Source organism: Adiantum capillus-veneris, chromosome 27 (assembly GCF_014529385.1).
Source record: "Adiantum capillus-veneris isolate H3 chromosome 27, ASM1452938v2, whole genome shotgun sequence".
NCBI lineage: Eukaryota > Viridiplantae > Streptophyta > Polypodiopsida > Polypodiales > Pteridaceae > Adiantum > Adiantum capillus-veneris.
The window spans coordinates 26,612,356-26,756,534 of NC_140957.1; the positions used below are offsets into that span (position 1 = coordinate 26,612,356).

Here is a 144,179-nt window from a genome sequence, read left to right on the forward strand (position 1 = left end):
TAAACTCTAATTGGACCCCTTTGCCTCCTGCCAATAGAAATCAGGCAAGCCATTGGGCTGTTGAATGCTCATTGGACACCTTGGGAGACTATCCAAAAGTCTTCTAGAGAGCTTAATTCTTGTTGGTTCTTTTATTAAGTGTTTTTAAATTGATTGAACTAGATTTACTCTAGCCTAAATCTCATTGGCCCACCTCCATGGCCATCCAATAGGATTTGAGTACACCTTGTGGGGATCTGGCTAGGGAGCTGATATGTGTCCCTCATTCCCTTTGTGTAAAGGGAGCTTGTGTGTGTGTGTGTGTGTGTGTGTGTGTGTGTGTTTGTTTCTCTCTCATCCCCTACTTGCAAGGCTTGCCCCCTCCTATGTAGGGATTATGAAGACTTTTTGGGGCACACACAAAGCATCCAATTTCCCTAGTGTTTGGCCTTTGGACACAACCTTTCAATTTTGGAACCTTAGCATTTTGGAAGTCTTAATGGGCTAAACCTAGGGTCTTTTTAGCCCATTGTTGCACCTTGATCTTTTGCAGATGGCCCCCCCTTATGATCCCTATTTTCCCTCCTTTGAATCCCTATTGTGGCCGGTGTGCCAGCTTAACCAATATTCTAGCTTTTTCTCCCCTGGCACTTCCCCATATTAAATGATTAGTTTAACATGAGAAAATAATTTAGGAGAATTAGCTATTAGTTATTATGACAGTCCATGTGTCATTTTCTATAAGTGCATCATATTTTGATTGCATGTCAACCATCCATTGTTTTGAATTATGTGCTTCATCAAAAGAAAGAGGTTCCTCCTGTTAGAAATAGCCAAAACGTAACAATCTGACGCATAAGATGCATGGATAGAACTAGAATGAGTATGACTAGACACAGTGCATCCAATTTACTGTCACCCAAAGTATGCACCAGTCATTTTGGCATACCTCTAGCCTACCCATTCGTAGCCCTTTCCACATCAAGTACATCATGTATATCTGCATCAATAATAGGCCAATTTGTAGCATTTTCAAAAAGCCCCATAGGTTGTACATTTTCCTCATTGGAATTTACATTCAAGTTTCTACCATTAAAAAGAGGCAACAATGTGTCATGAATGTCCTGTGAGCTTACATTATTGTCTCTTGTACATGATAACGAACACTGAACAGAATCTTCCACAAACACAACATCATGTGAAACCAAGATACGTTTTGTTTGCGGATGGTATACCCTGTACCCTTTTTTTTTAATACTCTAACCAACAAAAATGCATTTAACAACCTTATCCTCCAATTTTCAGCGCTGCATTTGTGGCACCAAAGCATAAGCTAAACAACCAAAAATGTGCATGTGATCAATAGATAACCTCTATCATGCCATGCTTCATAAGGAGTCATAGACTGCAAAGCTTTTGTAGGACACTTGTTAAGTACATAAGTAGCACACACAATAGCCTCAAGCCAAAATGAATGTGGCAAAGCTTGACTCTTGACCATACATCATGCCATTTCCATAAGCGACCTATTTTTCCTTTTAGCAAAACCATTTTGTTGAGGTATGTATGGCACTGTATATTGGTGTTTTATCCCACGACTAGCGAGAAATGCATTAAACTCATGAGACATATACTCCCCCCCTCAATTTGAACAAAGGGTGATCATAATATATTTAGAGACATAAAAAAGTCATAGCCAAAAATTACTTGAAGCTCGTGAACACTTTGGACCTAGATTTAAGCGCATACACCCATGTATGCTTGGAGTAATCATCAATGAAAGTCATTAAGTACAAGTAATTGCCTAAGGGTGGAGTTTGCATAGGCATACAAACATCACTATGCATAAGTTGCAACCTTCATGTAGCCCTTAATGAACCATCCTTTGGAAACTTTGAATGCTGCATCTTACCCAAAATACGACCTTCACAAACATGCTTCAAAGGTGCCTCAAGAGGCCGCAAAGAAGAAATCATATCAAATTTTGGCAAAAGCAACAAACTCGCAAAATTCAAATGCCCAAAACGTGCATGCCAAAAAATTTCATATGAAACAACCTTCTAATCCATGACTGCATTTGCAAAATTCTACCCACACTTCCTATATAAAGTGAGCTTATACATCCCACGACATAAAATGCCATATGCAAAAATTTCATCACCAAAATTGAGATAATGAATTGTACATCTATCATCCACAAATATGACAACAAGGCCAAGTCTAGCACTTCAACAAGGCCAAGTCTAGCAAGTGCAGATGCATACAAAAGGTTCTTTTTGATCCCAGGTACAACAAGTGCATCAACAAGTGTGAAAAAATTCCACTTGTAGCAGTTAGAAAATCTTTCCAACTCCCTTGAATGGATAAGAGGCATTATTGGTACAAGTGATCGTATTCCCATAAGGGACAGATTCGAGAGACATAAGCAATTCATGATGTGAAGTAATGTGCTTTGTAGCACCACTATCAAAGTACCACACGTGAATCTACAACAATTGACATACATGCATCATGGACAAAAGGATCATAACTGCACTTTGCACTAAATGCCCACTCTGCATCTATATCATCATCACAATCTTCTTTCATAGAAGATTCTAAAATAGCTCCACTTGTAGTGGAACCAGCCTCTCTCTTATTGTCCTCTTTTTCCTTCAACTTAGGACACTGCTTTATCAAGTGATCATTAGCCTTGCAATAATGGCAACCCATCTTCTTTTTGCCTTTTTCACCAGAGTTCCCATACAAGGTGTTTTTAGTAGAAGCATTAGGAACATGTGATTTTCCACTTGCTGAAGGACCGTGAGAAGTGGCTACATTGTTGTTACCACCTTTTCTTTGAGTAGCAACAAAAGTCTGTTCAACTACACACTATTTAACCATGTTCTTTCTTGAAAATGACTCTTGCAACATCAATGTGCATAATGAATCAAACTTGATAACATTAGGATTTCCTTGGGTCATAAGTCTCCAACAAGTACTAAAAGAATTATGGTAAGAATTTGGCAATGCATCAAGAACGGTCTGCACAAGTGAACTGTCAGAAATGACTTTGCCTGTAGAAATGAGTTGCTCATTAATACCCTTGACACTAGGAAGAAAAGTGTCTGTCATCTTCCTCATGCATAATCTTTGACTCCAACTCTTTATGCAACAATGCAATTTTAGCCTCATTGCGACTTGCATAAAGGCCAACCAAAATACCCCAAGCCTGTTTTGCTGATTTAGCTAGGTGAATATGAAGAGTAATAGTGCGCTTCACAGATAATTCAATCAATGCACAAGCCTGCGCATCTTTAACATCCCAATGAGATTGCTCAGCTGTAGGCAAGACAACTCTAGTAGCAACAGTCATGCCACCAAAACCTGCAACATCCTCTCAATAGAGCATGTATCCACAGAAGGAGAACTTGCATCAATGCCTTGCACAACATTCCAAATGCTCTTTTGACATAAGAACATGTTGCAATCCCACATTGGGTAACTATCCCCATCGAGTTTATCCTCAGCAGCGAACATCTTGAAAATATTTGGGTTGTTATCAACCATGATGTGTGATTGCACTTGATGTGAAAACTGCCCAAAAAGAGGTAAAGTGAAGTAGGACCAACACATGCTACATGCACAACCCAAAGAAGACTATAAGGGACATGTTTTGCAAAAAATTGCCTTGACAAAAAAATTTGCACAAAAGGATGAAATTGATTGGGCAATACTGCATGTAGTGGAAACGGAGGCCGAGGCAAACCCAAATGAAAATTTTGAGTAGACCACGTTCTTAGAGCTATCCCAAAGGCTTTTTCAACCTACTGATGCTCACCAAAGCTCACCCAAATCAAAGAAAGTGAGCAGGCATCTGCTAGCGACGTTGGCGACTATGCTCAGGAGGATGCAACCTACTCTGATGTCAATTGTTGGAAATAGGGTTGCAGGGAAACACACACAGCTTGGAGAATATGAAGAAGCTCAAGGCACACAACAACAAGTGTATTGCTTAGTGCACAATGGAAAGATACGTAGCCCTAGAATGATGGGCGTATGTACAATGCATGGGTGAGAAAACCTCCTAGTGAGGGAGAAAATGCTCCGGTGGTCCTAAGTGTGTTCAACACACATCATTACCACATATACATGGTAACATTAGTAAATGGCTAGCGTACTCAGTGCTTGAGGGACATAGTCCACCCAAGCATGTCTTCTTGTATGCAAGCTTTAATAACATGAAATTTATCAACGACATAGCTAGAAATGTTAGGTCATTATTTCTTCATGATTATATCGGCATCTTGAAGTTGGTTTCTTATTTTATGAAAATTATTACTCCTTTGCAGAGCATTTATTTGCATTATTTGTGTTCATTGGTATCATTACAAGTGCTTAAAATGGGAATATTCATTATCATAATAGCTCATGGTTCTTAGGAACGATAGATTTTACTATATGTGAGCAATGGAATAGGTAGCTAGCTCCATTGGACGAGAGGCTTTGATTTCCATAAGACTTCCTAGTTGGTTAACAGTAGTTTGTACTTGACACTAAAATACCCAAGATCACTGGCATTTCAATTTTGGTTTTGTGAGAGTTCTTTTGATATAGTTTGTGGTGCTGATTTTATATATTGAGCACTATTGGGAGACATAGCTATGGAGGTGCCCTAGTTTTTGTTTTTCATGCTGTATTTTGGTACTCGCCAACGAGAAATTGCTTCAAGCTACCTTCAATTTTCAAGTTTTGAAAGACGAGGCGGTTAGTTTTTGGTGTTGATTTCATATATTGTTGATTTCATATATTGTTGATTTCATATATTGTTGATTTCATATATTGTTGATTTCATATATAGTTTGTGGTGTTGATTTCATATATTGGGAGACATAGCTGTGGAGGTGCGTTAGTTTTTGTTTTTCAAGCTGTATTTTGGTACTCGCCATCGAGAAATTGCTTCAAGTTACCTTCAATTGTACAAGGTCTCTACCCTTACATGCTTGCGATATAACCCATCAAAACCACTTTATAATCCAATCTCAAATCATATAATATATAAAAATTCTCATCACATGGATGATCACCCCACCTTACTCTGGGTGATACACAACCATCCTAGAAACCATTTTAGCACATATCATGGCTACAAAAAATTTGACAACACAACCATACCCAGAAAAAATTAATATAAGGGCCACATCGGCTATCACAACCAAAAATTATACGCATAACCATAAGGGAACTTCATCTCTTGACCATAAACCATATTTTTTATCTGAACCAGCTCTGTTACTTAGAGCTTTGATTGTACTTGTTACAAAAATTTGAGCCAACACACATAGCCCTTAAAGATCAAATTTTCATGCATACAAAAAGAGTCCTACCTGCACAACTAAACATAATCTCAAATCACCAAATTAAGAGTATTTAACCATATATAAGTGATGCACCACACATCACTCCCCTTACACATAGAGCTACTAAATCAATGGTGCATACTTTTCATGACAATAAATTGGATGCACCTTGTCTAGTAGTACTCGCTCGGTTCTCACCATGCATCTTATGCATCAGATTGCTATGCTTTGCATGTTTTGACCGAGTCAGGTCTTTGAGCGAGCTCAAGAGAGTGACCTTCTTTTTTTGGTTTCCCTCCCTACCTCCCCTTTCTCCTCCTTCCTCCTCTCGCTACCCATGTGCTTCCTCCTCTTTCCTTGCTCCTCCTCCTCCAACATCCTCTATCTCCTGCATCGCCTTCCTCTATATCCTCTTCTAGCTGCCCTTCCATCCTTCATCTTGTCCTCCAGCCGTCGTCCCTTCCTCGAGGTTCTCCTCTTCTCCCACTCCCTTCTTACCTCTCTCTCTCTCTCTCTCTCTCTCTCTCTCTCTCTCTCTCTCTCTCTCTCTCTCTCTCTCTCTCTCTCTCTCTCTCTCTCTCTCTCTCTCTCATGTAGTAATTGAACACTTCTTCAACTCTCAAAACCTGTTCAAAGAGAGACACGTGTGAATGGGGATCACCAGAGCCATCGTATTTCTTTCCCATACACTTTGCTACGTAGAAATGTCTTAATTACCTCAGTCTACGACGTATCTTACCATTCCTGGTATTTCAAGCGTTCATATATCACGTCTCGAACTCTAGGAGGAACTTGTGATATCCCCTTCCTAAGACTCCCCTTTAGATATTTTTTAGGATATCTTTCAAGAACTCCCATTACTTGTGGTGGCATCATTAACCTTGTAAGGACCGTATAAACATCTCTAATTGGCACAATCTCTGGAATTACACTTCCATGCAATGTTGCTCTAGAAGCATGAGATATGTTGTACAATGTGAATCTATTGGGTTTTCATCTATCTATCCTACAAGTCTAGCTACAATTTGGAGGTCAAAAACTCAAAATTGGCAAATCTATGCGTTTTTAGCAGACTTGTATGGACCTTTTTACCTTTGATTTTGAGTTTTAAGCATCCAAATAACTTGAAATAAAGCATGCAAACTCAAATCCCTATGTGTAGACAACTTATGCAAGCAGTTTACAAAAAGATATCTTGGATCCACTCAAAGACAAGCTTCTCTTCTCTCAAAAATTGTGTATTTTTCTCTTTTCGGCCTAATTTCAAAGTTTTTGCAATCCAAACAGTTTGATATCTTGCATAAGTGTTTTCAATGATATGGATATACACAATCCAATATCACTTTGTCAAAAAAATTTGTTTGGGCACTTTCCTTGAATGATGTGCCAATGAATTTTGTTGTTCATCGTGAGGTGGAGTGTTGCATTGCACTATGAAATCTAGACACAAGAATCAAATCACTGCTTGAAACTGACATAGCTTAACAAAGATACACTTTGTTGATCGACATTTTCTCACCACCAACAAAAAGAGTAGGCTCTTTGCTTGTAACAGTCTCCACCATAGTAGACACTACCATTGACGTCTTCTTTCTTGTGTCATTCACTTCCCCTATAACCACCCGCTACATTATACCCCATGATTATGGACATCATTCACCACAATCATTATTTTGCACTTATGAGGCAGGCCGACAATGGTTGATATTTCTTGGGAGTGTTTTGCATTCTGCAATAAATCTATTACTATGAAAACTTGGGGGTGAATAAGAACAAGTGCTACATTATTTCCAGACTCTGTGCACTCTTTTTGTGCTTGCTCATGTGCCTCATCATGTGGAGGGGGAGTGTTCAGCATTTTGCAATGAATCTACTATTGTGAACACTTCATCGTGTGGAGGGGGAATGTCTGGATTTGAGGTAGTATGAGATGCTTCTAGTGCTTCTTCAACCTCAGGGACATGACTAAGAGTTTTAGTTGCCAAGGGTCCCTGTTTTGTTGGGAAGGGATTGTGGAAGATGTGGATGGTTGGGGTTCCTGGTATGCCTCTTGATGTTTAGTAGAACTATAAGGATTTTATTTGACAAGGATCTTTGAGTCAATAAGTTCTCTCCCATTGATTGTGTATCTGCCTCTCAACCTAGTTTAGAACTGGATGTACTTGGCCTTTTGGGAGGCAGGTTACCTTCGACCGTTACTTGGTCTTTGTCGTTTTTCGTACTTCTCACCTATGTAGAATATATAAATAACATGAGTTCTATTAGTACAACATTTTCTCAATGAGGCAACAAGAAGGGTAGGTAAATATTTGCGTGGTTTGGGTAGATTGTGGGGCTCTTGTAGGTTCTAGAGTGGGAAATGGTGGTACATCACTTTTTTCTTCATCTTTTAGGAGCTCTAATGGACATTCACCATCATTGTATCTTGGGCTTCACTATTCATCATCCTCCTCTTCTTCCATATGTGTGTGGACCTCAACACCTTTTCCTTTTAAGGAACATAGGTTCTTATCTTGGAAAACTTTATTGTGATTAGTGTGATGGTTTTAAATTGACATGAATTGGTAATAATCCAACCCTACTTGCCTTTTGTGTTCTTTTACCTCTTGTTGATGCCTTATCACTCTTTTGGCCTCCACCTCCCTGAATTGCTCTCTTAGGGGGAAAGTTTGCCTTTTGGAAAGTCAGCTTTACATTTGACCAATCTTTTGTCACGAGGATTCTATCTATCCAACCCAATCCCCATGCCCATTTACAAAAATATGGATCAACTACACAATTGCTCTAACATACGATCATTGATGATAGCATTAAATACGTGTAAAATTTCTGTTTGGTAGCCATGTTAGTATCCTCCTTATGTTTCGAATTGTTTTCTTTGAGATCGCCTTTCAATTGATCACACCCCACCTCATTCAATTTTCCATGGTACCTTGATTGCTCACAAGGGTGTCATTCTCAAAGAAACAACATGATTTCTTTAGCAATGTATATTGTGTCACAGCCTCTTTGATGAGTTGATTCCATCAGGCCTCTAGTCACAACCATGTATGGAACACAGAGTGGTCATCTACATTAGCACACAGCCATGTTTCAAAATAATACTCTTTTCCTGGCAACACTATATCACATGAGCTTACGTAGTACAGATTTATGCTTGGATATAGTGCCATTGTGTCATCGCTATCCAAGGCCCTTAGCACGTTGCTATGATGTTGGTTTGGTAGCTTGACACATGCAAGACTATATATTTGATTATTTGTCAGCTATTTTGTTTTAGTGCTCTAGTTTATGTTTATAATCAAACTAGAAACACATGTTCAAAAAATTTTATCAGAACATGAACCTAATGCCTTTTGGACCATGCCCATTGCGCTAACCATGCATAGCATGTTTATGAAGGAGGTTTTCACATAACCTTTTTTCATTAACCCTGGCCGAAAATATCATATACCATAAGAAAAATATGAAGCGGTAATTATACTATAGTCCTCTTGTTCAACATAGGTATGCTTATTGATTCAAGTGTGCCACCTTAGTGAGAACCTCTCCCTCATTCTCCTTAGTGACCTCAACCATGTTGGCCTCCACAGAACAATGGTACTTAGGGTCACTTCATCGTTCTCCTTAGTGACCTCTTTGTGAACTGGCATGTAAATCACCTAACATCATTTCACACATTTCTTTTTCATTTAACCTAAAGTGAGTAACAAGAGTAAAACAACATGGTGTACCAATATCAATTTCCACATTCCATGCCCTACATCAGTATTTCCTATCCCATGTGTACAACATTTTTCCTTGTGCATTTGTCCATCCCAATTTTTGCAATTGTTTCCCGAATTCCGCATGTAATTCCATCCAAATTGGATCCCAAGTATTTTGAATATCATTACTTACTTCTATTGGCTCCATGTATGGAGTATTAAGGGAGATCATAAACATGGCACGATGTGGAACATATCTCTTTCTAGAGAATTCCAGTGCTAGATTCTTGACCTGATCAAGCATTGACTGTATAGTTGGATGCGGTAACAAGTAGCATAATAGCATTGGGGGTAGAGGTACCTTGCGAATGACCTGCATTACCATGACATATAAGTTAGTCTTCAGGTAGATTTCTTCACGAGTGTTAGATGAGCATACTATATCTACAAAACTATCAACCTCTAGGTGATACAAAGTATCATAGAGAAAATCCCATTTCAACATGGACTCCTCTGTAATATTGAAGAGATCATGATCTTCGTCCCCCGTGTCCTCTCCTTTGCCATCTTCTTCACTCGAGTAGTTTGTATTAGGGACCTGATTCTTCACTATTGTCGGTAGCTCGAATTGCATATTCCCTTTGGCATTATCCACTTCTTCTTTTACTGGATTGATTGCTTGCTTCGTGCTAGCTGCAACCTTTTTGTAACGATTCTACCCTTTTTCTTTGGGGGCTCCTAGTTAAGGTCCTCATTTTTCATTGCTTGCATTACCTGCCTTCTTTCAACAAATTTTATTTTTTGATATGCACTTCTTTTTTTAAAGGTTGTCAACTTCTTGGACAATCACAAACGATTATTATCTTGGTTCATTATAGAAAACAACTTTTAATCTCATGAGGATTTTGACCATACTTTTCTTGTTGCTCACCATTGTTCCAAGTGCCTTGTAGGAGGTCTTGAGAATGACCTTAGAGGGAAAAGCTTTAATTTGGTTTCATACCATACCTCCTGGATCTATTACTGATTTACTGACATTGTCTATTAGATTTGTTACCGCTTCTTCTACAATGGTAATCAAACATAGCACTGTAACACAAATCTACAGCTTCAAATAGAAACAGGGAGAAATAGTAAGAGATTGTGTGAGTCGGATGAGGCAATACATTGATATATGTTCAGAGTTGGAGATTCCAACTGAGAAGAGGCTTGTGTCATTGTTCCTAGAAGGGTTACTCAACAAAGATTTGCATATTTTTCTATATATTAGTAAGAAACATGCGACTTGGGAAGCATGCAACCTGATGCAATAGACTTGGGGGATAACTGAAAATCCTTCAATGAAGATAGAATTGTTAAGGATACTCACAGTGAGAAAACCACCTTGATAGTACTAGCACAGGTAGGACCAACTATGGTAGCTCCTATCAATGCTATGGAAGACATGCTTAAACACATTAATGAGATAATGAATAACATACAAAGGTTACCAATGTGAGGGTCGGGATAGGGTCCACCACACAGGGGCAACCTATGGGACAACCTAGACCATTGAAATGGTGTGCCATCAAAAGACAATGGACTAACCATGAAACAAACTAGTGCTATTACAAGCCTAGATATGATGGAAATTTCCAATATGAGTTGATGAGACAATAGGGGCAATCAATGTATATGTATTCGCCTGAAATGGACCAATCCAAAAATCACATATGGCTATGGAAAGACCATAGCCTATACTAGGTCATCAGACACCACTGCTGGGAAACAATGTTGAGCCGATAAAGTACATGTTTCCTCAAGGGAAAGTGGAGGATCAGGCTCTAGTACCATTCATGCCATATAATGAAGCAAGTTTAGCAATTGTGGGAATAGAGGATGAGCGGTATACTCAATCAACTCCAGCCATGGTAGAGCAAGTTTATCAAGAACCTCTTAATGCAGCACCGGTTTACTTTATTGCAAACTAGGGAGCTAGACCACCCATGATGAATCCAATGTCTAAGCCGAGAACAAGGAATTTCCATCATTGTGGTTCAGACGACCATTGGAAAAATTATTTTCAAGAGCTAGATAAGAATGCTAGACCAATTGAGTCTTATTGCATGCAGTGTGGTCACAAGGGCATATATTTTCTAGATGACTATCCTAGGAATCTGCTAACAAAGGGAAGGTAGCCATAAACATAGTTCAAGTCATGCCAAGTAGCTCATCAAAGGGTGAACCCACTATTTGTATTTGAGTAGTTACTAGGGCACATGCCAAGAAAAATAGGCAAAACACTGCAAGCAGGTCAAATACACACAAACCTTGGAAAAAAAAAATGAAAGAACTACCCAACACCTGACATGGAAGCCACCAAGCTCAAAGCTTACAGAAACTTAGTGCTAATCACACAATCAATGTTGGAGAAACAAAAGTCAAAATTGGAAATCATAAGAAAACCAGCAAAAATTGAGACCAAATCTAAAATTGGGATAATGAAGGACGTTAAGGATTTGAAGGAATCTTTAGTGAGAATTTACAGACTTGAAATGATAGTTCTAGACAATGAGGAAGGGCTAGATGGAATCCCCTTAGCTGAGGAAGATTGATCGAATCACCTGTGGGAATGAGTCCGAGAAGTGAATGATGGAAGCCTGACTTTGAAGTCATCTCCAATCAAAGAAGTCTGGTTAGATCAACCATCCATGAAACTAGATGCACAATCTTTGCACAAAGATTGGGGATCATAGCAATCAGGCTTATCAAAAGCTCAAACACTTAAGACATTACCCTCATACTTAGAAGAAAACGAAGAAAAATCATTGGTCTGTAAAACAACAAAATTGAATAGACCAAAGCAGACTTTGGATGTGGAGAATTCAGTCAATCATGTCCAGTGTACCATCACATTGGGTGAGTTGCTCAAAATCAAACCATATTTATGGAGGGATCCACAACAAACTATGGAAAAGATGGACTTAACTGGATTAACCCAGGAAAACCTTGAAGAATTGCATAGGGAAAATTGGTAAATTTGTGCCCATGAACAAAGTCAAAGATTACTATGAAGGAAATGAAGGAAACATGACCCTTCCAATACAATACAATGATGTAACAAGACCATGGTTGTTCTAGACAGCAGGGCATGTATAGCCATAGCAACAAAAGCGGTCTAGGAAGCTTGGGGGAAGCCAACAATTAGTCAAACATGATTGAAATTGCAATTGGCAGATGAGCATATTGAGAAACCAATGGGTTTACTGGATCATCTCTTGCGGAATTGACTACATGCACATTGATGCCATTGTAGATTTTGGAAAAAACTAAACTATAAAATTATTTTGGGAAGACCTTTCATGAGACAAATATAGTTGATTCAAGATTGGGGAAACGACTTTCTTTACTTGAAACAATTTGGAAAAATCACACAGTTAAACTTGAAGGATCATTCCTACAAGGATGTTCTGAGAACACCAATCCAAGAATTGGATTCAAAAACCTTAGCAAAAAATAAATTGTCATCATGGTTACGCAAAGACACTCCAATTTGGAGGAATCCCAAACTCTGAACGAACATTTTTTAGCAATGATAAAATCGAGCGAGTTAATGAGAGGCGGTTTTTCAAAACACACATAGCGAAGAGTTCACCTAAGTCACTCATTTCTTCACTCGAGAGACTAAATAAATTGACCTCTGAAAGGTGTTGGTTAAATGTAAGAATGGATATGCTAAGCAAGAGGTAAGTGCTAGCAAGCTTGACATTGGATAACTCTTGAGCTTGTTCTTTCTTGTGTCTTTTGCTAGCAAGTAAAAGAAAAATTGTAGCTTTTCCATTGCCCAAAGTAATTTTTTAAGTTGGTGAAGATTATACACATTGCAATATAAGCACAAGAAACTACTAACCAAACTAGGACACTTGTCTAATCAGCTTCGATGAACATCCATGATCTTGGACAGAGGGGAAACTCACTTCGCACGTTTGTCATATAAAAGCAAAACTGCTCTTCTTATAGGCAATAAACTTGTGAAACAAAAGGGGACCCTAGGGAGCAAGAGCTACCAATGCTGATGCTGTGGATTACACCTTAGGTCATTGCATCTATCCATGCACTTAACTTCCTTAATTCCCCTCCTACCTTGTTTTCCCTACATACTATCTAAAAAAAGTGACTGATTGACCTTGACCTTTTTCCTCTTTCTGCCCAAGGAACAAGCCATCTCAAAGAGGATCCAAACTAGTGGATACACTACAAGAGGTACTTCACATTAGCGACACTCATAGTGCGACGCTCAAAAGTGAAAATCCACGGCGTCGCTATGAGCATCGCTATTTTATTTGTTACATAGCGACGCCCATAGCGATGCCGACATGGGTCAAAAATAAACCGAGAGCGCCCGAAAACTCAGATCTCAGATTTGAGTTTTCGGCGCTTAGCAAAGAGGTAACCCGCGCTCTCTCTCTTTCTTCCCCACACACACACACACACACACACATATGCACGAGGAGAGGAAGCAGAGCCAGGTATGCTCCTTCCCTCTCCTCTCTCTCATGTTCCCTTCCCCCTCTTTCTCTCTCTCCCTCTCTCTCTCTCTCGCACACACACATTGTGTCTTTGAAAGAAAGAGAGAGAGAGAGAGAGAGAGAGAGAGAGAGAGAGAGAGAGAGAGCACATGCATAACCAAAAAACACATACACACACATGCATAAACAAAGAATGCATACACACACATTGAGAGAGGAAAAGAGAGAGAGAGAGAGAGAGAGAGAGAGAGAGAGAGAGAGAGAGAGAGAGAGAAAGAGAATGAGATGAGAGAGAAAGATATAAAACAAAGAGAGAGAGAGAGAGAGAGAGAGAGAGAGAGAGAGGAGAAAACAAAGAGAGGGAGAAAGAGAGAGAGAGAGAGAGAGAATAAAAAACCAAAGAGAGAGAGAGAGGGGGGGAGAAAACAAAGAGAGAGAGGTTAGGTTAAGATTTAAATTATATTAGGTTAGATTACATTTAGATTTATGTTTATGTTGAGTTTAAGATTAGGTTAGATTTAGATTTACGTTATATTAAGATTAGGTTAAATTTAAAATTAGGGCAGTATTAAAAATTAGCTAGCTATGTTAGATTTAAGTTAAATTACATTTAGGTTTAGGATTTAAAATTGGATTAGATTTAGATATATGTCGAGTTTAATATTAGATTATATTTAAATTTAATATTAAGACAAGATTTAAGATTAACTAGATTGAATTTAGATTTAAGTTAGATTACATTTAGGTTTAGGTTAGATTCAAGATTAGATTAGATTTATGTTTATTTTGAGTTTAAGATTAGATTAGATCTAGATTTATGTTCGATTTAAGATTAAATTGGATTTTAGTGCATGTCAATGAAGGCGCGCTTTGCCCAAAGAGCAAACACTAGTTACACGACAATATGTATATTCCCATCAGAATCTGACACCTATTAACTCACACACTAACCATATTCAATTAGCCGCGAATCACCACATGTTCAAATAGGTTAGATTTAAGATTAGATTTTGGATTGAGTTTTTATATTAGAGTCTACCTTCGGGATTACGATAAAAACATTAGAGTTAGACAAACGGTGATCCCTCTCTTCCTCTCTACGGATGCGACCTTAAGTTGGAAAGCTTTCAACGGCATGATACTCAGATTGGAGGCCAACATATAATGTGCTAAGTAATCTCTCGAACAAAGATCTACTGTGAAGAGATCTTAAGATGTTGTGAATTGCTACACCTAGAGAAGAGGCAAAGGGGTTTTGTCCACTACATGCACTATCATGTACACGTGGGTGTGTAGATTTCTTGTACCCACAAATATAGGCATTGACCAATAAAAATGAGATTATAACTCGGTGGTCTGATCTCTGTGTACCTCTAGACCGAGGTGTGCGGGGATTGGACATGACTAGAGAATGTGAGGTAGTTTACAGTGTGAACAAAGAGAGAGATAAAAGACGGAGGATGCCAATAGAAGATTAAATTTATGTCCAGGTTATAAGTTTTTTACCTTCATTATGAGTAGTGACGAGGATGTGGGGTTGTCCAACCGAAACACCTATCTCTCAACAAGGATCTTATGTCCTTGTAATAAATGCAAGCATGCTGTGCGACGGACAAGACGGGTTTCTTTGCAGCACGTTCGCGAATTTGGCGAATTTGATCCATCTATTATAGATCGTGTTGTTTCCGATTAAGACTTGTCGGACTCCGACGCTCGCCAACAGGCAGCAATCTTGCAACCCAATAGACGTGTTCGCAGGCGCTTTGGTCAAGCAGCATACATGAGGCCACAAGATGTAGCCTCTGATAGCTCGGAGGATGATCATGCAGACCACATTCCCAACGAGGCAATGTTTGAGCCCGAGATTGATGAAATGATCGAGATGATCATGGATTCAGAAAGGCTTATCTATGATGATATGAAAAGTGAAGCCGATACACCATTGTATGATGGAGTACGTGTGTCTAGATTGAAGGCGCTCCTGATTCTTCTCAACATGCAGGCAAATTTTGGATAGAGACACTAGCGTCACAGCGCTTTTCAGGTGATCTAGTACAATGTGTTTACTTTAATAGAAAACTCTAGATGTATAATGATCTCATAGATTACTTACACAAGTGTATCGCATTTTTTCATTGTGTAGATTGCTCAAAGAGCACATACTACCAGCTGATAATGTGATGTCAGATTCTAGAGAGGAAGCAACAAAGATCTTGCGAAACTTGGGGATGGATTACAATTCAATTTACGCTTGTCCTAACGACTGCATTCTTTTCCATAGACATGGAGAAGTGTCCGAAATGTGAGTCCGAGAGATATCGAGTAAATCTCCACCGAACAAAAATTTCACAAAAGGTTTTGCGACATTTTCCTCTACTTCCTCGCATCAAGAATTTCTTCGGATGTAAGTCCATGGCTGTCCTAGCATCATGGCATGAGGAGAACAAATCTTCGGATGGTGTGCTACGGATTCCTGCAGATTGCGCAGCCTAGAAACATATAGACAAAACATGGCCGGATTTTGCCAGGGAAGCTCGAAATTTACGCTTAGGCTTGGCTATGGATGGCGTAAATCCATTTGGTCAAAGATCAATATCTTACAGTGTAAAGAAGGGGCACTTGTGGCTAAGCTTGATTGTGTCGGGACAGTATAAAGTGAAGAATATGGATGGGTATCTTCGTCCACTATTGGAAGAGCTACAAAAGTTGTGGATTGGCATAGAAGTGGTGGATATGAGCCGACACACAGGTCGACAGAATGCTTCGATCAGAGGTATTCTAATGTGGACCATGCATGACTATCCCGGACTAATAGAATGCTCAGGTGATTTACACTCAAACTCAAACAGTGTAAAATCTTGGTTTTTCTCAAGCTTCTCTATTGTCATGTGTATACATGCAGGGCTTCAAACAAGCCCGGAACACGCTATGGAGAACCATAGATGATGAGTGCATATCTGGGATTGTCATGTGCAATCTTAGTGTCGAGAAGAAGATGACAAAAGATCTAGAGGCTAAAATCAATAGATTTTGCATGCTTCACAATCCAGTGATGCAAAAGTGGATTTCACAATACGAGGATGCAAAGCAAGAGCGATAAAGGGCACGGATCGGAGTGGAGATGGGGAAGACGACCACTAATGCATTATTCCGCGGGTCTGGAGAGCCTACCAACATTCATGAGCTTAAGATGGTTGCACAACTAATTGAAAAGCACAACAATGTGGTGAAGAAGTGACTGAGGAGGAGTGGGAGTACTCTCAGGGTTGCGCCACCAAAGTAAGTTTGCAATGTACGACTAGTGACTTTCTAGATGTTTGAACGGCCACTCATAATCTTTGTTGGTTGTAGTATAAGTCATACACAGCAGCATGGTGTAAAGGTCGATATTTTCGGGTGGAACGAATTGACAAAAAGCGTTTTACTCAAGATTGTGGAACCATGGAAAAATTTAAACAGTCTAGTCGATGACGGTCCTTTGATGCAGATCTTGTTGATCCTATGAAGGCGGAACTCACTTACTTCGGCACGCTTCAAGAGATTTTGAGGATCGATTATAGAGGATTTTTTGTCGACTTGTTCGATGTGCAATGGTTCAAGATAAACATGGAGGGTCACAACGCTACTGTGCATAGAGGAGAGTTTGGTTTCCTTGAAGTGGATTCAACTAAAAAATGGACCAACCTAAGAGACACTTTCGTACTACCCGAGCATTGTGAACAAGTAAGTTATGTGCTTGGAAGCTATCGAATTTTAGAAGTTATGTGCTTGGAAGCTCTCATGTAAGTTATGTGGCTCTGGCAGGTGATACTTCATTCTACAAAATCTGCATCAAACTGGTGGTACGTCATAGATAGCCCCTCGTAGTGCACGGACATATGAGGGCTACCATGTGCCAATCACAGCAGCATCAATGGAGAAGATTGGAGAATATGCTCATTCAAAAGTCAAACGAGCATCAAGTTGCTACTCTCTATGGGGTGCATGCAGAGGATCAATAAAATGAAACGAAGGACATCTGTCTAAACAGAGAGCTCTATATAGATATAGGGAGTTATGTTGAGCTATGAGAGGATGAGAGAGAGACCTCTTAAAGCCATAAACATTGTATTTGAACAATTTTTCTCCCTTTTATAATACATATTGTATTCACGTGGCTATACTTGAGAAATTTAAATTGTATTTAATCGTCATTGCATCCACTCCAGGTACGTATGCTCCAGGTATGTTCTCACAAGCAGGTAAGTAGTAGTGCTTCTTAGCGTCTCTTTCATCCGATGAACTAGATCTAGGAAGGGACGAGCAGCATCTATGAGCAGAGACGGATCACCTCCGTCGCAATTGCAGCCTCAGTCTCCATCGCACCTGGAGCGTAGTGCATTCACAAGATACGTAGAATGCACACGAAGACAAATTCACAAGAACTTCACAGGAATCTCTCTACACAGGAATCCCTCCCTCTTTATGAGTCCTCTCTCTCTCTCTCTCTCTCTCTCTCTCTCTCTCTCTCTCTCTCTACTTGTTCATGTTTTCTTCTCCATTCAATATTAAGATTAAATGTTTGTGTGCTTAATGCAAGTATGGATGATGATGAGTTTCTTTCTTCTTTGTCACCCTGACAGAGGCAGTGGTACAAGGATCGTTATCGCTATGGAGCACCATCACGTTGTTCTACTCCTTCAGCGTCTCCCTCTGTTTAAGAGCTTTCAGCTTCGGTGTCGACGAGACGATCTTCACACTCGTCTAGGCACTGATGCTCTAGTTGTGGCGGCGGCGGTTGTTGTGCGGATGCCGTCGCTGATGCCTCGACACCGCCTCGTGTTCGACGAGGCTCTTTACCTTCCCCTTCTTTGCCCGCCCCCACACCAACCATGGCATCGCCATCTACGCCATGTTTTGCACGACTGACGGCCGTTCCTGGCTACACACCACTACCTACTCCTCCGGGAGTCACCCTAGTCGACACTCCTCGCTTCGGAGCCCAGGCTCCAGTGGAGACAACTGACGTACATACCCCCATCGACACGCCGCCAGAGACTGCTGGGACACCCAGGTTCACGCGTCACAGGCCAGAGGGCTTGCCTTACTCCATTGACTTGAGCGGTGACATCATCTTGGATGATGAAGGCAAGAAGGTGATCTCGCGCATGCGCGGTCTTTGCTCTCAGGTGTTTAGACACTACATACTAAAAACCTGGAGTGAAGTACCAAGTGAATTAAAAGACAGAGTCATCAGCATGCTACATGACGAGTTTCCTGTGCCAACACGGGATGACCGCTTCAATGAAGACCTGATGAAGGTTCGAATGCGCGAATACTTCAAGCACAAGCGTTCTGAAGTGCAAAAAACAATAAAGCATGGGTGGAACATACCAAATTGATTGGCCAAAGAAGATTGGAAGAATGCAAAGCAAGCAGCGCGCGAGAATCCTGACAAGTGGAAGCAACAAAAGGAGGCAGCCAAAGTGCGAGTAGAGGCAGGGAGCTCGTGCCACTTGGGGAGCGGTGGGTGGACATCATTTGAAGCCGATTTTGTAAGTGTTTTCGTATTGCTCTTTAGGTTTGGTAGTTATGTCTATTTGTACTTTTAAATTCTAACATAATGGATTCTTTGTATGTTTTGAACAGTAATCGATGACAGGACGTGACCCCAAACCATACGAGCGTGAGTACGCAGGCAGGAAGGGCTTGAACGACCTGATGGACATTCTCAATTCTCACGGCGGCATGGTTAGTATTAGGGTTTACTCTTTTCTATTTGTTGTATTGTTTTGTAAATTATATGTCTATACTTACAGAAAGCTGTCTTATTGTTTATTTTGCAGAATCCGACAGATATGCCGCTTGGACACGATGAGATGTCTGATTAGACGACGTCAGTCTAACCGTAGCTAGATAGCATTAGTTTCCTTTTGTCATAGCATATGTATCATGAGATTACGTGTATACGTCTTTTTGTAACTATTGAGAAACCATGTATATTTTCTCAAGAATGACAATGGTGTTGTAACTATTACATTTGCAAAACTTAAAAATCAAGTGATTTGCCTATGATGTGTACAATTGTCATTGATTTACTTTCATCAATTTACTTTTGTTAGTTTTGTATCTTTATTCTGCGAACAATACTATGGATGATGTAGTTAATGGTTATATTGTCTTGTGGGTGACTACTTTGGGTCTATACCTAAGCTTGCACTTTCTTTCAAAGGCAAAGGTGAATATGGGCTTATCTTGGATTCATTTATGTTTACTCTATTATTGGAACATTCAATATGGTTGATGGGTTGAAGGCCCCACCAAAAACTTTTACTCTCTTGGGCGTCGCTATAAGCGTCGCTATATAAGGCTCTGCAACGTCGCTATAGGTAGCCTGTAAGCGTCACTATTAGCGTCGCTATTAGCGTCGTTATTAGCGACGGCTATACCGATGCATAAAGTGACGATAATAGCGATGCTCATAGCAACGTCCCACATCGACGCTATTAGCGACAGTCTTAGCGACGCCGAAAATGTCACAAGTGCACACAACCTCTTGTAGTGATATGATTCCGTATGTGATACTACTCAATGCGGCTAAGTTGTAGAGGATCTCAACTTATCTTCCCCCCCCCCCCCCCCCTCGACCTCCCCAAGCCACATGCACCAATGCGAGAGACTGAGGCAAATATATTTTTTTAAAGGGAGGTTAGGGAGCTTCCCACAAATCCACACGATTGCTCTCTCTCTCTCTCTCTCTCTCTCTCTCTCTCTCTCTCTCTCTCTCCTCGTAGATAAAAACCGCAAATACTTTTATGTAGATTTTAAAGAAAACTACATGGAGAATGTGTAGCCACTTTTTTTTTTTGAGAAAATCAAGAAAGGAGGAATATAATCCATTAAGATTTTGTTTCCCACTTTTTCTAATCCCCCCCTGTCTCTCATCATGCATGCATTAAAAAAAGACTCTAGACCCTCTCTTTGCATTTAAAAAACCTCTCTCTCTCTCTCTCTCTCTCTCTCTCTCTCTCTCTCTCTCAATGTGCAGCGCGTCTTTGATGACTCTATGGAAATTCATGTGATGTAACCTACACAAAAAGACCCTGCCCCTTCTCAGCAAGACTGCTCGCCACCACATCCACATCCAATAGTGCCACCACCATCCTCAAGTGCAAACATTGATATGGGCAAGGGCTATAGCAAAAAAAAATTATAGAGGCAACTCTCTCTCTCTCTCTCTCTCTCTCTCTCTCTCTCTCTCTAATCTTGCTTCTGAAAAACCAGGTGGTGGAAAGTGTTGCCACCCAACTCTTAATAGTGCATGATCATATTAGAGAGGCAAGGTGAGATTTTTGTTGTTGTGCGACAGACAGGGTGAGGCCTTGCTAGTTGCTAGCTACTATTGGTGAGAGAGAGGGTGAGAATTAAAATCACTAATCCCGGGTTCCCATTGGAAATAGATGAATCCATTTGGTCTAGCTTACTCTAGGTGTTTCAAAAAAATTGACTCAAAAGTTAAAAAAATTGACTCAAAAGGTCTGTGCCGACACAAACCCTTTGAGGGAGGGTTTTTTTTTTACACATTGAAGACTTTTAAAAAAACAAAAAGTCTATTCATTTTGGCATTTGGTATGTATATAGAGAGAGAGAGAGAGAGAGAGAGAGAGGAGGGGGGGGAGGGGGGAATTTTTGTGCATTACTCTCTTAATTGAGTGAGTTGAGATAATATAGAAAAAAAACATACACAAAACGAGCAATGGAGTCCAAAAAGAATGCATCATCCAAAAACCTTTAGAGCATCGTCTCGGGGCTTTTATAGGGAGCCCCCAAACCCCGAAGACAAATTGAATGCCATAAAAGTTCACAATATTGCCTCCATGCTTAAACATAGCCAAGAAGACAAGAACAACTAGATTAGTACACCAGGACCATAATAGACCTTGAGGCAGCCAAGGATGTCCATAGGATTACCACCCTGATGTAGGAACCCCCTCCAGGAATACCATGCAGAGTAACATACTTGTCAGAAGAGCAAAAGGAAAACTTCAGCTGTCATAAATGAGCTCTTTCCTGCCACATGCGAGCTCCTCCCCCGAAGAAGAACACAAAAAGGGTGGGGCCCAAGGTCCCATCACCAGCCCGCAGAGGCCCAAGTCCACCACACCACCATCTAAGCACACCAAGGAACAGGCTCTCCAAGCACCCAAGCTAGCCGAGGTACATGGCACAAAGGCTGCCCCACAGGAAGCATGAATGTTGTCACCATGCTGCGCACTTCCTCCTTTGGCCCATGTCCCCAAGCAACAAGGGTGGGAGCTGCCCAATGGCTCACCCCAAAGCCTACCAACATCCAAGCATTCAGTGCCCTTGACCTCTAGCTAGCCCCATCTAAGCTTCACCCTAATGTAGAACCCTTCTTTTGCACCCTCGATGATAGACAACATAGCCATGAGCGAATCAGCTCTAGAAACCCTAGAGACAATTATTTTTTTAACCTCTCTTAAAAGATTTGCACCGACGCATGTCCTTTGAGGGAGGTCTCTCTCTCTCTCTCTCTCTCTCTCTCTCGTAGCAAATGCAAACTCTTTGGGAGGTTTTTTCTTTGAACACGTTGTTGAGTAAAAACGAAAGCCTCTTTGGAAGGTTTATTTTTAAGACACTTTGTTGAATAAAAAAGAAAAACCTATTAAAGAGAAGGAGAAAGTTTTTAAAAAAAAACCCTCCCTCAAAGGATCTGCGTCCGTACAGATCTTTGAGTAAGGTTTTTTTTTTAAACACTCTCTCTCCCTCTCATCTACTAAAGTCTAATTAAACAATTAGTTCATAAATTAGTTTAAACTTTGTTCATTAACTAATTTGTTGCATAGATTTCTTCCCACTTTAACTTTATGATAACGAATCCTAAGGTCATGGAGGTCCATGAGCAGCATGCGAGATGCATAGTAGGCACTGCAAGGCAATGGCATTGCGAGGGGGCACAGCAAGAGACCATCACAAGGCACATTTGCAGATAGGGAGATAGAGTCAGATGGTGTGGCTCTAGCTCGGGCCTCCCCTGCAGAACAATTGCAAGCTACACCCTCCCTTTTCCCTCTCGTCGTTGTGCAACTCTACCTACAAGGTGCACATTCCTGCCTGCAGCCGCAACGCGAGGGCCTAGGGTGTTGCAACCACGGTGTTACTCTGCACACAAACCATATAGAGAAAGAAAGAGAGTGAGAGAGAGAGAGAGAGAGCTCCTATGTTGCATTGCGGCCGTGCCCTGTAAAAATTGAGAGAGCTAGAGATGGTGCTATCTGAGCGGGGGGCGTACCCTACAGAGAATTAAAAGGGAGAAAGATGCAACTTACAACTGCCTCTCCTAGGCGCTTCTCCGTCTCAACCACGCGAAGCAGGACAATAGCCTGTGTTCTCTTGATATATCCTTGCACATGGTGGCAAGATAGAGAGAAACCTGGAAAGCAAAGCGCAAAGAGACACCCGACCATAGTTGCAAATCGTGCCAATTGTCGAGCGCCCACTACAAACGCTCAAATTTTTTTAGGAAAAATTACCAAAATATCCCTCTCATTTGTGGAAATTCCCAAAATACCCCCTTTATTTTGTCATAAATTCCCAAAATGCCCTTCAAATTTTCAAGAATTTTTGTAGCTTTTCATAAGCAGAATGATTGTCTATCATACAAGATGCCAAAACTAAGACTTGAGTTGGTGTGATGAATTGGTTCATTATTTTTAAACATAATTGCCTTTTGCTAGGTAATTTGTGACAAATTACATGCTAAGCACTCAAAAAACTGATCTCAATTGTCAAACAAGAAGTATTAGTTTCTTAGAATGATAACTAATAAAGAGATATTTTAAGAGATAAGCAAAGTAAAAAGTGTTCACCTTTTTTCCTCTCAACTCAACTCAAAGAGTATCTCTTTTGATTCCCTTTAAAACAAATACCCCACTAAATATGTTGCCTCAATCTTGGAAGCAGAACAAATTACGGGGAATCTAGGAAGATGCTGGCAATTTTTTGAGGAGAAAAACGCTACAGATGATACGCGTCAGAGTGAGGGAGAGAGAGAGAGAGAGCCGCCAGCCTGGCGATCCTCGGGCGTCCCAGGTGTCAGCATGTCCGTCCGTGGCTGCGGCTATTGCCAGCACTGATGAGAATATAGGCGGAGAATAGGACACGGGCGGCGCAGGTCGGAGCACTCTGAGGGTTGTAAAACTCTCTCTCTCTCTCTCTCTCTCTCTCTCTCTCTCTCTCTCTCTCTCTCTCTCTCTCTATTTCGCTTGCATGGGAGGATCTCGTCAACGCGCACAGTTTGCTCCCTCTCTCTCTCTGTCTGTTTCGCTTGCACACAGTGTGTGTGTGTCCCTTGCAAGTAGGTGCAGTGCCCACATGCAGCATAGACCAGCGCAGGGGGTTTGGCGGCAGCGCAAAGAGGGGCGCCTGCTGCTCTGCAGGAGGGCGAGAGCAGCTCCCTTCCTGGCCACCTCGCGTGTGCAACGCATCCAAGTCAGACGTCTGATTTGAAACTTAAGCTCCAGGGGAATCTCTTGAAAAATTAATTAATGAAACGACGTATAGACCCAATATATATGTCCTTATTAATTAGCGATCTTTAAATTCCAAGAGAATCTGCAAATCTATGAATTTGAAAGCAAATGGTGCCACCCTTTCCCTATTGCAACTTTTAGATAGCCCCTCTCCAACCACCTTCTCTCACCGTCACTCCCTCCACTTGCCCCCTTCCCCTTGCCCTATTGCGAGCGCGTTCTGTGAGACACAAAGCTCTAAAGCATTTATTGTCATGCATACAAACTAGGCACATGAGATAGGGTGTCCTGTGGCATTTTCTCTCCCTTGCAGATTAGCGTCCCTCCCTACAGCATTGATACAATTCTTCAAATTACACTACCACCATAAAAAATGCACTAAAGATCTCGTCGATTGTCCACCTCCACCAACGAGACAGAGACAGAGAAGAAGGACTTGCCACATGCGCATCTACAAGAGAGCTTATCCTCGTGTGTGTGTGTGTGTGTGTGTGTGTGTGTGTGTGTGTGTGTGTGAGAGAGAGAGAGAGAGAGAGAGAGAGATATCCACCTCACAACAAGCAACAGCTCCTCCACATTCTAAAGGGAAGGCTTTGAGTTTAACCAAAAGAAGTGTTTTGATTCTAAAGAAATTCATCTTTTTTGGTTTTGCCCATCGTTCTCTTGAGTGATAAATCTATAGTAAAAGTAGAAGCCCATCACCTTTCCTTTTCCAAGACAAAAATTCACTGGTGTGCAGGCAAAATTTTAATTTTAATTGATTAATTTATTTTGGAGTTATGGGTTTTTTGTGCTTGCTTTGCACCTTGCTTAGCCTATGTGACATTGTACCTTGGATCTTTCCCTACTCCCCTAGTAGCTTCCACCTTAACCTACATTCATGACAACATGTGCAATGAGAGAGAGAGAGAGAGAGAGAGAGAGAGAGAGAGAGCATGTGAGAGGTTAGACAATCTTGTGTCTACACTCAGAGAGAGACAGAGAGTGCATTTGTAGTAGGACAGAAAGAGCAAGGGCATGTGAGAGGAGAGATAGAGAGCATGTGGCATATCTGTACCCTACAACTCTTGGAATCAAAGAATCACGAGTCACGTTTCTTGAATAAGGACATGAAGACAAGAATTGACACACAGAGATCATTACTCTATCAAGCTTTGAAGGTGGTTTTGCATATGCTACGATGAGAGAGAGAGAGAGAGAGAGAGTATAAAAGAAAACTATAGACATGGTCCCTAGGTGGCATGCCCCCCTCTACTTCATCCTTGATGTTGAGGATGGGGCCCCAGTAATGCTGAGTAGAGAAGTTTCCAATTGCTACATATAGGATAACATGGGTCCATGTCGTATAAATATTCGCTCGGTGTATGGTAAGATTCTCCAATTTGGATGCGTGGAGCTTTTGAGAGTGGTAGTTTATGACGAGAAGAGTGTGTATTAGACCAAGAGGTGAACGACATGGAATATGTACCAGAACCCTTTCTAAGTTTGAAGCTTTTTCCTAAGATTTATGCTTACTCCCCTTTGCAACTTGATTGCATTTTCATACAGCCTTGCACTACAAGCTCGTGTTCATGGCATGAACCAAGAATATTTGTTGCATCGATATGGTAGCAATCTTTGAGAAAGCAAACTTAGGACTATCTCATTACTTTTTTTGCACATTGCCATCTATTTGACTATACATCAATAACCCTAGGGCATTTCTTATTGTTGTACTAGCACTTATGTAATACTATTTTGTACATTGGTTGCCATTGCTTCTCCTCCTTTTCCAAGATTCCTATGCTTGCAATCGTATATCCAACATCTTCATGCTAGAATCCAACATTTTGGTTAAGTCATATCCTGAACTAGCCATGTGTTGGTCTCAACACTCAACCATTCCTAGCTAAGGTGTACACATTCACCATCTCTTTGGGTGATTTTGGAACCAATATGATATGGTGCACTATTTGGAATTTTGGAAACAATATGCTTTGGTGCACCATTTGTATGTGGGAAAACGTGTTGCATGCCTACATAGAGTCTTTGCATTGCATCAACAAAATTGGGAGGTAGATAGCATTTCAAGGGTGTTTCTAGGTACTAGGGTGTTTAAAAGGGTGCAATCGAAGTGCACCCATCCCAAGAGGGATGCACAAGTAGGTTTTAGTGTGTAGCCCGTCTTGAGTGGAGTTGTTTGGTGTGGGAGTATTGTTTAGAGATTGAGTACCAAAAGGCAAACTTCAAGATGGATGCACGTGCAACATGTCTTAACCACAACTAGTTGATTATAGCATATAGACATTTTCTTTAAGTTTGAAACCCTTGATGATAGTGCTTCAATTTTGGCTCATCACCTTATGCTTAGAGTCCTTCCCCCATAGACCCTTTGAAGGTGGAATTAGGGGGCCCTCCATTAACAATGACTAGTCTTACTGGGTTGGCATGAGTAGTTTGTTAGAACCATTCCAGTGGACTCAGATTCTGCCCACTATGGATGCATGTGTTAACAAATTCACACCCACACAATTTTGTAATGAGGAGGGGATACGACATAATTTCTATTCATATGGTATCTAAAGAACTGATTGAGGAACAACAAGTTTTCTTTGATCACTACTATGACGCCATTGGTGAATTAGAAGAGAACACTCATGACTGAGGAATCGAACTTTGAAAAGGAACATGTCCGAGACAAACTACTACTCAGGGGAGGGGAAGAAAATTCTTTTGAGTTTTCAGATAACATTGTAGATGTCAATGGAGATATCCCAAAAAACCAGGAAACAAATTGAGAAGGAAATAATCAGAACCGGATATAGGAGGCAAAACTCGGTTCTTGATGATGGTGGATGCACAAGATTGCGTCAAGGTAACTAGGAGATACCCTACCTCAAAGAAAAGAAAAAACATGGATCAATGGAACAATGGAACAAAACCAAACAAAAACTCAACAAGTCAAATGAAACCAGGAAAAGGAACCTCCAATAATGAAACGGAATGGAAAGCAAAGTTCAAGGAGTTGAAACAAACCCTAAAGGAGGTTTGGACAACTGAAATGGAATCAAAGATTGATAAACCAAGGGCAATCAATATTCCTTTGCACTACAAAAAGTACACTCTGCAAGATCGATGGATCATAGTAGAGTAACCAATGAGACAACCCAAGGAACCAGAAAATCCTATGAGAGTCCTGAAAATGCCAAACGAATTGACCTTGCAAAGGCTAAAGAAGACTCAAAGATAGCATACATATGTACAAATTAGTCTCAAGAAGAGAAAGAGATCCTCATTAGGACATTAAAGGAGTATTGGGATGTCTTCGCTTGGTCTTACAAAGATCTTATGGGAGTGGATCATGAAATATGTCAGCATACTATCCCTATGAGAGATGATGCTAAGGCAAGTAGGCAAAGACCGTACACCTACAATGAAACATCTTCTAAGAAGATCAAAGAAGAGGTCAAGAAACTCAAGGAAACCGAGTTCATCTATGACATTAAACACAATAATTGGGTATCACCCATTGTGGTAGTACTAAAAAAGAACAGGAAACTCAGATAGTGTGTGAACTTCAAGAAGGAAAATGCAACTACCATACAAGATAACTATCCTCTTCCTATCATGGATCATGTTCTAGAATGAGTAGCTGGAAAAGAGACTTACAGCTTCTTGAACAGATTCTTGGGTTACAACCAATTAGCATAGATACAATAGATCAACATAAAATTGCTTTTGCCCCACAAAATGGAGAATTTTTGCTTATAGGTCATGCCTTTGGACTGACCAATGCACCAACAACATTCCAACGGCTAATGAGCCATGCATTCAAGGAGTATCTGTGGAATTTTCTAAAAGTTTACATGGATTATCTTTGTGTGCATTTGACTAAACAAGAAAGAAATTTTGAACACTTAAAGTGTGTCTTTGAGAAATGCCGTCTATCTTGGATTTGCTTAAATCCTAAGAAATATGTATTTATGGTTAGGCAAGGCAAAATTCTCGAATATATTGTCTCAAAAAATGGTGTTGCTACTGGCATGGAGAAAATGGCAACAAGTGTTGAGATGTCTAGACCAAACAATGTCAAGAAATCCAGGCATTTATGAGGCATTGTGGCTACTACAGTAGATTTATCTACATGTGTGGGGTCATTGCAAAACCCATTTATGGCCCCGTTACTCATTTTAAATGGATGGAGGAGTGTGAAGAATCCTTCCAAAATCTTAAATAAGCCTTGACATTAGCACCTATATTGAAGACTCCAAACTAGAACAATTTTTCCATGTGGATGTCGATGCTTCAATTTTTTATATTGGTTGTATATTAGCTCAACCTAGAAAGAGAGGGGACAATGGATTTTCCTATCTCTTATGCTAGCAAACAGCTAAACCTAGCAAAAAACAACTACACCATGACTGAAAGGGGATGCCTCTTGGAATGGTATATGCGGTTAAGAAATACTGACACTACTTATTAGCCAATACGTTTATCTTTTTTGTAGACCACAAAGACTTACTCTATCTGGTAAGCAATCCATGCAACATAGGAAGGATAGTAAGATGGTTTCTCATCCTACTAGAGTTTGATTTTAAAGTGGTAGTCAAGAAAGGCACCACACACCGAAGTATGGATCACGTTTCAAGGATCACTTCAGGGGAACCTTCGAAAGGAGTAGATGATGATTTTCTAGATGCTTACATGTTCTCAGTAGAAATGATTCCTATATGGTCAGAAGACCTTGTCTCTTTGATGACCATTTCTCAAGTAGATTCATAGATCCCACTTTCAATCACACCATGACTGATAGAGCAATCATCCCTAAATCAGCTCTATTGACTCAAAGGTTGTATCGAAAAACAAAGATGGGATTCTACTTTTGTGCATTAGCCCTGAGGAGCAAGCAAACTACTTGATTCAAGCACATACCATGGTAGTAGGGACTCATTTTGCGGAAGATCAAACCTTGCAACAATTAAACAGGTCAGGAGTTTACTGGCCAACTATAAAATGAGATGTCCATGCCTACGTGAACAATTTTTCCCAGTGTAAGGAAAAAGCAGCCATTCCACATGCCACGTACCGCTCAAGACCCACCTCTTGCATAGCATAGTGTTTTAAATGACATTGACCTCAATAGCATGATAGAGTCAACCTCGGCTATGCATAGACACGACTTGACTACCCATGCACTGCACAACTTGGGCTACACTCTATTTTCCCAGAGGACTCAAGCAAGGAGGGGGGAGGCATTCTCAATGCGGACCCAAGTATCTCAAACAGTTTTAAAAAAGGGCAGTGTTTGAAGTGCTTGTATGTTAATGTGTGATTTTTTTGTATGATAACCCCTAGATGTGTATAAGTAGTGAAAAAGTCAAAAATATTGTATTTTTTACTCTTTTTGCATGTTTTTGACCAAAAAAGTGATAAAAATGGAGAAATCCATTAAAAAATACCCAAGTCTAGTATTTATGTGTGATTAGGTAATTTTTGGAGTTGTTTTCTATTTTTTGGTTTACTTTAGTATTTTTCTTTTAATTTTTTTAAGAGAAAGATTCAAAAACAAATAATAAGTAAATAGGTTGAAATGGAAAAAGAAAAGGTGCCCTGATGATCAAGAAGGGAAGATGGAAGAGCATGTCAAGTCTTGTTTGATTTTGATGACAGTGGGCAGAAAGCCTAAATTGGGCCAGGGGGAATATTTTTTGGCGAGCATTTTTCGGCGAGTGCTTTTCTGAAATCCGACGAGCTAATTTCAAAAAAACTTTTTCTCTCTCCTCAACTTTATTCTCTCTCTCTCTCTCTCTCTCTCTCTCTCTCTCTCTCTCTCTCTCTCTCTCTCTCTCTCTCTCTCTCTTTGATTTTTTCCCTTGGCAAATACACCTCAATCAAACATCATCGTCACCTTTTTTATCGCTCCTTCTCTCTCTCTCTCTCTCTCTCTCTCTCTCTCTCTCTCTCTCTCTCTCTCTCTCTCTCTCTCTCTCTGATTTTTTCCCTTGGCAAATATACCTATCAAACATCGTCATCACCATCTCTCTCTCTCTCTCTCTCTCTCTCTCTCTCTCTCTCTCTCTCTCTCTCTCTCTCTCTCTCTCTCTCTGTCTCTCTCTCTCATGCAGCCTTTTTTAACCTATTAGACAACAGTTCACATAACTTCTTCATCCAAAATCCGATTTGGGTGATCTACAGCCTCAATTGAAGAGCAAGATGCCCTCTAGGCAATGATGTAAAGACATAAAAAAATTCAAAATTACGGAAGATGTTTTTGTAGCAGCGTTTTTGAAGTGAACAGGTCCAGGAAAGTTGACTCTCATCTCTTATTTTACATACCATGTCTTTCGGCACTCGCAAGGGTTCTTGTTCTTCAACAAGGTCCACAACCATTGTAGAAAATGATCCAAAATCTCCTAAGAGTGGAGATAGCAACACAACCACTCAACCAACGACATCGGAAACCATGATCATGGCATACTTGGTATCGTGACAAGAGACCGTAAACAAACAAGGTGAAGACTTACGGGCACTTGCAATGGAGAATGGAACGCTAAGGGTTCTTGTGGTTGAGAATGAGAATCTCGGATTATTCTTACAACCTTAAAAACTTCTTGAGATGCAAACAACACGTTTGAAACAACTTGAAGAGAAAGTCAAGGAATGTAAACGTTGTCTTGTGGACTTGAATGCTTTGAAGGAATGCATGAGTAAAGTAGAGCATGACCATGTATTGTAAGATGAGAAATTTGACACCATGATCCGGGATGTATGCGACATGAAAAATGTATGTACAAACAAGTCTTGGGTTGATGTATGTGGTAGCAATGTGGCTCCTAACTCCTCCCTCATGCAAGCTATGGCTCAAACAAAGAATGTTGAGAATGTGGATGTAGAGGAGTTGAAGAAACGGGAGCGACATTCCAAGAACATTGTTATTCATGGAATTCCTAAAGAGAAGTTAGAGATGCCTCCTTCTCTTGCCATTGTTATCAAAGATTTCTTCAAAACCCACTTTGGCATGTCTGAAGTTATGGTCTATGGAGCACATAGAGTGGGTAAGCAAAGAGCTCCTCGCTCGGGAGAATGGCCAATTGTATGCACCATGCCGGATGAGACCAAACAAAAGATTATCCTTGATAATATTTGGATCTATTGAGGGATACAAAATGTTTTGTATGTGAAAATAGCACTATTAAGCAAAAAAAATATGCATCGCAAGGCATATGAGGAGAGGAATAAGAAAAACAAGGAGACCTTTCATGAAGAAAATATGCTCAAGGAGGAGGCATGTCCCTCGAGCAAATAGGAATGCGCGACCTATGAGGCCGAGTTACAATTGAAAATATGCTTTTGGAATTGCAATGGATACCCATGGAATGCGGGGGTTGGTATTGATGAACTAACAAGCAAAGCCGATGTTGTACTTCTTGTTCAAACTTTGGAGCATGATACACAAAGGATTAAGGGCTTGGAGGATTACAATGTACATTCATCGATTTGGTCAAAGAATCTCAAGCAACAAAGAGGGCAAGGAGGGGTAGCATGTATGGTTAAGAAAGGATTGGAAGATTTTATATCAATTGTGAAAGATGACAAGTACAAACGTTATGTATGGCTGAAAATAATGACACTAAAAAGCACACCCATTTTTGTAGCCATTTGCTACATTTCTCATCATGATTCCCCCTTTTATGCTTCATGGATAGAGATCAGCCATTTCTTGATTTATAAGAGGACATTGCTTATTTCAAAGGTAACAGTGATGTTATTGTCTTTGGGGATATAAATGCTCGCACAAGAACATTGCAACATGATGCTCAACAATTTGATATGCCATACATTTCAAGGGAGTTGGAGGACATTCACTTGTATGATTGTACTTCAATGGATGAGAAAGAGCCGAATCACTATCGAAAGTTACTTTTACACGTGTAATAGCACGAGTATGCTCATTGCCAATGGTGTATCTTTGTGGAGGGGAACCAATGAATTTACATGTAGAAAACATAATGGGGACAATGTGATTGAAGGGATTCCAATGATTTGAGATGTGGCAGCAAACAATGATGGATTCGAGTTTGATAATGACATGATCCAAGAGCCACTACGGGACCTGCCATGGATGCTAGATTCCCTTGGAGAAGAGCGAGTTCTTTGCTCGGTAAGTCAAGGAGGATACCTTTATGCTTGGTTTTTGCCATTGTAATGGCCACTACTGTTTACGTTATCATAAATGAGTGGTTGTTGGTACCTTCACACAAAGGTTGGCGATGCAGTTTTGGATTGTCTTGCAGGATGTGGTGGTTTGGAAATAGAGTGCGAGCGTCTACAACAACATTGTATCAGCATTGATCGGAATCGCAAATTGTTTTGACACGTGTTCAATCGCAAAAGTGGCTTTCTAGTGGTCTAAGATCGACTCTTCATATGGGCGAGGTATCACATTTAGCATAATCACAGCCACCTACATCTCCTTTACGACGTCACCGAGAGTCGATTGTGCCATCTGCTCCTCCGAGTAGACCTACAGATGTAGTTCCGGGTTGGCCAAGCCATGGTCAACCGATCTATTGGCCACTATTTCCCACACTACCCATGGGGGGCCCATTTGCACACGCCCTAGTAGCACAACTGCCATAGGAATTACGACCATCGAGACCCTAAATCCCAATTTGTATTGGTTACTCCATATGAACTTATTCTCTATGTAATGGCACACCAAAACTTACTGGTTGTTCATACTATGTTTTCATTCTTGATGAGCATCATTGCTATGTGCTTGCCACTATGTTTTGATTTTTGTAAATATGTTTTAATTTTTTAAGGCAAGTCAATCAAAATACAACCACCGGCATACAAAACCCATGCAAATATATATTATTGTGGCCACAAATTACTTAACCAAATGGGTTGAGGCACGAGCCACTAGGAAGAATGATGCTAGAACTATTGGTTTTTTCTTGTACAAATGCATATTCACGAGGTACGGGCTTCCTATTGAGCTTGTAAGTGATTGCAAATCGCATTTCCTTAATGAGGTGATAGAACACTTATTAAACGTGTCATGCTAATCCATAACAAGTCTGCACCCGCACCCTATCATCGTCCAGCAAACAATCAAGCAGAACATACAAACAAAATCCTGAGCTCTGTACTAACTAAAACTGTTAGTTCAGACGAAACGGATTGGAGATGCATCTTATTTAGCCTTGTGGGCGTATCAAGTTTCCTTCAAAACAGCTTTTAACACGACTCCTTTTAACTCAGTCTAACGATTTGATGCAATATTTCCCATGTATTTCTTATTACCCGCTCTCAAAGTTGCACGCAAGTTGAATTGAAAAGCCCACGAGTTATCAAATTGAGTCGAGGACTTAGAACAACTAGATGAATAGCAATTAGCAGCTATTGCCCATATATATGCATAGAAACAAAAACAGAAGCGATCAAATTTGCTCACAAAAATCTTCAAACCAGGGGATTTGGTTCCAGTTTACTCCTTGAAACAACATACACCCAAGTTCAAGAAAAAAGGACATAGTCCTTTTGTCATTGAAGATGTTTCACCGAGTAGTGTCATCAAACTAGCTACCTTAGATAGAGAAATCATGGTAAATTAGATTAGTGGATGTCAACTCTGCAAATACCATCTACCCTTGACTAATGATCCATCATAACATGGAGGAAACCAGGAAAATTTGGAGACCTAAAAGTCAACTCATCAACCACCCTCAGCACATTTGGGTGCCTAAAAGACTGCTGCACACAGACAACAAGCATACAGTGAAACCAACATATCTAGCTCATCAAAGAAAACATAAAATATCAACAAAAAAGTGGATTTGGAAACCTAAGCCCAAACCAAAAATCAAGACCAGAGAATGTTATAACACGGTTGTCAAGGCAAAGCCTAAAACAATCCGGTACAAATGGGTACCAAAGATATATTTATCATCCACAATGGTGACCGCGGATCTGAGTCATCATGCTGCAAATAATGCATATTGCACAATCAATGAACACACTCAATTGAAAGGTGTGGAATTCGGAAAAACCAAGCTGAAAATCATCTTTTCACTCAATCAAATCTCTGTTGCAAAATAGAGCTAGAATTTTCACAACTTCATCGCATTCTCCTCCACAAGTTTGCAATGAGGCAAGACCTTCACTTCGGCTCTAATTCCAGTTGTTGATGAGTACACAATGTGGAAGGGATGTAGGGACTGAGAGATTAGGGTTTTGAGAGAGAGAGAGAGAGAGAGAGAGGTTTTGGTGGAGCTTATTCTCACACTATATTTGAGCTCCTTATTATTCTATATTATCAATAAGAAATAATGAGATTAGGGTTAGTGAGTGGTTAGTCCGTGATGCTATTGGCCTAATGGCATTTATCCCCAATACTCTTATGTTTCTACAACTTCTCCATCTTTGTCTTCTCACACAATTTCACCCCTTGCACTTGTATATCATGCACTTGATGGTTGCCATGCCCAACTATGCATCCTGAGATGTTTGGGTTTTTCTATGCAGTTTGACCTACCAATGTAGGCAGTGAGGGCAACCTTGAGTCATCCTCAATCTTGTATTTTTGGTGCTTCATAACCTTGCCCACCATAGTTATGTCTTTCCTTGCTCTTATGTACTTCTTCCTATTATCATCATAGGGCTTGTGTAAATGTGTTGCATCACAGTCGTTCCTACTCATAGGGCCCGTGTTGCATCACAGTTGCCCTTCAAATTGGAGATTGTCAAGCTAGAGATTGAAAGCAGGCTACCACAAAGAGTTCCAAGTTGTAGAAAGAGAGGGACACAACAATTCAGTAGAGAGGGGAGTGGCATTGTGGGGGAGTGTTCCTCTTGCACAACCACATTAAAGTCTAGAGCTGAGGAGAAGGGAGAAGGATCAGGTGTTCCCTGAAGTTGAGGTTCTATTGTGCTATAATCCTGTGATTTGTTGAGTCAAGGCTAGTCCTAGGTTTCCCTGCTTGTGAGGTGGCTTGTGTGGCAAGGTCTTGCCGCCTGTGGGGCAGCCAAGCATGATAATGTTGTTGTTAAAGTGTTGGCAAAGTTGGCTCCCTGTATGGCCACTCAATGATGTTTGTTGAAATGTACTTGCTTCATCTTATAAACATTGGGTGTCTTGGCTATTCATGAGCAAAGTTATCCTTGTAATTCTTTTTAATTAGCTAATTCATCACCACTCACACTAGATCGTCTTGATTTCATTAGGCCAAGTAGTTTTCGTTCCATTTCTCAACCAACCTTTGTCGGTGTGCTAGTCAAAAACTCAAACATAAGTTTCCCAAGCAAGAATGAAACTCAAATAGATGTACTAATGATAATCAACTCACCCAAGGAGCTTCGGTGTCTATTGTGCGACCAAATGTATGTTAAAAAAAGCAAATTCTTGCACTATCCGACGCCTGCCTCTTTAGCACAATCACCCCTACTCTTGGCCGGAGGGTCGCTCGCATCAATTGATATTCTCTTTTTTTTGTTGAATTTCCTCTAGTAGTACCCCCTGAGAGAGAGAGAGAGAGAGAGAGAGAGAGAGAGAGAGAGAGAGTTCTGTTGGTGCTACAACGAGGGCATGCCTGCTCGCCCTCTCCTGCAGTTTTGAGGGGCTCAACAAGGCCACTGTTGGAGTACGCCTCTTTGGCATGAAATAGAGAGAACAAGTCGGTGCGTCGATTCTTGGAAGTCTCCAGAGAGGTACATTGGATACAAAGAGAGTGAGGGAGAGAGTTTTGGAATCACTTGAGAGAGAGAGAGAGAGAGAGAGAGAGAGAGAGAGAGAGAGAGAGAGAGAGAGAGAAAACGGTGCATCAGTTCTTGGAAGTCACTAGAGACGTACACGAGGGAGACAAGAGAGTGAGGGAGAGAGTTGTGGAAGCACCTAAGAAGAGAGAGAGAGAGAGAGAGAGAGAGAGAGAGAGAGAGAGAGATTCATAGAGAGAAACGTGGAGTTGTGGACATCAAGATAGCCCACACACACCAAAAAAAACGCATCTCTTCATATTCTCCACTTTTCCCACTTTTCTTAAAACGTAGACATATTTGTGAGGATTTGTTGGGGTAAAGGCGTTGTGCCTTCGGGGCCGGACGTCGGGTGTCTGGCCCCCCGACCACGTGTATACATATCCTTATTCTTCTATATGAAGAATAAGATATAGAAGAATAAAGAGTTCCTCGCTCACATTAGTTCCAAGGTTGCTCCACCCACACCGTCTCGTGCTTCTCCCCTTCCCCGCATGCATCGTATTTTGCACGCACGTACACATCCGCGCACACATACACTTACAAGTGGTATCAGAGGTAGGACTTGGTGATTGACGGTGCTCCCTTTGTGGCACGGAGTTCAATGCTTGGCAGCATCGGATTCAAGGCGGTTCGATACAGATCCAATAAGGATCAGCCGCATCAAAAGGAGATTCGATGAAACCTGGAGCGGATCTTTCATTGTGTGTAGCTCTCCTTGAGTGGCATGAAATCTCGAGGAGAATTAGAGCATGTGCAATGGAAATGGAACAACATTATGGAGAAACAACAAAAGAAACACAAAAAACAAAGCTTAAGTTTTTGCTTTGAATTGAACTACAATGTTTGATTGGGAAAAGCTTAAGGATTGTGAGTTTGCAAGCAAAAAGGAAAGTCAACTCGGAAGCAAAAGGGGATTTTTTGGAGGCCTGTCTGAAGAAATGGAAGCTAGAGTTTTTTTTTTGCCTTGAAATTAACGTTGGGTTTTTAAAAATCTTGGAAGCCACTTCCTAACAAAGTAAAAGACTTCAACACGGCAACAAATCAAGCAAGAATGATAGTGTGTGTGTGATGTACACACACACATACATAGGTTTTTTGACAGAGAATAGAGCATTGTCTTTCTTTTCTCTTCCAAGGGAGTGTGTGCAAAGGTGTGTTTCACACACACACATACACAAACAAAGAATCGAAGAGGAGTAGCATGGCTATTTCCCAAAAGGATGTGCAACGGTGTACACACACACACACACACATTGTAGCGAGAGATAGCATCGGCATCGGAGGTGGAAAGAAGAGAGGAGAGGATTTTTCCTCAACTTTAGCATTCTCCTCAGCATCGAAGACTCCCATTTGGCGGTGGGAGGCGACCTCGATATCGATGATTAGAGCCGTTTTCGACACCGACTTCAGGGATTTGTGCCGATCCGCATCGGCTCAGCCTCGGCGATTAGCCGTTCCGACATCGCCTTCGGCACCAATTATGGCGGTCTTTCTCAATGTTTCGGCGTCTTTCTCTACGGTTTTGCGTTGACTAGCTTGACGCATCGATTTCGACACCAATCAGGCGGCTATTTGGCTAGCGTACTTTCGCCCGGCAGTCGGTTTAGGGCATCGACGACACTTTTCTCGGCTTGCCAATCTCGACACAACAGGAGACCATAGAGCAAGAGCGACATCGGATCTCCTCTAGTCCCCATCCGGAGCGGCCCGGCTCTGACGTAGTCTCCACGGCGTTTCGACTTTGACGATTGTCCAGTTTTTGTCTTCGACAGCACAACCTGACACATACGGCTCCGACGGCCCATTCCGGAGCAGGTTTTTTCCTCAAGCGCACCTAGCTCTTGGACGGTGTTTCTTGTCGAAGTGTTTTCGGACCGATGAGGTAGTGTGTGACAGTTTTCCAGTGGTTTTGCTCACGGGTTGCACAATCTTTGTAGTCCAACTTATGCGGCACATGTAGTGCTCATGTACAACTATGTGGAGCATTACAGAGAGCTTGTTTGTACAGTTTGGTGCAGTTTCATGCTATGTATGCATTATGGGGATACAATTTGAGCTAGGGCCATAGCTTGCAGGTAGCCGGTTCGCAGGTTTACATGTGTTTTTGGATAGGTACAGGTCCATAGAGCCACTCGGTCAAGAGTGAGCTATTTTTCTAGGGTTTTTGACAACGCTATATATGTCATTTGTGGATTTTGCTATTGATACACTAGGTGTATTTTCATGCATATTTGGTAAGTTTTTTGAGTCTTTGCTCAGTTTTTAGGGGAAACTCTATCGAATTTTTACCAGATTCTCATCATGATTTATGTGTATTTGCAGTTTAATCTCTGATGGTTTAGTGGTCGAGTTGACTCCCACTCTCGCAGTTATCTACAATTTTTTTGTTACCATATACATGTGGTAGTGATGTGTGTGAACACACTAGGAGAGCCGGGGCATTTTTTCCCTCTTTAGGAGGTATTTCCCCCCGTACATTGTATATACGCCCATCACTCTAGGGCTATCTATCTTTCCATTGCACACCAAATAACACACTATCTATTGTGTGCCTTGAGCTTCCTTCGTCTTCTCCAAGCTATTTGTGTTTCTCTGCAACCCTAACTCCAACAATTGGTATCAGAGCAGGTTACGTCCTCCCGGGCTTAGTCGCCAGCTGCTCTAGCACATGCCTGCTCACTTTCTCCGATTACAGTGAGGTTTGGCGAGCGTTCGCAGGTCGACAAATGTTTTGGGAGGGTTTGTAGAGCTCAGTCTGCTCGGATTTCTGATTCGGGCTCATTTCGGCCTCCGTTTCCACTACAAACAGGTCTGCACATGCAATTTAGTCATTTTGTGCAAAATTTCTGTCAGTGCCGTTTTTTTGCATGACATGTGCCTTACAGTCTTCTACGGTTTGTGCTATATAGCACGTGTTGTTCCCGCCCCATTTCTCCTATTTTCGGGTAGTTTTCACATCAGGTGCAACATTTACCATGGCTAACAACAACACAGATGTCTTCAAGATGTTTGCTGCCGAGGACATGTTGGATGGGGACAATTACCCTATGTGGGCTTATATGAAACACGTTCTTGTGTCAAAGGGCGTTTGGAATATTGTGTAGGTCATTGATGTACGTCCTGGCTCTGAGGATGTAGGCGGTGGGTTCTGAGGATGTAGGCGATGTTGAGGATGTTGCAGGTCTTGCTACAAGGATTGCTGCTATTAGAGTTGTTTTGCCTACAGTAGAACAAGCTCGTTGGGATGTAAAGGATGCGTAGGCTCATGCATTGATTGCGTTGTCTGTGAAGGACACCATTGTTCCTCACATCCATTCAGCAAAATTTGCAAAATAGGCTTGGGATATTTTTGTTGTTCTTTATGTAAGTCGCAATGAGGCTAAAATTTCTTTGTTGCGTAAAGAGCTGGACTCGAAGATTATGCATGAGGAAGATGATATGGACACTTTCCTTGCTAGTGTCAAGGATTTCAATGAGAAACTTATTTCTGGAGGTGAAGTCATTTTAGACAGTTCCCTTGTGCCGACTGTTCTTGATGCCTTACCAGATTCTTACCAGACTTTTGCTAGTACTTGGAGACTTATGACCCAAGGAAATCCAAAAGTTGTCAAGTTTGATGCATTATGCACATTACTGTTAAGAGTCATTTTCCATAAAAAAGCGGACTAGACAGCATGCAGTTGAACAGGCTTTTATTGCTTCTCAAAGAAAGGGTGGTAACAACAATGGAGCCACTTCTTATGGTTCTGCTGCGAGTGGCAAAACTTCTGTTCCCAATGCTTCTGCTGGCAGCACATCGTCTGGCGATTTTGGTGATAAGAACAAAAAGATGATGCATTGCCATTATTGTAAAGCTAATGATCACTTGATCAAGCAATGTCCTAAGTTAAAGGCCAAAGAGGCTAAGAAGAAAGAGGGTGGTTCCACTGCAAATGCTGGTTCCACTACAAATGCAGTCATTGTTGAGTCTTCTGTAAAAGGAGACTGTAATGCTGATGTTGATGAAGAATGGGCTTTTAGTGCAGACTGCACTTACAATCCTGCTTCCATGATGCATGCATGTTAGTTGTTGCAGATTCACATGTGTGGTATTTCGACAATGGTGCTACAAAGCACATTACCTCACATCGTGAATTGTTCACCTCTCTCAAGTCTTTCCCTCATGGGAATTCAGTCACTTGTGTAAATAATGCCTCTTATCCGGTTCAGGGAGTTGGAAATATTGTGCTTATTGCTGCTAATGGAAGCTCTTTCCCACTTGTTGATGCACTTTATGTACGTGGGATCAAGAAGAATCTTTTGTCTGTATCTGCACTTGCTAGACTTGGACTTGTAGTCAAATTTGTGGATGACAGATGTACAGTTCATGATCTCAGTTTTGGTGATGAAATTGTTGCATCTGGGCTTTTGTACCGTGGGCTATATAAGCTCACTTTGTATGACAAGTGTGGACAAAATTTTGCAAGCAGTTGCAAATTCAAGGGCTATTTCAGATGCAAAACTTTGGCATGCACGTTTTGGTCATCTGAATTTTGCCAGTTTGTTGCGTTTGCAGAAATCTGATATGGTTGCTTCTTTGCCGCCTCTTGAAGCACATGTCAAACATGTTTGTGAAGGCTATATTTTGGGTAAAAGATGCAGTGTTCTAAGTTTCCAAAGGATGGTTCAGTTCGGGCCACATGCAGGTTGCAGCTTGTGCATAGTGATGTTTGTGGGCACATGCAAACTCCATCCTTGGGCAATTACCTTTACTTCGTGACTTTCATTGATGATTACTCCAGGCATGCATGGGTATTTCTGCTTAAAGCGAAGACCAAAGTTTTTATGTGCTTCAAACAATTTCTGGCTATGGCTGAAAATGTCTCGAAATGTACTATGGGCACCCTCCGTTCCAATTGAGGGGGGGAGTATATGTCTCATGAATTCAAAGCATTTCTGGCTAATCGTGGGATAAAACACCAATGTAGAGTGCCTTATACACCTCAGCAAAATGGTGTTGCTGAGAGGAAAAACAAGTCACTTAAGGAAATGGCATGATGTATGGTCAAAAGTCAAGCTTTGCCGCATTCTTTTTGGCTTGAGGCCATCATGTGTGCCACTTATGTACTAAACATGTGTCCTACAAAAGCTTTGTAGTCTATTACTTCATATGAAGCATGTCATGATAGAAAGCCTTCTATTGAGCACATGCGTGTTTTTGGTTGTTTGGCATATGCTTTGGTAGCACAAACACAGCTCAAAAAATTGGACGATAAGGCTGTCAAATGTATTTTTGTTGGTTATAGCGTTGAAAGCAAAGGTTACAGGCTGTGTCATCCGCAAACAAAACGTATTCTGGTTTCACGGGATGTAGTGTTTGTGGAAGATTCTGTTCAGCCCTTGCTGTCATGTACTAGAGATAGTAATGTAAGCTCATTGGACATTTATGACACTTTGTTGCCTCTTTTTAGTGGTGGAAATACGAATGTAAGTTCCAATGAGGCAAATGTACAGCCTATGGGGGTTTTTGAAAATGTTACAGATCAACCTATTACTGATGCAGATGTACATGATGTACTTGATGAGGAAAGGGCTGAAAATGAGCAGGCTAGAGGTATGCCAAAATGGCTGGTGCACACTTTGCGTGACAGTCAATTGGATGCACCTTTGTCTAGTCGTACTCGTTCAGGCTCTCGCCATGCATCTTATGCATCAAATTGTTATGCTTTGGCTGCATCTAGCTAACATGATGTTGAGGAGCCTTTGTCTTTTAATGAAGCACAGAATTCAAAAAATTGGATGGCTGCCATGCAATAAGAATATGATGCACTTATAGAAAATGACACATGGACTTTACAAGTTGAAACGCAAGCCGGATGGTGAGATCGATCGCCATAAGGCTCGACTTGTTGCAAAGGGTTATGCACAACAAAAAGGCATAGATTATGAAGAGACCTTTGCTCCCACTTGTCGTATGACTACTGTACGTTTTCTATGTGCATTGGTAGCTCATTTTGGTTGGGATGTACATCAATCAGACATTGTTACTGCTTTCTTGAATGGTGACATATTTGAGGAAGTTTATGTAACGCAGCCTTACGATTTTTAAAAAAAGAACAAGAAGACAAAGTGTGCAAATGTAACAAGGCTTTGTATGGGTTGAAGCAATCTCCTCGTGCTTGGTATGAGAAAGCTGACACTTATTTGGTCAAATAAGGCTTTCGTAAACAGTCCAACAGAACGCACATTGTATGTAAAGCGTGAGGGTGATATACTTCTCATTGTGGTTCTTTATGTAGATGATTTGCTGATCGGTGGACCAAATGAGAGACATATTGCTGAATCTAAGGCTGATTTGAATGCTACTTTCAAGATGAAAGATTTGGGATTGTCGCACCATTATTTGGGCATACAATTTAAGTAGTGTGATGGTGGTATTGCCTTGTGTCAAAAAAGTTACATAGAGACATTGCTATGTAAGTTTGGACTTGAGGATTGAAACCTATTGCCAGTCCCATGGAAACAGGTTTGAAGTTGAGTCTACATGAAGCTGGCGATCCTGCTAATGTCACTCTTTACCAAACTGCTATTGCTGCCTCATTTATGTATGCAACACGAGGCCAGATATTCAGTTTGCAGTCTCACAGGTTAGCAGATTATGCATAGCCCAGGGTCTAAGCATTGGCAGGCTGTCAAGAGGATTTTTCGCTACCTTAGTGACACTTTACATCTTAGCTTGTTTTATCCCAAGGGGGGATCATTGCCGCCAGATTTACATGCTTTTTCGGACTCAGATTGGGGTGGTTGTTTTGACACGCGAGTGTCCACAAGTGGTTTTCGTTTCATGCTTGGCAGTTCATGCATATCATGGTTGATCAAGAAGCAACCTACTCTGGCCACTTCGAGTTGTGAGGCTGAGTACATGGCAGTCTTCACAGCTACGATTGAGTGTGTATGGTTCAAACGCCTTATGGCTGATTTGGGTGTTGGATAGGACACTGCCAACACTATCTACACTAACAGTCAGAGTGCATTGGTAGTTGCGAGGAACCCAATTTTTCATGCTCGCACAAAGCACATTGAGGTGCATTACCACTATGTCAGGGAGAGGCTCTCAACAAGAGAGATCAACTTGGCTTATGTGCCAACACAGGACAACCTTGCAGATCTTTTCACAAACACTACAAGAGGTTGTGTGCTCTTGTGACGCTGTTAGCGACGGAAATACACTGGGTTTTTATAACCCCCGGCGTCGCTAATAGGGTCGCTACGAGAGCGTCGCTATATGCGATGCTATAGGCGTCGCTATATAGAGACGCTCATAGCGACGGTTATAGCGACGTTTACACAGAAGTCTATAGCGACGCTTATAGCGACGCTCCAGAGCCATAAATAGCGACGATTATAGCGACGCCCGAGAGAATTTTTTTTTGGTGACAGAGCATTGAATGCCCTGCCACCCATCAAGCATATTGTACTTGATTCACTTTTTAAAAAAAGTGCAAGGGTAGATAATAGACCCAAAATAGTCACCCACAAGACGCATTGTTTGCAAAATTGACAAGCGTAAAATTGACAATTGTACACATCATAGGCAAAATGAATTGATTGGCAAATGTAATAATGACAATTGTACAACATCATAGGCATAAAGAATTGATTGGCAAAATGAACTGCGGTGACAAATGTAATAATATACATGGTTCAAAAAGACGTATAAAATCCGTCTCATGATACATAAGCTATGAGAAACCCTAAACTAATGCTATCTAGCTACGGCTAAACTTACGTCGTCTAGTCAGACGTCTCATCGCGTCCAAGCGGCATATCTGTCGGATTCTGTAAAAAAAGACAATAAGACAGCTTTCAGTAAGTATAAACATATAACGACATTTATAAAACAATACAAAAAATAGAAAAGAGTAAACCCTAATACTAACCATGCCGCCGCGAGAACTGAGAATGTCCATTAGGGCGTTTAAGCCCTTCCTGCCTGCGTACTCGCGCTCGTACGGTGTGGGATCACGTCCTGTCATCGACCACTGTCAAAACATACAAAGATTTCATTATGTTAGAATTAAAAAACTCATAAACCCTAAACTATCGAACATAAAGAGCAATGCGAAAACACTTACAAAATCGGCCTCAAATGATGCCCATCCACCGCTCCCCAAGTGGTGCGAACTCCCTGCCTCTACTCGCGCTCTGGCTGCATCCTTTTGTTGCTTCCACTTGTCGGGATTCTCGCGCACTGCTTTCTTCGCATTCTTCCAATCTTCTTTGGCCAGCCAATCTGGCCTGTTCCACCCATGCTTGATTGCTTTTTGCACTTCGGAACGCTTGTGTTTGCAGTATTCGCGCATTCGAATCTTCATCAGGTCTTCATTGAAGCGCTGATCCCGTGTTGGACCGGGAAACTCATCATGAAGTATGCTGATGACTCTGTTTTTTAAATCACTTGGTACTTCACTCCATTTGTTTAGTATGTAGTGTCTAAACAGCTGAGAGCAAAGACCACGCATGCGCGAGATCACCTTCTTGCCATCATCATCCATGATGATGCCGTCACTGAAGTCGACGGAGTAAGGCAAGCCCTCTGGCCGGTGACGCGTGAACCTGGGTGTCCCGGCAGGGGTCTCTAGCGGCATGTCGATGGGGGTACGGACGTCAGGTGTCTCCACCGGCGTCTGGGCCCCGAAGCGAGGAGTGTCGAGTGGGGTGGCCCCTGGCGGAGTAGGTAGAGGTGTGTAGCTGCTAGGAACAGTCAGCCGTGCAAAACTTGGCGTAGATGGCGATGCTGTGGTTGGTGTGGGGGCGGGCAAAGAAGGGGAGGGTAAAGAGCCTCGTCGAACACGAGGCGGTGTGGAGGCATCGGTGGCGGAATCCCCACAACAACCGCCATCGCCACCACTAGAGCGCCGGTGTCTAGACGAGTGTGAAGCTCGTCTCGTCGACGCCGAAGCTTCGGAGCGCGCCGAATGCTCCGAAATAGAGGGAGATGCGGATGGAGTAGGAACGCGCGATGATGCGCCAGAGCGATGACGCTCCACGTACCACTGTCTCTGCTGCGGTGACAAAGAAGAAAGAAACTCCTCATCATCCATACCTGCATTAAACACACGAATATTTAAACTTAATATTGAATGAATAGAGTAGACAATGACGCAAAGACCATTTAATACAATGACATAATGACGCATATAAATACAATGACGCAATGAATTGAGTGATAGAAGAGGCAAGTCGAAAACTCAGAATTTTCAATCAAAAGATGTGAGCGCGAGTAGAAAAGAGCGTTATACACCATGGAAGGTACTTAGAGAGCCAGAGCTTTTACAACACGGAGCAAAATTGTTCAAATACAATATTTGTGGCTTTAAGAGATCTCTCTCTCATCCTCGCATAACTCAGCATAACTTCCTATATCTATATAGAGCTCTCCGTTTAAACACATATCCTCTGTTTCATTTTGTAGCTCCTCTGCATGCACCCCATATAGAGTAGTAGCATCTTGATGCTCGTCTGGCACCACCGCAGCGGCTTCTGATTGAGCATCTTCTCTGATCTCCTCCATTGATGCCGTTGTGATTGGCACATGGTAGCCTTCATACGTCCTTGCACTACGAGGGGCTACCTCTATGACGTACCACCAGTTTGATGTAGACTTTGTAGGATGAAATATTACTTGCCAGAGCCACATAACTTACATGAGAGCTTTCAAGCACATAACTTGTAAAAGGGGGATGTTAACTATTTACATACTTACTTGTTCACAATGCTCGGGTAGTACGAAAGTGTCTCTTAGGTCAGTCCATTTCTTAGTAGAATCCACCTCAAGAAAACCAGACTCTCCTCTACACACAGTAGCGTTGCGACCCTCCATGATTATCTTGAACCATTGCACGTCGAACAAGTCGACAAAAAATCCTCTGTAATCGATCCTCAAAATCTCTTGTAGCGTGCCGAAGTAAGTGAGTTCCGCCACCATAGGATCTGCATCAGAGGAACGTCGTCGACTAGACTGTTCAAATTTTGCCATGATTCCACAATCTTGAGTAAAACGCTTTTTGTCGATCCGTTCCACCCTAAAATGTCGACCTTTACACCATGCTGCTGTGTATAACTTATACTACAACGAACAAAGATTATGAGTGGCCGTTCAAACGTTTAGAAATAAAGTCACTAGCTAGTCGTACATTGCAAACTTACCTTGGTCGCGCAACCCCGAGAGTACTCCCACTCTTCCTCAGTCACTTCGTCACCGCATTGTTGTGCACTTTTCAATTGGTTGTGCAACCATCTTAAGCTCATGAATGTTGGTAGGCTCTCCAGAACCGTCGGATAGTGCATCGGTGGTCGTCTTCCCCGTCTCCACTCGATTCATGCCCTTTGTCGCTCTTGCTTTGCATCCTCATATTGTGAAATCTACTTTTGCATCACTGGATTGTGAAGCATGCAAAATCGGTTGATTTTAGCCTCTAGATCTTCCCTCATCTTCTTCTCAACACCGAGATTGCACATGACAATCCCAGATATGCGCTCATCATCTATGGTTCGCCATAGCATGTCCCGGGCTTTATCAAATCCGTCTAGCCACTCTCCAATGTACACTAGGGACTCTGATACCAACCAACCTTCTGCCATGCTACCCTTCGGACGTGCCTTTTGACGCACATATCCCTTAAGCGTTTTCATGAAACGTTCTAAGAAGAACATCCATCTGGAATGAACTGTGCCAGCTATTTCCACCTCATCAACTATGTGAACAAGAAGATGCACCTGAATGGTTAGCATGGTAGTAGGAAAATGTTTCTCAAACATGCACACAAGCTCCGCAGCATTTAGTTTGGCAAATGGTATGGAGTCTACGTTGATCTCTTTTTGTGAGATCCATTGCACCAGCTTTGCAAGTTTGTAGATTGTGTTACGGATGTCGAGAGACAAACATCCCTCAATGGCAACCGGTAAAATAAACTGTAAAGTATGTGCAACAATGATATTAAAGTCCGCATTTTATGCAATGATATTAAAGTCCACTATGAACGTACCTAACACATTTTATGCCAATCGTGTGACTTCAAACCGGTAAGCTTTCCTTCTTTAGTAAAACACGTTCGGAGCGAGTGCATTACGCCAGTGGGGGTCCGCAAAGATCGAATGGTCTCTTTTACTTTGCGTTCTTGGGCTCCTGTGAAAATCCATGGTGCTTTAGGGAGTTTTATCGATCCATCAGACGCTGTTTGCGGCCAATATTGCTCCATATGATTCACATTTCTAAGGTCAACTCTGGCTCCCAAAGTATCTTTCTTGCCGGTCAGATGGTCCCATAGTAGATTACCCACATTCTTGAATATGTGCATTGGATCGAGCAAGTGATTGATCATGAGTCGGGGCCAGTATGGTACCTCGTACCATAGAGATAGTCTCTTCATCCCTGGAGGCAATCCGTCATCGCACATCTCCTTCTGCTCTAACCATGCTTGTGCAGACATCCTTGGTGGCTCTCTTCCCAAAAAGCCGTCGCGTAACACATGATTCTCTGGAAGATACGCTTGATGACCTTCGTAGATTTGCTTCTTCAGTGAGGGCGCCCTACGTGCATTCAGTCTAGGTCCACATGTGACACATGCTCTGTATCCGCTTGTTTGAAGCCCTGTATGTATACACATGATAATAGATCAACTATGGGAAAAAACAAGATTTACAGTGTCTGAGTGAGGAGTGTCAATAGATCACCTGAGCATTCTGTTAGCCCGGGATAGTCATGCATTGTCCACATTAGAATGCCTCTGATCAAAGCATTCCGTCGTCCTGTGTGTCGGCTCATATCCACCACCTCTATGCCAATCCACAATTGTTGTAGCTCTTCCAATAGTGGACAAAGATACACATCCATATTCTCCACTTTACATCGCCTTGGCACAATCAAGCTTAGCCATAGGTGCCCCTTCTTCGTAGTCAACCACGGGGGAATGTTGTAGTTGACGATGACAACGGGCCATACACTGTAAGATGTTGATCTTTGACCAAATGGATTTACGCCATCCATAGCCAGGCCTAAGCGCAAATTTCGAGCTTCCCTGGCAAAATCCGACCATGTTCCATCTATATGTTTCTAGGCTGCGCAATCTGCAGGAATTCGTAGCACACCATCCGAAGATTTATTCTCCTCATGCCATGATGCTAGGGCGGCCATGGACTTACATTCGAAGAAATGCTTGATGCGAGGAAGCAGAGGAAAATGTCGCAAAACCTTTTGTGGAATTTTTGTCCCGTGGAGATCTACTCGATATCTTTCGGAATCACATTTCGGACACTTCTCCATGTCTATGTATTCCCCTCTGAAAAGAATGCAGTCATTAGGACAAGCGTAGATAGAATTGTAATCCATCCCCAAGTTTCGCAAAATCTTTCTTGCTTCATCTCGAGAATCTGGCATCACATTGTCAGCTGGTAGTATGTGCTCTTTAAGCAATCTACACAACATAAAAATATGATACAGTCGTGTAAAAATCTATCAGATCATTATACATTTAGAGTTTTATTAAAGTAAACTAATTGTAATAGATCACCTGAAAAGCGTTGTGACGCTAGTGTCACTCCATCCAAACTTTGCCTGCATGTTGAGAAGAACCAGGAGTGCTTTCAATCTAGACATACGTGCTCCATTATACAATGGCGTATCGGCTTCACTTTTCATATCATCATAGATAAGCCTTTCTGAATCCATGATCGTCTCGATCATTTCATCAATATCGGGCTCAAACATTGCCTCGTTGGGAATGTGCTCTGCATGATAATCCCCCGAGCTGTCAGAGGATACATCTTGTGGCCTCACATATGCTGCTTGACCAAAGCGCCTGCGAACACGTCTATTGGGTTGCAAGATTGCTGCTTGTTGGCCAGCGTCAGAGTCCGACGAGTTATAATTGGCAACAACTCGATCTATAATAGATGGATCGAACTCGCCAAATTCGCGAACGTGCTACAAAGAAACACGTCTTGTCCGTCGCACAGCATGCTTGCATTGATTACAAGGACATAAGACCCTCGTTGAGAGATAGGTGTTTCGGTTGGACGGTCCCACATCCTCGTCACTACTCATAATGAGGATAAAAATCTTATAACCTGGACAACAAATTTAATATTCTATTGGCATTCTTCGTCTTATCTCTCTCTCTCTCTCTCTCTCTGTCTCTCTCTCTCTCTACCTCACATTCTCTAGTCATGTCCAATCCCCGCACACCTCGGTCTAGAGGTGCACGGAGATCAGAACCACCGGGTTATAATCTCGTCTTTATTGGTCAATACCTATATTTGTGGGTACAAGAAATCTACAGACCCACGTCTACATGATACTGCATGTAGTGGACAAAACCCCTTTGCCTCTTCTCTAGCTGTAGCACTTCACAGCATCTTAACATCTTTTCACAGTAGATCTTTTCACTGTTCGTCTAACTCTAAACCCTAAACCGTAAGTAATTCTTGCGTGGACTCGATCTAACGTAAATAAGCGTAAATCTAACTAAAAATAAACCTAAATCTAATTTAACGTAAGTCTACATCTAACCTAATCTTTAACGTCTTTTGGGATAGTTTCCTACAACGTTAAAACTCTCTTCTTCTTGTGTGTGTGTGTGTGTGGGTAAACCTAAATAAACCTAAGTCTAATCTAATATAACATAAATCTAAATCTAACGTAAATTATGTTATATTAAAAACAAATAACTAAACTAACAGGGATTATAAGAACCTTAAAACTGATTTAACACATAATTTTTCACATAACTCGGCAAGAGTTGGCATTCTCATCACTAAAGATGTGAGAGTTAACTTCCGGCAGTGACGCTGCCTCATCTCCATCCACATCTGACGACAGCAATTGGCCCTTTGGACCATTCTTGCTCTTGTTACTAACTTTGAAGTTGCTGTTGAATGACTAGAGGTTGTCTAGATGGTCATTGTCGGGGATGTAGTGACTCTTGCCGCCCTGAAGATCCACCTTCTTCCCTATCTTCTGAAGACATTTCACCAGTACTTTGGGATCGACGGAGCCCACCATGAGTGAAGGCAGCAATACCCTATATTCCATTGAGGGCTTCTTCACCCGCTTCATGCAGGCATCGCAGTCTATGGAGACCTAAATCTAATCTAATATAACGTAAATCTAAATCTAGCGTAAATAAACGTAAATCTAACTAAAAATAAACCTAAATCTAATCTAATTTAACTTAAATAAACCTAAATCTAATTTAACGTAAGTCTACATCTAACCTAATCTTTAACGTCTTTTAGGATAGTTTCCTACGACGTTATAACTCTCTTCTTCTTGTGTGTGTGCGCGTGTGTGGATGTGTGTGCCAATAAAAAGAGATAAATGGTATAACCTTTCTATCACCCATGCCAAGTATGATAGATTGGTTATGCCATTTCCCTCTTGAATAATAGGTCTTGATTTCAACTCCTCGTCGGCTAGATCTTTAGGTCTTTTAATTTTAATTAGTTTCCTACGACGTTAAATTAGTTTCTCTTTCAATGTGTGTGCGTTTTTTTGTTTATGCATGTTTTCTCTCTCTTTTCCTCTCTCAATGTGTGCGTTTTTTGTTTATGCATGTTCTCTCTCTCTTTTTCTCTCTCAATGTGTGCGTTTTTTGTTTATGCATGCTCTCTCTCTCTTTTCCTCTCTCAATGTGTGTGTGCATTCTTTGTTTATGTATGTGTGTGTGCGTTTTTGTTTATGTTTGTACTCTTTCTCTCTCTCTCTCTCTCTCTCTCTCTCTCTCAAAAACACTATGTGTGTGTGTGTGTGAGAGAGAGAGAGAGAGAGAGAGGGAGAGAGAAAGAGGGGAAGGGAACATGAGAGTGAGGAGCATACCTGGCTCTCCTTCCTCTCCTCGTGTGTGTGTGTGTGTGTGGAGAAGAGAGAGAGAGAGAGAGAGAGAGAGAGAGAGAGAGGGAGAGCGTTACCTACTCCTTGCTTGAGGGCGCCGAAAAACTCAGATCTGAGATCTGAGTTTTTGGGCGCTCTTTGTTATTTTTTTAGCCCAGCCGGCGTCGCTATGTGAGCGTCGCTAATATGAATAGCCTCTTGTAGTGAAAGGCATTGTCTCGTGAGAAGCTCGAAGCTTTCTGCAAAGCTTTGGGATTACTCCCCTTTGTGGACTGATCATGTCCTCAGGACATGGCACTTCCCTTTATTCATGTGCCAGCTCTCGTTCACCGCATCACTCCAGGGGGGATTTGTTACCATATACATGTGGTAGTGATGTGTGTGAACACACTAGGGACCGCCGTGGCATTTTTTCCCTCTTTAGGAGGTTTTTTCCCCCGTGCATTGTATATACGCCCATCACTGTAGGGCTATCTATCTTTCCATTGCACAACAAGTAACACACTATCTATTGTGTGCCTTGAGCTTCCTTCGTCTTCTCCAAGCTGTGTGTGTTTCTCTGCAACCCTAATTCCAACATTTTTGACTTGCAGTTTGCGTTGAGTTTTTGCTCATTTTGCAAAGGAAATTTTGTTCGTTTTTCCTTGTCTTCTCACCATAAAGCTCGCAATGTTATGCCATCTTGTACAATGGTTGATATATTTCCACTTTGACAGTGATCGATATATTCTCACTTTGATAGTGATCGAGTGTTTACTCTCAATTTGACAGGTTTTGTCAGTTTGGACCCAATTTGGTGTTCTCGTACCCACTCTCGTAGGAGTGAGGATTAGCATATGCTTGTGTGGCTATAGACTTTGCCAGTCGCACGTTTCACAGGTTTTTTGCAGATTTTTGTAGGCAGTTTCTCTTGTGGGATGCATTTTTAGCTAGTTTGCTCGCTACTTGCATATATAGTTATGCGCTTTACGCTTGGTTGAGAAGTTTGTCCCAATTTATGTTTGCAGATAGCAGATTGTGGAGTTGTTTTATGCATATGTGAGCATCGGTTTTGATGCAATTGGTCATGGTTTTCATGATTTTATAGTGGTCGAGTGATCTCCCACTTTGTTGCCATTTTGGCGTTCACTTAGTGGCAACAGATATGTGTGACAATCAGAGACGGTGGTCTCCTTCTTGTTGATATGTACGATGTTGGCATTGTGGTCACACAAAGCACATCAGGCGCCGTTGTTTCATGCGTATGAGACATCAACGAAGATCTATGCATGGTGCACATGAGGTTTTGACACATGCTAGAGCAGTGCCTTCATATGTCAATGACAATGATGTCACATTTGCCTTTAGCGTTCCTCCTGATTACATGTCTTTGAGCAATGACACTTCTCCACATTGGTTGCTAGATGAGGATGCAGTTTTCCATGTCACACCACATCGTGACTGGTTTATCACCTTCTCTAGTGGGAGTTTGGTTGTCTACACTTGGCGGATGGTTCGGCGTTTCAAACATAGAGGGTGCATGAGACATTTGTTTGTCTTTGCCCAGTGGTGCATCATACAAGCTACGACATGTGCGCTATGTTCCTCAACTGAGACAAAGCTTGATCTCAGTGAGATAATTAGCAGACTTTGGTTGTCAGATACTGCAATGGATAGTCTCGATGATGCAATGATTGCAGATAGAGCAAGAGAGGCAAGTATAGCCAGGTTTGCGCAGATTTTGTCAGTGTTCGAGCATCTCATGTTCAACTTACTAGTATCGTGGCCCGACTTAGCAGCTGCAGTGGGAGCATTTGCAGCATGGATTGTCTGTCATGTGATGGATGACACTAGCATGATGCATAATAGAGTTTTGCAGACCATACAAAGTAGTCTACGTGATTTACATACAAACTCTAGCATGGGTGCGCACACTCGTCTACCACTAGAGCCGATACGAATGCGTGTGGATCAACAGAGTGAGCCAATGGACATAGGGTGAGAGAGTCTCTCACCTAGTTTCTTGTACATACTAGTACTTTAGCTAGTATGCCTCACTTATCGGTGCATTGCCTTTAAGTGGGAGTTTGTTCGGGTAAAGGCGCTACGTCTTTGCCTGGGGCCGGACGTCCGATGTCCGACCGTCCGTCCATGTGTGTACATACCCTTATTCTTCGTATAGAAAGAATAAGGAGCTACTCACTCACACTAGTTCCAGAGGTTGCTCCACCCACACCATCTCGTGCTTCTCCCCTTCCTCACACGCACCGCACCGTGCACGCATCCGCGCACACGCACACTCACAGTATTGAAAAAAAACAAGTGATAAGATCACAAGGCCTGCCTCCAATCAAATATAGCAAAGGAAAAGAAATTAATTTAAAAAAAAAGAAAAACATTAATTTATGAAAACCAAATCCACTTCTATGAAACTCAAGGTCAATTTTGAATGTCAAACTTTTGCCTACAATAGGCTCGGAAGATTGGTCACATGGGCTTGAATATGAAATACCAACAAAATATTGTTTTTGCTAGGGCTTCCTATGCCACTTCGGCCCTCTTCCTTATTCGAGCTTGAATATGAAATACCAACAAAATATTGTTTGTGCTAGGGCCTCCTAAGCCACTTCAACCCTCTTCCTTCTCTTGATGTACTACAACTCTCTATAGCACCACCCCTTGCTATCTACTTCGTATCTTCTACCCACATTTCTACCCACATTCACCACTTTTTCTCTACAATACAATCTTGCCCTCGTTGACACCTCACACCTTGTGATCCATGTATGTGCCCTTTGTAACACAAAAGTCTTTTTTTGTGTAGTTTTGTTCCTCTACATAAATCTAGCATATGCATAGATGACTAGCTCACCCTTAGAGAAGCATGTACTTTTTGAAGAGCAAAGAGAATCTCTCTTCAGAAAGACACTTATGAAAGTGTTATTTGATTATCTTGCCCATGAGAAGCCCAATTAGGGGAGAGAGGCACTATCAGGAGCGGGAGTGTGAAACCATTCTTGAAGAGGGTTTGGTGAAGGAAAGAGGAAAGAAAGCAATTGAGAGATCCACGTTTGGCATTGCAAGGTAGATGTCTACTCCTTTCAAGAAAACGATCTCTTCTTAAACTATTTATGTAGAGATACTTTGTGATTTTTTGTTGGTCTTTTCAAAACGTTTCTTGCAAAAAAATAAAATAAAAAGAGATAAAAATCAAAACCAAAAAAATATTTTATGTTTTTAGTAAGTAAAGATAAATTTAATAAGCATAGAAAATAATAAAATAAACTTTTTTGAAATCCTTAAATGAAAAAACCCTTTATCAAGATCTCATATCATGGGATCAAACTCCTATGAATATACCCTTTATTCATTTGTTCTCTAAAGCCTTTGTCAAGCACGCCAAAAAGTGAATGCCCCTTTGGACCTTGGGAGAATAGTATTTAAAAGGCTATGATCTCCTACTGGCTACAACTTTCACCTTTCATTACACAGAATCTCCCCAAGATGCTTCAACATCTCCAATTAGCACCTCCAATCAACCCACGATTTAAAACCATTGCTATGGACATGATTTGACCTCAGCACGTAGGAGAACAAAGACTCAAGCTTAACCACTAGGCTACACGCCTGTGTTGCCCTATGGTCTCCCCTTAAGCATTAAAAAAAACAATCCCCCCCCCCCCCTACCCTAGCCCCCTACCCTTTCTCCTTTACCTTTTTTTTTGCCCACGCTTCTCTTTTTTCTTCCCCCCCCAAACTAATTAATTAATAGGTTTGTGAAAAAGTCGTTTTGGCTCCCTAGTGACTTGGCTTTAGAGCAATAAAATCTTTTTATTTCTTAGGAGATTCCGAGCTTCCTAAGGTATCTAATAAGCTTCACAAAGCAGTGCGAGTAGCAATTGGGCAGGCAATATCGCAACGAGTAGGATAGGCAACATCAACATCGCGAGCATCATTGGTGCCCCTCACTATTGCCTTTGGTTTCCTCTCTCTCTCTCTCTCTCTCTCCCCCCGCCCCCCCCCAAAAAAAAAAAAAAAAACACACACACACACACACCCCCCCCCCCCCCCCCCCCCTCCCCCCCCTCGACCCACTGAAGCTCTATCGAGTGCATGTGTGTGTGTGTGTGTGTGTGTGTGAGAGAGAGAGAGAGAGAGAGAGAGAGAGAGAGAGAGAGAGAGAGCATCTCCCACGTATTCACTTGTCTAACAAGAACAAGAAAAATTGAACGACTTGTGTGACTGTGTCTAACAAGAACAAGAAAAATTGAACGACCTTACTCCCTACTCTTTATTCATTACTAGGTTATACTGGCTCGATTGACGACCTATTAATTAATTAGCACCAAAGATACTCTCCCCTAGTATTGTCAAACCAAGGGACGTGGGTTCGCCCCAGTTCTTGCGTGATGTCTCGCTCTTCTGCGCCTGAGCACAGGCCCATGCCAGTCCTCCTGAGCTGCATCCACCCTTCCTCTCCTCGCTACACAGCACCTTGATCCACCACATCGCGTCGATAGCCTGAGAGAGAGGCAGAGGTAATCGGGCATGCATGAGAGCAAGCAGGCCAATGGCACGACTTAGGCGAGGAGCTTCACAGCATCGACGGAGACTACAACAGAGGATTCGAGAGAGAGAGAGAGAGGGAGAGAGAGTTTCGCATCTCTGTTGCTGCTACTAGACGACCTCCCTGGATTCGTCACCGCCTCCCACACCGCCATTGCATGAACCTCCTGCACAGTTCTGCCAGTGCACTCCTGCTCCGCAAACCTCCTTCCCCTCGTACCCAATGCGATCCCCTCTCATAGATACGCGCACCCCACCAACTGACATCCAAAAATTGTCAACCTTCTGTTTTGGCCACCCTTTTCTCTCTCCTCCACGTGACAGCTCCCTGCTTTTTCACATCGAACCCATCGAAGGGATCTCCAAAGATACGCGTTAATTCAGCTGCTTAGCAAAATTGTGCAGACATGCTGCTCCCTACTCTTTATTTTCCCCCTTCCTTGGTTGAAGGCTTTTAACGTCCTAAAAGCGATGGAAAGCGCTGGGAGTTGATCACAACACCAAGCGACAATAATCATTGAATTGGATGTAAACCACTTTGGCAACCTGATCTCTGTGCCCTGTGCTGGACACATCCATCTAATTAAAAAACAATGCATGTGTATTCCCCCGCCCCGCCCTGCCCCGCCTGCTGCGAGCTGCCCACACCGAGTTTTGGCATTGTTTTCCCATTGTCGTAAACCAGTACGGCCAAGCAGCAGACTCAGCCCTCATCCCCGCATGCAGGCGAACCATCCTACCATGCACCTGCGTACTCACCTGGAAATCGCGATAGCATTTTTGATACTTTTCGATTTTGTTTCAACTGGTACCTCTTACTTACTCCTATTGGCGCCGCGTTAAAAAAATTCATTAGTTGGAAGATGCCTCGGCATCTCCAAACTAATGCCTTTCCTATGACGATGACTCATCAATAATGCACGAAGGAGTAGAGCACCGTGGACTCAGGCAAGCCTCGATGCGTGCGATTCTGAGAGCAAAACAGACTCACATGCACCACTCTCGCAAGCAGGAGGCAAAGAGCATTTGCGGAAGCACTCTCGGAGGGAGGGAGAGAGAGAGAGAGAGAGAGAGAGAGACCATGCGAGATCTTGCAGGCAAGAAGAGAAGACAGCACGCGTGCACGCTCGGCCCTGCCCTTTGCTTTCCCCCTCATTCTCTCCCTCACGCCCTTGTCGAATCTCTGTCCTCGTGTGGAGAGATGATCCAAGATACGGCATGGCAGTCACGTGTGTGATGGTCCAAAAGCTCACAATCCGTTCTACTAACCGTGATAATTTCCCCCTTCCTTTTACTTAAAAACTTAATGATCCCATCTTTGAGGTCTGTTCCTACGACTCTCTCTCCCTCTCTTCAACACACTGCTCCCCCGGCGATGGTTGAACAGAACTGCGAGTCTCCTGCACCGTCTGGTCTACTTCTCAGGTGGACTCCCACAATTCAAGAGGTTTTGCAGTCCGCCTCAAATACTGCATTGCATTCTCTACATCGCGACGATCCAGTGCCGTACAAGCTCCTCAGAGATGCATGGTTTGCAGCCTCGCCATCAGCACGGCCCCCGTGGCGTCATCTTCTTGCGGGGTCTACCTTTGTATTCAAGATTCCTCAACCTCGCGAGAAGGTCTCTCTCTCTCTCTCTCACACACACACACACACACACACACACTCTCTCTCTCTCTCACACACACACACACACACACACACACACACACACACACAGAGGCATGCTTTCGTAAGCCCACGTTCAAATGCAATATGAAAAGAAGTGTTTTTGAGACAGCATACAGAAAGTAATCTTCATTTTGAGACGGAAAGATGGACAAGGAGTATGAGCTCAGAATGGATGCTTTGTCTCACGTGAACTCCGTTTGCAGAGCGATGAATTAAAAGCTCGTCTAGCCCGACTGCAAGATGTTGCCGAACGAAAAGCATACGACGATCTCGTCAAAGATGTTATTCCGCGCCAATTTGACGAGATGGAGTACTTTTCATCCTACAGGAATCAACTCGGTTTTGGTAAGGCACAAGCACTGAAGTGTCTCATATTTTCACCCTGTGAAGAAAGCATAGACTTTATTTGCTTTGCAAGGTGTATTTCAGTATGGGGCTGAATGAAGCAAGTCCAATGCCAATTGGAAAATATAGACATGTAATTGGATTCTGACACAAAGTACTATCATATTAGTGCCCTTTTTGTGCAAAAATGTGTGCGACAGTGCAACTTAAGACTTTCCTGAAAAAGTGTCAAACTTCAAACCGACCGCAGTCTTTAAAGTCCTTTGGTGCCTCCATAGGCGGGGAAATGATCGTACATTATCGCCCTTATGAGATGGTTGCCCTGTGACCCAAAAGATGTCCCAAAATATTGAGGCTTCTCATCATTATCCATGTGCATCATCCCTTTGATAGGGTATCCGTAGCGATCTCTATACATGCCTGGCATAGCCCTTTGCATGCTTCTCCGAGGCTATGGCATGTCTTTTTCTAGTATCTGGTGTCATCATGTCCATAGGCATTCCCACTTTTTTTAGTAGAACTCTCTCAAAATGAGGGAGTGAAATTATATCTGATTGTGCGTTGTATTGGAGGTCCATAGGCATTCCTATCCACACAATAAGATTGATATGCATCGGCACATGCACCAAGAGCATCTATGGCCATTAGAATGCTCAATGGCGCTGTTCGTTGTGTCTTGTAACATGCATATGTGAGCATTTCTGTTGCATTGTGATGTGCCAACCACGGAATATTGGGTGAGACTGTGTGGGTATATAATTTTAATGTATCAAGACACCTGTTGGAGATCAAGGCGGGGTGTGATGGCTAATTTTACTATGCAAGAATATCAAGAGCCCCGAATTGGAATGAGAATATACTCCTTATTGGATGAGATTTTTCTTGGAAGTTCCCTCGGAAATTTTTAAGCTAACTTGAGTTGTTTTGCAAATATGCTGTAATCGCGGACGATTACTTTCTTTCAAGAAGGGGGGATGTCACAAACTACTGACGTGTCAAGCCATTGAAGAGCGGAACCAACCTGCAGATCCCGATCGAGGGGTCTAAACTGTAGTAGAAGTAGAAGCAGCAAAATAAGTTTTACTAACTTGCAAAGTCTTGCCGTGTTGCCTAATTTCTAAATAGGAGTTCCCGCCAACTTAAAATACTTCACAACTTTAAAACTTGAGTCGACACGTCCGATGTAGTTCTGTGGCCAGAGGTATTGGCCCCAAAGCCTTGCGTCCCTTTCGGTATTTCTTTATTATATTAATGCTTGAGCAAAGTACAACTCACGAAGGGGTCCTCTGCTCTCAGACTCTGCGTCCAGATGCTCTGTAGAGTGAGGCCCCTTGGGTCCTTTTTATTCTTTCAAGGGATGCCAAAAGCAGAGCCCCAAAAGCAATCTGACTCAAAAGCAATTGGTCCAAAAAGCAACTGACTCCAAAATCTGGCCCAAAAAGCATCAACGCAATTTGCAAAATTTCGTACAATCTGCCACGTCAGCACCCTGTCAGCGCGTTTTACGAGCGTCCGTACAGTCAGCCTGTCAGCGCATTTCACGAGCGTTCGTACTGCAAGCCTGTTAGCACGTTTCACGAGCAATCCGTAGAGGCAGTGCTACGTCATCATGCCGTACTGTGTGTCTCCGGGCAGCATTGCCACGTCATCATTTTGTGACATATCCCCCTTTTGAAAGAATTGTAATCACCCTTGATTACGCCTGCAAAATCAAATATAAGCCATAAACCAGTTCAGTAGACACTTACTCTAAGTACTGACACACTAGACGACACAAATTCAACACACTTGTACAAAGACGACAATTACATTACATCACATTCATATCACATTTAGAGCAAATCACATAGAATCTAGGACTGTGGTTCTTGGCGTTTTATTTAGCAATCGCATCTAGATCCGCATCGAACCTCACTGATGTCGATTTAACTAATCCCATATCGCGATCACGTCCATGGATTCTATCTGATCTAGGACCATGATTCCTGGCAATGTATTTAGCAATCGCATCTAGATCTATCCTAGATCTCACTGACGTCGGATTGACTAATCCCATATTGCGATCATGTCCATAGATTTCCGAGACCAAAATGTTGCAGTCATTTGGTCAATCATTCCATCTACACTCACTGTCATGTGTGAGTAATCATTTTCGGGGATCCCAATCCATTAATCACACACTGAGTTCATATTGAACAGAGTGGTTCAATCATTCAGTTCTAGTTGTGTGGCCATCTTATCCCGCAGGAACTCTTGATGCGCTCACGACAGTTCCATTGAATCATTTGTGATTCAAAATTCATGATTCGTAAGCAGGTTCATTCTAGAGCTGTCATTGCTCCAAAATCATCTCATTCTTGATTTTCACCTATTATCTGCACACAACTAGCAAGTTCTTTCATAAAACATTAGTTTTATATATAAATCAAGTTCATCTTGGGAAATTCCTATTTCAAAGTTCTTCATTCACACACTTAGTTCATACTGAACACAATGTTTCTATCATCTAGTCATCTCATCCGTCCATAAGTCTTGATGCACCTAGATCCCTGTGTAGCCATCTCATCCTACAGGAACTCTTGATGCGCTCACAACAATATCTAGTCATCTTATTCATATGGGAATCTTGATGCACTAGAATCGTCATCATTCATTCAAAGTTCATGATTCTTATTTCGAATCATGATTAAGTTCATTCCAGAGCTATCGCTGCTCCCAATTCATCGTCATCTTATTTTCGATTTCACCTGCAAAACAGGCAAAATTTTGAGCAAATGGTTCACCTCGTTGCAAAAGAGTTGAGGTCCAGTTCCATGTTTCCAAATGCTTTCATATGCATGTTCCTCGCTCCTACTAGTTATCTGCACACATACAACAAGATATCAGTATCCCTTTAAGTTTCCTTTTCAAAATCTATTCTGAAGCGAGTATCTCCTCGCCTTGTAATATCTCCTCTGAGAGGTGTTATCTCTTCAGATTCTCCACGAGAACCCATGTGTAATCTGGGATTCTTTATGGCTTATGCCCTGCAAGAGAGAGCGATGAAGACAGGAGTGTACCCGATGCGCGATGAAGTAAGGGTGGGAGTGGCTAATAAGTCTATGGTCGAGCCATGAAGATTTTTCAATAACAATTTCAAATAAAATTCCATTAGACATTGAAAGCGTCATCGCAATTTGCGGAATTCCGTACAATCTGCCACGTTAGCACCCTGTCAGCGCGTTTTACGGGCGTCCGTACAGTTAGCATGTCAGTTGCGTTTCACGGGCGTCCGTAGTGCCAGTTTGTCAGTGCGTTTCACGGGTAGTCTGTACAGACAGTACCACATCATCATGCCGTATTGTGTGTGTCTGTCCAGGCAGTGCCACGTCATCATGCCGTACTTTGTGTATGTGTGTGTGCGTGCGCGTGCAGTATTGCCACGTTATCATTTTGTGACACTCAGAAATTTAAAGGAGAGCAAGCGCGTGCGTGCGCGTGCACACACACACACTCAAAATTGCGTGGAGAAATGATGACGTTGTAGTATTGTACGAATTGCCGCAATTTACGTTGACATGTTGACGTGACCTGCACGAATTTTCGTAATTTGTGTTGGTTGATTTTCAACACTAGCTTTTGAGGCCAGATGCTTTTAGAACTTGAAGCTTTTCATGTAACTGCTTTTCAAGGTTAAGGGCCTTTAAATATGAGCCAAGGGCTCATTCTCTAGCATGTTTCAGTGGGAAGGTGCAGAGGATGGAGTATTGGCGATGTAATGAGTTCAAGCAATATAAAGAAATATTGAAAGGGACGCCAACGTTTGGGGCCAGTGCTCTCTTGGGGTGGAACTCTGCCACTCCGCGTCTCGTGTGTCGTGCACTCTCTATCTCTTTCAGTTCAATGTTAATTGAAGTGCTTAAAGTTGTTGAGTCTATCCTTTTTCGTTGGCACGTGGTGCCCATTTCCGTGACAGGTGTGATTGCTAAATAAGTTTCAACGGTCATGATTCTCATCCAAGATCTTGACGGGGATAGTGATGTGAATGTTTAATGACTGTCGTCTTTGTGCAAGTACTGGATATATGTGGTCTAGACGTCAATACTTAGAGTCAGTGTTTGCCGAACTGGTTTTTATCCTCTGTTTTGTAGGCGTAATCGAGGGCGATTACATTTCTTTCAAGAGGGGTGTATGCCACAAAGTGATGACGTGGCATGGCCTAAAAAACAAAAGGGCCATCAACTTATGGAACTTGTCAATTAAGTTGTTCCCACTTATGGTGCCCTGGCCGAAGGGCTTAAAACTTATACAAATAAAGCTAGACACTCAAAAATTACGAACGGATGATGATGTGGCAGGCTGTACGGACTTCCGCAATAGGGCGTTAGCTTTCGGGACAAGATGGTTTTAGACTCGGTGCTTTTCATGTATTGCTTTTGGCCAGGGGCCTTCATAAGTGTGTTAGGGCCTCCCACCCTGGCAGATGAGTTTGGGAGCACTACGGAGAGAGCGAACCGTCAGACATTGTAACTGTCACGCGACAGGCACCACGTGCCAACGGAAAAGAACAGATTGAATAGACTTTTAGCACTTCAATAACAACTGAATTGAAAAAGAGAGAGCACACGCAACACGGAGTGGCGGAATTTGTAACAAACTTGGACACTCCAAGTCAAGATTCTACCGCGACACAGCAGGGATTCACTGCAGAACAATTCACAATTTCACACTTGATTCGACACGGCCCGTTGACGTAGTTCCGTGCCTAGAGATATTGGCCCCAAAGACTGGCGCCCCTTTTCGTATTTCTTTTTGTATTAATCTGTGTTCAAAGTACAAGAGAGTGGGTAGGTGCTCACTCTCAGACTCTGCGTCCAGATGCTTTGAGAAGTGAGGCCCTGTCCACTTATTTATTGGTTACAAGGGATGCCCAAAAGCAGAGCCCCAAAAAGCATTCTCTTTTAAAAGCTCTTTAAAATAAAGCAATTGATCCAAAAGCTTCAAGCTCAGCCAACGTAGACTTTCAGCAGCGCAAAAGCAACCATTCCTAATCTGTACACTTGGCGATGTCAGCAAAATCGGTGCAAAAAGCGGGATCTTCCGTGCGGCTTGTCAGCGAAATGGCGTCGAAATTTCCGGGATTGCCATGTCAGCCTGTCTCCACGTTTTACGGTGCTGCCAGCGAGTGACTGTGTTTGGGCATGCCACGTCACCAATTTGTGACATACCCTTCTCTTGAAAGCATTGTAATCGCCCTCGATTACGCTTGCAAAACAGACAGAGGCCATAAACTGTCTTAGTAGACAGCGACTGTTAGTACCGACGCACTAGGAACAATACATCTAGCACATGTACCAATCTACAGTCACATCATAGGACATCACTTGACATCACAGGACATCACATGACAAATCACATTCAAAATATCATTCCAAATCTCAGAACATGATTAATCGGCAACGTATTTAGCAATCGCATCTAGATCCAGCCAAGATGTCACAAGATGGGCACTACGTGCCAATAGAAAAGAACAGACTGAACTGACTTTTAGCACTTCAATAAAAACAGAAATGAGAGAGAGAGAGACGACACGTGACACGGAGTGGCGGAATTCCACCCCAGAGAGTATTGGCCCCAAACCTTGGTGCCCTTTTCGGTATTTCTTTATATTGCATCAACACAGTACAAGGCGGTACTCCAGACTTTGTGTCACCAGCCAGTGGCAATTCCATTTTTGTTTATTTTCTCTTTCTTTGGGGAATTTCGTTTGTTTTACCTTTTGGAAACACCCCTCTGGAAATCTAACTGCCTTGCATTGCATAGCTAGTGTGGAACTGTTCAGAGAGAGTCCAGGCCTGAGGGCTAAAGAGCACTAAGGTTGGACAAGGACTATGGTTAGCCAAAGTGGGGTCATTGGCCAGCCAAAGCGGAATCCTTTGCTACATAGGCTACATTTCAGTTCTGGGTGTGGCTGCAGTGTACAAAGAGGGTCAGATGACCTAGAAGAATGTAATGGCAGAAACTCCTAAATTTTAGGGACTTCTATTTTTGGACGGCAAAATGTCTTCGCGTCATTACGTGTAGTTTGACATGGGGATCATTTTGTTACTCTGTGGCCAAGTCAACAGAGGCTGCAGGTGAGATATTTTTAGACCCGAGGGTCTAAAGCGGGAAAATGCACAAATGAGTGACACTTGGCACTCTGAGGCAAGTTTACTACTTAAAGAGAAGGCAAAAACGTGATTTTCAGCTGTGAGCTCGTTTTTGAGTGCTGTCAGAGGTGGGAGAGCTTCAATGGAGTGCTGGCTTACCCTCTATGTACAGTGAGGTGCAGGATGTCATGACCTGCACACCTCTCACTGCTCTCTCTCTCTCTCTCCCCTATTCTTTATGGTTATGCCCCTCTAGTGGGCTTTTCATTTGACCAATGTACAATTATGTGTGTTCATGCGCGATTGCCGCGGCAAGAGCCTCTTGCACAGGTACTGGATTAGCTAGCGGCTAATCTCTCGTAGGTGCAGGTGATTCAGAGAGGTTTCACGTGCGAAATCTCGTCCGATTCAAAGGGCAAGTAGCCCTACAGGTGCGGGAGCTCGAGGACTTGCTACGGATGCGACTGGCACGCGAAACGGAGCCCGAAACAGTGAATTACAGCCTGCTGTGTATTTTTGCAGGTTTAGGGTTTTGGCCCTAAATGGACCCTAATACCCCCAGGAGGTTCGGGGACGCAAGGGGACCGCTGTACAGGTGATCTGGCGCATTTTCGGGGCAGAAAACAGAGAATTCAGCGTGCTGCAGATTCTCGCCAGGTTTTGCAAAGTGTCGGTATGCGTTGGGAAAGTCATCCAATGCGTGGGAATACTGACTGTGAAGGGTCCTAGCACAGTTATGCTACCGAAATCGGGCCAGAACAGTTGAAATTCAGCCAAGGTTGTGCGGGGCAGCTTGTAGGGAACCAGAACTTTTATTCCCTCTTTTAAAGAATAAAGAAATACCGAAAGGGGCGCCTATTTAGGGGCCAATCTGGTGTCTGATTCCCCTCTCTTGTGACATTATAGCACAGGTAGAATAGACGACTAATAGTGGGTGAAAGCTAAATCAAGGTTTGAAGTAAAGTCTACCGCCCTTTTTGAAGTTAACAGGCCGGTTACATGGTTGCATCGACGGGATTAAATCACTTTTTCCTCAAAAAGTGAGCCTTGGTCAGTTTGGTTAAAGACACAAAGAGAGTTTGGGATGACCTTGAAAACACAAAGAATTTGAAAGTAGATCGAGTGGATTTACAGGTGAGAAAGGCTACGAGAGTCTTTTTTTGGATACAGGTGAGAAAGGCTACGAGTCTTTCTTTGGATTTACACGTGAGAAAGGCTACGAGAGTCTTTCTTTGGATACAGGTGAGAAAGGCTACGAGTCTTTCTTTGGATACAGGATGGATGGCAACAAGGAAGAGGGTTCCTCTTCAGAGGATAGACAACCTATTCCAACTGCACATGAAATTGGCGATAGATCAGGCCAAGCCGAGAAAGCTTTGCAGGTTGTTAGAGCTGTGACCATGTTCAAGCAATTGATGGAGAATCCAAGATTTATGGAGTTCATACGATCTTCATCAATAGCACATCAAGTTCAAGGCAGTTTTGGCATGCCAGGAACAGTGTTTAGGGGTATGCAAGGCATGGTGCCTAACCCCATGTATGCAAACATTGGTTTGCACCCAGGATTTCAGGGCACACAAGGTCAGTTTGGGGTGTCACAAGGCAACTTGGGTATGGCTGGTTTTTCAATCCCATCAGTGAATAGGACACCTGGACATCAACATGTTACTGGCCAGGGAGTACAGATGGCTCCCAAAGGTGTACCCATTATGCAAACTGTCTCTTTTGACAATTTGGAGTCAATGGATAAGCTAAAGCCATACAAAGAAGATGAATAGTGAGTCCATTGACACATTCAATGGCTTTGATGAGAGGACAAAGATTTTCTCTTTCCTCGAACAGTTTGACAAAGCATTTGTTGGAAGAAGCATTTAAAGTCAAGAAAGCTGCAACTTTTCTGAAAAAAAAAAAAAAAGCAAGTCAGTGGTGGAATACACTCTTGTTACAAGGACAGAATAATTTCACTTGGAATGATCTCATACAGGTACCGAATTAGCTAAAGGCTAATTCAAAATAGGTACAGGATGATTTAACAAGATTTCTTGCGAGAAATCTCGTGTAAATCAAAGGGCAAGTAGTCGTACTGATGCAGAAGATCAAAGGCTACGAATTGGTGCGATTGGCACGCAAAACAGAGCCCGAAAGAAGAAAGTACAGCTTGCTGTATTTTTCTGCAGATTTAGGGTTTTGACCCTATTTGATGCCTTTTTGTCCCAAGAGCTTGGGGAAGCTAGAGGACAGTAATACAAGTGATCTGGAGCATTTTAGGAGCTTAAAACAGAGAATTCAGCGTGCTGAATTTCCACTACAGGTTTGCAAAAGTGCTCTATTATGCGTGGATAATCACTTGGATATGTGGATTTTTGGTTGTGAAGGTTTCTACTACAGTTATGTTGCCAAAATTGGGTCAAAAAGAGAATTCTTAGCCCAATAAAAAAGACAACATAAGGGTAAATCATAGGTTAATCTCCAAAGATCAAGATGAAGAGCAGAGAAAGATTGTTTTCAATGCTCAGTATGCAAATCAGTGATATTGCATAAAGACTGAAATTGCCTGAGAGTTGGAAGATTCACAATGCGTTTCACGTGAGTCTTCTCAGACCCTATGTGGGTGATGTGCGAGAAGATATGCCAGCTGAAGATTAGTCGGAAGTCGAGGAACTTGACGAGATGTTGGTCCCGGAACGGATTTTGGCACATAAAGAAAGAAAAGAAAAGGCAAGGTTGCAAGGTGCTGTTTGGTAAAGTTCAAAAGCTATTCACCTCTGGATGTCAAGTGGATGGAAAAAAGTGAACTTGCAGAGTCACTAAAAGTATGGGAACCTAAAGCCTTGGTTTGCAACTGTAACCGGCCTGTTAACTTCAAAAAGGGCGGTAGACTTTACTTCAAACCTTAATTTAGCTTTCACCCATTATTAGTCGTCTATTCTACCTGTGCTATAATGACACAAGAGAGGGGAATGGGATACAGATGCTAGAATGCATCTGTATGCGAGTCAGACACCAGATTGGCCCATAAATAGGCGCCCCTTTCGGTATTTCCTTATTCTTTAAAAGAGGGAATAAAAGTTGTGGTTCCCTACAAGCTGCCCTGCACAATCTGGGCTGAATTTCTTCTGTTCTGGCCCGATTTCGGCAACATAACTGTACTAGGACCCTTCACAATCAGTATCCCCACGCATTAGATGACTTTCACGACGCATACGGACACTTTGCAAAACCTGGCGAGAATCTGCAGCACGCTGAATTCTCTGTTTTCTGCCCTGAAAATCCGCTAGATCACCTGTACAGCGGTCCCCTCGCGTCCCCGAACCTCTTGGGGGTACTAGGGTCCGTTTAGGACCGAAACCCTAAACCTGCAAAAATACACAGCAGGCTGTAATTCACTGTTTCGGGCTCCGTTTCGCGTGCCAGTCGCATCCGTAGCAAGTCCTCAAGCTCTTGCACCTGTAGGGCTACTTGCCCTTTGAATCGGACGAGATTTCGCACGTGAAACCTCTCCGAATCACCTGTACCTGCGGGGGATTAGCCGCTAGCTAATCCAGTACCTGTGCAAGAGGCTCTTGCCTCGGCAATCACGCATGAACCCACACAACTGTACATGGTCAATCTGATGAGCCCACTAGAGGGGCATAACCATAAAGAATAGGGGAGAGAGAGAGCAGTGAGAGGTGCGCAAGTCATGACATCCTGCACCTCACTGTACATAGAGGGTAAGCCAACACTCCATTGAAGCTCTCCCACCTCTGACAGCACTCAAAAACGAGCTCACAGCTGAAAATCACGTTTTTGCCTTCTCTCTTAGTAGTAAACTTGCGTCAGAGTGCCAAGTGTCACTCATTTGTGCATTTTCCCGCTCTAGACCCTCGGGTCTAAAAATATCTCACATGCAGCCTCTGTTGACTTGGCCACAGAGTAACAAAATGATCCCCATGTCAAACTGCACGTAATGACGCGAAGACATTTTGCCGTCCAAAAATAGCAGTCCCTAAAATTTAGGAGTTTCTGCCATTACATTCTTCTAGGTCATCTGACCCTCTTTGTACATTGCAGCCACACCTAGAACTGAAATGTAGCCTATGTAGCAAAGGATTCCGCTTTGGCTGGCCAATGACCCCACTTTGGCTAACCGTAGTCCTTGTCCAACCTTAGTGCTCTTTAGCTCTCAGGCCTGGACTCTCTCTGAACAGTTCCACACTAGCTATGCAATGTAGGGCAGTTAGATTTCTAGAGGGGTGTTTCCAAAAGGTAAAATAAACGAAATTCCCCAAAGAAAGAGAAAATAAACAAAAATGGAATTGCCACTGGCTGGTGACGTACCCCTCTTTTGAAATCTCAAACGTCCTCGTTTGCACCTATGTCGTACATGCTTACAGTCAACACTTGGGTGTATTCAGCACCTGTCGACACATGCACGACACATACATGCTCATTGTCAACCCTGGTATATTCAACACCTCGTCGACAAATGTATTGCCTGCGTGTGAACCCTGTCCCAATGACATAGTGGAAGCGTCACACTCTGCCATTGCTTTGAGTCCATAACTTTCCAATGACAAAATGGAAGCGTCACACTTTGTCACTGTCTTTTAGTACACGTTGGATCCAGTAACACTTTCGAGCATACCCAAACCGACAGTTTAAGAATTCAGTTACACATGTACCCTTTAATAGAAGCAATTACTGTATCCTTGACAAACTGACAAGAAATACTCACTTCTATAGCACTAACCAAACTTTTGGACATTCCATAAGAGCAATTGCCAAACTGCCAATCTGTACAGCTCTAACATTCATGTAACATGCACTTCATTTGAGCTCACTGTAAGTAACATGTACATCATTTCTTTCAGAAGCCATTGTCACACCGACAATCCATGTAGCTCTGAATCTCAAGGGGTCAAGGTAGGTTGCAAACCAAGGTTTTAAGTTCCCATACTTTTAGTGACTCTGCAAGTTCACTTTTTTGCATCCACTTGACATCCAGAGGTGAATAGCTTTTGAACTTTACCAAACAGCACCTTGCAACCTTGCCTTTTCTTTTCTTTATTTATGTGCCAAAATCTGTTCCGGGACCAAGATCTCGTCAAGTTCCTCGACTTCCGGCTGAGGCATATCTTCTGGCACATCACCCACATAGGGTCTGAGAAAACTCACGTGAAACGCATTGTGAATCTTCCAACTCTCAGGCAATTTCAGCCTTTATGCAATATCACTAATTTGCATACTGAGCATCGAAGACAATCTTTCTATGCTCTTCATCTTGATCTTTGGAGATTAACCTGTGATCTACCCTTATGCTGTCACATTTATTGGGCTGAGAATTCTCTTTTTGACCCAATTTTGGCAGCATAACTGTAGTAGAAACCTTCACAACCAAAAATCCACATATCCAAGTGATTATCCACGCATAATAGAGCACTTTTGCAAACCTGTCCTGGAAATTCAGCACGCTGAATCTTCTGTTTTTAGCTCCTAAAATGCTCCAGATCACTTGTATTACTGTCCCCTAGCTTCCCCGAAGCTCTTGGGACAAAAAGGCATCAAATAGGGTCAAAACCCTAAATCTGCAAAAAAATACAGTAAGCTGTATTTTCTTGTTTCGGGCTCTGTTTTGCGTGCCAATCGCACCAATTGGTCGCCTTTGATCTTCTGCATCAGTAGGACTACTTGCCCTTTGATTTACACGAGATTTCTCGCAAGAAATCTTTTAAATCATCCTGTACCTGTTTTGAATTAGCCTTTAGCTAATTCGGTACCTGTATGAGATCATTCCAAGTGGAAGGAGTCTGTCCTTGTAACAAGAGTGTATTCCACCACTGACATACATTTTTTTTTTTTCCAGAAAAGTGATAGCTTTTATGACTTTAAATGCTTCTTCCAACAAATGCTTTGTCAAACTGTTCGAGGAAAGAGAAAACCTTTGTCCTCATCAAAGCCATTGAATGTGTCAATGGACTCACTGATCGTCTTCTTTGTATAGCTTTAGCTTATCCATTGACTCCAAATTGTCAAAAGAGACAGTTTGCATAATGGGTACACCTGTGGGAGCCATCTGTACTCCCTGGCCAGTAACATGTTGATGTCCAGGTGTCATATTCACTGATGGGATTGAAAAACCAGCCATACCCAAGTTGCCTTGTGACACCCCAAACTGACCTTGTGTGCCCTGAAATCCTGGGTGCAAACCAATGTTTGCATACATGGGGTTAGGCACCATGCCTTGCATATCCCTAAACATTGTTCCTGGCATGCCAAAACTGCCTTGAACTTGATGTGCTATTGATGAAGATCGTATGAACTCCATAAATCTTGGATTCTCCATCAATTGCTTGAACATGGTCACAGCAGTAACAACCTGCAAAGCTTTCTCTGCTTGGCCTGAACTCTCGCCAATTTCATGTGCAGTTGGAATAGGCTGTCTATCCTCTGAAGAGGAACCCTCTTCCTTGTTGCCATCCATCTTGTATCCAACTAAAGACTCGTAGCCTTTCTCACCTGTATCCAAAGAAAGACTCTCGTAGCCTTTCTCACGTGTAAATCCAAAGAAAGACTCGTAGCCTTTCTCACCTGTATCCAAAGAAAGACTCTCGTAGCCTTTCTCACCTGTAAATCCACTCGATCTACTCTCAAACTCTCTGTGTTTTCAAGGTCATCCCAAACTCTCTTTGTGTCTTTAACCAAACTGACTAAGGCTCACTTTTTGAGGAAAAAGTGATTTAATCCCGTCGATGGAACCATGAAACTGGCGTGTTCAATCCAAAGAGGGCGGAAGACTTTACTTCAAACCTTAATTTAGCTTTCACCCATTATTAGTCGTCTATTCTACTTGTGCTATAATGACACAAGAGAGGGGAATGGGATACAGATGCTAGAATGCATCTGTATGCGAGTCAGACACCAGATTGGCCCCTAAATAGGCACCCCTTTCGGTATTTCTTTATTCTTTATAAGAGGGAATAAAAGCAGTGGTTCCCTACAAGCTGCCCCGCACAATCTGGGCTGAATTTCTTCTGTTCTGGCCCGATTTCGGCAACATAACTGTACTAGGACCCTTCACAATCAGTATTAGATGACTTTCCTGACGCATACAGACACTTTGCAAAACCTGGCGAGAATCTGCAGCACGCTGAATTCTTTGTTTTCTGCCCTGAAAATGCGCTAGATCACCTGTACAGCGGTCCCCTCGCGTCCCCGAACCTCCTGGGGGTATTAGGGTCCGTTTAGGGCCGAAACCCTAAACCTGCAAAAATACACAGCAGGCTGTAATTCACTGTTTCGGGCTCCGTTTCGCGTGCCGTTCGCATCCGTAGCAAGTCCTCAAGCTCCCGCACTTGTAGGGCTACTTGCCCTTTGAATCGGACGAGATTTCGCACGTGAAACCTCTCCAAATCACCTGGACTTGCAGGGGATTAGCCGCTAGCTAATCCAGTACCTGTGCAAGAGGCTCTTCCCTCGGCAATTGGGCATGAACCCACACAACTGTACATGGTCAATCTGATGAGCACACTAGAGGGGCATAACCATAAAGAATAGGGGAGAGAGAGAGCAGTGAGAGGTGCGCAGGTCATGACATCCTGCACCTCACTGTACATAGAGGGTAAGCCAGCACTCCATTGAAGCTCTCCTACCTCTGACATCACTCCAAAACGAGCTCACAGCTGAAAATCACGTTTTTGCCTTCTCTTTAAGTAGTAAACTTGCCTCAGAGTGCCAAGTGTCACTCATTTGTGTATTTTCCCGCTTTAGACCCTCGGGTCTAAAAATATCTCACCTGCAGCCTCTGTTGACTTGGCCACAGAGTAACACAATGATCCCCATGTCAAACTGCACGTAATGACGCGAAGACATTTTGCCGTCCAAAAATAGCAGTCCCTAAAATTTAGGAGTTTCTGCCATTACATTGCTCTAGGTCATCTGACCCTCTTTGTACACTGCAGCCACACCCAGAACTCAAAAGTAGCCTATGTAGGAAAGGATTCCGCTTTGGTTGGCCAATGACCCTACCTTGGCTAACCATAGTCCTTGTCCAACCTTAGTGCTCTTTAGCCCTCAGGCCTGGACAGTTCCACAGTTCCACACTGGCTATGCAATGCAGGGCAGTTAGATTTCCAGAGGGGTGTTTCCAAAAGGTAAAACAAACGAAATTCCCCAAAGAAAGAGAAAATAAACAAAAATGGAATTGCCACTGGCTGGTGACAGCAACCTACCTTGACCCCTTGAGATTCAGAGCTACATGGATTGTCAGTGTGACAATGGCTTCTGAAAGAAATGATGTACATGTTACTTACACTGAGCTCAAATGAAGTGCATGTTACATGAATGTTAGAGCTGTACAGATTGTCAGTTTGGCAATTGCTCTTATGGAATGTCCAAAAGTTTGGTTAGTGCTATAGAAGTGAGTATTTCTTTCCAGTTTGTCAAGGATACAGTAATTGCTTCTATTAAAGGGTACATGTGTAACTGCATTCTTAAATTGTCGGTTTGGGTATGCTCGAAAGTGTTACTGGATCCAACGTGTACTAAAAGACAGTGCCAAAATGCGTCGCTACCATTTTGTCATTGGAAAGTTAATGACTCAAAGCAATGGCAGAGTGCGAAGCTACCACTATGTCATTGGGACAGGGTTCACGCGCAGGCAATACATGTGTCGACGAGGTCTTGAATACACCAGGGTTGACAATGAGCATGTATGTGTCGTACATGTGTCGACGAGGTGTTGAATACACCAGGGTTGACTGTGACCATGTACGACATAGGTGCAAACGAGGACGTTTGAGATTTCAAGAGGGGGGTATGTCACCAGCCAGTGGCAATTCCATTTTTGTTTATTTTCTCTTTCTTTGGGGAATTTCGTTTGTTTTACCTTTTGGAAACACCCTAACTGCCCTGCATTGCATAGCTAGTGTGGAACTGTTCAGAGAGAGTCCAGGCCTGAGGGCTAAAGAGCACTAAGGTTGGACAAGGACTATGGTTAGCCAAAGTGGGGTCATTGGCCAGCCAAAGCGGAATCCTTTGCTACATAGGCTACATTTCAGTTCTGGGTGTGGCTGCAGTGTACAAAGAGGTTCAGATGACCTAGAAGAATGTAATGGCAAAAACTCCTAAATTTTAGGGACTGCTGTTTTTGGATGGCAAAATGTCTTCGCGTCATTACGTGCAGTTTGACATGGGGATCATTGTGTTACTTTGTGGCCAATTCAACAAAGGTTGCAGGTGAGATATTTTTAGACCTGAGGGTTTAAAGCGGGAAAATGCACAAATGAGTGACACTTGGCACTCTGAGGCCAGTTTACTACTTAAAAAGAAGGCAAAAACGTGATTTTCAGCTGTGAGCTCATTTTTGAGTGCTGTCACAGGTGGGAGAGCTTCAATGGAGTGCTGGCTTACCCTCTATGTACAGTGAGGTGCAGGATGTCATGACCTGTAGACCTCTCAGTGCTCTCTCTCTCCCCTATTCTTTATGGTTATGCCCCTCTAGTGGGCTTTTCATTTGACCAATGTACAATTATGTAGGTTCATGCGCGATTGCCGAGGCAAGAGCCTCTTGCACATGTACTGGATTAGCTAGCGGCTAATCCCTCGCAGGTGCAGGTGATTTGGAGAGGTGTCACTTGCGAAATCTCGTCCGATTCAAAGGGCAAGTAGCCCTATAGGTGCGGGAGCTCGAGGACTTGCTACGGATGCGACTGGCACGCGAAACGGAGCCCGAAACAGTGAATTACAGCCTGCTGTGTATTTTTGCAGGTTTAGGGTTTTGGCCCTAAACAGACCCTAATACCCCCAGGAGGTTCGGGGACGCAAGGGGACCGCTGTACAGGTGATCTGGCGCATTTTCGGGGCAGAAAACAGAGAATTCAGCGTGCTACAGATTCTCGTCAGGTTTTGCAAAGTGTTGGTATGCGTTGGGAAAGTCATCCAATGCGTGGGAATACTGACTGTGAAGGGTCCTAGTACAGTTATGTTGCCGAAATCGGGCCAGAACAGTTGAAATTCAGCCAAGGTTGTGCGAGGCAGCTTGTAGGGAACCACAACTTTTATTCCCTCTTTTAAAGAATAAAGAAATACCGAAAGGGGCGCCTATTTAGGGGCCAATCTAGTGTCTGACTCGCATACAGATGCATTCTAGCATCTGTATCCCATTCCCCTCTCTTGTGACATTATAGCACAGGTAGAATAGACGACTAATAGTCGGTGAAAGCTAAATCAAGGTTTGAAGTAAAGTCTACCGCCCTTTTTGAAGTTAACAAGCCGGTTACACTTTGCACCTTCTCCAGGAAGCATGCCAAAGAATGAGCCCTAGCCTCATATTTAAAGGCCCTTGGCCCCAAAAGCAGTTTACAACGGAATTCCCTACAGCAGTCACGCAAAACGCGGAAATCCGTACAGCTTGCCACGTATCATGTCAGCGCAGTTTTCGAAAACTGCCACGTCATTAGCTGTAGGTCTTGCTCTATTTTAATCTTTATGTCACTTGGGGCTCATCGAACGGGGTCCCATAAGTTGGTAGGACTTCTTCTTTTGTTACTTGTTCTTCTTAGGGTTTAGGCCCCTTGGCCGGCATTTGCAAGTTGGCTCCATTCTTTAAGGCATTGACACATCAGCAGTTTGTGACATCTCCCCTTCTTGAAAGAGAGTAATTGTCCGCGATTACAACATATTTGCAAAACAACTCAAGCTAGCTAAAAAATTTCGGAGGGTCATTCCGAGGGACATTCCGAGGGACAATCAGTTTGCTCTTTTTGTTAAGGAGTTAGCTTCTCCTTTCGGCTCTTTTGATGAAGGAGTTAGCTTCTCCTTTCGTCCAGATCGAAACTCTTGATATTACGGCGTAGTAAAGTTGGCCATCACACCCAGACTGTACCGATCTTCCACAAGCGTCTTGATGCACTAAAATTACATACCCAGGCAATCTCATCCAATTAGGAATATTCAGTGGTTGACACATCACAATGCAACACAAATGCTCACATATGCATGTTACAAGACATAGAAACATAAAGCCGCTGATGAACACTCCCCCCGCAAATAACCATCCAGGTTCGGGCCATGAGCTGTTCAATGACTCCCTCATCACTCCTCCCGCAAATAACGTAAAAAGGTCCGGGCCATGAGATATAGAGGCCTTTTAACAACCAAACGTCCCCCAGACCGCAACCTCCATCGTTTGGAGGTGTTGAGAGTAACCACTACTCAGACTTCTTAATACTCCCCCCGTAAATAACCATGCAGGTCCGGGCCATGAGTAACAACACTTTTCAATCATTCGATACTCCCCCCACAAATAACCACAAGGGTCCGGGCCATGAGTATGAACAAGCATTCTCAAACATCATTTCTCACCCTCCACCCGAGAGTAAAATCATCAATCATTGAAACCAATATTAAAACTAGAGTCAAACATTTCAAATCGGCACCAAGATAGGTTTAAAACAGAAACCATCCATTTCAAACAAATTTCAAACAAAGTTTCAAACAATACTTTCTCAAACAAAGTTCAAAAGTCTAACTATTAAAGGACTAGAGAGTTCATTCAAGGTTTTGTTCGGACACCCGAACTTTGAGGACGACTGGGTTACCCTTCTGCATCACGGTGATGGTTCGGTTCCGAACCTGGAGAGTCGCATCATTCTTGTCATGCCAAGGCATGCCTAATAGAACGTCACAATTGCCCAATTTCATGATGTGGAAATCAACTTTTCCATGATAATCTTGAATAGTCACTGGAAGAGCACCAATGAGCGGTACCACTTTTTGAGTTTGCCCCGTGGCTAGCTCAGCTTCAATTTCTCCACCCTCTGCATCATAATCATGGGTGAAGTTCTCCATAGCTCTAGGGCCAAAGAAAATAAGGGCTTTAAAGCCATTGGCTTTGCCATATGCTCGACACAATTCATTTGTACTTTCAAGGCGTATGCCATAGTTGCCAGGTACTAATCCAATAGCCGGTTTAGCTCGTTTGGTTGGAGATGGTCCTGGGTTTCTGTCGACCGTCGACGCGGGAGTCGGCTCCGCGGGTCTGTCAGTGCGTTGGGGACAACCAAAATAGTTATGTCCAGTTTGAAAGCATCCAAAACATCGGCCTTGTTGTACTAAGGTGTCTCGTTGTTGAGGTGTCAAACGAGGCCTTTGTGGTTGACTTTCACGAGACTCTCGAGAATTTGATCTTTGTTGGCAAGAGTTGTGGTTAGTGGTTGGAGATTCTTCTGTGGTAAACTCTAGCTTTTCCTTCATCAGTGTGTCCTGTAGCATGGTCCATAAGTTCTGTGTGGTGGAGACATGCTTGGATAGACAATATTTTTGCAATGGTGATGGTAGTCCAATGGTGTATCGCTCGCATTGGGCCTCCAAGGGAACATATCTAAAGAAGGACACGGGGAGGTGCATATCGAGAAACCTTTGGTTATATTTGTCCATGGTTTCGGTGGCAAGCATTTTCAAGTTGCCCCACTCTGCCAAAATCCGGACTTCAAACATAGAAGTCACGTAACTACGTGCAAAAATTGTCTTGAAAGCTTGCCAGGTCCTTGCAGCATGCGGTTGTGTCGCGATTGAATTCCACCATTGCATAGCATTATCTTTAAGAAATCTCGCTGCTCAAGAAATCTTGGATTCTTCTATATAGTTCCCTAAAGCATAGATGTTGTCGAATTGCTGTAGAAACTGCAATGCTTTCTTGCGATCTTTCACCCCGGAAAAAGTGAAAAATTTGATTGTCGTGCCGCCATCTTTGAAATCTTTGGGTTGGCTAGGCGCATATCCTGGGTATGGACAATAAGGGTATTCATACGGGCTCCAACCATTGTAGCCTAGTGGCGGTGGTGGTGGTGGAGGTGGGGGCGATGGTGGTGGCAAAGGCAGAAGCACTAGACAAGGGTCAGATGGTTGCACCATATTCCTGAAAACTCCCCCGATCGGAACAGACGGCTGTGAAGGTTGCCGGTTGGAAGCTCTCGTACTTTCTGATGCCGGAGGAGGAGGTACCACCTGGGGCATCAAAGGGGGTAACATATAGTTCAAAAATTGTTGAAAACTTTGCAGCATCGGAAGATTCTGCTGAGGATTCCGTGAGAGAATGTCGTGAAGTTCATTGAGCAGAAACTGCAAATATTCTGCTAAATCCATGAATTTCAAGTCTTGGGTTTTTTATGGCTTATGCCCTGTAAGAAAGAGCGATAAAGACAAGAGCGCGCCCGATGCGCGATGAAGTAATGGTGGGAGTGGCTGATAAGTCTAGGGTCGTTGCCGAAGATACCTCAAATAAAATTCCAATAGCTGTGTCTGCTCTTTTGTAGGACTGGTATGCTTTCAAAAAAGCACACGCTTGATGCGCTGATACCAGTCTTGTGTGTGTGTGTGGGTCCTGCTTTATTTTAATTCTTTATGTCACTTGGGGCCCCATCGGACGAGGCCCCCATAAGTTGGTAGGACTTCTTCTTCTGTTACTTGTTCTTCTTAGGGTTTAGGCTCCCTTGGCTGCCTTTTGTAAGTTGGCTCCATTCTTCAGGGCTTTGACATGTCAGCAGTTTGTGACATCTCCCCTTCTTGACAGAGAGTAATCGTCCGTGATTGCAGCATATCTGCAAAACAACTCAAGTTAGCTCAAAAATTTCCTAGGGACAATCAATTTGCTCTTTTTGTTAAGGAGTTAGCTTCTCCTTTCGTCGAGATCGGAACTCTTGATATTTTGGCGTAGTAAAATTAGCCATCACACCCAGACTGTACTGATCTTCCACGGGTGTCTTGATGCACTAAAATTACATACCCAGGCAATCTCATCCAATTAGGAATATTCAGTGGTTGACACATCACAATGCAACACAAATGCTCACATATGCATGTTACAAGACATAGAAACATAAAGCCGCTGATGAACACTCCCCCCGCAAATAACCATCCAGGTTCGGGCCATGAGCTGTTCAATGACTCCCTCATCACTCCTCCCGCAAATAACCTAAAAAGGTCCGGGCCATGAGATATAGAGGCCTTTTACAACCAAGCGCCTCTCAGACCCCAGCCTGCGTCGTTTGGAGGTGCTGAGAGTAACCACTGCTCAGACTTCTTAATACTCTCCCCGTAAATAACCATGCACGTCCGGGCCATGAGTAACAACACTTTTCAATCATTCAATACTCCCCCTGCAAATAACCACAAGGGTCTGGGCCATGAGTATGAACAAGCATTCTCAAACATCATTTCTCACCCTCCACGCGGGAGTAAAATAACCAATCATTGAAACCAGTATTAAAACCAGAGTCAAACATTTCAAATCGGCACCAAGACAGGTTCAAAACAGATACCATCCATTTCAAACAAAGTTTCAAACAATACTTTCTTAAACAAAGTTCAAAAGTATCTAACTATAAAACAACTAGAGAGTTCATTCAGGGTTTTGTTTGGACAATCGAACTTTGAGGACGATTGGCTTGCCCTTTTGCATCACATTGATGGTTCGGTTCCGAACCTGGAGAGTCGCATCATTCTTGTCATGCCAAGGCATGCCTAATAGAACGTCACAATTGCCCAACTTCATAATGTGGAAATCGGCTTTTCCATGATAATCTTGGATAGTCACTAGAAGAGCACCAATGAGTGGTACCACTTTCTGAGTTTGCCCTGTGGCTAGCTCAGCTTCAATTTCTCCACCCTCTGCATCATAATCAAAGTCCATCTGCTTTAAGAATTGTGGATGGATGAAGTTCTCTGTAGCTCGCATTGGGTCTCCAAGGGAACAGATCTAAAGGAAGACACCGGAAGGTACACGTTGAGAACTTTTGGTTATATTCGTCCATGGGTTTGGTGGCAAGCATTTTCAAGTTGCCCCACTCTGCCAAAATCGGTACTTCAAACATAGAAGTCAAAAGTAACTATGTGCAAAAACTGTCTTGAAAGCTTGCCAGGTCCTTGGAGCATGCGGTTGTGTCGCGATTGAACTCCACCATTGCATAGCATTATCTTTAAGAAATCCCGCTGCTCGAGAAATCTTGGATTCGTATGTATAGTTCCCTAAAGCATAGATGTTGTCGAATTGTTGTAGGAACTGCAATGCTGTCTTGCGATCTTTCACCCCGGTAAAAGTGAAAAATTTGATTGTCGTGCCGCCATTTTTGGAATCTTTGGGTTGGTTAAGGCGCATATCCCGGGTATGGATAATAAGGGTATCCATATGGGCTCCAATCATTATAGCTTGGTGGCGGTGGTGGTGGAGGCAATTGCGGTGGCAAAGGCGGTTATATTGGATCAGGGTCAGATGGCTGCACCATATTCATGAAAACTCCCCCGATCGGAACAGACGACTGAGAAGGTTGCCGGTTGGAAGCTCTCGTCCTTTCTGATGCCGGAGGAGGAGGTACCACTTGGGGATTCAGAGGGGGTAACATGTAGTTCAAAAATTGTTGAAAACTTTGTAGCATCAAAAGATTCTGTTGAGGATGCTGCGAAAGAATGTCGTGAAGTTCACTGAGCAGAAACTGCAAATATTCTGCTGAATCCATGAATTCCAAGTCTTGGGTTCTTTATGGCTTATGCCCTGTAAGACACAACGATGAAGACGGGAGCGCGCTCGATGCGCGATGAAGTAAGGGTGGGAGTTGCTAATAAGTCCGGGGTCGGTTGCCGTAGATACCTCAAATAAAATTCCAATAGCTCTGTCTGCTCTTTTGTAGGACCGATATGCTTCAGAAAAGCACACGCCTGATGCTCTGATACCACTGTCACAAACCACTGTCACAAGATGCGCACCACATGCCAATAGAAAAGAACAGACAAAACAGACGTTTAGCACTTCAATAAAAACAGAACTGAGAGAGAGACGACTCACGACACGGAGTGGCGGAATTCCACCCCAGAGAGTATTGGCCCCAGACCTTGGTGCCCCTTTTGGTATTTCTTTATATTGCATCAACACAGTACAAGCCGGTACTCCAGACTTTGCACCTTCTGCAGGAAGCATGCCAAAGAATGAGCCCTAGCCTCATATTTAAAGGCCCTTGGCCCCAATAGTAGTGTACAGTAAAAAGCCTTCAAACTCAAAAGCATTTGGTGCAAAAGCAATGCCAAAAAGCTGCCAGCGTAAATCACGGAATTTTCGTATAGCAGTCAGCGCAAAACGCGAAAATCCGTACAGCCTGCCACGTCATCATATCTGCGCAATTATCAAAATTTCCGTACAACTGCCACATCATCAGTTGCTACGCCAGTCTTCTGTGTGTGGGTCTTGCTTTATTTTGATCCTTTATGTCACTTGGGGCCCATCGGACGGGGTCCCCATAAGTTGGTAGGACTTCTTCTTGTGTTACTTGTTCTTCTTAGGGTTTAGGCCCCTCGGCCGGCACTCTGGGCCTCGCACTCGCCCCGATGGCCGGGTATAGGTCGCGCGCTTAAGCGCCATCCATTTTCGGGGCTAGTTGATTCGGCAGGTGAGTGTTACACACTCCTTAGCGGATTTTGACTTCCATGACCTCCGTCCTGTTGTCTTAACTAATCAACACCCTTTGTGGAATCTAGGCTAATAAGTTCGGGGTCTGTGGCCAAAGATACCTCAAATAAAATTCCAATAGCTCTGTCTGCTATTTTGTGGGACCGGTCTGCTTTCAGAAAAGCACACGCCTGATGCTCTGATACCACTGTCACAAGACGGGCACCACGTGCCAATAGAAAAGAACAGACTGAATAGACTTTTAGCACTTTAATAAAAACAGAACTCTGAGAGAGAGACGACACGCGACATGGAGTGGCGGAATTCCACCCCAGAGAGTATTGGCCCCAAACCTTGGCGCCCCTTTCGGTATTTCTTTATATTGCATCAACACAGTACAAGCCGGTACTCTAGACTTTGCACCTTCTCTAGGAAGCATGCCAAAGAATGAGCCCTAGCCTCATATTTAAAGGCCCTTGGCCCCAAAAGCAGTTTACAGTAAAAAACCTTCAAACTCAAAAGCTGCCAGCGTAAATCAAGGAACCGTACAGCAGTCAGCGCAAAACGTGGAAATCCGTACTGCTTGCCATGTCATCATGTCAGCGCAAGTATCATAATTTTCGTACAATTGCTATGTCATCAGCTGCTATGCCAGTCTTCTGTGTGTGTGTGGGTCATGCTTTATTTTGATCCTTTATGTCACTTGGGGCCCCATCAGACGGGGTCCCCATAAGTTGGTAGGACTTCTTCTTGTGTTACTTGTTCTTCTTAGGATTTAGGCCCCTCGGCCCGCACTCTGGGCCTCGCACTCGCCCCGATGGCTGTGTATATGTCGCACGCTTCAGCGCCATCCATTTTTGGGGCTAGTTGATTCGGCAGGTGAGTTGTTACACACTCCATAGCGGATTTCGACTTCCATGACCACCGTCCTGCTGTCTTAATCAATCAACACCCTTTGTGGGATCTAGGCTAATAAGTCCGGGGTTGGTGGCCGAAGACACCTCAAATAAAATTCCAATAGCTCTGTCTGCTCTTATGTAGGACCCGTATGCTTTCAGTAAAAGCACACGCCTAATACTCTGATACCACTGTCACAAGACGGGCACCACGTGCCAATAGAAAAGAACAGTCTGAACAGACTTTTAGCACTTCAATAAAAACAGAGCTGAGAGAGAGAGACGACACGTGACATGGAGTGGCGGAATTCCACCCCAGAGAGTATTGGCCCCAAACCTTGGCGCCCCTTTTGGTATTTCTTTATATTGCATCAACACAGTACAAGCCGGTACTCCAGACTTTGCACCTTCTCCAAGAAGCATGCCAAAGAATGAGCCCTAGCCTCATATTTAAAGGCCCTTGGCCCCAAAAGCAGTTTACAGTAAAAAGCCTTCAAACTCAAAAGCATCTGGTGCAAAAGCAATGCCAAAAAGCTGTAAGCGTAAATCACGGAATTTTCGTACAGTAGTCAACGCAAAACGCTGAAATCCGTACAGCCTACCACGTCATCATGTCAACGCAATTATCAGAATTTTCGTACAGCTGCCACGTCATCAACTGCTACGCCAGTTTTCTGTGTGTGTGTGGGTCCTGCTTTATTTTAATCCTTTATGTCACTTGGGGCTCCATCGGATGGGGTCCCCATAAGTTGGTAGGACTTCTTCTTGTGTTACTTGTTCTTCTTAGGGTTTAGGCGGCTTCTCTAAGTGGGCTCCATTCTTCAGGGCTTTGACACGTCAGCAGTTTGTGACACAAGACCTCAGAGATGCCCGATTAACTAATCCATATTGCAATCATGTCTATAGAGATTTATGAGACCGAAATGCTGCAGTCATTTCGTCTATCAGTTCCTGCACTCAAACAAATCAAATACAAATCAATCAGTATCATTTTCATTATTGAGAATTCCAGTTCCCAAAGTCATACAACAAAATATTGTCAGCTTAACAGTATCCCTGAAACCCAAAGGGACATCAATGACTTTATATCAAATCAAGGTATCGGGGCAATTTGTCGACAAAGGAGTGGAGTGACTCCCCTCTTGTGCATACCCACTGCACTAGATTCGCCCATGTTGAAATCGGGGTTCTATCGGAGTAGACTATGCTAAACCGAATGCTTCAAGGTAAAGTTTCACAATCTGAGGAGTATCTGCCAGGTCCTCCTCCATCCACTTCGCATCCAATGCGGGATAGTTCTTGAATTTAACCAAGAACCGCCTTATCACTTTACCTTTAATCTTTCTATCTTTATGTGCCAGTATCTGTTCTGGAACGAGTATCTCCTCGCTTTCCTCCACCTCTGGTTGCTCATCTGGCTTTCCATCATCGGGCACATCGCCTTTAAAAGGCTTCAAGAGACTCACATGAAAAGCATTGTGAATTCTCCAAGTATTGGGCAGCTTCAGTCTAAAGGAGACATCATTTATCTTTTCTTTTATCTGGAAAGGTCCATAATATCTCATGCTAAGCTTTGGAAAAAGTTGCTCCTTTCTCTTTTTCTTTCTCAGGCGTGCCTTCTCAAAACATAAGAGTACCTCATCGTTCTCCTTAATTTAAAATCGCGACGGTGTCGATCTGCTGCCTTTTTGTGTCTTTCCTGAGATTTCTCTAAAGCCTCCCGGACCTTGGCAAAAGCAGTGTCCAAGTCCCTCGTGTACTGGTCAACTTCAAAAATCTTATCTTTCGTGCTTAAGAAAGGTGGAACCTTCGGAGCACCTTCAATAATTTTAAATGGCGCCTTCCTCATCGAAGAGTGAATCGTGTTATTGTAGGCAAATTCCACCAAAGGTAAAAACCTTTCCCATTAAGTCTTTTGATCCGAAATGTAAGACTTCAATAAATCGAGTACGACTGAATTTGCAACCGTGTGCCAATGTTCTGCCAAATAGCCTTCCAAAACAAACTCGTGAATCGAGGATCTCTGTGAGAGACAATTGTCTCAGGCATGCCATGTAATCTGAATATCTGGGCAATGAACAGTCTCGCTAAATGATCCGGCTTGACTGTTTTCTTCACTGGAATGAAATGAGCTTTGCAATACTTTCCCAAGGGCAGGTGGGAATGGGTAAAGGCTGTAACAATCCCTGTGCTTTATGCCTGTCAAACTTGGCTTTCTGGCATAGCAAGCAACTGCGTACAAAATCATCCACGTCCTTCTTGAGTCTCGGCCAAAAGAAGTAACGCTCCACACCTTTCAAGGTGGTATCAATGCTGCGGTGACACGTAAAACAGTGGCATTCGGTTAGAACCTTTTCCCTCAATGGTTGCGTAACACACAACATCGTTTTCTTCATCAAGTAGCCATCCCGAATGGAATATCCCGCTACTACGTCCCCATTCTGTATTTGACCGAATACATCTGCAAAATCTTAATTTGTGGCGTACTAATCGACCATGTCCTCGAAGCTTCTATGATGTATCGCGGAAATAGCCAAGACTAACGGCTTTCGAGACAAAGCATCTGCCACCAAGTTCTTCTGTTCTTGAACATGGACAATCTGGAAGCGAAACTGTGACAAGATGTTCGCCCATCGCATTTGCTTTTCCGATAGCTGCTTCTGTGACAAGAAGTAGCATTAACTCTGATGATCAATGAAGACTGTAAAATCGGCTCCGAGTAGGTAAAGTCGCCACTGAGTAAGAGCATGGATAACTGCCAAAAGCTCTTTCTCATATGTCCGTGCTATCAATACCGGTCTTGAAAACAATCGGCTCTCATAGGCAATGACATGGCCTTCTTGCATTAAGACCGCACCCAGACTACGACCACAAGCATCACAATATACTTCGAATGACTTCTGCAAATCCGACAAAGTCAAAACTGGTCCCTAGTCAATTTCTCTTTCAAAGTCTGAAAGGCAGTCACCTCTGTGGGTCCCCACGAGAAAGGGACTCCTTTCTGTGTCAAGATAGGCAAAGGGTAAGCAACCTCTGCAAACCTTCTAATGAACCACCGGCAGTAAGAACATAAGCCCAAGAAGCTTCTAACTTCATGGACATTCTTCAAATCGGGCCAATCACGTATAGTCTCAATCTTGACCTGGTCCATTTGCACTCCTGCCTGCTGAGACGATGTGTCTCAAAAAGTGTATCTCGAATAAGAAAAATTCACTTTTCTTTGCATTGATCACCTGTCACGTGACACATCCAACCCTATGTGTCCGTGGACAAGCTACATCATAACAGGGTTCAATCAGTCTAGTCAGTCTAGATTAGAAGTGATCTGGCACTTTTGTGAGTCTATTCGTAGACCATGCATGCCCAGTCACTTAGCATAGATGCATATCCTCTGGTTGCACACAGCATGATCATCAGTATTCCCATCAGAATCCATCAGAATCAGTTAGGGGAATTTTCTAGTGCATTTAGCCTATTTTCCCTATTTTTGACGTTTTTTACTTATTATTTTTAAGTGACTTCCCAACAAAAGTAGGTAGGGCAATTTTGCTAAGTTAATATATAAGCAAACCCAAGTTAGCACTTTCTGGCAGAAGAGGCAGCATGTGAAACCGGCCCGTAGGGCGGTAGGCGTTGGCTTTCACCCGAAATTCTTTACTTTAAACACACACACAGAGCACTTTGCAAAGAGAACCTGCGACGGGAGTTAACACTTGAATACACACACGGCTCGGAAGCTAGAATGCTCCGAGCAGACGCCGACAACCTGTAGGCCCCAAAATTGGCGCCCCTTTCGGTATTTCTTTATTCTTTAGGAGGGTAAATTACAAGGTAAGGTCCTGGGAATCCTTCACGTGTATCCACCTAGATACCATTTGATTTGGCCAAATTTCGGCAGCATAACAGCCCCAAAACTTGCGCGAAATCAATTCCCCTGCTGGAACTCGCTTGCACTGACGTATACCCTCTGATTCCTGTCCAAAAACAGTAAATTCAGCACGCTGTATTTACTGGTTTTTGCCCTGTTTTCAGCCCCAAACAGTCCCCTAACTGTCCTCTGCCAGTGGGGCACGATTCCCAATGATCTTGGCGTCCGTATGGCTGAAAAACAGTCAAATTACAGCGCATACACAGCGCTGATTTTGCACCTGTACGGTGAGGTTATGACCCTCACCAGTGCCTGATTTGGAGCAGCAGTTAGCTACCCCTGTTCCTGCTCAAGGAGGCTCTTGCCTCAGCACAAAAGCATGAACCCACACAACTGTACATCAGTCAAATGAGTAGCCCTCTTGTGGGGCATCACATAACTGCACGTAGGGGAGAAAGAGAGCAGTATGTAGCGTGCGGGGCATCACTCCCGTCACCATACTGTGCATAGAGGGCAAGGTAAGCATTCCATAGCTTCTGTACCTGTTGCAATCTGCCTGTGGCTGAAAATGGCGCCCCCTTTGATGATATGCAGCTCGTTTTTGCCTCCCAGAGTGGCAGAATCGCTCACAAGCTGACACGTCGCCCAGTTTCCGAGTTTGGGCTTTCCCTGCTAAAAATATCTCAACTGGTGCGTCAGTTGACTTCGCGGCAGAGTTGTAAAGTGTTCCCCTAGTCATACCGAAGGTAATGACGCGAACACATTTCGTGGCCCAAAATAGCAGTTCCCTAAATTTTAGGAGATGCTTCCGTTGGGCTCCCACTGGTCTTCTGACCATCTATCCTCATTGGGACCGCATCCAAAAATGCAATGTGGCCCAACTGTCGGATACTTTTTGTTGGCAGTCCCACCTTGACTTTACGCCTTAATTGAGTTCACTTCCTAGTATCCACCAACTTGCTAAGTGCGACGGGGGGACCTATATGATCTTGCTCTGAGCCTAGACATCCTCTTACCATACGAATTCCAGTGCCGACCACTTCCCGTCTGCGGGTGAATCTACCGTTCACATTGGCCATACAATGTCCGACCGTTTGCTACTTCAAAAAGAGGGTCTCAAAACAAATAAAATAAACCCCATTGGAAAGAAACCAACAACCAAGGTTAGCAGTTGCCACATCTCTGTGACATGGTTAATAACTGCCACGTCCTCGTGACAGCATGAGCTTCCCGCTCAACAGGCATCTTCTCAGCAAGAACCCCTCAAGCACTTTCCCGCACCATACCCAGCATTGGCGTTTTGGTTTTCCCATCCTCGCCTACAGTCAGCCCTAGCGTTTTCACATAGCGCTAGCACCTCCCACTTGACCCTGGCGTTTTTCCATTGCAGTGATCGCCATCCTTCCCAGATCCATGGCGTTTTCAGCTTTGCATCATCGCCAACTTACCAGATAGGCCAACGTTTCACTAACGCTAGCAGGCAGCCCAACGTTTTTGGTTTTCAGCCCTTATTGAAGCAGATCAAGCAGCGTTTTCAGCATTCCACATAGCAGCAGATTCAGCCCTAGTTGGTTGCAGAAGATAGCCATTTTCAGCCCTCGAAAACGCAGCCAAAAGTCATTTTCAGCCACCGAAACAGCCCCGAAATTCAGCAGTTAGAAGACCACAGATTTCAGCCCTCAAGTCGTCGTCATCGTCATCGGCATAGTCCCAAGTTGCATCAGTCCATTGCATCCGCATTGTACCACTTTGTGCAATCATAAGTAGACCATTCTCGCCGACGAGAGTGGGGCCTTCGGAGGAGGGTTTTACAACGTCTCTGGTGTCGTATCTCTCTTCTCTCTCTATCTCTCAGTCTCATACACTTGCACGCACAGTGTCCATTCACTTTCTTTGTGATCATAGCACTTTCCATTAAGAACGGAAGGCTCTCCCTTCCATAAGAACTAAAAGGAACCCTTGAGCACAGTTCGGAGCACTCATCTTGAGCAAATCGCAAACATTCATTCCGTTGCACCTAACATCACCAGCTTGTGATCTCGCAATGCCTGAAAGACCTGTAGTAGATATTCTCTATGTTCTGCCTCATCCTTGGAGAAGACAATAATGTCATCAAAGAAAGTGCCAACAAAAGATCTATACTCTTTGAAAATCCTGTCCATCATTCGAATAAAGGTCGTTGGAGCATTGGTAAGGCCAAAAGGCATCACCAAAAATTCGAATAAACCGAAGGTTGTCCGAAGAGTTGTCTTGTAGACATCTCTCGGTGCGATTCGGATCTGATGATATCCGCTCTTCAAATCGATCCTGCTGAAACAAGAGGATCCCTGTAGTCGGTCAAGAATATCATCGATCCTTGGAATTGGGAATCTGTTCTTGATGGTGATTTTATTGAGAGCTCTATAATCAATGCACATTCTCCAAGATCCGTCTTTTTTCAAAACCAACAACACCTGAGAGCAGTAAGGTGAAGTACTCGACTGGATAAGACCCCTTTCCAAGAGGTCTTTCACTTGGTTCATAATCTCTTCATTCTGGGCTCGGCTCACACGATAAGGTGGCCGGTTCGGTGGTGTGCTTCGAGGTATCAGATCAATGGTATGATCCTTATGACGAGCTGGTGGCAACTCGTTTGGTAGGCCCTCAAAAAGGCAATTGGCATGAGTGTGGAGAAAATATTGGCGTTCTTTCTCAAGTTCAAACATATTTGTCCTATAATCATCATTCAACTCTTTCAAAAAGATAGAGTAAACAAATAGACTAGATTTCATTAATTTCGAAACGACCAAAGCTGATACAATAGGACATCGCCCTCCAGTTTCACATCAAGTACAATGTTTTGGCGCTTTTCAGTAGTCAATGTCGCTTTCTTCGCCCGATAATCGACCACGGCGTTATTCTTATGGTACTAAGGGACTCCCAGGAGGACATCACAACCTTCCAAGGGCATTATATAGAAGTCCTCGTGCCCCAAATACCCCTGACAATGCAACTGAAGTTTGTCGATGACAGGTATAATGGCCACATCCCTATCGGGTGCTGCTAGAACTGCCTCTACTTGTGGTCCCATCCGATCGGGTGTAATCTTGAGCCGCGCCACCAAGTCAGGTGAAATGAAGTTGGTCTTGGCTCCTCCATCAAAGAAAATCAGGGCTTCTTGATCTTTCCCTTTGCTCCAAGGTCAGAAAGTTCTGTACTTTCATCAATCGTGCTTGGGTCAGTACCCATGCAATCTGGAACCAGTCCTGCTTTGATCTTGCCTTTTCGTCCACGTTCCTCAACTGCTTTCAAACTCTTTGGCCTTTCTTCATTCTGTTCTTGTTGTGCCTTTTTAGGGCACTTCGCGGAGATGTGCCCATGTTCCCCGCATCCAAAACACTTCCCCTCTTTGATATAGTTGGCCCTCTCCCGAAGAGTGAGCCAGGGTCGTGTGTCACAAACTGGTGACGTGGCATGGCTGGCAGTACACACACACCCAGGCAGTCCCAAAATTCCGCTGTCTTGTTGACGTGGCATCACCGTACGGACCCCCGCGAATTGCGGCGAAAAAAGCGCTGGTTGTATGAAACTGCTGACGTGTAGAAAGCTTGTGGACGTCCCAGCTTTTGGCTACGCAAATTCTTACTCCATGCTTGAGAGAGAGAGTTTTTGAGAATGCTTTTAATTGGCAGCTTTTGGGGCTCTGCTTTTGGCATCCCTTGTAATGAATAAATAAGTGGGCAGGGCTCCCACTCTGCAGAGCATCTGGACGCAGAGTCTGAGAGTGAGACCCTCCCACTCCCTTGTACTTTGAGTTGCAGATTAATACAAAAAGAAATGCCGAAAGAGGCGCCAGTCTTTGGGGCCAATATCTCTAGGCACGGAACTCTGCCCGGCTGTGTCGAATCATTTGTAAACTGTGAAGTGTTTTGAAGTGAATTCCTGTCGTGTGACGGTAGAATCTTGACATGGAGTGTCCAAGTCTGTTACATGGGGAATCCTTTTTTTTCTTTTCTTGGGGGCTCTTTTTCTTTCTACTTTCATTCTTAGAAGTTTGTTCGGTTTTTTGAGTCAAGATCTCGCCTGTGGGGTAAGTCAGATTGCCTGAATGTATGGCAAAACCCCGTTTCGCATGACCCATCAATTCTTGAATAGAATCTGACTTTTGTTTTAAGTAGTGATCTCGGATCTTTGTAGGAAGTCCGCAGCAAAACCGCTCAATCTGTTCTGTAAACGAGATCTTCTTAAATGAAGGAGCTGGTAGAAAAGAGCTCCAAAATCTCTCGCAATACTTGTCCAGAGAATCTCTCTTGGTCATTCGAAGATGATTCCAAGTAGTTCGTATATCTTGTTCGTACTCCCGAGTCAGCCAAGAAGCAATAAAAAGCCTCTTGAATTTCAACCATTCAACTGGAGCTTCCTTGTTCAGTAGAAGGGTGGACCACCATGTTCGAGCATTTCCCTTGAATAAGAGGTAGCCCTCCGAATCTTGGAGTGCTCTGAGTAATGACCTCTAGAGAAAGCTATGTCAAACTGATGTATGAAGGCCAAAGCCCTCGAAGCACCTTGGAATACAGAAAAAGTGTCAAACTTAATTGACTGTCCACCTTCTTTAAATTCTCTAACTTTCTTGCTTTTATCTTCAAGGAAGTCATACTGGTTGGCTTTATAGAAATGCTTCTTCTTTGCATAAAATCTGTGATCGTCGAAATCCGAACTACTTGAGGACGAATCCTTTGTAGAAGTGTTAGAAACTGGGCGAAATTTAAGCTTCTTTGCCTTTTTCTTGCCCTTTCCGAAGCTTTGCTTTTTGCTTTGCTTTTTTCCCTTTCCTGTCTTCTTCGCTCGAGTTAGAAGAGCTAGAAGAACAGAAGAAGATGAAGAAGAAGAAGAAGAACTGGTTAGTCCTTCAAATCGTACACGCTTCTTCTGCTTTCTTGCCGAGGCAAAAGTAGATTGACGACCCAAATGACCCAGGAAGTCGGTTTCGTTCTTCTGCTTTTTGTCGTGCTTTTTGGCTTTGGTGCTCGCGTAAAAAAGCTGGCTGATCCGTGCATCAACTACCTCTTCTAATTCTTGCTCTGTAAACATCCTCGAAGCCAAAAAATTTGCAAATTTCAGATCCTTCGCAATGTTGATCATCATCTTTGTCGCGTCGTCAACCAATTGTCGACGTTCCATCTCTTGAATCTCTGCCTGAGTAGGCCGAGGTGGGCCGTACTCTTCGTGATCTCTTCCCGCATCCCCAAATGCAGAAGAAGTCGATTGTTCTTTGTTGAAATCCATAAGTGCCGCGAGAAAAGGATGGATTTCCCGGTAGAAGAGAAATCGGCCGTGCTCTGATACCACTGTAACAAACTTGGACACTCCCAAGTCAAGATTCTTCCGCGACACAGTAGAGATTCACTTCAAAACAGTTCACAATTTCACACTTGATTCAACACGGCCTGGCGTACTTCCGTGCCTAGAGATATTGGCCCCAAAGAGTGGCGCCCCTTTCGGTATTTCTTTTTGTATTAATCTGTGTTCAAAGTACAAGAGAGTGGGTAGGTGCTCACTCTCAGACTTTGCGTCCAGATGCTCTGAGAAGCGAGGCCTTGCCCACTTATTTTTTGGTTACAAGGGATGCCCAAAAGCAGAGCCCAAAAAAGCATTCTCTTTTAAAAGCTCTTTAAAATAAAGCAATTGATCCAAACGCTTCAAAGTTAGCCAGCGTAGACTTTCAGCAGTGTAAAAGCAACAAATCCGTATGCTTGGCCACGTCTGCAAGATCAGCGCAAAAAGCGAGATCTTCCGCATGGCCTGTCATCAACGGAAACGGCGTCGGAATTTTCGAGACTGCCACGTCAGCCTGTCTCCGCATTTTACGGTGCCACCAGCAAGTGTGACTGTGTCCGGGCATGCCACGTCACCAGTTTGTGACAGAATTCCACCCTAGAGAGTACTGGCCCCAAACCTTGGCACCCTTTTCGATATTTCTTTATATTACTTGAATTTGGCACAATACTACAACCAGGCATCACAATGTACCTCAAAATGGCTTTTGCAAGACTGGCAAAACCAATACTAGGCAAGTTGTGAACTTCTCCTTGAGTGTCTCGAAAGCTGCAATCTTAGATGGTCCCTATTGAAAGGAACCCCATTTTGTGTCAAAGCATGTAGAGGAGAAGCAATCTCCACAAATCTTCCAAGGAACCGTCGGTAGTAAGAGCACAAACCCAAAAAGCTTCGAACTTCATGTGAACATTCTTCAAATGGGGCCAATCTCTAATGGTCTCAACCTTGGCCAGATCCATTTGACACTCCGCAGAGACGATGTGTCCCAAGAAGTGGATCTCGGGCAAGAAAAACTCGCTCTTCTTCCCATTCACCACCAACCGAAGTTGCCTTAGTGCCTGGAAAACCTGCAATAGGTGGTGTCATTGTTTTGCCTCATTCTTGGAGAATACGATGATATCGTCGAAAAAGGTGCCCACAAACGACCTATACTCTCGAAAAATCTTGTCCATCATCTTGTTGAACATTGTGAGAGCATTCGTGAGACCAAAAGGCATCACCAGATACTCGTACAATCAAACAGACGTCCTCAATGATGTCTTATAGACATCTTCCGGAGCAATTCGGATATGATGATAACCACTCTTTAAGTCAATTCTGTTGAAATAAGTACATCCCTAAAGTCCGTCTAGTATATCATTGATCCACGGAATGGAAACCTGTTCTTGATGGTGATTTTATTGAGAGCCTTGTAGTCAATGCACATTCTCCAATATCCATCTTTCTTTAAAACCAACAGCACTAGCAAACAATAAGGTGATGTACTGGGTTGAATGAGACCCTTTTCTAGAAGCTCTTTCACTAGGTTCATAATTTTCCTTTTTCTTCTCCAAAATCCTCTAATGACCTTGCATCAGGTTCCCTTAGTTCCTCGGAACCCTCGGATGCGCTACCATTTGTATTCTCGTACTGCTCTGGAATCCTGTGATGATCTTCATCCGGTTCCTTTATTGGAAGACTCTTGCCCTGATGAGGTGGAAACTTGCGTATCCATAGGATAAGTCAATGAGCCGGCATGCATCCCAAATGTTTGCTTAGCACGTCCCATAAATCTTTGAATAGAGTCAGACTTCTGTTGCAGACAATGCTCTTGAATCTCTTTTGGCAAACCACAGTAAAACCGCTCAATCTGGTCTCTCAAAGTAATCTTCTGAAACGAAAACACTGGCAAATAAGTATCCCAAAACCTCTGGCAATAGTCCCCCAATGTATCTTTCTTAGCCATTCTCAAATGATGCCAAGTTGTGATGACATCTATTTCATATTCGTCTGATATCCAAGTTGATGCGAAAATTCTCTTGAATTTTATCTATGTTGCAAGTCCTCTACGTAACAACAGAGTAGACTGCCATGTCTATGCAATTCCTTTCAAGTAAGATGCCGCCCTTCGCACCTTAGAATGTTCCGTGAACTAACCCCAAAACAAGGCAACGTCAAACTATTGTACAAACTCAAGGGCTCGATGGGTGTCCTAGTAGCCTGAAGACGTCTCCAACCTAACGACCTGACCCCCTTCCTTGAACTCCTTTGGTCTTCTTGCTCATCTGTTCATTGTCAGAAGAGGACGAGCTCTCCTCCTCCGAACTGCTAGATGGCCTTTCATGCCTTCTGGACGTTTTCATAAATCCGCTTTTCTTGCTCTTTCTCTGCTTCTTCCGCTTTTTCTCATCCTCTTTGGAACTAGAGGACGACGAACTGTCGAAACTCTCTATAAACGAAGAAAAATCTGAGTCATCCTTGAAACGAGCACGCTTCTCGGATCTGCTTGCTACCTCGAAACTCGCCTTACCGGGAAAATCCACCGATTTCCTCTTCTTTCGAGAGTGCTTCAAGCCTTCCATTATCTGGTTCATCTTCTTTTCAAGAGCTTTGTCTAGCTCTTTCTACGAGTACAGTTTCCACTTTTCTGCACTCCGCTTGTCTCTCAGCTTTCTTCTGGACCTGAGAGGAGAATCAATGGCCTCACTCCATCTTGAGCGAATCTCATCCATCGGGTAACTCTTTAGGTGTTTCACATATTTCTGATTCTAGGAGCACTTCATTAATTTTTTCACACACGTGTCAACCTGTAGTTGACATTTGTACTCCACTTTGGCAAACTTCCCTGTCGAAAATTTTCCCACGAAAATTTACCCAATTCTTCATTCTTTCCTTCAATTCTTGTGCTAGATTTCAACTTTTGCCGTCCCACCGAAAGGTGTTATCTCTGAGATTCTCCGCGAGAACCCATGTGTACTCTTGGGTTGTTAATGGCTTATGTCATTTAAGACAGAGCGATGAAGAGGGGAGCGGTAGCGCATCCGATGCGCAATGGACAAAGGGTGGGAGTGGCTAATAAGTCCGGGGTCGGGACACGAAGATTCTTTAACAAACAAAAGAAAACAACTTGACTGGTCTCTCAGATTCTCCTCGAGAATCGATGTGTTGCAGAAGGGATCGGATCCTTTGTAGAAGAAGAATCTTTATGAGCTTTGATGCCACTGTAGTAGGCTTGGACATTCCAAGCAATAAATCAATAGCAACACATGAACAGAAACTTCAAAATCAATGAACTTTGTGAGAGAGAGAGAGAGAGAGAGAGAGAGAGAGAGAGAGAGAGAGAGAGAGAGAGAGAGAGAGAGAGAGAGAGAGAGAGAGAGAGAGAGAGTCCCCACGACACGGCGGAGTTCTGTGCCCAGAAGCACTGGCCCCGCCCCAAAGGGGCACCACATGCCAATAGAAAATAACAGATTGAACAACTTTAAGCACTTAAAATAACAACTGAACTGAAAGAGAGAGACAACACGCGACATGGAGTGGCGGAATTCCACCCCAGAGAGTATTGGCCCCAAACCTCGGCGCCCCTTTCGGTATTTCTTTATATTGCATCAACAGAGTACAAGCCGGTACTCCGGACTTTGCACCTTCTCCAGGAAGCATGCCAAAGAATGGGCCCATGGCCTCATATTTAAAGGCCCTAGGCCCCAAAAGCAGTTTTACATGAAAAGCCTTCAAACTGAAAAGCATTTGGTCCAAAAGCAATGCCCAAAAGCTGCCAGCGTAATTTACGGAAATCTGTACAGCCTGCCACGTCAGCATGTCTTCGCAAAACGCGGAAATCCGTACGGCCTGCCATGTCAGCGTAATTTTCGGAGCGTTCGTACTGTTGCCACGTCATCAGCTATGCGTGTGTGTGGGTGGGTTCTGCTTTATTTAATTCCTTTATGTCACTGGGGCCCCATCGAACGGGGTCCCCATAAGTTGGTAGGACTTCTTCTTCTGTTACTTGTTCTTCTTAGGGTTTAGGCCCCTCGGCCAGGATCTGCAAGTTGGCTCCATTCTTCAGGGCTTTGACACGTCAGCAGTTTGTGACAGAGGCTACCTACAGGTCCCAGGGCAGAAGGAAAGAAAGAAAGGGAATCAGAGAAAGAAAGGGAATCAACTGGTAGATTAGAGAATTCCCAAGATCCAGATGGTGGTGCCAAGGACTGGGAGGCAAGCAGGGCTACCAACAAGTCAACGGGCACAAGAAAAGAACAGAATGGTAAGCTAGGTCCACCGGATAATTTGGCTGTCAGGCAAAGTGGATGGAGGAAGAGAACCTCGCAAATTCTCTTCAGAGAGAGCTGTACCTTGAAGCTTTTGAGCCATTAGTAGTGTCTATGCCAAAAGTTACCGATGAATCAGCAGGTTGAATCTGGTGCGGTGCGGTGCGGTGCTGATTGCAACAGAAGGGAGCCACTCCACTCCTTTGTCACAAATTGCCTAGATTGAATAAATTCACTAATTTCTCTTTAAGATTTTAGGGTACTGATAGGTTGATAGTATTTTGCAGAATGACTTTATGAACTGTGTGTATTGAATTGGAAATTTCCTTGATTGAACTGAAAACATGTGCTCTTTCATGTGTGTGTGTTGTTAGAGACATGTAGAGAAAAATGTAACGTCGGCAACATTTTGTTGATGAATGATTTGAATTTAGTGCATCTAGACATCTGTTAGAGATCGGTGAGATCTGGATGTGATGCCCAAGTGAATGAAATTCTAGTGCATCAAGATGTCTATCTGGATGACATGACCGGATACTCGTGTGAAGTGCATCAAGAGTTTCGGAAGGATGAGATGGCTGCATAGTGATATAGAGTTCCGGACGAAATGAGATGGCTTGATTGAATGACTGAAACACAAGTGTTCCATGTGAACGAAGTGTTTGATTTTGTGATTTGCATGCTATGTGGATGTATTGTCTTGTGAGGATAGTCATGCACATGGTTTGTAATTTGATTGAAATGTGAAATGACAAGATATGATAGTAACAAGATTTAGTCAATGCCGACATCCGCTAGAGATTGGTGAGATGTGGATGTGATTGCTAAATACGTTACGATGATCATGATTCTCATCTAAGATCTCCACAGGGATAATGATGTGAATGTCGTCTTCGTGCAAGTACTAGATATGTGTTGTAGTGCATCCTTAGAGTTAGTGTCTACTGAACTAGTTTCGGGCTTATGTTGGTTTTGTAGGCATAATCGAGGGCGATTACATTTCTTTCAAGAGGGGAGTATGTCACAAAGTGATGACATGGCATGACCTAAAGGACATAGAGGGGTCGAAGCCCTACTGAAAGATGCAGAAGCAGTTGTATCAACTTGCAGTATCAATTCGAGAGGCCAAAAATGAAAGAACACCAATTTTTATATAGTTGTATCAACTTATGCATTCCTATCCAATGGGGCCCAAGGGACAAAAGGCGAAATGAAGCGTGGAAGGGTTGATAACGTGGCAATTGTACAGAACCCGCGAATCGTGTTGTTGACGTGGCAGACCGTACGGACCTCCATGATTTGCGTTGCTGACATGACACCTGTACGGATTTTCGCAAAAGGCGCTGATAGCCTCTAGCGCTAGATTTTGGGTGAAGATGCTTTTAAGTTTGATGCTTGTGGGGCTTTGCTTTTGGGCATCCCTTCTATTGTTTATAAAGAACCGAGGGCCTCACTTTGTAGAGCATTTGGACGCAGAGTTTGAGAACAGAAGACCCTCAGGAGTTGTACGTTGCAGTGATCAATAATAAAGAAATACCGAAAGGGGCGCTGGTCTTCGGGGCTAGTGCTTCTGGGCGCGGAACTCCGCCATGCCGTGTCGACTCTCTCTCTCTCTCTCTCTTAAAGTTTAGTGGTTTTGAAGTTTCTATTCGTGTGTTGCTATTGATTTCTTGCTTGGAGTGTCCAAGCATGTTACATTCAGTACTCCAAGGACCCCCAATATGTGAATTTTTTTATCAAGCACCTTCTTGCGAGATGCATTCTCGATGGCGTACCGCCATCTGTTCACCTCTGAAGTCAGTCTTGAAGAAGACTGCAGCACCAAAACACCAACACAGAGGGTGTAGTAGAACGGCAAGTCAACACTCACGAAGACCAAGAGGCAGCCGTGGAAAGAGAATCGAGCAGTAGACTATCCTGGCTACTTGGTCGGAAATCTACTATGAGAATGCCCGAAAGACGACGAAACGTGTGTGATTTCAGGATGTTCCCTGTTCATCCTCATTCTCTTCTTACAGTTCGGAGAGTTCTTCTTCCTTTGATTCTAGCGACGAGGATAGACAGAGCAGGAAGTGGAGAAAGACTCAGAGAAATAGCAAAGGCAAGAAGAAGGCAAAGAGGAGCAGATCCCACAGAAGGTCTCGGAAGTACTTTGATGGTTCAAATGAGCATTCTTCCTCTTTTGAGAGCTTGGATGTAAGCCGATGTCTGCAACAAGGAGGAAGTACCTATACAGAGCCAGCCAGTACGATCATCTCGAGGATAAGGGCAAGAAGCCGAAAGATTTCGAGGAGGGTGGGCAGGCATTAAAGTTTGATATGTTTTTTGGCTTTAAGGATACCCACACTTTTATCCAACAGTTTGACATAGCTTACTCTTGAGGACGCTATTCAGAGCATTCCAAGGTCCGAAGGGCGGCGTCTTACCTCAAGGGGAACGTACAAACCTTGTGGTCTACCCTACTTCTACGGAGGGAAGCACTAACGAAGTGGCTACAGTTCAAGCGAGTTTTCACTTCTTCATGGCTCACCCAGGAATACAAACACGATGTGATCACATCTTGGAATCATCTGAGGATGACCGAGGAAGACACACTGGATAACTTTTGTCAGAGATTTTGGGATTCTTTTCTACTGGCTGCTTCTTTCAAGAAAATCACCTTAAAGCAAGAGATTGAGTACTGTGGGCTGCCTAAACAGATACGGGATTATTGTTTGCTGCAGAAGTCCAAGTCCATGCAACGACTAATGGGACATGCCAAACAAGGGTACATACCCTACAGACAAGCTTGTAGCAGTTCGGACCGGACAATAATCGAACAACAGTAACAGAAGCATGGGAAAGCAACAGAAAAAGAAACCTCCAGGCCCTCGATTCTCAGTAGAGCAGCGCGCCAAATACTACAAAGAGGGTAAATGTTACGGTTATGGGGAACAAGGGCATGTACTTGCAAGGTGCCCTAACAAAGCGCCTAAAGAATAGTCAAAGGACAAGCGAGAGAGTTTCAAAGCAGCAAAGGAGGGAGCAAAGAAAGGAAGGAGAAAAGCAGGACTTGTAGCAGATTTTGTGAGGACCGACTCTGAACAAATGGACGAGAGTACAGAGCTCTATAGAGCATGGGGCAAAGTACGAGATCAAGAAGCTCTTATCTTCTTCGACAGAGGAGCCAAGGCCAACTTCATCTCGATTGAATTGGTGGCTCGACTTGGAATTACGCCATAGGAAATGGACCACCAGCTCAGGGAGTTCTAGCGGCAACGGGACGGGGTGTTGCCATTACACCTGTCATACGCAAACTTCGGTTGCATTGTCAGAGGTATTTAGGGCACGAGGACTTTTACATCATGCCTTTGGAGGCGTGTGACGTCCTTGTGGGAATCCCTCGGTTCCATAAGAATAGTGCTATAGTCGACTACAGGGTAAAGAAAGCAACTTTTAGGAATGAGAAGGGTAGATATATAATTCTTTGCGAAAAAATATGTTGTGTTACATAAGCATTGCGGCATAAGGTTTTGATAGAGTGCCACTGTCCATCTTTTTCGGGCCATCGCGACATAAACACCACCTTGAAAGGGGTGGAGCGGTTCTTTTACTGATCGAGGCTCAAAAAGGATGTGGACAACTTTGTTTGCAGTTGCTTAGTATGCCAAAAAGGCAAGTTTGACAGGCATAAGGCACCAGGTCTTCTACAACCTTTACGTATTCCTAGCCAACCTTGGGAAACTATAGCAATGGACTTCATTTTTTATCTTCCTAAGACTCAGAGTGGGCATGATGGCATTTGGACAATCACCGACAGATTCAACAAATAGGCTCTGTTTATTTTGGTAAAGAAGACAATTAAATCCGATCATTTGGCTAAACTATTTGTCTCGCAGATTTTTCGCTTGCATTGTATGCCCGAGTCTATAGTTTTAGATAGAGATCCCCGTTTTACCAGTTTGTTTTGGAGGGAAATCTGGGAGAATATTGGTATGTGGCTACAATTCTTGTCCTATTTCCACCCACAGACAGATTGTCACGTGCGCACTGCAATTGTCCCACGTGGACAAGCTACTACTACCGTCTAGCGTCAATCTTATTCTAGCCTGGCACTTTGTGAGCCTCTAGCAGGACGTGCATGTCCATGCGGGTCATAGTTGCATACCCTCTCTTGCACAGTACAGTCATTCAGCGTATAGGCATGTGAACCACCTCTTAGCATTACACTTAATAATAGGTGACTTTAGCCATTTTCTCAAATCGTGGGGCTTTTAGGATGACTACTGGGCCCATCCTATAGTTGCTATATATGCAGCCTATTGCAGTGTTTGGAAAGGGGAAGGGAGAAGCACCGCAAGAGTAAGTACCGAGCGTTTTTCAGCCCTTCTCCTCAGCATTTTCCATCAGCCCCACAGCGTTTTCCAGACTTCAGCCCATTAGCGTTTTCCATCAGCATGGTCATCGTTTTCTATCAGCATGATCAGCGTTTTTCATCAGCACGGTCAACGTTTTTAGCATCAGCGAAACCGTGTTTCAGCAGTACTTCATCAGTGTTTTAGTACCCAGAGCCTCAACATTCAGCTCTTCGACTCATCGCAGATTTCAGCCCATAAGCATCACCAGCGTTTTCAGTTTTCAGCCTGACTGTTCCCGGCGATAGCAGATCAGCCATAGCCTCGTCCAGTTGAACCTTGTGTTTGTGCGGTGTCACAAGACGGGCACCACGTGCCAATAGAAAAGAACAGATTGAACAGACTTTTAGCAGTTCGACAACAACTAAAACTGAAAGAGAGAGACGACACGCGACACGGAGTGGCGGAATTCCACCTCAGAGAGTATTGGCCCCAAACCTTGGCCATCGCGCATTGGGCGCACTTCCGTCTTCATCTCTATGTCTTTGAACGAAGATCGACATCGGATACATGAAAATCCAGATCTTGAGTACCAAGATCTACTTGCCTCCTATGTGGATATGGAAGGAGTTGGAGAAAGGATCCCTAACTCTCTTCTGCGTTCGCATTCGCATGTAGCATGCATCCACTTCTGTCGACAAGCAAACCCTCGGAAATACCTCCGAGCACCCTTACCTTTCAGCTTCACCCGCAATGTTTTCACAACAGGACTATTCGAGTGGTAGTACTTGCTTGCAAGGTTGGTATTCTGCGACAGTAGTAAGGCTACCTAGCAACTAGTATGGTCTGTGATTACAACACAGCAATACCTACATCTGCAGTATCCATTAGTTTGGAGGAGTTTTCATTGGCTTATGCATCCACAAGCATCAGAAGCATTCAACACAGTGTAACAGGGAACGGGGGGAACACAACCCAAACGTTCCGAAACGGCGTTCTGCACGAGTCCCGTTCTCGAAACGGAGATTGGAATGGAACGCCGTTCCGGAACGGTGTGTAACTGGAACGATGTTCCGGAATGGGAAGAGCAAGGCGGAACGGCGAAACGCGGGGCGGAACAGACAAAAGTAGGCATTTGGGGGCAAAAAAGTGGGCTTTTGGGGGCAGATTTGGGGTTGTTTGGGGAACATATTTGGTGCAGCTTGAGAGCAGGTTAGGGGGCAGATTTGAGGGCAGTTTTGGGGTTGGTTAGGAGTTTATTTGGGACTAAGCTGAAAGGAGGTAATTCAAGCCTTACTTTAGTGGACCGTTCCGGCCCCGTTCCCGTCCCGTTTCGGACCCTCCCATATCCGTTCCTCGTTCCCGTTCCGGGTAACTATGATTCAACATCAAAAGTACAGAAAGCATCCAAAGGAAGTTCAGCAGGTATGCCTCACCTTTACCAGAGGGGATGTCACGTGCGCACTGCAATTGTGTCACGTGGACAAGCTACTGCTACAGTCTAGTGTCAATCTTATTCTAGCTTAGGATCTAGCTTGGCACTTTGTGAGCCTCTAGCAGGACGTGCATGTCTGGACAGGTCGTAGTTGCATACCCTCTCTTGCTTAGTATAGTCATTCAGCATATAGGCATGTGAACCACCTCTTAGCATTACACTTAATAATAGGTGACTTTAGCCATTTTCCCAAATCGTGGGGCTTTCAAGATGACTGCTCGACCCATCCTATAGTTGCTATATATGCGGCCTATGGCAGTGCTTGGAAAGGGGAAGGCAAAAGAAGGGGCAAAAGCAGCACCGCAGGACCAAGTACTGAGCGTTTTTCAGTCCTTCTCCTCAGCGTTTTCCATCAGCCCCACAGCATTTTCCAGACTTCAGCCCACTAGCATTTTCCATCAACATGGTCAGCGTTTTCCATCAGCATGATCAATGTTTTTCATCAGCATGGTCAACTTTTTTAGCATCAGCGAAACAGCATTTCAGAAGTTTTTCCAAAGGAAAGCAAATGTGCTTTCTTTGAGACCGAAATTCATTACCTGGGTCACATTATATCCGCAGAGAAAACGCGGATAAATAATTTATGTTTTCTCAATAACTCAAACACTAGACATAAATGTTCTTAAGTGTTTTTTTTGAGATATATTGCAAACTAGTATATCATCTAGGAAAACTACTACGAATTTTCTTAAGTATGGACGTAAAATGATGTCCATGAGCGTCATAAATGTTGCTGGTGCATTGGTTAGCCCAAATGGCATAACCGAGAACTCAAAATGTTCAAAACGGGTCCTAAATGCTGTTGTCGCACTATCTTCTAGTCTAATCCTAACCTGATGATAAATAGATCACAGGTCTATTTTTCACGGCTTGGATGCTTATTCTAAATCGTTATATGGTTTAGAACCCTATAATCTACGCACATCCGCATAGATCCGTTCTTTACCAGAAGAATATGTGATGCCTACGGACTATAACTAAGTCTAATTAAGTCTTTGTTCAAGTATTTCGTTAACCGTTTTTCCACCTCATGTGCTTCGGAGTGGCTTAATTTATAAGCAGGTTTGCTTATAGGTTTTGAACTTGGCACAACATCGATGCCATGGTCTATTTTGCGGAATGGCGACAAGCCATCCAATAAATCACGAGGGAATACATCTTGAAACTCCTCTTATAAATTCATTAAAGCATCTATGTTCTTTTTCTAAAGTGTCTCTTTTGCCTTGGATTTTCTTGTTCTAGAATGGCATGTTTGCCAAACAAGGTTCTCAAACAGTGGATCTTGTCCAAGGCCATTTGTTTTGTGTGTGTTTCTACGTAAAGGTTACTTACAATTTCAACTGCGGAAACACTTTTATTACTTTCATTTAAAACAACAAAATATAAAAGAGGATAACAAGCAAATACCTTTGCTATCTGGCCTCTACGGGTCGCTTTGTGTAGCTCCATGGAAGAGGTGAGAGGAGTAGAGGGGACACTACGGTCACCCTGTAGGGTGACGACTCTATTACCATGCTCAAATTGTAGCGTGTTATGCAAATAACTCCTCACTAGATTAGGGACTAGGGTATACAACCACTCCTTGCCTAGGTACACGTTTGCTCTAGCCAAGTGCATGACTTGTAAGTCAAGCGACGCCTCGTAGTCGTGCACATCTAATGGAGCTCTTAAGACTACGATATTCCATACTGTTTTATCATAACCGTTGGCGAACCCAAGTGTGTATTCATGATCGCTCGCGGTCTCAGTCAACCATAAGTTCTTAATCAACGAGTAGTTTATGGCGAGCTGCATCTTGTATGAAAACTGTCACAAACGGGAGCGCATAACAATACATTCGGATAAATAGGATTTATCACTTATTACTGAAGCCAGAGGATATAGAGAGAAATAAATAGAGAGAGAGATAGAGAGTGAGAAGATCGACACAGTACTGGGGACCAGAAGATGGGGTGGTCTCCCCCCGTAATAGTATCTTTATTACTGAGGAGAAGTCTATACAAGCACTTGACCCGAACGTATTACCACGTTCGTTCTAGAATAAGACTTGATGGTTCTTGGAAGCCTCAACTTCCGATTCCTAGGGCAAAACTCTATTCCAAGGAACTTCCGTTCCTTATTCCAATTCCTCGAGAATCAAGGTTCTCGCCTCTGGATCTCATGAAACCGGCCTGTTCAATCCAAAAAGGGCGGTAGACTTTACTTTAAACCTTGATTTAGCTTTCACCCATTATTAGTCGTCTATTTTACCTGTACTTTCAAGACACAACAAAGGGGAGAGGGATACAGGCTGCTAGATTGCACCTGTATGAGTAGACGGACACCAGATTGGCCCCTAACTTAGGCGCCCCTTTCGGTATTTCTTTATTGTTAAAAAGAGGGAATAAACGTTGAGGTTCCCTACAAGCTGCCCCGCACAAACTCGGCTGAATTTCCACTGTTCCAGCCCGATTTCGGCAGCATAACTGTACTAGAACCCTTCACGGTCAGTATTCCCATGCATTGACCGACTTTCCCGACGCATACGGGCACTTTGCAAAACCTGACGAGAATCTGCAGCACGCTGAATTCTCTGTTTTCAGTCCTGAAAATGCGCCAGATCACCTGTACAGCGGTCCCCTTGCGTCCCCGAACCTCCTGGGGGTATTAGGGTCCGTATAGGGCCAAAACCCTAAACCTGCAAAAATACACAGCAGGCTGTAATTTACTGTCTCTGGCTCCATTTCGCGTGCCGGTCACATCCTTAGCAAGTCCTCGAGCTCCCGCACCTGTAGGGCTACTTGCCCTTTGAATCGGACGAGATTTCTGGCGTGAAACCTCTCCGAATTCACCTGTACCTGCGGGGGGATTAGCCGCTAGCTAATCCAGTACCTGTGCAAGAGGCTCTTGCCTCGGCAATCGTGCATGAACCCACACAACTGTACATTGGTCAAATGAAGAGCCCACTAGAGGGGCATAACATACTGCCAAAGGGGAGAGAGAGGGCAGTGCGTAGCGTGCAAGGCATCACTCCTGGCACCGCACTGTGCATAAGAGGGAAAGCAAGCACTCCATAGCTCTTAACCTGTGACAGAGACTTGCAAAATGAGCCTCCCAGCTATAAATCACGTTTTTGCCTTCTCTATAAGTAGTAAACTGGCCTCAGAGTGCCAAGTGTCACTCATTTGTGCATTTTCCCGCTTTAGACCCTCGGGTCTAAAAATATCTCACCTGCAGTCTCTGTTGACTTGGCCACAGAGTAACAAAATGATCCCCATGTCAAACTGCACGTAATGACGCGAAGACATTTTCAGGTCCCAAAATAGCAGTTCCCTAAATTTTAGGAGATGCTGCCATTGTATCTTTCTAGGTCATCCGACCCTCTTTGTACACTGCGGCCACATCCAGAACTGAAATGTAGCCTCTGTAGCAAAGGATTCCACTTTGGCTAGTCAATGACCCCACTTTGGCTAACCATAGTCTTTGTCCAACCTTAGTGCTCTCTTGCCCTCAGGCCTGGACTCCCTCTGGATAGTTCCACACTAGCTATGCAATGCAGGGCAGTTAGATTTCCCGAGGGGTGTTTCCAAAAAGTGAAAGTAAATAGATAATAAGAAAGAAATCAACAAAAAGGATAGATAGTAGTCACACGCTGGTGACATACCCCCCTCTTGAAATCTCAAACGTCCTCGTTTGCATCTATGTCGTAAATGCTTACTGTCAACACTGATGTATTCAACACCTGTCGACACATATACGACACATACATGCTCATTGTCAACCCTAGTGTATTCAACACCTCGTCGACTCATGTATTGCCTGCTTGTGAACCCTGTCCCAATGACATAGTGGTAGCTTCGCACTCTGCCATTGCTTTGAGTCACTAACTTTCCAATGACAAAATTGTAGCTGCACATTTTGCCACTGTCTTATAGTACACGTTGGATCCCGTAACACTTTCGAGCATACCCAAACCGACAGTTTAAGAATGCAGTTACACATGTACTCTTCAATAGAAGCAATCACTGTATCCTTGACAAACTGACAAGAAATACTCACTTCTATAGCACTAACCAAATTTTTGGACATTCCATAAGAGCAATTGCCAAACTGACAATCTGTACAGCTCTAACATTCATGTAACAAGTATTTCATTTGAGCTCACTTTAAATACCTTGTACATCATTTGTTTCAGAAGCTATTGTCACACTGACAATCCATGTAGCTTTGAAACTCAAGGGGTCAAGGTAGGTTGCAAATCGAAGGCTTCCAGGTAAAGTGATAACACAGTTGGTGACTCTGCATGTTCACCTTCTTCCATCCACTTGGCATCCATTGGTGGATAGTTTTTGAACTTTACCAAGTAACGCCTAGCAACCTTGCCTTTCACTTTCCTTTCTTTGTGTGCCAAAATCTGTTCAGGGACCAAGATCTCGTCAAGTTCCTCGACTTCCGGCTGATCTTCAGCTGGCATATCTTCTGGCACATCACCCACATAGGGTCTGAGAAGACTCACATGAAACGCATTGTGAATCTTCCAACTGTCAGGCAATTTCAGCCTATATGCAACATCACTGATTATGTCGCATACTTGAAAAGGCCCATAGTAACGCATGCTGAGCTTTGGAAACAGTCTTTCCTTGCCCTTCATCTTCTTTAACCGTGCCTTTTCAAAGCGTAAAAGCACCCAATCACCAAGTGAATATACCACTTCACGACGGTGACGATCAGCTGCTTTCTTTTGCTTTGCCTGAGTCCTTTCTAAGGCCACTTTGACCTTCTTGTACATTTCATCCATGTCCTGAACATACTTATCTGCTTCAAATATCTTGTCCTTTGTATGCAGTATGGGAGGAACTTTCTTGCCACCTTCAACTATCTCAAAGGGTGCCTTGCCAGTTGATGAATGCACTGTATTATTGTATGCATACTCCACCAATGGCAAATACTGCTCCCACTTTCCTTTATGCTCTAACACATAGCACTTCAGCAGATCTAGGACAGTAGAATTTGCCTCTTCTGACTGCCCATCTGTTTGAGGATGAAATGACGAAGAGAATTTGAGCGTGGTGCCCATATTCTCAAACAAGCCTCTCCAGAACAAACTTGTCATGTGTGGATCACGGTCGCTAACAATCGACTGTGGCATGCCATGATACTTGAAAATATTGCTCATAAACAAGCGTGCCATCTGATCTGGCTTTATCTTCTTCCTGACAGGAATAAAATGAGCCTGTTTGCTGAATCTGCAAATAATGGTCCAAATACCATCGTTTCTTGTCTGCGTTCTCGGAAGATCAAAGATAAAATCCATAGCAATACTTTCCCATGGTTTATCTGGAATAGGTAGTGGTTGCAATAACCCTGGTGCCTTTTGCCTGTCAAACTTGACCTTTTGGCATATTAGGCATTCTCGCACAAAGGCATCCACATCTCTTCTCAATGTAGGCCAATAGAAGAATGTCTCAACCGCTTTAACTGTAGCATCGATACCACGATGCCTTGCATACGGTGGGACATGACTCTCTTCCATAACTTTGCGTCGCAATGGCTTTGTGACACAATCTGCCATGCATCATCATGAACCCATCTTTGAGAAGATAGTGTTCATGACGTTGTCCATCCATTAGTTGCTCGAAGACCCTTGCAAAATCTTCATCATTTGCATACTGTTCTCTCATATCATCAAGTTCATGATGATAAGGAATCGACACAGCTGAAATTTGTGGCTTCCTTGACAAGGCATCAGCCACAACGTTCTTCTTGCCTTCCACATGCACAATCTGAAAATGGAACATGGACAAGATATTTGCCCATCGCATATGCTTCTCAGATAACTTTGTTTGTGTCAAGAAGTATCGCAAGGTCTGATGGTCCGTTTGGACAACGAAATCTGCACCTAGCAGGTAGTATTTCCAACTTAAGAGCGCATGAATCACAGCCAGTAACTCTTTCTCATAGACCTGCATGGTCATCTCTGGCCCTTGCAAAATTCTGCTCTCATAGGCTACTACCCTGCCATCTTGCATTAGCGCTGCACCAATGTTACTACCGCAGGCATCACACTGGAACAAATGACTTCCTAAGATCTGGCAACACAATGACTGGATCTGAAGTCATCTTTTCCTTTAAGAGATTAAAAGCTGAAATCTCTTTTTGTGTCCATCTAAAGATGACTGCCTTCTTTTGAAGAGCATGTAAAGGTGAAGCAATCTCAGCGAAATTTCGGATAAACCGTCTGTAATAGGAGCATAGTCCCAAAAAGCTTCGGACATCATGCACCGTCTTCAAATTTGGCCATGACTTGATCGCTTCAACTTTTGCAGGATCCATTCTGACACCATCTTTTGAGACAATGTGTCCCAGAAAGTAAATCTCTTCCAGAAAAAACTCACTTTTCTTTGCATTGATGAGCAACCTATGACTGCGTAGCTCTTTGAACACAATGGCCAAGTGATGCCTATGCTCCTCTTCATTCTTTGAGTAGACTATCATGTCATCAAAGAATGTACCAACAAACTGCTGGTGTGGACGGAAAATTCTGTCCATCATCCTATTGAACGTAGCAGGAGCATTTGTGAGACCAAAGGGCATCACTAAAAATTCGTAAAGGCCAAACGTCGTTCTAAAAGCAGTCTTGTGCACATCCTCTGATCTAATGCGGATCTGATGGTACCCACTCTTTAGATCTATCCTGCTAAACATAGCTGCTCCTTCTAATTTGTCCATAATATCATCAATTCTAGGTATAGGGAACCTATTCTTGATGGTATTCTTGTTCAGTGCACGGTAGTCGATGCACATTCGCCATGAGCCATCCTTTTTCTGCACCAACAACACTGGAGAATAGAATGGAGATGAACTGGGCTGAATCAGCCCCTTTTCTAACAGCTCCTGTACTTGGCCCATTATCTCTTTCTGCTGAGCCGCACTAACCCTGTATGGAGGCTTATTTGGTGGGCTACTGCCTGGCACCAAATCTATCGCATGGTCCTCGGGTCTCTCTGGCGGTAATTGAGACGGTAATGAATCGGAAAAACAGTCACTATACTGTTGTAAAAACATTGACCTTTCTTTATCTAGCACAGATAAATTTGATTCATCACAATCTGACACTTCACGTGCAACAACCAAGTACGCAGAAAGATGCTTTTTCATTACAAAAGTAATAGCAGAAGCTGATACAGTAGGAATAGACTCCCCTTTAAGCTTTACATCCAGAATGTGAGTCTTTCCCCTGCTCTGTACAGTGATCTTTTTGTTGTAGGCATCTATGATTCCCTGTACACGAAACAACCAAGGAATACCTAACAACACATCACATCCGTCCAGTGGCATGATGTAAAATTCTTCAGCATCTACATAGGACTGGATATGTAGACGCAACTTTCCAATGATGGGTGTCACAGCCTCTGTATGGCCAGGACATGCCAAACCTGCCTCTGCTGTATACCCCATCTCTTCAGGTCTGATTCCCAACTTTGAAGCCAATTCTGGGGAAATGAAGTTGGCTTTGGCACCTGGATCAAAGAAGATAAGCACTGTTTGATCCCTGACCTTTCCCCATGCTCTGCAAAGCTCACTTGCATCTGAATTTGGCTTATCGCCCACCATATCTGGCACTAGACCAGCCATGGGCTTCTTTCCTTTCCTGTCCTCCTTGTCTTCAGAATCAGCTGGCCTTTTCTTTGTAGGACAATTGTAAGCAATGTGGCCAGGCTGCTCACATATAAAGCATTTGTTCTCTGTCCTCAGGACCTTCTTTTGCTCTTCTGACTTGCGAGGAAAACGTCTTTTCCATTTCTTCGCTGGTCCCTTTTCTGATTCAGCCGTAGCTTTATCTTTCCTTGCGTTGGCTAACTCCTGAGTCTCTTTAGGAGCCTCATTGGGAACGTGCTTCTTGGCTGAATTTTTCTTGCCTGATCCTACCTTGACGCCAGTGTTAAATTCACAATCTTCTCCCTTGAGCAAACCATTGCCAGTGTTTGCTACCTCGATGAGCTGCGTCAAAGTAGTGACTTTTGTCTTCGTGCAGTACTTTCTCAATCCTTTGGGTAGGCCACAACAGTATTTTTCAATCTGTTCTGTCAATGGCACAAACCTATAGGAAGTTACTGGAAGTAGAGCTTTCCAAAACTTCCGATTGTAATCATCCAGATTTCTGCAAGTGGCAGCATTTAGCTGGTGCCATTCTGTCATGACATCTGCTTCGAAATCATCAGATAACCATGCTGCTGCAAAAATCTGCTTGAAGTAAATCCATGTGGACGGAGCTTGCCCTTGAAGCAATAAAGTTGTCCACCATTGTCCCGCATTCCCTATCAAGAAAGTGGCTGCCTTGCGGACCTTTGAAGCCTCTGTAAAGTTTCCCCCTGCATAGGCCTTGTCAAACTGCTGGAGGAATGAGAGAGCCTTCTTCCTGTCATCAAACCCTGTAAAGGTCGTGAATGACACACCTTTGCCACCTTCTTTGTACGGAGTTGGCCTCTCCAGCGGCGTTAAATTGTCATATGGAAGTGACTGAAACATGGGAACACTATTAGGGTTCATTTGTGTTCCTTGGCCGCTATTAACTTGACCTGGAAACGCCATATTTGGCTGCTGATTTGTAATTCCAGCCATACCAAAATTTGCTTGTGGCATCCCAAATTGGCCCTGAGTGCTCTGAAACCCTGGTTGCATACCCATGACACTGTACATGGGGTTAGGCATCATCGTTTGAGCACCCCCAAACACTGTTCCTGGCGTGTAAAACTGATTTCCAGGTGCATGACCAGCCATGCTCTGGAATACCGATCCACCTCCAAAATAGCCAGGGTGTACTGAAGGTGGTGGGAAGACCTGTTGCATAGCCTGTAAGTTGCTTCCCTGCCCATTAGAACCAGCTATAGGCTGCTGAAAGGTGGCGGGCTGAACTGGTACAGCTTGAAATACTGGCATCTCAGCCACCTGTTCTTGCACCTTAGGCATAGGTTGTGGAGACTGCATGTTCTCCGTCAAGTGTACAGGTGTTTCCATTGACTGTGCGGTATGAGACACCTGTGCTCGAGCCTTAACAGGCTTTTGAATATGATCCAGTGACCCAACTTGCTGAGACGGAACAGGAGGTTGCAGAAAGGCTAAAAACCTCGGGTTCTGCATTACTTGTGTGAACATAGCCACAGCAGTAGCCAACTGGGTCCTGAATATATCATCATCAGTCTGTGGTGGTCTTGAGGACTCACCCACTTCATGTGTCTGTTGACCCTGTGAAGAGGAAACCTCTTCAGTCACATCATCTGGTCTATCAGCCATAATTGCAATTCCCTGTGTCTGGTCTATGATCCCCTGTGTCTTCAAGCCCAAAACTGACCAAGGCTCACTTCTATGGGAAAAAGTGATTTAGTCCCGTCGATGGAACCATGAAACCGGCCTGTTCAATCCAAAAAGGGCGGTAGACTTTACTTTAAACCTTGATTTAGCTTTCACCCATTATTAGTCGTCTATTTTACCTGTACTTTCAAGACACAACAAAGGGGAGAGGGATACAGGCTGCTAGATTGCACCTGTATGAGTAGACGGACACCAGATTGGCCCCTAACTTAGGCGCCCCTTTCGGTATTTCTTTATTGTTAAAAAGAGGGAATAAACGCTGAGGTTCCCTACAAGCTGCCCCGCACAAACTCGGCTGAATTTCCACTGTTCCAGCCCGATTTCGGCAGCATAACTGTACTAGAACCCTTCACGGTCAGTATTCCCACGCATTGACCGACTTTCCCGACGCATACGGGCACTTTGCAAAACCTGACGAGAATCTGCAGCACGCTGAATTCTCTGTTTTCAGTCCTGAAAATGCGCCAGATCACCTGTACAGCGGTCCCCTTGCGTCCCCGAACCTCCTGGGGGTATTAGGGTCCGTATAGGGCCAAAACCCTAAACCTGCAAAAATACACAGCAGGCTGTAATTTACTGTCTCTGGCTCCATTTCGCGTGCCGGTCGCATCCTTAGCAAGTCCTCGAGCTCCCGCACCTGTAGGGCTACTTGCTCTTTGAATCGGACGAGATTTCTGGCGTGAAACCTCTCCGAATTCACCTGTACCTGCGGGGGGATTAGCCGCTAGCTAATCCAGTACCTGTGCAAGAGGCTCTTGCCTCGGCAATCGCGCATGAACCCACACAACTGTACATTGGTCAAATGAAGAGCCCACTAGAGGGGCATAACATACTGCCAAAGGGGAGAGAGAGGGCAGTGCGTAGCGTGCAGGGCATCACTCCTGGCACCGCACTGTGCATAAGAGGGAAAGCAAGCACTCCATAGCTCTTAACCTGTGACAGAGACTTGCAAAATGAGCCTCCCAGCTATAAATCACGTTTTTGCCTTCTCTATAAGTAGTAAACTGGCCTCAGAGTGCCAAGTGTCACTCATTTGTGCATTTTCCCGCTTTAGACCCTCGGGTCTAAAAATATCTCACCTGCAGCCTCTGTTGACTTGGCCATAGAGTAACAAAATGATCCCCATGTCAAACTGCACGTAATGACGCGAAGACATTTTCAGGTCCCAAAATAGCACTTCCCTAAATTTTAGGAGATGCTGCCATTGTATCTTTCTAGGTCATCCGACCCTCTTTGTACACTGCGGCCACATCCAGAACTGAAATGTAGCCTCTGTAGCAAAGGATTCCACTTTGGCTAGTCAATGACCCCACTTTGGCTAACCATAGTCTTTGTCCAACCTTAGTGCTCTCTTGCCCTCAGGCCTGGACTCCCTCTTGACAGTTCCACACTAGCTATGCAATGCAGGGCAGTTAGATTTCCCGAGGGGTGTTTCCAAAAAGTGAAAGTAAATAGATAATAAGAAAGAAATCAACAAAAAGGATAGATAGTAGTCACACGCTGGTGACATCTCACCTTCCAGACTCAGGGCATGGCATCCTTGCAACTCTTTTCCAACTCTCTTTCCAGAGTCCTCTTCCCGCAGAACAACTCTGCTTTCCCGGACACGAAGTCCTTACTTGGGAATCCCAACTTCCGGATCACAACTTGAGAGACTACCTCTCTCCGATCCGTGGATCTACTTCCCAAACTCGGGTACAAAACCCTTGGGCTGATCCGGCTCGAGTTCCTCAGAGCGCTCTTCTCCTGCAGAGGCTCATGCCTTCCTCTGCTCCTACTCCCTCACGAAGAGGAAGTACACCTGCAATCAAATACTCAAAGATCAGAACATGAAAATCGTTACCTTCAAAGTCTCGACGCTCGAAACGCAACTCCGTTCTCGAAAAGCAATTCCCCAGAAGACATCTCTCCATAGAAAATCCTCTCTTCCAATCCTACACACAAAAGAGGTGTGTTCTCGGGTTCCTTCTCGTAAATCAGCCCTGTCTACGACGTTTATGGGCTGAAAACAGAGAAAAACAGCAACTTGTCGCGATGGAAACACGCTTCATAGGCATTTCTTCGCGAGGGAACTCGCGCACTGGGTCTTGGCGACATCTGGTAACACTTGGGGCAGCCATGGGCATCACCGGCAACGTCTTCGTTACGGCTGAAATTTGCAGTAGCATCTCCTCCTTGCAAAGATTGGTCCTCCTCTCTGAGTGAGGGCATGTGATGCTTTTATAGCTCCTAGCCACGGGCACGAATAGCTGCTCGCGTAGAGATCGCGGCCGTTTTTTTTTGTTTTTGTTTTTGTTTTTGTTTTTTTTTTCTGTTCTGCCAGAAAAAGAGAGAGAAAACATTGGCTGATCTGTTGCCTTATTTATCAGATGGCTGCCCACTTATTAAGTGGACGGCCGGCGTATTTGAAAAATAGTATGAACCTGCCCAAAAACTCAATAAAACCTTATAAGTTAAAAACAATGCTTTCACAGCACTTCCCAGGCGTCCCTGGATGCAATCACATGCACAGTTGCAATGCAGACATAGACTTCCTCGCGGGAAAGCATCTGCTTTCTCGAAAAGCAATCCCGCTTTCTCAAAAAGCATCTGTTTTTCCTCAAAGTTTCCTCTGAACCCATCTTCATTCAAGTGCTTGCTTTTTCCTTGTGCACAATTCTAACACAGTTCGGAATTTCCTCCCGACTATGGATATTCCCTTTCCGATGCACCCGTCACCCACCTTGTGACGCATAAGGAATACCCATCACCTAGTCCTTTCCTACCGAACTTACGGTACAATCTCCTTCACGATGCTCTATGTCACCCATCCTATGACGCATCAGAGATGTCCGTTCCCGGATGGTCGGATACTTCTTCCCGATGCTCCCTATCACCCATCCGATGTGACGCATCAGAAGTACCCGTTCTTGGTGGCCTTACAGATATTCCCTTTCACAGTGCTCCTGCCATTACTGTGAATGACGCACTAGGAATATTTTGTACTCGGATGTCTCCAGTGAGAAAAACCCTCTTACTTAAAATTCCAATAATTCATTTAGAATTATTTTTCCTTGGTGTTCCAAGCGAGAAAACCCTCTCACTTATAAATCCAATAATTCATATAGAATTATTTTTCTGTCAGATAAAGCCAATTTGGCAACATAAACCATGACTCTACGGTCATTTATGGTACCATACATGTGTACCATGTCATGAGGACCTACGTTAGGCTGCCACATAGTTGGTTCATTGAACAAGCATGACGCTCATCACAGTGGCACACCGTTACCTCCCTGAACTCTCCAAAATTGAGAGGAAGCCTTTGCACGGTGTGAACTGCTTAGACGATTTACCATCTCTCTTATTCAAGGGTTCCTCATCGTCTTCCTCGATGATGTCGGTATTCATAAAATTTGGCTCATCGTTCAAAAGTGGGTCATGAGAATGGGCTGCCTCTACGGGCACGCTGGGTCTAATGGCAAGAACTACTTACGTAAAGGGCGTTGGCGGGTCACATGAGGTGACCGGCGAACGCGCTCCAGAGCGGGAAAGCACTTGGTGTCTACGGCCAGATAGCTCAATCGAGATTAAGCATGTAACCGATGATAGCAAGCCCGAAAAACGGTGTCGCAATCAGTTATGAGTCGTAGCCGAACTTGGCGTAGAAAATCCTTCCTCGAATTTCTTTGAAAATATCATTGCCTGTGCGTATGAGCACGCCTTAGTGAGCTTAACTTTTGAAGTATTGAACCACTCATTCTCTATAAAAACCTTGGACCTTGTATTAACCTCTACCCTTTGTAATGAGAGAGAGAGAGAGAGAGAGAGAGAGAGAGAGAGAGAGAGAGAGAGGGCTTTGTGAAAAGCTTTGAACTTCTTACGAGATAGAGCCTTTGTGAAAAGATCTTGAGGTTGTGTGGGATAGGCACATAATCAACAATTATTTTAAGTTTCTAAGATGTCTTATACTTTTTTGCTTAAAGTTGAGTACTTGTTTTAAGCCAAGTAAGTTGCGTCAACTTATTTTACACATGCCTTTTCTAAAAACATTTTTAAGCTAATAATGTTTTGTTTTATCTAGTTTTGTTTCGTAGCAAACTAAGTGATTTAGTTTGTTTGCTTGTTTGTTTGTTTGTTTGTTTGTTTTTGTTTTTCTTTTCTTTTCTTGTGTCCCCCCCTTTTATAGTTTTATGAGTGCTTTATTCCCTCTTATAATTCGTGAGTTTAGACTATTCTGAACTTATGAAGGTATAATTATTTTTCTTGCAAAGCTTCAGAGAGTAGCCAATTTTGGGCTTATAAGCCAAAGTACTTCATGTTCACCCACGTGCATATTTTACCCCCCGACAATTGGCCACAACCCAAAAAAACTTCAGCCTCTATGGATTGATCTGTGCATCAAGGTCGAAAAGTGGGCAATTTAGTTATAAATCCCGACAAATACCCTAGATTTTGGCATAAATCTCGTACTGAGCTAGGTCTAGCAACACATATCTATGTTCTAGCTCTAGTTTCCCTTTTACCTTCCCATATTATATGATCAACTTAGCATGAGAAAATCATTTGGGTAAAGCTAGATATTAGATTTTATGACATTACCTCTCCCTTGACATCATAGTCGTCCTTGACTATGAGGTAGAGAAGATAAAAGTCTTAGTCATTAGTCTATGTTTCTTAGCTGATAAAGGATCTCTTTTTACCCTACAACATCATTCTAGAATGGATGACTAGTTCATTTGGTGCTTGGGAGACTCGGATGCTGCAAGCATGTTTGCTCTTTAGTCCCTATCATAGTTCCAAAGTAGAGTGACAAATTCTACTTGGTGTTTGAGAGATGTTGTCATCACAAACATGATTCTAAGCATGCATACTACTTAAATTTGTGTACAATCAAAAGAGAAGTAGTCTTATAAGACAAAAACATTGTTCATTTATAAAGCTGTTAGCAACAAGCTAACCCGTGTAACATTTTTCGGGAGCTTTTATTGTAAAAACACTTATTCTTTTGGTACAACTTGTGAATTGTACGGTTATACGGTATGGTATGAATCCGTACATATGTACGGATCCAACTTTAGTTTGCTGATTAACTACGGAGCGAGATAAAAACATTGGAGTTCTAACTAGAAATGAACTCTATACCTACTTCTGGGCATTGATGAGCCGGTTCCAAATTTGTTTAATGTTACTGTGTGATGCATGATCTCAAAATTTATGTTTTGTATTCTTGCTTTAGGATCTAAGAAAGGGCCAGTTGTCTTATGTCTTCGTTATTGTAAAGAGATTGATATTTAGGGATTCAAGGCTTAGCAGTTTTGTCTTGTGTCCTTGGTGGTATCGACTGAAGTTTTGTAAAAGTTCAAATAAGCTCTTTTGTTTTTCCATATCTTTGTTCAATAAAATTTTTGCTGTTAAACAAAAAAAAAGGTTTAGTTCAAAGCAGAAGCGTCCTTGGTGGTAAAGCGTCCTTGGCAGAAACATTTTTAAGCAGAAGCGTCCATGAAGTTTCTAAACGTGTTGTATGAACTGAGTTTCAAAAGTTTCGAACCGATTCCAACTAGTTTATGAAATGCCACAATAGAAGTTTCATCAAAATCTTTGAGTGTGAAGCTATAAACATGTATGCTGGAGCTTACATTCATAACACATTTACACACAAACCAACGTTACAAGACCAAGAGATTAAAAACTTACCTTGAAGTTGTAAACTTCAGTCGAAGTAACATATGGACAAGACCATGTGACTTAAAACGCTAGTAGAAAGCATTCGTCTTTGAAATGTTCAAGAGAAGTTTTGAAATGTTTCTCGAGTTTCTTTGATTGAAGAAACGAGTTTCTTGGCAAGTATGGGTTGTATTGACTGAAGTTGAAAAGTTAGATGAACTTAATTCAAATGAGCTCTTTTGTTTTTCCATGTGTTTTGTAGGGTCATTGGTGGTATCAATTGAAGTCCCTGTAAAAGATAGATGAAATTAATTCAAATAAACTCTTTTGTTTCTTTGGTGTGTGCTTTGAGCAAGTGTTTATCCTTTTTTGACCTTATTGTCCTTAAGTTAAGATTTTTCTGACCTTATGAAGGTTCATAATGCTTTTAAGGGAAAGTATACCCCTGTATTCAAGACCGCATAAGAGCATGTACGCACAAATGTGGATGTGTTTGTGGGTGTACTTATTGTTGGTGATGTGCAGGACTACATGTGGTGGTTCTCATGTTTACTGGCTACCTTGTCGGATATTTTCTGTTTCGGTCTCAGTTTGGAGGAAGCTCAGTTCTGGTAAGATATGAGTAGTCTGGTTGCGAAGTGTGACTATTTCGGTCAACTCATTTTATGATTTTTTGTTTCCATTGTAGCATGCGGCAGGTGGCATTTCAGGCATGGTAGTTGCAATGCTTATAGAAACTGTGCTCTTTATTATTAGAGCGACCAGTATTGATGGTGTAAAACCCAAGGTGAAGAAAGCCCCTTCTCGGAGTATACCAAAGAAGGATTAGTGTGTGATGTGGATGGTCTTAAGGAAAAGAAAGCCCCAAGTCAGATGAAAGCAAAGAAGGATAAGTCAGTAATTTTTTTGGAGGTGACTATTCTTCACCTTGTACTTCTTGTTCTTTATTTGAAAAATGAGAGCAATGGTCATTCTTCATGTCAAATGGAAGGAACGAAAGGGTAGTCATGAAGTGTGCAAGTGACATGCATATAGGAAAGGATAATTATCTTGATTGGTTGCAACAAATACATAACAGGAGCCAAACAAATACAGAACGGTCCATAAAAAATGTTCACATATACAACAAACTTGTGCTTTAGGAAGAGTTTCCCCCCCCTTTGGGTCTTGTTAGCCTCCTTTGTGTTGTATTTAAAAATGTTCGCCTATCAATGATTTTTCACATTGAAGCTGTTGCTTCTTAATTCATCGAAATGGAGACATCGCCGTTGACTGCCACTTCTCTTTCATGAATGGCACAAGCTCGCTATAATTCTGATTCGAGGTGCAAGTAGGGTATGTGATGCTTCTAGGCAGAATGTGACACAAAATTTTCTTGAAATGGTAGTCCATTAGAATCTTGCATGAGAGGAGGTTAAATAGGTTATCTTGTGGACGTTAAGTTCCCATCTCCTTCCTGCAATTCGTGGTCTCTATAGCTACTTGACTTGTAGGCTTCTAGATAGTTTTGTGACTTGCATTTGGAAAATGAGCTCTACTCTTTTCATCTTGGACTTGGGAATACAAGTACCAAGTCAAAGCATCTAAATCTTTGGTTTTGATATCATTAAAACCCTACTTAGGGACGCTAGCGACAGTAATGATTTTGTGGCCCTCTGAAGGCATCAATCACATTTGGCAACTCTAGGCTTTGTGAGGAAGCATAGCAGGGCTTGATGCTTTGTGGTGAATAACTTTGTGCCGGTAATGCGCTTTGATTGTCCCAATTCGTGGTCTCTATAGCTACTTGACTTGTAGCCTTCTAGATAGTTTTGTGACTTGCATTTGGAAAATGAGCTCTACTCTTTTCATCTTGGACTTGGGAATACAAGTGCCAAGTCAAAGCATCTAAATCTTTGGTTTTGATATCATTAACACCCTACTTAGGGACGCTAGCGATAGTATTGATTTTGTGGCCCTCTGAAGGCATCAATCACATTTGACAACTCTAGGCTTTGTGAGGAAGTGTAACAGGGCTTGATGCTTTTAATGTGGTGAAAAACTTTGTGTTGGCATTCCACCTTTCTTATTGAGGGTCTAAGAATGATTGATCGTATACCACCATCTATTTCATTGGTTTGATGCTACATGACATTGTGCTTTTTACTCCCACCTTTCATAGCAACAACTAAGGTTTTCCTTAAGGTGTAGAGATCTCTAGATTGTAGCGGTAAACATGAATTGACACACATGCATGGAAAAGTTGGCCCTATGAGATCTGATTAATCCACAAAGGGGAGGAATCCTCCAAAGCTTTGAACTTCTTAGGAGATAGAGCCTTTGTGAAAAGATCTTCAGGTCGTGTGGGATAGGCACATAATCAACAATTATTTTTCTTGCAAAGAGTCTCTTGGTGTATTATGGTAATGCATCTCAATGTGCTTGGTGAGTATGAAATACTTGGTTCCTTGTCACTAGTAATGGGCTTTGATTGTTTGTCGTTGCAAGACTATGGTTTGGTCACCAAAATCGGCCATAATGCTTTTGGGCCAAACACACTCTTATGCATAATTGGATGTTTTCACAATATGCCGCTTGTTGCTCAACCATGATATGCATTAATCACCAAGCATGAAGCAAAAACCGTTGTGGACACATGAAAGTTGTGGTAACCAACCCAAATTTTAATTGAAAAAGTCTTGTAATTGTTGAAATGGTCCGCAATGCCAGAACTGTGCAACAATGTTTGCAAATACATTGTCTAACATAAAGCAAATGTCTCAAAATAGTGATGCAAGAAAATTGAGTCTAATATCTCAAAAGAAAGAACCATCTAAATTAGTCTTAAAATCATATCTGCGCTTTTCATTTGGTTTGGTGTGCAACATGTTAAGAGAACAATGATAGCAAATACTTAACCCATATGCGTAACTTTACAATCCACATTTTCTACTTTGGCCATTTCTTTGATGTTGGACTCGACGGTTTGACTCAACGGTTGGTGTGGTTTGTCCACATTGTCCTTGAGTTTGATCACGGCCTCATCCTCACGGCATTGCAAGCTTCTTGGTGGGGGATGAGAGGGTTTGAGAAATTATGCCACCACTTGACCACAAAGGATGCAAAGATTATAGTGGCATGACAATAATAGGGGATTATATAAATAGTCCTAACTTGATTGGGCTATTAATATTGTAACTAAGGATTAGAAATGAGAGGAGTTTTTGAGAGATTGAGAGAGAGAGAAAGAGGAGAAGAGATGGTGGACGAAGGTAGCCCAATGCTCATCAATGGACAACAATAGGGAGAGAATGGTAAGAGCAAGAAGGCATTGCCAGAATGGAAAAAGTAGAATCTCTTTCATGGAAGAGGGCGTGAACAGAAACCCATTTTTCTCTCCCACATGCTAGAGAAAAAAGTGGACTTAAACCAAGTTTAAAGAGGTAGGGAGTGAAGGTGTGAAGAAGGTTTGATAGGTTTTTGTTCACATGATAGAAAAGCCAAAGTAGAACTAGAGAAGTGTATATTGCTTGAGTAGAATTTTCAAGAGGTAGGGCCCACACTTACAAAGAAATGTGAGAGGCTTCATTGCGGAGAACATTAAGGGTTAATATAGTTGTTCGTCTTTCCTCTTTTTTTTGTTTACCTGAAAAGTGTTTATCTCCTTATGGGGGAGGTTTCTTACATCCTTCCTCTCTTAAAGAAGTCGAGATGTCCTCATTTTGAAAATTAATTCAAAAACTACATCGACTCACAATCATTTACTAAAGAGGCATCTATGGATGAAAAATTTGTTAGTATAATTTCAAAGCTTGAAATGTACATTTATCAAATCGACTTGCAATTTGTGATGTATTTTGAAATGGACTCAATAGAAATTAGGTTTTTGGGATTTGCTAGACGATTACAATAGAGAGGACTATGATTCTTGTGTTTTTTGTTCTCAATGATCAGGAATTCATTTAGACTTAAACCTTGAGAAAACTTCCTTAGAGACCATTTGATATGTGTAATGATTCCTTGCTATCTTAGACAATCCTTTGGTAATTCTTGGAACCCCTTTTATTTGTTGGCTCATATCTCTAGCATTTAATGAGAGTCTTTATCTTCGTACATATAGTTTGGCCAAGTCAAAGACGTGATGCAATTGTAGTCATCTCAACATCTAGGTGTTGCTAAGTTATAGACAAATCTTGTTAGAAGATGGCTCATACAAAATGATGATAAAAAGTCCAAGCGCTAAAATTCTTAGTCCAAATGTTTGAAGCACATTAGGTGTATATCGTGGCATTTGCAATTCCAAAAGCCCAAGACTTCTTTATGGACATGTAGACAATCTCTCTACTACTATTGAATAAATCTTGTAAATGCTAGTGATTGCAATACTTTGGATAGCATGGTGGAGCCATATCCATTTCAAACTAAGTATACATGCACTTGGGGATGGGATGCAAAATATTCCCTACCATACCCGAACCCAACCCTCCATGTGTTTACAACCCTCCATGTGTTTACAAAGCACCTTGCATTGGATGACTTTTGTTTTGCTTGTTTAAGTTTGAGAAAATGCTAGTGATTGCAATACTTTGGATAGCATGGTGGAGCCATATCCATTTCAAACTAAGTATACATGCACTTGGGGATGGGATGCAAAATATTCCCTACCATACCCGAACCCAACCCTCCATGTGTTTACAAAGCACCTTGCATTGGATGACTTTTGTTTTGCTTGTTTAAGTTTGAGAAAATGATGATTATCAAATCTACTTTGTGCTTTGCTAAGCAATGAGTTTTCTTTTCTCTTGCAATGTAGCTTGATATTCTTTTTGGTTAGGGGTGTTAACTTTTTCTAATTCATAATGATTTTTCAAAAAAATTCAAAAGTGTGTTGAAATATAAATACCTCCTTTTGTATGACAATAAAAATTAAGTTTGTGTATTGATGGATCGAAAATTATTAAACCATTTCAAAGTTGTTGAGCATAAAGTTGTTCAAAAACTCTACAGAGTCTATATTCGTTCTTTGTTTCTTTCTATTAAACCTCGGAGTTTTCAATAGGATATGGGATACATGGATGGCCAATTCTGCACACCCTTATTCTATTTTTCCCCTGAAATCTTTGATACTTCTTTGTTTTTTTTTTAATGGAAAGGACTCTCCTGCATGCATCATCTTCTCGAGTTTAGAAGATGCAAGTGAGAGGATTTTCCGATCATATCTAAATTCTTTTATTCATGCAAATTAAAACCTCTTTGTACGTTTGTAAAAGTTTAATCCTCTTTACATTCTCATCTATTTATGATAAGTTTTTTTTTTCCCAAGAATTTTATTTGCTTCTTCTTCAAAACTCCAAAATCTCTAACCTTGTTGATTTCTAAGTGCAATGAAAAAACTTTAAGCTTTGATAGAGTTATTGAGGGACCTCACTTGAAAGTCATTTCCCACACATTGGAGGGGTTGTCGATCCCTCGATCTCTTTTGAGAACGAGGGAATATGAACTAGTCCTCTAGTGTGAGGAGTCTATCTTGCAATTATAGTTTGCCTACATCAAGGAAAGCACATGCATTCTTGTGTCCACCCTGTCACCTGCTTTCCAATGAGAAAAGTAAATTGTGCGTCTTTCTATTTTAGCACATATTTTCACTTATGCAATATAAAATACATAGTTCTTTGGGGAACACTTTAACCATTTTGCAGTGCAAACAATTAAAATAACTTATCACAAACAAAAAATCATCTCATCGTTCATAATTTGAGAACAAGAGCAAACCCTCAATTGGATGGTACAAATGAGTTAAGATCATTAGTATTAAACAAAATTCAATCCTCATCGTTTTCAATTTTGTATAATCATTTCACAAAAGAATCTCATAATGTAACAATCACACCCTTCAACTAATCGATCTAGTTGAGTTACTCTCAGTGCACCGAGTTATCTCTCATGGGGACGTACACCATCCTTGCTTAGGAAACTTATGGCATGGGATGGCATCCTCTCACTCCATCAATGAGCACTTAGCTCCATCGTGCATTTCCACACATAAACCCAACCTACTTAGAATCTGATTCTAATTTATAAGTAGTTATCGCAATGCAATCCCTCGATCACCATTAGTTACCCTGGGGGTCTGTAGCTACCCAAATGCACTATTCAGAATTGGTTACCCCTCCTTGGTGCCTTGCTAAGACAATTACCCTTGGTGTTGCCAAGTTATAAATAAGATCTTTTGAACAAAAGTTTACTAATCCAAGCTTTTAATATCTTGCTTCAAACATAGAGTATACCAATTATTCTAGCATCTTCGAACATACCATAATGCACTATCAAGCATTGGCTACCCCTACTTGGTTCCCTGCCAAGAAGATTATCCTTGATGTTGCCAATTTATTAAAAAAACTTTTGAACAATAGTTTAGTAATCCAAGATTTTAATATCTTGCTTCCAACAGAGATTATACCAATTATTCTAGCATCTTCAAACATACCATACATGAAAAATCAAAATCTAAAGTTAAATAAAATCAACAAGTTGTGTTTATGTGGCATGCAGTCGTCCTCCAAAATCCTCTTTTATGGTGGCATACATGCGTGTTTAGAGGAAGAAGGTATTCCTTACATTACGATGAGGAGACATTTGGTAAGTTGCTATTGCGGGGCAAGATCAGCATATCCATCGTTACTAGGAGGTTCCAGAGGAGGAGTCTCTAGTTTGGCCATTTCTTTGATGTTGGACTCCACGTGTGTTGCAGGCCGTCCATGCCTTCCTTAGGTTTGATCACAACCTCGTCCTCACAATATTGCAAGCTTCTTGGTGGGGGAGGAGAGGAATCTACTAAGTTATTTTAATTCCTTTGTTTAATGGTTTCACTTGTGTGTTTGTGTGTGTGTGTGTGGGGAGAGAGAGAGAGAGAGAGAGAGAGAGAGAGAGAGAGAGAGATTGTACAAGTTTTGATTTGAAAAAGGTAGAAAAAAAACAACAATGTGAACGAGGGCTACACGAAGTTGAAATAAGCAAAGAAAACTATAACCAAATGTCTATCTACAAAATTCATTTTTTGACGTTTGGTCCACTTTTGGATACATGTCATGAATACCTTACCCCCATCGATATATTATAAGCTAGGTTTTACTTTTCATCCTAAAAACAATCAAATAATCTCTTAAATTAAAAATTATGCCACTAACCTAAAAATAGATAGTTCTCAAGGAATCTTAGTTTTTGTCCACTCGACAACACCACAAATACTTTTAACATTTGTACTTTATTGCAAAAAAGAACTTTTTCAAGTTAGCTTTGAAAATTAAATAATTTTGAATATATATCTATAAATTAGAGAGAGAGAATTAGAGAGAGAGAGAGAGAGAGAGAGAGAGAGAGGTGAATCCAAAGATTTTTCATATGTGTCCTGACTAGAATTTTTAAGAGGTGGGGCCACACTTACAAGGAAGAGTGATGGGCTTCATTGCAGAGAGCATCAAGGGTTAATATAGTTTTCCGTCCTTCCTCTTTTCTTTTCTTTTTTAACGTCAAAAGTGTTTATCTTCTTATGGGGGAGGTTTATTACAAATTATCTTCATATATAGAAGGTTAGGATAAACACGTGAGATTTTTTATTAGATAGGGCATATTTTGGGTCATTGCTCTATACAACATGATGCAACCTTTCTAGAGCTTGAACTATTTCATTAGTCTGATACAAATTAGACCAGATTATTTGCCCTCTTCCTTGGATGGTTATCCTTAGCTTTACTAATGGATACGAGAATATGAATGATTCTAATTCTTGGCCAAATGAGTGTCCCTGCCATACTGGAAACACATATGTTACTATACATATGTGGTAGTGATGTTGTGAACACATTTAGGACTACTGGGGTCTTTTTTCCCTCACTTGGAGGTTTCCCCCCCCCCCCCCCCCCCCGTGCATTGCATATACGTCCATCATTCTATGGCTAACTAATCTTTCCATTGTGCACTAAGAAATACTACTATTTGTTGTGCACCTTGAGCTTTTTCATCTTCTCCAAGCTGTGTGTGTTTCCCTGCGACCCTATTTCCAACAATTGGTATTAGAACAGCTTGCATCCTCCAGGGCATAGTCATCAGCATCGCTAACACATGCCTGCTTACTTTCTCCAATTTGGGTGAGCGTTTGCTCATATTTTCCATTCAGACTCATTTCAGCCTTCGTTTCCACTATAAGCAATACTGTGCATGCAATTTTGTCCTTTTCTATAGAATTTGTGTCGGTGCAATTTTATGCAGAATAGGTTTTTTACAGTCTTCTTTGGGTTGTGCTATATAGCACGTCTTGGTCCTACTTCATTTTACCTCTTTGTGGGAGGCTTTCACATCAGGTGTAGTCACCCGTCATGGCTGACAACAACACATATGTGTTAAAGATGTTTGTTGCTGAGGATCAATTGAATGGGGACAATTACCCAATGTGGGTTTACATGATGCAACATGTTCTTGTGTCAAAGGGCGTTTGGAATGTTGTGTAAGGCATTGATGTACATCCAGATTCTGTGGATGCAGGCGCTATTGAGGATGTTGCAAGGTTTGGTGGCAGGATTGTTGCTGCTAGAGTTGTTTTGCCTACAGCTGAGCAAGCTCGTTTTGGGATGTTAGAGATGTGTAGGCTCATGCATTGATTGCCTTATCTATGAAGCACACTATTACTCCTCACATTCGCTCAGTTAAATCAACTAAGCAGGCTTGGGACATTCTGGCTGGTCTTTATGCAAGGCGCAATGAGGCTAAAATTGCATTGTTATGTAAAGAGCTAGAGTCAAAGATTCGGCACGAGAAAGATGACATGGACACTTTCCTTGCTGGTATCAAGGATATTAATGAGCAACTCATTTTTGCAATCAAAGTCATTTATGACAGTTCCCTTGTGCAAAATGTTCTTGATGCTTTGCCAGATTCTTACCATGCTTTTGCTAGTACTTGGAGACTTATGACCCAAGGAAATCTTGATGTTAGTTGCTCAAAGAAAAGGTGGTAACAGCAATGTGGCCACTTCTCATGGTTCTTCAGCGAGTGGCAAATCACCCTGTTTCCAATGCTTCTGTTCGCAACACCTCATCAGGGAATTCTAGTAATGAAATGGGCAAAAAGAAGATACATGCCATTATTGCAAGGTTAATGATCACTTGCTTAAGCAGTGTCCAAAATTGAAGGCAAAAGAGTCTAAGAAGAAAGAGGTTGGTTCCACTACAAGTGCAGCTATTATATAATCTTCTGTAAAAGGAGATGTATTTTGGGTAAGATGCAGTGTTTGAAGTTTTGAAATGATGGTTCAACCAGGGCTACATGCATAGTGATGTTTGTGGCCTTATGCAAACTCCGTCCTTGGGCAATTACCTGTACTTCGTGACTTTCATTGATGATTACTTTAGGCATGCATGGGTGTATCCGCTTAAAGCTAAGTCCGAAGTGTTTATGTGCTTCAAGCAATTTTTGGCTATGGCTGAAATGTCTGTAAATGTACTATGGGTACCCTCCATTTAGATCAAGGGGGGGAGTATATGTCTCATGTGTTTAATGCATTTCTGGCTAGTCGTGGGATAAAACAACAACGTACAGTTCCGTATACAACTCAACAAAATGATGTTGTTGAAAGAAAAAATAGGTCGCTTACAAAAATGACACGATGTATGGTCAAGAGTCAACCTTTCCCACATTCGTTTTGACTTGAGGCCATCATGTGTGCTACTTATGTACTTAACATGTGTCCTACAAAAGCTTTGTATTCTATGACTCCTTATGAATCATTGCATGATAGGAAGCCATCTATCGATCACATGTGCGTATCTGGTTGTTTAGCTTATGCTTTGGTGCCACAAACGTAGTGCAAAAAATTGGATGATAAGGCTGTTAAATGCATTTTTGTAGCTTACAGTTTAGAAAGCAAAGGTTATAGGTTGTACCATCCACAAACAAAACATATCTTGGTTTCACAAGATTTTGCGTTTGTGGAAGATTATTTTGTCCTTGTTGTCATGTACTAGAGACAATAATGTAGGCTCACATGACATTTATGGTAGTTTGTTTCCTCTTTTTAGTGGTGGAAACTTGAATGTAACTTCCAATGAGGCAAATTTATAGCCTACATGGGTTTTAAAAAATTCTATGGATCGCCTATTTTTGATGCAGATGTACATGATATACTCGATGTGGAAAGGGCTGAGAATAAGCAGGCTAGAGGTATGCCAAAATGGTTGGTGCATACTTTGCGTGACAGTAAATTGGATTCACCTTTGTCTATATGTACTCGTTCAGGTTCTCGTCATGCATCATATGCATCAGATTGTTATGCGCTATTTCTACTTATGTGATGTAGAGGAACCTCTGTCTTTTGATGAAGCAGAGAATTCAAAAAATTGGATGGCTGCCATGCAATCAAAATATGATGCACTTATAGAAAATCACACATGGATTTTATGTGATTTATCTCCTGGCAAAAAGGCCATTGGTACGAAGGGGGTTTACAAGTTGAAACGTAAGCAGAATGGTGAGATTGATCGCTATAAGGCTCGACTTGTGGCAAAAGGTTATGCACAGGAGAAAGGCATACATTATGAAGAGACTTTTTCTTCCACTTGTTGTATGACTATTGTGCATTTTCTACGTGCATTGAAATCTCATTTTGGATGGGATGTACATCAATCAAACAGTTCTCGCTTTTTTGAATGGTGATATATTTGAGGAAGTTTATGTAATGTAACCTCGCAGTTTTGTCAAGAAAGGACGTGAAGATAAAATGTGCAAATGGAAGAAAGCTTTGTATGGGTTGAAGTTGTTTCCTTGTGCTTGTTATGAGATATCTAACACTCATTTAGTTAAACGAGGCTTTTGTAACATTCCAACAAAAAGCACCTTGTATGTCAAGCGTGAGGGTGATGTATTTCTCATCGTCGTTATTTATGTTGATGATTTGTTGATCACTAGACCAAATGAGATACATATTCCTGAATTTAAGGCTGATTTAGATGCTACTTTCAAGATGAAAGACTTGAGGCCGTTGCATCATTACTTGGGCATAAAGTTTAAGCAGTGTGATGGTGGTATTGCCTTGTGTCAAACAAGCTACACAGAGACATTGCTATGTAAGTTTGGACTTGAGGACCGCAAACCTATTGCTACTCCCATGCAAATAGATTTAAAATTGAGTCTTCATGATGCTGGTGATCCTATTGATGTCACTCTTTATCAAACTGTTGTTGGATGCCTTATTTATGTATACAATATGAGACCAGATATTCAGTTTGCGGTCTCATAGATTAGCATATTTATGCATAGCCCAGGGTCAAAGCATTGGCAGGTTGTCAAAAGGATCTTTCGCTACTTGAGTGACAGTTTACATCTTGGGTTGTTTTATCCCAAGGGCAGATGATTGTCGCCATATTTACATGCTTTTTTGGACTCAGATTGGGCTGGTTGTTATGACATGTGAGTGTCCACGAGTGGTTTTTGCTTCATGCTCAGTAGTTCATGCACATCATGGTTGAGCAAGAAGCAACCTACTATGGTCACTTCTAGTTGTGAGGCTGAGTATAGAACAATCTTCATAGCTATAATTGAGTGTGTATGGCTCACACGTCTTATGGTTTATTAGGTTTTTGGACAAGACAATGCCAACATCATCTACACCGATAATCAGAGTGCACTGGCAGTTGCAAGGAACCCGCTTTTTCATGCTCGCACAAAGCACATTGAGGTGCATTACCACTATGTCAGAGAGAGCGTCTCAGCAGGAGAGATCAACTTGGCTTATGTACCCACACAGGACAACCTTACAGATATTTTCACAAAGGCATTGTCTCCTGAGAAGTTCAAAGCATTCCGCCAACTTTTGGGCTTACTCTCCTTTGTGAAATGATCATGTCCTCGGGAAATGGCACTTCCCAATAATGCAATGAAGATGGAAAGCTTCATGCATCACGCAGATAACATAAACTTTGCAAAAAGCATTAAGTATCCCAAGGCCTCAAACACCTTCGAAGGTGGAGAGAGCTAGTGGGGAATGAGGGTGGGGAAGAGGAACAAGAAGCATTCATAGAAGAAAGAAATAGTTCCTCACTTATCATCACTCTTCTTGCTTAGCATAGCATAATAGCATAGTAATGAAGATGAAGAAGATGTCAAGCTTATGCATTGAAGCATGGCTCTTGGTTGGATTTTCATTCCATAGCCAAAAGTGTTGGTGTAGGCTCTGAACTTCTCAACAAGCTTGGAGAAGGAGATGGAGCTCTTGCACTTTGCACTTCACACAATGAAAGTGTGTGTGTGTGTGTGTGTGTGTTAGGGGGAGGGGGGGGGGGGGGGGGGAGAGTATACCCCCTCTCATGCTTGGTCCACCTCTCTCTCTCTCTCTCTCTCTCTCTCTCTCTCATATTATTTAATTATATCATTTGGACATGTGTCCTCTTTTGCCTCTTTGAGAAAAAGAACTTAATTATTTATTTTTATGCATCTAAATTCTCATTGGACCCCTTTAAAGCCTATCCAATAGGATTCAAGCACATCATGAGGGCCACATGGGGAAGATCTTGACATGTGTCTTTTATGCTTCTTAAGATATCATGTTTGAATTGAACACTTCAAACACCTTACTCATTTAAGCATGAAAATTGTTTATGCCTCTTGAGAGATCATGTTTGAATTGAACACTTCAAGAACCTTAGTCATTTAAGCATGAGAAGCACCTCAAGCTTGGGCAAGGTTCCCACAAACACTACCTTAGTTAGCAAGCATGACAAGTACCCCATGCTTGGGTAGGATTCCCACCTCAAGGTCAACCCTAGCTTGCTTAAGGTCAAAGGAATTTTTAACACTAACTTTTGGAGGTCTTTAATGAAGCTAACCCTAAGGTCTTTAAGCTCCATTAGGTAGCATTGCTCTTTAGCAGACCATCTCTCTTTTGGACCCCTTTAACCTTGGTCCCGTGTTGAAACAGATCCATAAGCACATGTCTATATTCTAACCCTTGTTCTGATTTATTCTCCCATATTAAATGATCAATTTAATATGAGAAAATCATTTGGGTTGATTAGATATTAGATTTTATGACATTACTTCTCTCTTGAAATCGTAGTAGTCCTCGACTATGAGGTAGAAGAGATAAAGTCTTGGCCATTAGTCTACATTTCTTAGCGGGTAGAGGTTCCCTTTTTACCCTATGACATCATTCGAGAATGGATGACTAGTCCATTTGGTGCTTGGGAGACTTAGTTTCCGCACACATGTCTGCTCTTTAGTCCATATCATACTCCCCAAGTAGAGTGACAAATTATAATTGGTGTTTGAATGACATCGTCATCACAAACATGATTCTAAGCAAGCATACTATTTAATTTGTGCACAAAAGAGGATTAGTCTTATAAGACAAAAACATTGTTCATTTAGAAAGAATTTACATTTGCTTACTGTTATGTACATTGTAAGCATTCACAAGGTTCATACTATCCTTAAGATGTGTTCCTTGCATCCATCTAGCACCTTCAAAAGGATAGTTTTTAAATTTAATAAGATAGCATCGGATAATCTTACCATGTCATAATACCTTGAGCCCTTTTTGCCTTTGCTTTGAGATGGATATAACCTTTTTAATCTTTGGAAAATATTCTTGTAAGTCTCGGCTATATTCATTAGCAGTGAAGATCTTCCCATGTACTTTAAGTAGTAAGGGACTTTTGGATCTTTCCTCTTTATTCTCGAAAGGTACTATCCCCATAGAAGTATGTACAATGTCATTATATGTATACTCTATAGGAGGTAGGTACTACTTCTCATTGAGAACGTTGATGTACTTATATGACATTGGCTTTTAGTAGATCAAGAATCGTTAGATTAGTTATTTCACTTTGGTCATCCGTTTGTGGATAGGCCAAAAGAGAAATTTAATATAATTCCTAGATCCTCAACGAGACCCTTCCAAAAATTACTGGTCATTCTAGGATCTTTGTCCGACAGTATGGATGTTGGAAAGCCATGATACTTGAAAATTTGAGATCTAAAGAGGGTTGCCGTTTGATGTGCTTTAATAGTCTTTTTGATAGGCATAGAGTGTGTTTTCTTGCTAAGCCTGTCGACTTAAACAATCCAAGTTGCTTCCCTCTGTCAAATTTTGACTTTTGGTATACCATGCATTTTGAAACATACTCTTCATGGTACGTTTACTTTTCATGGTAGGACAATAGAAATACATTTTTACTCCTCAAACAGTAGATTACGGAATCCTCCTTTGCCGCATATAATAAGAAGCATGGGATTCATACATGACTTTCTTATTGTATGGGTGAGTAACACATAGCCTATTGCCGTTTGGAAGATAACCCTCCTCCAAAGTGAATGGTTCTTTTTTTCTTCCCTAATGCAAAGGTTTTAGTTACGTACTTAAAGTCTCGGTCAGTAGCATACTCATCTATCAATATAAAAGATAGATCATTGTGAGTTGCTATACACACCACAATTACCCTTGGCCGTCGTGAAAGTGCATTAACCACTTGATTGTGCTTGCCAGCAACGTGAGCAATATGAAATTTAAATTGCAAAAGAAAATTTGTCCACCTCATTTGTTTGTCGAAAAGCTTGGTTTTCATCATGAAGTACTTGAGACTTTGGTGGTCCGTTTGCAAAATAAATGGAGTCCCCAAAAGATAGTGCTTCCATGTGTCTAGGGCATGTAGAATAGCTAAAAGCTCTTTTTGTATATGCCCAAGACCCGTTCATTGGCATTGAGCCTTTGGCTCTCATATGCTATGGCATGCCTTTCTTGACGCAAAAATGCTCCAAGGCAATCACAACTAGCATCACATTGGACCTCAAATGGCTTTGAGAGACCCGAAAGCATAAGGACTGGTTGGTAGATAAGCTTCTCTTTGAGCTTGTCAAAAGCATTTTGTTCTTTAGCAGTCCCATGAGTACTTAACGTTCTTCTTTGTTAAGTCATGCAATGGCCCTACTATTTGAGAGAATTTTGCTATGAAGCGTCTATAGTATGCAAACATACCAATAAAGCTTCTTAGCTCATGTAGATTCCTTGGATTAGGCCATGCTTTTATTACCTCTAACTTTGATGGATCCATACGGATACCATCTTGAGAGATAATGTGACCTAAGTATTGAATCTCCTGAAGGAAAAATTCACTCTTCTTTTGATTGATAAAAAGCTTATTCTCCCACAAAGCTTGAAAAATTACCTAGAGATATTACTTATGCTCCTCCAATGACTTGGAGTAGATGATGATATCATCAAATATTTTCTCCATCAAACGATTGAATGTGGGCGGTGCATTAGTTAAGCCAAAAGGCATGACTAGATATTCATAAAGACCAAACGTTGTACGAAACGTGATCTTTACAATATCTTCATTCACTATCCTTATTTGATGATAGCCACTTTTAAGGTCAATCCTATTGAATAGGTCGAACCTTGTAGCTTATCAAACAGATCTTCGACCCGTGGTACAAGAAATCTGTTTTTGATAGTGATACGGTTTAGTGCTCGATAGTCCACACACATACAGTATGTGCCATCTTTCTTTTGCACTAAAAGGACAGGAGAACAAAAGGAGAGGAGCTAGGCTACACCATCCCTTTGTCTACCAGTTCTTTCACTTGCCTCATAATCTCCTCTTGTTGATCTTGAGAAACTCTATAAGGAGGCTTCTTAGGCGGTGAGCTTCCTGGTAGGAGCTCAATTCGATGGTCATTATCCCCTCGTTTTGGAGGTAAGTCCATAGGGATATCATCGAAAAAAACATCTTGGAATCCATTTAGAAAAGTAGACAAGTCTAACTCTTCTTGATTCCTACCATTTTCATTTGATAAAACATTAGCATCATTAGCATCATGACTTATCAAAAGCATGTGAATTTACCAGTGGTATAGTATGACCGGATTCACTATCTATATACATGCTCTTTTTCCTGTAGGTGAGGTAGATTCTCCTTTCAAGGAACTTCATATTGGCAACCATGCAGTTGAACCATGGTGCCCCTAAAATAACATCCTCATGTTGGAAAGGAGAGATTAAAAAGTATTCTTTGTCGACGTAGCTTTGGACATGAAGCCTCAACTTCCCAATCAAGGGAGTAACGGAGACTTGCTGTCCCTTGAAAGCTCCATTGGAAATTACAATATCTCCCATCTCAAAATCTTGAATGCCCAACTTAGTGGCCAACTCCGTTGGACATAAAGTTGTGAGTAGAGCCAGGGTCAAACAACATGAAGGCATCATGCTCCCTTACCTTTCCCCAAGCATAGGAGAGTGATCCTTTGCAATGAGCATCCTCTTTTGGAGCTTCAATTGTCGAAGCTCTAGGACTCTCATTGCAGGCATTTCTTTTGGGGCAAGAATGGTAGCCACGTCCTTGCTCCCCACACTTGAAACACTTATGGTCCTTGCGAAAATCTTCAAGCTCTTCATGAGAGTTTTTTTTTACCTTTGTAAAATCCCTTCTCCTTGGACCGATTGTTGTTGTTTTTGTTATTGGAATTGCCTTGGAAAGAATTTTGGGGATTGGTTTTCCCCTTTGCATCACTTCTGTCTTTGTTTTCCATGGGCTTGACATTCCGTCTAGCCCCTTGTTGGAAATTGATGCAGCAAGCAACCATGGTGTGGTGGATTACTTCGGTGATAGAACCAGGCCATTGGGAGTTGACATACTCGGTCATTTCTTCAGGTAATCCCACACAAAATTGTTACTTTTTCTTGGTGAAGTCTATCTTTTGGAAGACAGTAGCCTTGAGATGTAAATCCCAAAACTTGTCCACATATTTGTGAATAGACTCATGTGAGAGAAGCTTCAAACTGCGCCATTCGATAAGTACTTTATCCTTTGCATCGCTTGCAAGTAATTGCTTCATGGTGAAAACTCGTAGAGTTTTCCATGTCTTTGGGGCTTCATCATTGCCATGAAGGCTAGCCCACCATTGACAAGCCGATTTTTGGAAGTGCTTAGCTACATGGCGTAGCTTGGAGGACTCCTTGAAGCCCTCGTCTCCAAAGGCCGCATCAAATTGCTGGATGAAGGCAAATACTTTGTTGGTGGCACCAAAGGTGCCATCGTAGGTAAGAAAAGAGATACTCTTTTCTCCCTCTTTGAACTTCTTGAGCTTTTGTGACCTTCGCCATGCAGGGTAAGATTTGCGATGTCCTCCCCTCTTATATTCTCTAGGAGAATAGCCATAGCTTTCATCGGTAAAGGAGGAAGGTGAAGAAGAAGGAGAAGAGGAAGTCTAATGCTTGAATCTTGGTTTTTCAAGATGATACAAACCCACAAACTGAAAAATTAGTTAGAATAGTATCTCTAAAAAACCACACTGTGAAGTCTCAATGACGAAAACGTAGCTTTCAATACCTTAGAAATAGGGTTGGAGGGGATTTTGTTGAGAGCATGGGGAGAGTCAAATATGAATCTATCAAAGGTTAGAAAAGACTTATAAAGTTATTATATGTGTCTTTGAAACTTTATCTCAATTTCTTCTTTGACTATTGCAAGGATCATGAGCTAATTCATTGCACATGTTAACACTGAGTTTATGCAGTAGTCATGCATGTGGTGACACTCCAAGAGCAGCAAATCATCAGAATTGGGCTTGTTCAAGAGTGATCAAAGCAACTGGCAATGCAAGTAGTTGTGTTGCTTTGAGCAAGTGAACAAATTTCTAGTGTACAGTCAAGGAAAACTTTGAGTGCAAAGAATTGCGGAGAGTATCTTGAAGTTGCCGTTTTCTAAGATCCTACAATTCAAGGTTTATTTAAATTAAGTTGAAATTTATCTTTGCCATTTTTGGATTACTTGGCCTTGTCCCCACAAGGTAAGAAAGATGCTTCTAAATGAAAGAAAGATGTGAGTCCTGTGGGTAGTGTTGATGACTCAATAGGCTTAGCGTCACACAATCGATACACGGGATAATCATACATCGAGGTTCTAACCTGACCACAACTTTAATATGAAGGCAAACTAACTTAGAAATCAAAAGCATAAGTGTGGTGTTAAAGCTCATCACTTCTTGAATGGCATCCTCAGGCACATCATAAGATTCATGCCATTGCACATCATCAACATGAAATATTTGCACTAATGCATCTTAAATTTTCTTCTATGGTAAATAAATTTTAGTTTCATTGATGTTCAAGAGAATGTTCTTCAAGCTTGTTAACATAACACAAAAGCACAGAATAGCGTGAAAATTCTATGGAACATTCAATTTTTTAACATAACACAAAATCAAAAGCATTGAATAACATGAAAATCCCATGGAAACATTCCATTTTTTTATAGAATTGAGTACATAAACAAGCTTCAAATATTCGTCAAGCTTGTTTACATTACACAAAATCAAAAGCACTCAATAAAATGAAAATTTTATGGAAACATTCTCTTTTTCATAGGATTGAGTATGAAAACAAGCTTCCGAATAATCCCATGAAGAATATCACGACCAAATTTTGGTAGAGATGTGATAAGATATCGATATATGGGTCAAAAAATAAATACCATACAAGGACATGACATTGTTACTGTATGTAATTGGGAATAAAATGCACAAAATTGACACTAAGCATTGAGCATAACAATAATATGAAACATATCAATAAACTCCTATTTCTCTCTATAACTAATCAACCTCATGAAGCTATCAAAGCTCCAACACAAGGATTCAATTCTACAAACCTCAACAAATGTTATAATCCAAAAAATTATCGAACTCAAGAAAGATACAGATCAATTGCACCAAATCATTACACATTTAGTGGTATCTACAAAAGATCCTTTTTTGTAACATAGACATAATGGCTCTAGATAGAAACAATCACAATGCACACATCCATGTGGAAGTAAAGCCATTCCATGGACATGGGAAAGCCTCCCATCATCGATCAAATATATCTCAACTTACTTGCATCGAGATCCAGACATACACATCCACCTGCATCCATAAATGGCATCAAGCATGAAGCATAATCCTAGTCTCATGGCCTTAAATAGCATGTTTGTACATGCTTCCTCAATTACGATGGGAGGCCCTAGAGTTAGGATGTACACAATTTGGTAAGATTGGCATTAGGTGCCTAATGAGAAATAAATTGGCATATCAATGCATCTATATGGGGAGGCAGGGAGGGTGAACTATCATAAAGGGAACTACAGTATGTCATATATATCCATAAGCATAAAAAATGCATGGCAATGCGTGAATTCTATGCATTAATCAAGAGGATCAAAGTGCCTCTATCATACTCATGAATCTTGCAACCACATTTTTTTCACGTACTTCATTGTAGATCTAGACACAGAAGGCTTGCATAAAAGGATCCACATCTAAACAATCATTTGAGATTCATATACAAACTCTCTTATGCTTTGAAAAACATTGCCTATTTTTGGCACATTTAGCACGTGGCCTTGGAAATTAATGTCCTTCACAAGGGGCTTAGATTTTGTACCAAGGACACCTTTGAGGATTATTTTAATAAGGTCACATCAATTTGAGTGCCACATCTAGAATAAGTATGGGTAAATATAATTACTTTGAATCCTTATACAAGAGCCCAAACTTATTATAGATGTGGCAAAAGAATCACACTCTTGTCAAAGCACCCCGCTTTGGTGTTAGCTCTCACGTGAGTTTAATCGGTTGAAGCAATCATTTCTATTGCCATTTATGTTCAAAATTGCACCCTTTATTAGCCACCCCCAACAAGATGCCCTATCACCTTTAGCATATTCCCCCTCCCAATATATCTCACCTTATGGTGCATATACTTAGTTCACATGTATACAAAAGAAAAATTTTCCTAAGAGCACATGCATGTTAACTTTTGTAGCTCATGAGAATTCTGTAATTTTTGTAGCTCAAGAAGGGTGCATGTATATGCATGCATGCTACGTGAAGGATTTAAAGAAAATGGAAGAGACCGTTTTTATTATGATACTCGGTGAGGTCAATGCCTTCATTAGGACATCATTTCCCATTCAAAGATACATTGAGCATAGGCAACTAGTCAATGCCACACTAACTATGTGACCATGTGTACCTAAGCTAACCAGAAGATATAAAGAAATACAAAGAACAACAACAAGTTCACTAAAAGACATGCATGAAGAGGTGAAAGGGTCAATTTTTGTAGTGAGGGAATTACAAGAGAAGATGAGAAGGGAATAAGAGTCAAAATCTTCAAATATACGGAGAACCATGTATCCCCCTCGGTCCCCCTGCATAGGTACAAAGGGGAAAAGCAACAACGTTTGACGGATCGCCTTCAATTCAAGCGCAACCGTGCAACTAGAAACCTTCCTTTTCCAAACCATCTTCAGAAATTGCCTGACTTTCAATTGGGTGGTGGTTAGATGCGACACTTTCAGAGGCAAAGAGGAGTGGAGTGTTGATTACTGAAGAGGAAGAGGAGATGTCAAGGGGTTACGATTGGCATGTACATTTCACAACTTCCTTTTCGAGCTCACATGAAATTAGTTTGCTTCAATAACTTTTAGTATGTTTCAATTTTGTGGCTGTAGTATCACAAATATGGAGCTTTGTGGTCGCATGGGAAGCACTTCAGAGTGCAACGGATCGACGAACAAAGTGTCCCTTTCGATAGTGGTGTTAGGGCAAGCTTCGTCCAAGAAAGTAGTAGTAGTGCCTGGGATGAGAATACAGAGACTGGACAACTTGAATACTTTGGCTACATCCAAGACATCTTGAAGATTAGCTTTAGAAAGTTTGATATGTTTATCTTTGATGTCAAGTGGTTCAAAGTTATTACCAGCGGCCCTAATGCAATTGTGCGCAAAGACAAGAGTGGATTGATTCAAGTGAACTCTAGGCGGGTCTGGACAGATGTGCGTGATACATTCGTACTTCCACAGCATTGTGAACAAGTTGTGTTCATACACGATCCACTATGGATAGAAAATGATGAGAATGATCTGTCTAAACCGTGTTGGCTCTATGTCGTTCAAGTTGCTCCACGTAGCAAGCAAGTGTGGGAAGGATTGGATGTTGAGCTCAAAGAGGTGATTCATGAACAAAGCGCAGGACTGACTCCAACTTGAAGTTTAGATTTTGAGGTGGATGTTAGCATTGAGCAATTGTTTGAACCTAGAGATGAGGTGTCAAATAGTGAAGCTGATGCGGAGAGCGACGAAGAAGTAGAGTTCGATGATGAAGATGAAAAAGAACAAATTGAGATAGACATCTTTGGTGCATCAGATCTCATAGAGGATGAGATATTAACTAATGACTTTTGCTAGGAAACCTTTTGTAAAGCTCTTTTTATTAGTCTACAATACACTTTAGATTTTGGTCATTTATGTAGCAGTTTCGTTGATTTGTTTCATTTGTGTAGCAGTTTTGTTGATTTGTTATTTGTATTGATTAAGCATTTCTTACGTAAACTAACGTATTTTGTGGTTGTTGTTTGTGTATGATTAGCCATGGCCGATGACGATGAGCCATACTCTCCTGATTTTAGTTTTCCAGTCACTCCGGTTGGCATGTCACCCGAGCAGATGGGCTCGTTTTTATCTCAGTTCACACCAGTGCAGATCACAATGGTACAGCACCTTTGGGGTGCATGTACCTCTAGACCTACTACGGCCGACCCTACACCCGAGACTAGTGTGGTCCCTACATAAGTGGCCCCACACCTCAGTCTAGTGTGCCCCCTACGCCTAGGACTCATGTGCCCTCTACACCGACGGGTGGTTCATCCTCGAGACGACGTAGCCGTTGTTCTGGAGGCGGTGGTTGTTGTGGTAGCGGTTCTATCGATGCGTCCACACCACCGAGAGAGCATCCACCACTCTCTTCAGTAGATAGTTCACCGATGGGCACACCACGTACACCTTGGGGATCACACGAGCATGATCCTAGCAAGGTGTACAGAAGCAGGGATGGGGCTGTTGTGGCAGATAGGGTCAGAAAGAAAATGCGACAGAGGATTCGACAACTCTGTACGATTCACTTTGTGATGGATATTTGGGAAAATCTCGATCTTGAGAGAAAGAATTACATCATCTATGCCATTCAGAGAGAGTACAGGCCGGCAGAGGGGTACGATCAGGTCTCGAACGCCTGGATTTTGAGCGTGGCAAGGTCCACAATGTCACACCGTCGGTCAGAGGCCAGAGATAGGTTCAATGACGACAGTCCCAAGCCAAAATGGTTGGACGCAGAGGAGTGGACGGGGATTGCACGAGAGACACAAGACAATCCCAATAGATTTCAGCAGCAGCAGAGAGATGCAGCCAGGCACATTTGGAGTCTGATGGAGCGTCACATCTTGGGAGTGGAGGCTACGATACACTTCAACATGAGTTTGTAAGTATTATACGTATGCTTTAAATTATTGATAATATATATGTTATTTGAAGATTTATCTAATGATGAAACCATAATTTTGCAGGAAGTTGCCGTGAAGCGCCTTCTGACACGCCAAGAGGAGAAGTATGGGTACAAGCATGGACTTGTGGCCCTTTTGACCCAGTTGCAGGAGGAGGGAGGGGACGTCGATTGGGAGGCATTACCATGAGGGTCTTCTCACTCAATGATTGTTTGCATATGTACAGTTTTGTAGTGCTTATGTTTATGGTTTATGGTTATGTTTATGGTATGGCACAGATGTTATGGTTAAGGTTTGATAGTCAACTTAAGATTATGATTTTGCTATGATGGTATGACAATCATCTGATGGTTATGGTTATGGTTATGGTTGTGCAAGGTTATGGTTATGGTTATGGTTTTGGTTATGGTTATGGTTATGGTTTTGCTATGGTTGTGCAAGGTTATGGTTATGGTTTTGGTTCAGGTGATGGTTATGGTTTTGCTATGATGGTAGGGCAATTGTGTGATGGTTATGGTTATGGTATGACAAGCAAGTTATGGTAATGGTTATGGTATGGCAAACAGGTTATGTTTATGGTTTTACAGTTTTCGACTCATGTTTTAATTATGTTAACAAGTTATGTTATTCTTACAATTTTGCTAATTGCCATACAGTCGCTCTTTAGCGGCAGCTTGTAGGTGCAGTGCGATTGCTTGTGCACTCTTCCTTTGGGCAGAGAGGGCTGTTTTCTTTTGTTGCAGTACATGCAGCATTAGTTCCCAGTCCTCTCTGCCCAAAAAAAATCTGCAGGTTTTGGTCGTCGGTACAAGTGACGGTATCACCGTCGGTAGGGCCAACGGAATGAGCGTCGGAATTTAATATATTAATATCGGTGCTTATTACATTGAGTATTCCGACGCCTATTCAAAGGCCTATTCCGACGCCGGCTATATCTATGGTCATACCAATGCTACGATACCGGCATCTCTTTCGAGGCTTATTTCAGCGCTTTTTAGTTTAAAAATTAGCTCTATTTCGTTGGTACCTGCGCCGGCTTCTATGCAACGTCTTGTAGTGGATGCAAATCCAACCAAGAGCCAAGCTTCAATGCATGCTCATCTCCTCTACCATGCTAATTACTAAGTTGTGCTAAGCTTTTATCAGTGATTATGTGAGGAGATATACTTCTTTCTCGTAAGACTACTCCTTCTTCATCTCAATCTACTCTCATACCCCACTAGCTCTCACCATGTTTGAAGGTGTGTGAGGTCTTGGGTCTAAGACCGTGAGGGAATTGATGTTGTGTTTCATAAGTGTGTGCATGGTGCTTGAAGCTTCCATCTTCATTGCACTAGCAAGTTAGTGAAGGAACACAAAATATTGTATTGTAAAATGTCTCCCTTGATGGGGGAAATCTATAATACAAAGCCTTTTGGAGGGGGGACCGACTGCATGTAAATTCGATCCTCAATTGTTGTCAATAGCTTAATTTCTCTCTCTTTTGAAGTATTGTTCATGCCTATCTAACTAGGTGTTATGCTTTTTGTTGCTTTCTCCATCCAAGCACTCTTGCTATGCGCATTAGGAATCTATTCTAATGAAATTCTCACTATATTTATGCTATTTTCCGCTACACACAAGTTACTAGGCCATTAAATGTTACATTGGTATCAGAGCACAAGGTTTCTCTTTTCTTGCTCAAGAAGGGAGGTCCTCAAGCTAAATATAAGTGGTTGGTATTATTGATTGTAATTGAGTAAGTAGAATAGGGATTTTTCAGCCTCGCAGTGTGCTTGCTTCGTGCAGATAACGGGGCATCACCGTCGAGAGCTATGGTCTTAATAGTGGAGTCCTACGGGGCTTGCCTACTGCTTAAAGACTATTGAGCTATTAGAAGCTTGACAGGAGTCAGTACTCTTTTGGTGTTGAAAGACCCTCTCTTCTATTCCTTGCAATTAATGATCTTCGATCCATAGGTACAAAAGCTTGAGTGCTTTTTAAAGGGGTAAAGAGGAGTGGCAACTAGAGCTTGAACTGTCAAAGTACACCTAAAAAAAGTTTACCCCTAAAAGTTGTTAGAATGGCTGACAAAAGAGAGTGAAATTAATGTTGATACTTTGATTTTGCTAATGAGCAGGCTACTAAGGATGCCCCTATGCTTGTTAACTACCTTGTTTCTACGCTTCAACAAGCCATGTGTAATCCATCCCTCTAAAGGGAAGTGCAAAAGCAGCTTCGTGCTCTTGGGATTCTCCAAACTCCCCACCAAGAAGAGAGAGTACCTAGGAAGCCTCCTTCTGAGACTTCCAAAAGAGGCCTCTCTCCAATTCGGGAAGAAGAAGAGGATTGGTACAAAGGGCTAAAAAATTTACTACTTGACGATGCATCTCCTTCCCAAAGGAGAAGTCAAGAGCCACCACCAAAAGAACGAGAAAGAAGTGAGTCTCCTACCACCTCGGCGGAGATGGCTTAACGTAAACAGCGGGCAAAACGCTCTACAACACCTCCTATTTATCATCACTCAATAGATGTACCAATTTCTTTGTCATATCATGGTACATAATTTGAGGCAAGATGAGAACAATCGAGGTAAGAGCTTTGTATTTTCTATTTGCGCATTCCAAGAGCTACCTTGTAATGATACTTCCTCCAAGCCTTTCATGCTTCTAAGATGGGGACTTTTAATACAAATATGTTCATCATTTCTTTGTCTTGCTCTCTCGATATTCTCTTGTCAAGAATGCATACTTGCCAATAGAATGATTTGCTTGTGTGTGTCGTCATTGATTGAAGTGCTTGATCTTTCTTCTCGATGCTTAAGTTTTCTTAAGGATTTTAATGCGTGTTTTGTTAGCTGAAAGACTTAAGTTTTAAGAGTGTAAGGAGAAATAGAGAAGTGTCATTTTGGTTGATTTCTTTCACATCACCTCCATCACACCTCTCAAGCTTTTCAGAGGTTGGGAGAACAGAAAAGAGAAGGAGAGATTCGATTGTGATGACGGAACTGATGTGTAGAAATAGGGAAATTTTGAATACATTGTGTAAAGAGTATGACTGCTTACCCTTCTCTATTGTGGAGGAGAGGAATTTCCCTAAATAGTCCTTGGGTTGCTACCCTTGGATTGGAAAATCTTAGGATTTAAGTGATATTCGTTGATGATATGCTACTTTAATTGAAATTGGATAATCCAAACCCGTGTTGATAAGCATCACTCAGGAAGGTATTCCACGCAATGAAGTAATACCTAAGAATGGTCAATTGGAAAGATGTATGTGCCAATGTGCTTATGGATCCATCTACACCCCTTCTATATTGTTTAAGCCATTGGGCTATAAGAGTAGCTGAATAGGTGATGAGAACATGCTTGCACTTACTCTCGTCACTCATACAAATGTTTGTGCAAGTGCAATTTTTAGAAGCATAAGTTTAAGAACTTAAAACTAATGGAAAATTTTTGATACCTTCCTAAGAGTAGGTCAACTAGTTGGAGAAGTTCTAAATCACCACAATTCATGGTAATACATTGTAATTTTGCTTCATGTTACTAACTATTATGAGCTTAACAATACCCATTCTCATCATGCAATTCCTACGTCACCACTAGAAATTCTCATCTTCAGAAGACATTGAAAACTAGATAACAATACAGATTTGTGCAGCACGAGAATTTTGCATTACAAAGGGTAAACAAAGCAAAAAAACACATACTTAGTCAAAAAATCATCAATTATAATGATATTAATGCATATTCAGTTGTCCTTTTCATGAAGCTCTTGGATTGGGAATGTCAACAACATAATTATCTAATTCTATAATCATCAGAGAACAATAATTAAAAGTCGCATGATAGATAATTATATTGCTAGCATGAAACATGGTATGACATGTTTCATGCTATGACATTATGACAACCGTTTCCTCCACAATTTGTTATAGAATCGGATAATTTCGAGCTCTACAAACATCACTACCATAATGGTACTCTTAGCATGTACTCTTTCTAAAAAAATTTAATCTACAAGAGACATCAATTTGTATCTAAGGAACGTTGTTTCTTTCATGTTGGTAGCCTTCAAATTTAGCTTAATATGATAATTAAAAGGTGTTAAGGGTAATGGAGGTGGACAAAATAACATGGAAATAGACAATCTGCATTGACCAACTTTGTTAGAGACCAACTTTAAATAAATTAATCTAATAAACACCATAACCTCCTACATTTAATCTTGCTAGCAAATAATGTTGAAGCCATCATGAACTTCACATACAAGCACTAAATGTTCAGTATATAAACATGAATGTGTTTGATCAGTACAATAATTCTTCCCAATTCACAAAAAATTAAGAGATATTGAATGTCAGAACTTCTGCTATGTTACATGATATCCTTCATTAATTAAGTGAGTTCTTCATCCTGTGTAAATGAGATCTCATCAAGATATTACTGTGTAGCAAGATCTCACCTGTAACAAAGCAAACAAGAACAAAGCTCTCAAGAGACGGAGGGTTCTTGAATATACATGTGCTTACATCCATGTGCCCATCAAACCCACACACACACACACACACACACACACACACACACACACGGAGGCACGCACGCGCACGCACACACACACACCTTTATTTGATGCTTTTCACCTTACAATAGCAAGAGGACATAGACATTTGTATACGGCATTAAGCGTTACTAAACACTACTATTTTGTGGGAATTTGATTTCCTCATCTTGATGTATATGGCAAGATGACAGTGATTGTACTGACAATTGTCTCTTATGCCCTTTTTTGTCTTTTGAAAGACGTCAATAAAGTCTCAACTCTCTCTCTCTCTCTCTCTCTCTCTCTCTCTCTCTCTCTCTCTCTCTCTCTCCCCCCCCCAAATCAGTTCCCTCATTCATAGTATTGACTAAAAACTATGAAGTTCACATTAACATCATCACTGCTCAATAGTGGATGTAGAACTAGGTACTACACACCCGCACCACAAATGTTTGAATGGATGTCACCATGATGTCATTCATATTTATGGTTTAATGGTCACAATTGACACCACAATCTCGTTAAAGCGCACACTTATACCCACAATGCACATGCATGTGTGGTTATATGTGATTATTAGCCAATACCTTTGTGATAATTCATTAAAAATCTACAAGGCCTTAATATTTGAGGACTCCATCTGCAAAGTACTCAGAATAATTTGTACAAGGGTGAAGACTTCTCCACCTAAAAGAAGAAGACCACCCTGTGCAAAAAGGTACAATTGTTTTCTTGCTTTCAAATTTCTACCTCTAGCAAAATAATACCTCTAGGGTAAAGGGGCCAGCTAAGGTGTGTTGGGTGGATCTCACACACCCTTGCACAGGTTTATGTAAAATGAGGTGTAGAAGATGCGCATCGATGAGGGCTTCTTAATGCAATTGGTTGCATTGTCAGAGCTGTTGCAAAATTAATTCATGATAGTTTAGCACGAGTCCCAACACAAAATGGTTTGCCACAAGGATTAGAGACAATCCCTTGCCAGCTGTAGGACAACGCAAGCCCAAGTTTGAACACGGATCCTGCAAATCAAAATGCAACACATCAGCTCGCCTACGCCATCTACCCATGCACATTTGTTTTACAGTTGGGGGGGCGGTATGTATTATTGAAGGAGACCATCTCCTTATTGGCCCCTTTACCCTAACATCTCAAGAAGGTCTGCTGCCAAAATCGGGTAGGCCAAATGGTTAGTGTGTGTGGCTTCTAGTTGCAAGGTGTTGGATTCGACACTTACCTCAATCCCGGCACCCAAAAAGCTATACCCAAAAAAATAGCATTTGCCCTCAATTAGGCTACTAACCATACCTTTTTAATATCTAACCTCATCGTCTATAGTGGCTAATGGCATGAAGCACATTTAAAATATTTACTACTTACGGACGATGAGGTTAGATATTAAAAGGGTATGGTTTAAAAGAAATGCCATGTCAGTGGCATTTCTTTCTGTTTGTGCAGTGTCAAGGGACGTCTGCGGACATCCTACGCAGGGGAGGGAGAGAGAGAGAGAGAGAGAGAGAGAGAGAGAGAGAGAGAGAGAGAGAGAGAGAGAGAGAGAGAGAGAGAGAGAGAGAGAGAGAGAGAGAGAGAGCTTCCTTCACGCTACTATCGAGAGGCTGCCTGCGGAGAGAGTGGTGCTGCAATGGTGGAAGGCACACGCGAGAGAGAGAGAGAGAGAGAGAGAGAGAGAGAGAGAGAGAGAGAGAGAGAGAGAGAGAGAGAGAGAGAGAGAGAGAGAGAGAGAGAGCCTCACCCTCATCGGCTCGCTTCTCGCTCGCCTGCAGAGCGGGGGAGGGGGGAGAGATTGAGATGCATGACCTCTCTGGAAGCTAGTTTAAACAAGTGAAAGGGTCACGGTGGCTTTCTAAAACAATAAGAAAGTGATAAAATTATTAGGTTGAGCTTAACTGGAATCAATGCTTGCGAAAGGATTGCCTTAGCTTAGCCTTGAGCTGGTTGAAAATCGAGACTAGCAAGTTACAAACCATGGAAAAGGGAAGAAAAACTGGTGAAATATGTGAGAAAATAGTTCAAAAATCCTCCAAATTTCAAAATTTCTGCTAGGATTTCCAATTTCTTTCTTTGTGAGGAGGAATCTTGGTCGCCAATGTTTAGGACAGGTGTGCCTCAACTTAGCCTTGAGTCGATTGAAAATCGAGATTAGCCAATTACAAGCAATGGTAAGGAAAAAAAATCGATAAAATATACGAGAAAATAGTTCAAAATCCTACAAGTTTGAAAATTTCTACTAGTAGTTCCAATTCGCATCTTTACATGTAGGAGACTCGACCTCTTAGAAAAAAAGATTTCCCGAACACTGTCAACCGCTCTATATATGTGTGTGTGTGTGTGTGAACGCGCATGTGTATGTATGT

General features: G+C 42.4%; 1 protein-coding gene across 1 annotated transcript; it reads left to right on the forward strand.

The window, feature by feature from the left end:
* The first annotated feature begins 56,136 nt into the window (after nucleotides 1-56,136).
* Nucleotides 56,137-116,213, forward strand: LOC147421674 (ER-based factor for assembly of V-ATPase). Its single transcript, XM_086503612.1, has 4 exons — nucleotides 56,137-56,839; nucleotides 57,093-57,234; nucleotides 115,461-115,546; nucleotides 115,624-116,213. Exons 1-4 carry the CDS (start codon nucleotides 56,525-56,527, stop codon nucleotides 115,762-115,764), a joined length of 684 nt encoding a protein of 227 aa, XP_086359738.1. The 5' UTR covers nucleotides 56,137-56,524; the 3' UTR covers nucleotides 115,765-116,213.
* Nucleotides 116,214-144,179: the final 27,966 nt, after the last annotated feature.

Coding starts and splice junctions, on each gene's coding strand:
- LOC147421674 (XM_086503612.1), top strand. CDS start 56,525: ATGATCCCATCTTTGAGGTCTGTTCCTACGACTCTCTCTCCCTCTCTT. Junction 56,840..57,092: donor TTCCTCAACCTCGCGAGAAG/GTCTCTCTCTCT, acceptor CTCCGTTTGCAG/AGCGATGAATTAAAAGCTCG. Junction 57,235..115,460: donor CAGGAATCAACTCGGTTTTG/GTAAGGCACAAG, acceptor GGTGATGTGCAG/GACTACATGTGGTGGTTCTC.